Here is a 144,179-nt window from a genome sequence, read left to right as displayed (position 1 = left end):
CTAGTTACAGATTCTTGGGCTATTTCCTCTCCCTCTCTGATTTAGTCTCCTCCTCTGTAAAATGAAAGAGTTGCATTCATTTATATTTAAGGTAATTTCTAACTTTAAATGATTGTATGACTCTTTTAAAACTTTCAAAATCTTCCTACATTCTCATTGTATTCAAGATATTTGTGACTGATAGGGGAGGGAAAATATTGAGGGTTGGCTATATAACTACTAAGTGAGTTAACTAACCTGGTAGTTCCCCTTCCCAAAAATCCCATCCTCACTCCTTCCCATCCTTCCCTCCCTCCCCCATCACAGGTGTCTGAAATCCTGCCATTCAAGAATGAATCATCAAGTCACCCCTACGAGGGACTGCCCTTTTGAAGTCCCTAATAGCACCAGGCAAAGAGTTTTCCTAGCTACTTTCCTTCCACTACAAGAATTACTGGGGCAACAGGAGAGTCTCAGGCTTGAAAAGGGAAAGAGATGATTGGAGAAAAGAAAAGGTCAAGGGACGGGGAAAGCAAAAATATTGCTAAGGGCTGGCCCAGAGGGGGTTTAGAATTCAAGTCCAAAGTATTTGGCTCAGACACCTCGGATACATTCCCCTGGAGTACAACTAGTCCTTATTTTCACACTTTGCCTTTCTCTAATCAAGAAGGGCTGTGCTCCTTTTGCCAATGTACCAGCAGGTCTGAGAGGTTCCCCCTAGGGTGCCTTGACCTTGGGCATAGCAGCACAGCACCAACTAATGACTAGTAACAACAGTCCTTTTAACCTATTGATAAACAGCAACAATCATAATAATAGCCTATGTTTACATAGTAAACTCATTTGTATATTTGTACTGTGTCACACATAGTACTGTATATTTCTAAATGATTTCCCTTATCTCATATATCAACCTTCTAATTACTTTAGTGTAAGTATTATTTCCAGCTTACAAATGATGAAACTGAGTCTGAGAGAGAAAATGACTTACATGAAAGGTCAAAGAAAATAAATGCTGAATTGATCTAAATGCAGGTTAATTCTAAATATGGACCAGACTCTTAAAATAAGAGCTCATTGAAAGGGGAAAAAACATAGGAAGACACATTGAAAAATAGTGTGGTCAGGTTTCATAGAAGGCAGAACTGAAGATAGAATATGATTATGATTATTTGATATTTGGTGAGCTTAGTCTGACTAGCAGTCCAGTGGGATTTGTTTGTTTTGGTCACACTACATCTCATCCAGTCATTCTGCTTTCTAAGGCACTTTCTAGGAGCACCCCACTTCAGCAAAAAGTGAGCCCCATCTAGGGTGGAATTTTCAGTGAATGAGATGTTCACTACAAGATGATTTTTGGAGCTGAAGAGCTCTATTCTTATTTCCTCATTCCAAATAACATCTTTCAGAGGGGGGACATCAGTACCTGAGAATGTAAAGAGACTTAACTCCTGTTACTAACAGAAATGGACTCAACTAAATTATTATACTGAACCCCAGAGAAGTGATTCCTGTATGCAGAGGCTACTTCACAATCTTGTTTCAGACTTGATCTGCATTTTTAGCTAAAAGGGCCAGTCTAATGAAATCTCTTAAAAAGAATTGATTAGAAACAAGATAAAAGACTTAGCAACCATCTCCAAAAATCAGGGTTAGGCTGGTAAGGGGAATCAAAACTGATTTCACTCCTGTTAAAAAAAAAAATTCTTGTTAATTTTTATATTAATGTCTCTAAAATTTGCATTTAGATCTATTCAGAAAACATTCATTCACTGTTTATTTTGTATAGAGAACTGCTGTGCTAGACCCTAGAGAAAAATAAAACCAAGTTAGGATATGGCTCCTGCTCATGTTATGGAGTTTTCAATTCAGTGAGAGGATATGATAGACAGATATTATGGCAATAATACATATTAGCAGATGGTGGCACTAGCAGTCTAGGCAGGCTCGGCTGTCAGTCAACCATTGAACCAAAAGGCTCTTTCTTCGCTCAGGGGGATGGTTTTCTTTTGCAAACCCTTGGCCAAAAAGGAATGCTGGTAGTTTGAATGGAAAATAAGTTTACCTAAACTTCAACCTTTCAGTCTGGGGTCTTTTTGTTTTGTTTTGTTTTTTAAATCTTCTAGTGTCCCTGGAGGGCTCTGGACCCAAATAGTTTTCTTTCTTCCTTTAATGTCCTGTATTCTTAATTAAATAGATGGCTCCAACCCTCAGTCAGTCTACACTGACAAATCCACATGTGAATTTATAAAACCTCAATACTTTAAATCTACTTCCCTTCCAGGATTTGTCTTTCCTTCTCTCCCAATCTCACTACTAGCATTCAAGCAAGCAGAACTGGCACAGGTTCAAACAGCCTTCCAGATTTTAATACATTATCACATGCATGCTGAGAAAACACTTAAACACAATACTGTTTATAGAAATAGCAGTTTTAAAAGCAGCCACAGTTGGCAGCTGCAAGGGAAGAAGGGGAGGCGGGAGAAGTGAGGTTGTCTTTCCCTTCTTCCAGTTCTCCATTAGGAAATGAGAAAAGCAAAATATAATTTTTAGGGTTTTTTTATTCGCGTTTTCAATGAGCAAAAATAGATTTTTTTTTCTCTCCCTCTAACCATCCAACCTTAAAAAAGAAAAACAAAACTCTTATAACAAATAAGCATAGCCAGGCAAAACAGATTCCCACATTAGCTATGTCCATAAAATATCTCATTCTTCATTCTAAGTCCATCACCTCTCTGTTAATAGATGGGAAGCATACCTCATGATTGGTCCTCTGGAATTATGGTTGGTCATTGTGTTAATCAGATTTCTTAGCTCTTTCAAAGTTGTTTTTACAGTGTTATTATTGTATAAATTGTTCTTATTTTACTCATTTTACTCAGCATCAGCTCATGATAATCTTCCCAGATTTCACTGAAAAGAAACTTTTTGCTATTTCTTATAATATTTCATTACAATCCTGTACCATAATTGTCAATTGATGGGTACCCCATTAGTTTCTATCTTCTTTGCTACTACAAAAAGAGCAGCTATAAATGTTTTTGTATAAGTGGGTCCTGGACAAGCAACAGATTAAATTAAGCATATCATGGAGAGGGGAGTGGATCTCAATTTATCTTCTCTCCCCCACCCAGGAAAACAAAGATTCTGAAAAGCAAAGGTCTTACCATCAACAACCTTATCCAGACATCCTAAAAGATCACAAGCAGACTCTTAGGAAGCTGTTTCTTGCTACTCAGACTTTGCCTCTGTCAAAAAAAAAAAAAATAATTAAAGCAACAATACTTTCTACAGCAGGGCAGGTAGTTCAGTGGATAGAATACTGGCTCTAGAATCAGAAGGACCTGAGTTCAAATGCGACCCAGATACTTACTATCTGTGTGACCCTGAGCAAGTCACTTAACCTTGTTTGTCTTAGTCTACTGGAGAAGAAAATGGCAAACCACTTCAGAATCTTTGCTAAAGGGGCAGCTAGGTGGCACAGTGCATACAGTGCTAGCCCTGAAGTCAGGAGGAACTGAGTTCAAATGTGGACTCAGACATTAACACTTCCTAGTGTGTGACCCTGGGCAAGTCACTTAACCCCAATTGCTTTAGCCATTAAAAAAAAAAAAGGCTCTTTGCCAAAAAAACCCCAAGAAACCCAATGGACATTATTGGGACCCTCATGAAAAATATAGTCCATAGAATATGATTAAAGGGTTATATCAATCAATGGTCATTAGGTCATTACACTAATCCCTGATTTCCCTCTTGAAAACATTCCTCTCATGCATTATCTTCTCTTTTCAAGAAGGTAAGCTTTCTGAGAGCAGGGATTCATTTATATTCTGGGCAAAAGAAATGGCATGGAAAGTGGGAAAGTTTAAGACAGCACCGGTAGCTAGCTACCAGCCGGGCAACTTGAATGGGGTATAGCATCTATAAGAGAAAAGGTAAATGAAAGAAAGCTGGAAGGGCAAGTTGGAAGGTGAAAGCAATTTGCATGTGAGTGCTATTTGCTAAGGACACCATTGTATGTAGTATAAAGCAAACATCTAATGGGTTGAAGAGTTCATACCTCAAATCTCAGTTCTCCTAGATAGGAGTTATCCAGCTTTACCAGGCACTGACATCAAAATAACTCTTTGAGGTTGTATAAATTATTTCCTCATTTTATGGATGAGGCAACTAAGGCCCAGAGAAATTAAATGATTTGTCCAAAGAGAAATAGGAAATAGCAGAATTGGAATTTTAACCCAAATCTTTTTTATTCCAAGGCTGGAAACAGAAGTTCTGAATGAAAAGAAGGCTAAGTATTCTGTTATCTGTCTCAGCCATTCCTACTCTCACAACAATTCATTTACCTGTTTATCTCACGGTTCCCCTCAGTTACCCTTTGCCTCGTGTATTTATTGCTGGTATTTGCTTTAGGGCTAGACCCACCCCAGTACAATAGATCAATTTTAAAAGTATTTTAGTGACCAGTTCCTGGGTGACCAAATCTGAGGGGAAACAATAAGGGAGACATAGGGCACCAATCATTAGGTAGCTCATAGTCTGCTTTGATCACACTGGAATAAACAACAGATAAAATAAAATGTTATATTAAATATTCAATAATAGCGACTTTAAGTTCTGAAAGGAGATGTTATCAATGGAGCTACCTCCATTTTAGGCAAAGAAATCATCCCACTTTTGAAATAGTATTGAAGGATGGGTATTTTAATGCAGAGAAGGAAAGAATAATAAGGATGATAGTATTCTACTTTCTCAAACACAGAACTCCAGGATTCAGTGCTGTAAGGAGTCTTTGAAAGCATATAGTCCAACCTGTAGGTAGGAATTCCCTCTTCAGCATACTGACATGTGCTTATTTAACTTCTAAGAAACTTCCATCCCTTCTTGGACAGTGTTTGACACTTTTTGGGGGAAGGCCATCAGAGTTAAGTGACTTATTCAGGGTGACACAGCTAGTAAGTATCTGGGGCAGATTTTAATTCAGGTCTTCCTTACTCCAGGGCCAGTATTCTATCCACTGAATCCCCTAACCATCTAGTTGCCCTAACATACACACACACACACACACACACACACACACACACACGTCCTTAATTGTTAAGGAGATGAAATCAACTCAAGTATATTCTATCTCAAAGTGCACAAGTTGATAATGTTTTTGAACTTGACCTTATGGCAATTTTGTAGAGATTTCTGAAAGAGTGGAGCCATAAGGAATTTGAGTTTGGAATTTAGAATCTGAGAGCCAGATTTGAAAAGAGGGAGATAAGTCTTCCTGGCTTCAGATTTGGCATTCTATCCACTGTGCTTCCCAGCTGGACACAGATGATGCAAAAAAAGGATATTTTTTTTCTGTTTATTTTACAAATGGAGGTCCATTTTCTTCTATACTGATATTTTCACACATCTCCCTGGCAATATTTTACCTCTCCCTGATGCTGGCCTTTATCACCTTATATTTAAATTATTGCAATAGTCTTCTGATTTATTTCCCTGCCTCAATTTCCCCACTCCAGTTCATCCTCCACTCAGCTATCTAAATGATGCCCCTAATCTCTATTCCTCTTATATCTACCATGAAATAAAAATTTCTATTTGACTTTAAAAGCCTTTCATAGCCTGGTTCCTGTCTACTTTTCCAATCTTCTCATACCTTCCAGTCTTCCACATGTTCTACAGTCCAGTGACACTGACTTCCTTACTGTTCCTCTAATAAGATCTAATGATTCTGTTCCTTTTCTCTGTTTCACGTGTCTGGAATCCTCTCTTCTTTGCTTCCTACCTACTTTCCTTGCTTTCCTTTATGCCTCAGCTAAAATCTCATCTTCTACAAAAATCCTTTTCTGGTCCTTCTTAATTCTAGTGTCTTTCTTCTGTAATTATCTCCAGTTTAAACAAATACATTTTTTTTGTATATTGCAAACACTTGTGATCAGTCCTTTTCATGTTGCCTTCCCCTTAGATTGTGAACTCCTTTAAAGTAGAACCTGGATTTATTTTGTTTTATTTTGGTTGATATTCCCAAAGCTTAGCATAGATGTTTGATAAATGCTTGGTGACTTGTATCACCTTTTATCTGTTTGTAGGAATTTGTGTGAGAACTACTTTAATTATATGCCTCTGAGACCCTGTGAGCCCCAAATGATCATACGTGTGAGAATTTTTACATGCCCCAAACCTCATGGGCTCAGGATTCTTTGATTTACACACGCGCACACACACACACACACACACACACACACACACACACAGGTCTCTGGATTTACTTTCCAAACACCTACTCAAATGGATGATTAGGACTCTAAAACAAAAATTTTTCACCTCAGAGTTCTAGGTATAATCATGAAAGTGTGAGGGGTTATCTCTCTAGTCCTATAGCTCAGAAATCTCCATCTGTCATATATTTCCTATCATTGTCAATAGACCAGTTACTATTTTTCAATGTCATCAACCAGTTATTATTGACCCAATATCATTTTGACTAGCAATGTTTTCAATATCATGGATAACAAATTAACTTCGTAATTAGTTTTTGTAAAAGAATACTTACTGGGAAGATATTTTAAGGAGTACAAAAAACTCTGGACTACAGAGATTACTTACTTCTCTCCCACTTTTACTCCTGGGAAAGTGGATTCAGATTTAAAGCAGTGAATATAGATACTTCCTTGCACTAAATACATTTCTGGATGGGGCACAGCTGATTGATTATTCTTGCTTTCAGGGCAAGGTGTCCCAGTTGCTAGCTTAACCTCTATTTGAATAGGTCAAGAAGATTCCTCAGGGCTTTTCTGCTGTGGTTACCAGCTATGAACTTTTATTGCTGAATCTCTAGTAACTAAATATTCATAAAGTTATAATCTGTGATTTCAATCTATTCTGATCAGCATTCACCTAGGATAAAAAAAAATTAATATGTCAGGGACAGAAAAAATCAAGACAGTCAGGGATTCATGACCACATGGCAGCCCCAGTTAGAAGATTAAAACATCTGCATCTGTAAAGGTCCATAGAGTACCTTCTCCCTCAGTCAAAAGCCATTAGGAGGGGCAATTAGGTGGCACAGTGAATAGAGCACCAACCATGAGGACCTGACACTAAACACTTCTTAGCTGTGTGACCCTGAACAAGTCACTTAATCCCAGTTGCCTCAGAGGAAAAAAAAGCCATTAGGATTACAGAGTTTTTGCCTGTCCATGCCTTTTGCATGTCAGCCAGTCCATTAGCATTCATTAAGTACCTACTAGGTACCCAGCATTGTACCAACCACTAAGGAGACAAAGAAAGGCAAAGAACAGTCCTTCCTCTCAAGGAGCTTACAGTCTAACAGAAGAGACAGCATGCCGCTCACTATGTACAAGCAAGCTAAATACAAGATAAATTAGAAATAAATAATAAAGAGAAGACACTATTATTAATATTGGGAAAGAATTCCTATAGAAGGCAGAATTTTAGCTGGAATTTGAAAGAAGCCAGAGAGCCAAGAGGGAGAAACGAAAAGGAAGAGCACAGTTCCAGTTTGCCAGCCAGTTAAAGAACTTTTCCTCAACAGCAGTAAGTGCACAGAAAACAGAGAACACTTTCATATGCTCAGAAGTGAAGAAATAAAGAGCCAGCTCCTTAGCACCTTTAAAAGCAGACTCACCAAACCTCCATGTGAAATCATGCATCACAGATTGTACATTCTGACTCCTTATAGGGCAGTCCTTCATTACACAAAATACAAGAATTGGAAATTATAGGTATACCCATCAACTAGAGAATAACCTAACAAGTTGTGATAGATGATTGTGATGGAACACTACTGTGTTATAAGAAACGAGCTCTTAGGAAAACATGGAAAGACTTGCACAAAATAATGAAGAGTGAAATGAGCAGAACTAAAAACTATACATAGTAACAGTAATATTGTTTTAAGAACAACTTTGAATGAAAAATTCATTTTGACTATTATAAATATCCAAATTAACTAGAAAAGACTTATGAAGAAAAATGCTATTTCCATCCAGAAAGAACACACACACAGTGGTACCTTGGCACTTCTCTACTTTAAAACTCATTGAATTTGATATTTAAAACATTTTAATGAGGAAAAATTGTATCAACACTTGATGCTTACTCATAGCACTTGCTTGAACTGGTTGAGCATTAGGGATGTGAAAAGTTAGTTGGGGATACTGTCCAGCTCAGACCACTATTGCTGTTGCCCTCAGGAGCCATGGGTAGCTCCTCCCCAGTGAAGGCAGCATGATGGTGCACAGGACTTTCAGGTTGAAGCCTATGATGCTGAGGTTGTGCCCTTCTGAAGACAGGTTGTAGAGCTGCAGAACAGTGTCCCAGCTCCCCAAACAGTAGTACTGGAAGGAACACAGAACTGCAGCATGCTCAGCCGGAGAAGTAACATCAATAATGACTTGAGCAAAAAGTTATCAAACTGTGCATACCCTTTGATCCAGCAGTGTTACTATTGGGATTATATCCCAAAGAGATTATAAAGAAGGGAAGGACCTGATTGCATCGAATGTTTGTGGCAGCCCTTTCGTAGTGGTTAAAACTGAAACTGAATGGATGTCCATCAGTTGGAGAATGGCTGAATAAATTGTGGTATATGAATATTATGGAATATTACTGTTCTGTAAGAAATGACCAACAGGATGATTTCAGAAAGGCCTGGAGAGACTTACACGAACTGATGCTGAGTGAAATGAGCAGGACCAGGAGATCATTATATACTTCAACAATAATACTATATGATGACCAGTTCTGATGGACCAGGCCATCCTCAGCAACGAGATCAACCAAATCATTTCTAATGGAGCAGTAATGAACTGAACTAGCTATGCCCAGAAAAAGAACTCTGGGAGATGACTAAAAACCATTACATTGAATTCCCAATCCCTATATTTATGCACACCTGAATTTTTGATTTCCTTCACAAGCTAATTGTACAATATTTCAGAGTCTGATTCTTTTTGTACAGCAAAATAACGTTTTGGTCATGTATACTTATTGTGTATCTAATTTATATTTTAATATATTTAACATCTACTGGTCATCCTGCCATCTGGGAGGGAGTGGGGGGGTAAGAGGTGAAAAATTGGAACAAGAGGTTTGGCAATTGTTAATGCTGTAAAGTTACCCATGTATATATCCTGTAAATAAAAGGCTATTAAATTAAAAAATAATAATAATAATGACTTGAGCAGCAGCAGTAGAGCTCAGGTGGAGGAGGCAATGGCAGAGAACCCAGGTCTCCTGGCAGCCCTGAACCCAGGCAGAAGCCAGAGCCAGAGGAAGGAAACTTAGCTGTTATCGGGTGGGGGATTGGGAAGTATAAGGATCACAGTTCTCTCAGAAAGAGAGCTGGGTTAAGAAGAAAGGTCCCATCTGCACCCAGAGAGAGAAGACTGTGAGAACTGAAGGTGGATTACGACATAGAATTTCACTCTTTTTGTTGTGGTTTGCCTGAATTTTATTTTCTTTCTCATTTAAAAAAAACGTTTGGATCTGATTTGTGTGTGTGTGTGCAGCAAGATAATTGTATAAATATGTATGCCTAAATTGGATTTAACTAATACATTTTATTATGTTTAACATATACTGGATTACATGCCATCCAGGGTGGGGGAACATAGGGTTTTTCAAGGACTGAAAAAATTATCCTTGCATATGTTTTGAAAATAAAAAAAAACTTCAATAAAAGTATATATTTAAAAAAAAAAAAGAAAGAAAAGAGACCCCCAGTTAGGCTGGGCTGGCTTGTTTCTCTACAGGTAAAAGCCCCACCCACTTGTCCCTTTGGGGAATTGAGTGGGGAATGATGGTTAGGCTGCAGACCGGGAGATATATTCCTTATGGGAAAAATTCATTTTGTATATATATATACACACACACACACAACACACACACATATACATATATGTAGTGTATATGTGTGTGTTTATGCACACATGTATGTATTTATTGCATTTTGTGTCTATATATACACTTATACATACACATCTATATACACATCTGTTTAAACTTTGTCACTACTGCATCATGTTAAAGAAACAAAAAAACGTAAATTGTCCAAGATTGATTGTCAAATCTAAATATATAGTGCATTCCATTGAATAAAAAGAGAATGGGAAAGGGATTCATAGTAAAAAAAGCTTCCTTGGAGTAGGAGTAGGAACCTGAGCTGGGCCTGAGGGGAAGATAGGAATTCCAAGAGAGGGTGGTGAAGACCCTGAAAGGTCTTTATCTCTATTCAGTTGGTGGCTATTAACTGTGGATTAATTGCCCTTATTCCCTAATTCCCCGTTGTGGGTTTTAGTTCCATTAGCTCAGAAGTACTCATTGGCCTTATTTGCATTCTCTAGTTACAGGATAATAAATAAAAAGTTAGAAGTAGGGGGTGTGCTGGAGACAGTTGGAACTGGCTTGTTTCATTTATGTTTGTTGTTGTTTAGTCATTTTTCACTTGTGTCCAACTTTTTATAATCCTATTTGGAGTTTTCTTGGCAAGGATGCTGGGAGTAGTATTATTTTCTCCTCTGGTTTATTTTATAGATGAAGAAACTGAGGCAAACAGGATTAAGTCCAGGACCACACAAATAATAAGCATCTAAGGATAGATTTGAACTCAGATCCTCCTGACTCCAGGACCACCACTTTTATCCACTATGCTCCTTATGCTTCCTGTTCCATTTAACCAATTGTTAAATTTTCAGTGTGAATTTATATTTTGGAAATCAGCTATTGTTATAAATTGGGGCTTGATTTATCTTGTTGATTGTCTAGACTTAAGAAAGAAATAATACAAGGTTAAGAATACAGATAAAATTTTAAAGCGTTTTGGGTTAAGTGTGTGTATAAACTGGTTATTAAACATTTAACAGCACACCTCTGATTAAATGGCACCTTAGGTGTCATTCAGTTCAACCTTCTCTTTTACAGAGGCCCAGAGAGGGGAATAACTTATCCAAGATACTGTTCACAAGGGACAGAATTAAGATTTGAAACCACATCTACTGACCCCAAATCCAATACTCTTTCCCCATCTTGAGACAGTTTATAACGAAATGAAGGATTAGGACAAATGCTAAGGAACTGAGATGAAAAAGAAAGGAAAAATGGCCAGAAGTTAAATTTCTTCAAAAGAAAGACCTCCTAGAAGTGGGAAAGAAATCTCAATTTGCATTAGGCTTTTGTCAGGAAGCTGCTAATAGTAAATCAACCGGAAACGTGAGGTATTATTGCTAAAAGGAAGACTTTTAGTTGTCCTGTAAACACAGTGGGCAAAGTGAGACACCTGAACAGGACATTGAATAAAAATTTTGAAGTGGATAGAGCACTGAGCCTGGAGTCAGAGCCATTTATTTTCCTGAGTTCAAATCTGGCCTCAGACACTTAATAGCAATGTGACTCTGGGCAGGTAATTTAATCCTGTTTACCTCAGTTTCTTTAGTTGTAAAATAAGAATGACAACAGCACCTACCTCTCTAGATTGTTGTTAGTATCCTATGATGTTAACACAGTACCTAGAACATACAAACACTGTATAAAAGCTTATGTCCTTCCTCTTCTATTTATGAAACATTTGTGTCATCAGAATTTTTGGTTCTACTTCCCTTAAGTTCTTACCTGATAATGCCTGGTTCTATAGAATTTAGGCCAGGGGACCCTATTTATAGCTTCTCTGAATTCTTTGAAATAACATAAAAGGCATCAGTTTTTGACCCAAAAAATTAGATTTCCTCATTGTGATTCAATTCAATCCAATAAAATTCATGAAGCATTTATTAAGTACTTATTACAAAGGTCCTCAAACTATGGCCTGCGGGCCAGATGTGGCAGCTGAGGACGATTTATCCCCCTCACCCAGGGCTATGAAGTTTCTTTATTTAAAGGCCCGCAAAACAAAGTTTTTGTTTTTACTATGGTCTGGCCCTCCAACAGTCTGAGGGACAGTGAACTGGCCCCCTATTTAAAAAGTTTGAGGACCCCTGAATATATGAAGGGTACCCTGCTAGGTACATTGTAATACAAAGACAAAAACTAAATAATCTCTACCTTCAAGTAATTTATATCCTGTTGGGTGTGGTGGAAAGAATAATTTATATACAGATAAGTAATATCTGTCTATTATGTATATCTATATGTGTATGTATATGTATATATGTGAAATCAAATACATATAAAAGATATGTAGACATGTATAATAGATATACACACACACACACAATGGGGGTCAGGAACATTGGGGCATAGTAGTTGGTTGTTGTCAAATAGGATCAAAATGATATCACTGTGTTAGAATTACGTTCCAGTGTATCTGACTCTGGCTGTTCAATACGAGCTTGTAATGCTAGCCATATATTCATGGTATAAATCCTATATGGTCATGTTGTATTATCCTGGTGATAACTTGTTTTAATTTCTTTGCTCATATTTTATTTAACACTTTTTTAAATCAATATTCATTAGGGAAATTGATTTATAATTTTCTTTCTCTGATTTAACTCTATACCTGGTTTAGGTATCAACACAATATCTATGTCATAAAAAAGAATTTTGTAGGACTCCTTCTTGCCCTGTTTTTCCAAACAGTTTGCATAATATTGGGATTAATTGTTCTTTAAATGTTTGATAGAATTCACTTCTGTTAGGGAATTGATTAATAGCTTGTTCAATTTCTTTTTCTAAAATGGGACTATTTAAATAATTTTTTTCTCCTCTGTTAATCTGGGCAATCTATATTTTTATAAATATTCATCCATTTCATCTAGATTATCAGATTTACTGGCATATAGTTTAACAAAATAGCTCCTAATTATTGCTCTAATTTCCTCTTCATTGGTGGAAAGTTTACCCTTTTCATTTTTTATATTAGCAATTTGATTTTCTTCTCTCCTTTTTCTAATCAAATTGACTAAAGATTTGTCTATTTTGTTGATTTCCTCCTCATAAAACCAACTCTTAGTTTTGTTTATTAGTTCAATAGTTTTCTTACTTAAGTTTTATTAATCTCTCCTTTTATTTTCAAAATATCGAATTTAGTATTTAAGTGGGGATTTTTAATATGTTCTTTTTTTAACTTTTTTAATTGCATGCCAAATTCATTGATCTTTTCTTTCTCCATTTTATTCAAGTAAGCATCTAGAGATATAAAATTTCTCCTATGAACTGCTTTGGCTGCATCCCATAAATTTTGATATTTTTTGTCTCATTATTGTCATTCTCTTGGATGAAATTATCAATTATGTCTATGATTTGTTGTTTTACCAACTCATTCTTTAGGATTCGATTATTTAGTTTCAATTAAGTTTTGGTCTATTTTCCCCAACCCCTTATTACATGTAATTTTTATTGCATCATGATCTGAAAAAGATGTATTTACTATTTTGTAAAAATCCATTTTACAATTGATTTTGAGGTTTTTATGCCCTAATATGTGGTCAATTTTTATGTAGGTTCCATGTATTGCTGAGAAAAAAGTATATTCCTTTTTGTCCCCATTCAATTTTCTTTAAAGATCTATCATATATAATTTTTCTAAAATTCTATTCATTTCCTTAACTTCTTTTTTATTTATTTTGTAGTTCAATTTATCTAATTCTGATAGAGCAAGGTTGAGGTCCCCCACTAGTATTGTTTTATTGTCTATTTTTTCTTGCAGCTTTTTAACTTTTCCTCTAGAAATTTGGATGCTATACCACTTGCTGCATATATGTTTAGTACTGATATTACTTCATTATTTATCCTATTAGCAAAATGTAGTTTCCTTCCTTGTCTCTTTTAATTAAATCTATTTTTGCTTTTGCTTGATTTGAGATCAGGATCTCTATCCTTGCTTTTTTAATTCAATTGAAGCATAATTGATTGTGTTCCAGCCTTTTATCTTTACTCTATATGTATCACTCTACTTTAAATGTGTTTCTTATAAACAACATACTACAGGATTCTGGCTTTTAATCCAGTCCGCTATTTGATTCTCTTTTATTGGAGAGATCATTCCATTCACATTCAAAATTAAAATTACTAATTCTGTATTTCCTGCCATCTTATTTTCCCTAAGTTATACTTTTCTTTTTCCTTTTTCCTTTCCTTCCTCCCAGTCTTATGCTTCTTACTAATACTTCCCTCTGTCTGCCCTCCCCTTTTACAGCCTCTCCTCTCTTTCTTATTCCTTTCCCCTTCTGCTTTTGTTTTCCCTACTCCCTTTCCCTACCTTTTTCCCTCCCACTTGCCTATAGAGTGAGAGAAGTTTCTCTTATCAAACTAAATATATCTGATAGTCTCTTTTTAAGCCAAATCGGATCAGATTAAGATTCACAGGATGCTTATCCCCTTCCCTTCTTTCCCTCAATTGTAACAGGTCTTTTTTGCCTCTTTATGTGATGTAATTTATCCCATTTTACCTCCCCTTTCCTCTTTTTCCAGTACAATTTCTTTTCCACCCCTACTTTCTTTTTTTTAATATTATTACAATAAAGTCAAATTATACCTTACATCCTTTAATTATACCCCTAACAAAAACAAAGTTATCAAGAGTTAAACACATCTTCTCATATAGGGATATAAACATTTTAACCTTTTAAAAAAATATATTTTCTTCCTTTTTTTAAACCTTTTTATGTTTCTCTAAGCATAAAATTTCTGTATTTGAAGATCAAATTTTCTGTTCAGCTCTGGTCTTTTCATCAAAAATAAATGAAAATCCTATATTTCATTGAATGTCCATCTGTTTCCCTGAAAGAAAATGTTTAATTTTGTTGTTTACTTGATTTTTGGCTGCAGTGCAAATTCCTTTGCCCTCCAGAACATCATATTTCAGGGCCTTCTATCCTTTAAAGTGGAAGCTGCTAGGTCTTGGGAAATGCTGATTATGGCTCATTGATATTTGAATTGTTTTTTTCTGGCTGCTTCCAATATTTTTTCCTTGATTTGATAATTCTAAAATTTAGTTACAATATACCTTGGAGTTTTCTTTTTGGAATCTCTTTCAGGAGGTGATCAGTGGATTCTTTCAATGGCTATTTTACCTTCTGATTCTAGGACAACATGGAAGTTTTTCTTAACTTTTTGAAAGATGTTGTCTAGGCTTTTTTTTATCATGGTTATCAGATAAATTTCAATAATTCTTAGATTGTCTCTCCTGGATCTATTTTTCAGATCAGTTGCTTTATTCTCTTCTATTGTTTCTTTGTTTGTCTTAATTTGATAGATTCTTAATGTCTTATTAAGTCATTCACTTCTATTTGTTGAATTCTAATTTTTAGTAAATTATTTTCTTTAATTATCTTTTTAATTTCCTTTTGCATTTGGCCAATTGAACTTTTAAAGGAGTTATTTTGATCACTGGATTTTTCTCCCATTTCACCAATTCTACTTTTTAGGGAGTTGTTTTCTGTTTCCATTTCACCAATTCTGTTTGTCAAGGAGTTATTTTCTTTTTCCATTTTGCCAAATCTATTTTTAAAGGAGTGATTTTCTTCAGACAATTTCTGTTTGCTTTTCCAAAGCTCTCATTACTTTTCCTCGTTTTTCTTCTCTCTTTTAAGATCCTTTTTGAATTATTTCAAGAGAACCTTTTGAGTTGGAGAGAAACTCATATCATCCTTTAAGGCTTCATCTGGAGGCATTTTGCCTTTAGTGTCCTCAGAGTTTGACATTTGTTCTTCCCTGTCTCCATAATAGCTACCTGTGGTCAGAGCTCTTTTTGTTTCTTTGTTCATTTGTAAGGCTGAGGACTGCTCTTAGAGCAAAGGGGAAATTATCCCAAGCTTCCTCTATAGGTGACAGCAGCTTCATGCTGCTTTAAATCTGGTGCTACCAGCTTCCTTCCCTGCTAGGTGGGTGTGGTCAAGTCTGTCTTATTAAGCTGGGGTTCAGGAGCTTACTATATGCCTTCCTTAGTTGAGTTAGAGGGCTCACAGCTAGTTTGCTGATCCCCTGGCTTCTGAACCAGGATAGAGTAGCAACACTGCTATATTTTGGTTAAGAGCCTCCCAGCAGATTCCTTCCGTGTGTGGAGGCCTCTCCACCCTGGGTCTTCCTATGCTGGGCCTGTGCTGGGCCACTTCTCCCTTCCTGCCTAATTGAGAGACATCTTTTCTGAACTTCTTTTAAAATATCTTCTGCTGGAAATTTGCTATATTCCAAATATTTGTGGGTTCTGTCACTTTAAAATCCAGTCATAAGCTTGAACTAGTGTTGAGTCTGAAGGAAGCCAGAAAGAGTTTAGACAAAGACCTGTCTACTTTCTATCATCTTGGCTCTATCCTTCCCTTCTAATCTTGTCTGCATTTGTTTTGTTGTACAAAAATCTTTTCACTTAATATAATCAAAATTATCCATTTTGCATTTCATAATGTTTTCTAGTTCTTCTTTGACCATAAAATTCTTCCTTCTCCACAGATCTGAGAGATAGACTATCTTTTATTCTTCTAATTTGCTTATAGTATCACTCTATCTAAATCATGAACCCATTTCGACCTTATCTTGGTATAGGGTATTAGGTGTTGGTCAGTGCCTACTTTCTGCCATACTAGTTTCCAATTTTCCCAGCAATTTTTGTCAAATAGTGAATTCTTATCCCAGAAGCTGGAGTCTTTGGGTTAATCAAACACTAGATTACCATAGTCATTGACTATTCTGTTTTGTGAACCTTACCTATTCGACTAATCAACTATTCTATTTCTTAGCCAGTACCAAATGGTTTTAATGGCTGCTATTTTATAATATAGTTTAGTTGTGATATAGCTAGATCACCTTCATTTACATTTTTTTCCATTAATTCTCTTGAAATTCTTGACCTTTTGTTCTTCCAGTTGAACTTTGTAATTATTTTTTCTAACTCTGTAATTTCATGGCAGGTTGATTGGTATGGCACTGAATAAGTAGATTAATTTAGGTAAAATTGTCATCTTTATTGTATTAGCTTGCCCTACCCATGAGCATTTGAACGTCTTCCCATTGTTTAGTTCTAACTTTATTTGTGTGCAAAGTGTTTTGAAATTGTGTTCAAATAGTTCCTGACTTTATCTTGGCAGGTAGCCTCCCAAATATTTTATATTATCTAACAGTTATTTTAAATGGAATTTCTCTGTATCTCTTGCTACTAGACTTTGTTGGTAACATACAGAAATTCTGCCTCAGCACAGTTTCATAATTTTTTTTCCAGTTCTGTCCAAAAAATTCATGAGAAGGATAAAAAAGGGGAATGCTAGGAGTAATCTAGAATTAGATTTTGGCAAGGTGAAATCAGTGACAAATCAAACTGGTCAAGGGATTCTAGAGGATGATGTAAAGTCAGTTTTTCATCAGGAAATGAAGAGATGGAAAAGAGGAAAATATAGTCAGTGTGGAGCTGACAGACTGGGAAAGAACTGGGGGGTGGAAACAATGGACATCATGGGGAATATAAAGTACAGGGAAAAAGGGAATAATAAAGATTATGAGGAAACAATATATATGCTTGCATGCAGGTATGAATGTTTTACTGGTTGGCATTTCCTTTAATTTACTTTAACTTACTGATTGTGCAGTTCTGAGTAGAAGTTTCTTACTAAGTAGTTTCTGATTGAATTTATCAATCATTATTCAGCCTAGTGTGAGCTTCAGGATTTTATGGCGAAAGTATGTGGGAGCTGGGCATTCTGCTTCCCATTAAAATAGCCACCTGATTCAGAAGTGAAAGAAAAGATTTAAGATGAAACAAGGTTTGTTAATTATAGAAGTCATTACAATAGTGTTCATTGGTCTTAATGATGGCTTGGAAATTTGTACTTTCTTTCTTTGATAGATTTTTGTTATTTCTTACTTGGATTATTACAACAGCCTCTTTAAACATATTTAATTTTTTATTATGAGCTTAACAAGTATCAACAAATGACATTTCAATATATGAATAACATAAAAGACTATACATGAAACTGCAAACCTCTATCATGTTTCTGAATTTAACTCCTTATTTCTAGCCTTTCCCCCTTCTAATTACACACACAGCTGCCAAATTGATTTTTTTTTATCAGTACTCTCCCCAACTCAAAAATTATCAGTGGCTCCCTGTTGCCTTTGGATAAGATATAAAGTCTTTCAAAATCTCTCTAAAATGAAAACCTACTTTTACAATCTCATTTCACTGTTACTTCCCTTTATGGGCTCTCCTTTCCATGAGAAACTGACCTATTAGCTAAATTGAGTACATTACCCTTCATCTCCTGACTTTTTGAAAATTTGAGAGGGTGATATAAAATAGACAATATGCAGTGAGAAGAGCATTGGATCTGGAGATAGAATACCAGGGTTCAAACCTCAACTTCTATTATTTACTATTTGTCAGCTAGAGAGAATAGTAGTTAGGGTGTGGGACCTGAAATCAGGAAGACTTGAATTTGAATCTTATCCTAAACATTTAATGGTTGTGTGACCATGGGCAATTCATTTAACTCTGATTGCCTCTTTTTTCCACATCTATAAAATGATCTGGAGATGGGAATGGGAAATCATTTAAGAATCTGCCAAGAAAACCCTAAATGGGCTCATGAAGTTGGAGACTGAAATACAACTATGATGATGATGATGTGACCTTGAGCAAATCACTTACATTTTCTCAGTCTCAGATGCCTTATCTGAACAATGATGTTGTTAAATAAGATAAACTATTAGATTCCTCTGACTCTAACTATATGCTATTCAAGAGAAAGACAAGCACTTAGAAGACCTGGCTCATTATCAACTGTTAAACCTTGTGCCTCAGTTATTTCATCTGTTAAATGGCAAAAATAATCTTTGTCTCACAAAGAATTGTGAAGGTCTTATTTGATTTGTAAAATATAAAGAGACATGAAAATTGAAGGGTTATCATTAATGATGTCAAATTATTAGTATTGAATTTATTCCTAATTATAAATTAAGTAACATGTGCTTGACTCGACAAAAGTCAGGATGTCTTGGCATTTGTCTAAATGTAAAAACTAACAGAGTTCCACTTCTCTCAGGTCCTGTTTTCTTTATAATCTCTGGTTTTATCCTTCAAGTAGAGCAGGGCAGGGCAGGGCTGAAAGAGAGAGCTCAAGGTTTTGAGCAAGGTAGAGGAAAGACAACAACAGGCAATAAAGCAGAGTAAAGGCCTACAAGCAGGAAGTCGAATGCTAAATAATCTGTTGGTTGGCTCCAGCCTAAGGATTCCCAGAGCAGCTATCCCAGTGTGAATAATTTAGGGAGCTTTTTAGTAAAATCCGCAAAAAAAAAAAAAAACCACAAAAAAAAAACCACATAACTTTTTATTATTTGATCCAAACTTAATCTAGCATGCTGGTCTCTCACCATCTTGTTCAACATCCTGGGTATCATATGGTCAGTTGGCAAATGCCTGCAGCCTCAGCCAAACACATGTTTATGCATTACTAGTGCTGTTGTTTCCCTAGCAAAGCCCTACTTAAATGACCTGACTCTTGAACTAGATTAGGGATTTAACTTTATCAGCAGCTAAAAAACAAAACAACAACAACAACAAAACAAAACAAAACAAAACAAAACAAAAATGTTCCCCTTTGCCTGAGATGCCCCAATAACCTCAGCTATCCCAGGGCCTAGGTTACCTATTCCAAAGTTCAAATTTCTTATATTCACATTTGGAGTCCTCCACAATCACACCGGAGTCTATTTTTCTAGGCTTCTTATTCCAGGAATGTATGGAACTAGTTCATACAAATTCCAAAGAGCCAACTGTTAAATTTTCAATGTAAGCATTTACACAATGGATATCAGTAAACACTACAAATCAAGGCTTAATTCATTGTTTTGTGGATTGCCTAGACTTAAAGTGTTGAAGAAAATGTTTATAACATAATGAAATTTTTAAAAAATCTGCCTCTGACATATGTACATATTATTTTTAGTTTTTTCTTCTGGGGTCAAACTGAACATGTGCAATCATTCTTTAACATAATAACCTTTCCAATCTTTAAAAGAAAGAAGACAGCATGTTCTTTCAAAGTCTTTTCTCTAAGTCAAACCTTCCTTAGTGCCTTCAATTACTTATCTCCATAAGACATAGTTTCCAGATCACATTCTGGGTTTCCTTCTTTGGAAGCACTCCAGCACTCTCAAAATGCCATGCCTAGAACTGAACCCAGTACTCCAGAAGTAACCTAACCAAGGTATAGTATATGAGTGTATGGGATGTTTATCCCAAGCAAGTGAAGACCTCCCCCTGGTGGAATGGGTGCATGAGAAAAATTTATTCCAATGACCATGAAGGTGGCTGAAAGGAAGTGCTGTGGAGTGCTTAGAACTTGTTTAGCTATCGAAATCATCAAGGGGAGACATTACATCTGGGGTCGTTCCCAGTCATCTTGACTTTTGTTTTGCCCCTGAATTTTGATGGCTCAGTAAAAGTGTGACTGATTTTTTTGTGCAACTCTGCCTTGTCTAAAATCCTATTTACAAACGAGTTATATCACCTTGTGAAGTCATTAATTCTTTTTTAAAATAATGGTCAAGCTACACCCAGAGAAAGAACTCTGGGAAATGAATGTGAACCACTACATAGCATTTCCAATCCCTCTGTTTTTGTCCGCCTGCATTTTTGATTTCCTTCTAAGATTAATTTTACATTATTTCAAAGTCTGATTCTTCTTGTGCAGCAAAATAACTGTATGGATATGTATACATATATTCATATAATATATTAACTTATTAACATATACTTTAACGTATTTAACATGTATTGGTCTACCTGCCATCTAGGGGAGGGGATGGAGGGAAGGAGGGGAAAAGTTGGAACAAAAGGTTTTGCAAGGGTCAATGCTGAAAATTTACCCATGCATATATTTTGTACATAAAAAGCTATAATAAAATAAAATAAAATAATGGTCAAACAACAACATTTAGACAAAAGAACAGTGGGACCATAATCCCTTTTTCTGAATCTTCTGCTTCTATTACATAGGCTATTCATGTTACACATTATTGACTCTTGGAACCGATAATCCAGTTAAACTCCTACTCCTTTTTCAGGGAAAGTTTTAAAGAAACCAGAGAAACTTGCATGAACTGAAGTAGTGTGAACTGAGCAGAATCAGGAAAACATATGTATGCTAAATAATGTAAAAATGAACAGCTGAGAAAGACATCATCGCCATTAACATCATCATAACTTTTATGTAACACCTCCTTCATACCAGGCATTGTGCTAAATTTTTATCTCATTCGATCATTATGACAATCCTAGGAGTTAGGTATTATTATTATCCCCTCTTTATAGTTAAGGAAACTGAGGCCGAAGTTAAGTGAATTGCCCAAGATAAGCCAGCTGAGACTGATTTTGAACTCGGTCCTGTCTGATTTCAGACCCAGCAGTCTATTTACTAGTGGGCTGACCTACCATTCTTCCAGAGGACGGTTGGATAGAGAATGCTGTTAGAAAGTTGATGATTACAACCATTTTGGAGAGTAGTTTGGAACTATGCTCAAAAAGTTATCAAACTGTGCATACCCTTTGATCCAGCAGTGTTACTACTGGGATTATATCCCAAAGAGATTATAAAGAAGGGAAAGGGACCTGTATGTGCACGAATGTTTGTGGCAGCCCTTTTTGTAGTGGCTAGAAACTGGAAACTGAATGGATGTCCATCAGTTGGAGAATGGCTGAATAAATTGTGGTATATGAAAATTATGGAATATTACTGTTCTGTAAGAAATGACCAACAGGATGATTTCAGAAAGGCCTGGAGAGACTTACACGAACTGATGCTAAGTGAAATGAGCAGGACCAGGAGATCATTATATACTTCAACAACAATACTAGATGATGACCAGTCCTGATGGGATCAGGCCATCCTCAGCAACGAGATCAACCAAATCATTTCTAATGGAGCAGTAATGAACTGAACTAGCTATACCCAGAAAAAGAACTCTGGGAGATGACTAAAAACCATTACATTGAATTCCCAATCCCTATATTTATGCACACCTGCATTTTTGATTTCCTTCACAAGCTAATTGTACAATATTTCAGAGTCTGATTCTTTTTGTACAGCAAAATAACGTTTTGGTCATGTATACTTATTGTGTATCTAATTTATATTTTAATATATTTAACATCTACTGGTCATCCTGCCATCTAGGGGAGGGGGTGGGGGGGTAAGAGGTGAAAAATTGGAACAAGAGGTTTGGCAATTGTTAATGCTGTAAAGTTACCCATGTATATATCCTGTAAATTAAAGGCTATTAAATAAAAAAAAATAAAATAAAATAAAAAAAAAAAAAAAAAAAAAAGAAAGTTGATGATTAGCCATACAGAATGAAAGTCACAGTTTTTGGACATGGAAATTTGTCTTTCTTATTATGTATATTTGTTACAATGGCCCTGTGGATTTTTTCCTTCATTTTCTTTTAATTCTGTTAATTAAGATGGAGAGAAAATAAATGTAATAACTGAAATAAATTAATTTTTAAAAATTACAAAGCAAAAAAACAAATAAAACCCAAACTCCTACATCTTCACACAAACTTCTATTAGCTATATCTTTTCCATCCTGTACTTGTGATTGACTTTTTTTGAGCCAAAAGCAGGGATTTACATTTATCCTCTTAAAATGTCTCCATTATTCTTATCAACTGATAGCTGATAAGAATGTGAGCACAAACTGCTTGGTAATGTAGTTATCTGGGTATTCCTATGAGTCCAATTTCCTTTGCTGACCATTGGCTTCCTGAGATAAGGAAGATGTAATTCTTCTATGATTTTGCCCTGGCAGCACCAGCACCTGGCCCTGGGCAGGAAGGGATTAGTACCTGGCTCTAAGCAGAGAAGTTTCTCTGGAATGTTTGCTAAATGAATGAATGAATGAATGAATATCAATTAAAATAAAAATGCTGAAAGAAAAAAATTGCACCAAAAAGCTGGATGATGAAGAAGGGGAAAAGGATACTTTTCCTTTGCCCACAAACTATTAGAAAGTCTTAAAACAGGAGATGATTTGCCATTCCTTTTCCATCTCATTTTACAAATGAAGAAACTGAGGAAAACAGGATTAAGTGACTTGCCCAAGGTCACACAGACAAGTAAGAGTCTGAGGCCAGATTTTAAACTCGGGAAAATGAGTTTTCCTCCCTCCAGGTTCAGCATTCTATCCACTGTACCACCTTGCTGCCTTAACATGGATTAGTAGAGTCAAATACTGGACTTCCAAGAGGCCAGCTAGAAATGGAAGCATGGACTAATTATCAGGGAAATGTTACTTAAGTTTATATGATGGATGGACTACCACCTCTTATGACTGGCCAATCTGATAGAGCCAGCCCAGTTAGATGGCCCAGGAGTTACAAACCAAGACAAGACAGAGCCTAAGGTGATTTCAGAAAAGCCTAGAAACACTTACATGAACTGATGCTGAATGAAGAGAGCAAAACAGGAGAACATTGTACACAGTAACAACAAAATTATGTTATGATCAATTGTGATAGACATGGTTCTTTTCAACAATGAGGTGATTCAAAGAAATTCTAATAGACTTGTGGATGGAAAGTGCCATCTGCATCTAGAGAGAATTATGGAGACTGAATGTGGATCAAAGCATATTATTTTCACCTTTTTGTTTGTTTCTTTGTTTCTCATGGTTTTTTTTTTTCCCTCCTTTTGGTCTGATTTTTCTTGCACAACTTGACAAATATGCAAATACATTTAAAAGTATTGCACATATTTAATCTATATCAGATTGCTGTCTTGGAAGAGGGGTTAGTTATCCTAAGGGAGAGAGAGAAAATTTTGGAACACAAAGTTTCACAAAAATATATGTTAAAAATTATTTTTATATGTATTTGGAAAAATAAAATACTACTCTTCATTTTTTATTAGTTGCTTTCTTTCTTCAAATATTATTCTCTAATACTTTTAATTTTTTTTATAGTGCCATTTTTTTTTAATTATAGCTTTTTATTGACAAAACATGTGCATGAGTAATTTTTTAACACTGACTCTTGCAAAAACTCCTGTTCCAACTTTTCCCCTCCTTCCCTCCACCCCCTCCCCTAGATGGCAGGTAGTCCCATACATGTTAAATATGTTAAAGTTTATGTTAAATACAATATATGTATACATATTTCTATAGTTATCTTGCTGCACAAGAAAAACTGAATTTAGAAAAAAGGTAAAAATAACCTGAGAAGAAAAACAAAAATGCAAGCAGACAATAACAGAAAGAGTGGAAATGCTCTGTTGTGATACACACTCATTTCCCAGTGTTCTTTTGCTGGGTATAACTGGTGCTGTTCATTACTGATCAATTAGAACTTATTTGTATTGCCTCATTGTTGAAGAGAGCCAGGATCCATCAAAATTGATCCTCATATAGTATTGTTGTTGAAGTGTATAATGATCTCCTGGTTCTGCTCATTTCACTTAGCATCAGTTCATATAAATGTCTCCAATTCTCTCTGTAAAATACTATTTTTTACAAAAGACTGAGTCTAAGGGATCATCCCATGTCTTTCTCCTCCCATCTACAACAGATACTCAATCACCAGGGAACAAAGCAGGAACACAATCACTGGCAAATTGAGTTATCAAGACCAATGAGATAAGAAGAAAGTCTGGCTGACATTCATCTCCTCTTTCTACACTACCTAGGCAAATGCATAAATTATCTTCTCTATGCAAATGACTCCCAAACTATTGTTCCAGCTCTACCTCTTTCCCCAGTTCTTCTTCTGCATGTTCAACTGCTTTCAGGATATCTTCATGTGGATGTCCCCACAATACTGCAAATTCAATATATCATAAACTGAGCTTATTATTTTTCCCCAAACCCACTTGAGCTTTTAAGCACGATTTCTGTCTGTGGTACCACACTATTCACCTGGTCTGCTGTGTTCTTGAGGTTAACTTTGACTCTTCCATCTCTCACATCTAATCAGTTACCAAGTCCAAACAGATTAAACTATCTCAAGATTTCGCCTGTGTCCTTTTCTCTCTGTTCCTGTATCCCTAGCTTAGTTCAGGTCCTCATTACCATTCTCTTGAAATATTGCAATAGCTTCCTAACAGATCTTCCTACTTCCATATCCTTTCTACCTCTAGTCTCCAAACTATTCTCCATATTATTATAAGGTTAATTTTCAATGTGTTCAAATCAGATCATGTCATTCCTTTAAATAGAACCTTTATATTGGCTTTCTGTTGTTGTGCCAAAGTTCCCTTTTTGGTGTCATGACCCAGTTTCTCCAATTGTCCTATTTAGTTATTCTGGCAGGTTATAACCTTTCCCTCTTAAAGTTTGATGAGAAGGTTTGTCATTAGAATATCATAACCTCTCTCCATTGTGTCATCCTAGGGGCCTCCCCCACCATTAGATTATCCCCACCTAGTTACCTCCGGCATTATGTCACTGTTCTTGTTATCCTATAAAAAAGCTTGCTGTCCCAGTACTTGCTGACCAAGATCAATCTGGTCCCAATATCTGTCTCCATTTAATAAACTATTAAATTGGTCTCTATCCTCTGTCTTGCTCAGTTTCTCTGTAATTACACGGTCATCTAAATAAAGTTCAAATTATTCTCTCCATCACTTGATACACTCTTGTCTACTATCTCTCCAGTCTTATCTCACACTATTCCTCTTCACGTGCTCATAATCCAGCAAAATGTACTTTTCACTATTTCAACATTTCCTGTTTTTCCTTCCTTGAATGGATTAGTGAAGGGATATCATTGCCAACATTTTTTCACTTCTTAATTTCTTTTTACAATGTATTTTTTTTAACTTTTTACAATGTATCTCTTTTTTAAAAATGTTTTTATGAAGTATTTTTCCACTATCATAGTTTTCCTTAGTATTCCTTTCTCAGAGAACCATTCTATATAACAAATAACATTTTTAAAGACAAGAAAAAAAAGAAATGGAAAAAAATCAGCACAACAGATTATTGCATTGAAAAAATGCAAAATCAAGGGTAATTTGCAATACTTATTTACCTTATACTTCCTTGAAGGGGTTGTTGGATATGTTCTCTCTTCTTTTACTTGATATTTTATAATTTTGTAACATTCACTTGATTTGTGTGTATGTGGCTACTTTTTTCGTTTATAATCTTGCAGTTATTGTGTTTTGTTTTCTTGGTTCTGTTTATAATTATATCAAACAATAAATATCAACTTCTCTGTTTGGCATTTAAACCCTTTACAACCTGCTGCACCTACCTTTCCACTTATGCATTTCTCTTCTTCCCAGACTGGTCTTCTTGCTATTCCTCATCATCTCTTAGCTATCTTTTTCTGTCTCTGTATCTTTGCTCCTAATCCCTGGAATGCTTTTTCTGTTTCCCCTTTACCTCTTAGAACTCTTGCTTCCTTTAACCTCAACTCAAGCATAAATTTTCATATGAAGTCTTTCCTGATCTTTCTACCCTTCTAGCTACTTGTGCCCTCCCTCCCAAAATTACCTTGAATTTATCATATACATACATACACACATATATATCCTGTATTTATTCATATACATACATATTGTTTCTCTTAATAGAATATAAGTTCTTTGAAGGCAGGGATTCCTTTTGTTGTATCCCCAATACCTATCATGATAGTATCTTTTAAAGATTTTATTTATTAAGCCCATAGGTGCTTAATAAATGTTGTTTTTTATTGATAGTTCTGAATTAGCAGAGCCTCTAGCACAAGTTGTCTAGGGTGAAAGTTGGCTCATGGGTTCCAATCTGATATATAGCATTTTGTGCTTTCCATGATACACCTCAATCTACCAATAGAGAGAATATAATCAGAAAGGGGAAGGAAATACTAGATGTACCTACTCCCTGAGCACTAAAGTGAGATGACATTTGTATAGTATTTTAGGGCAGCCACATGGCTCAGTGGATAGAATGCCAGGACTGGAGTCAAGAAGATTCATCTTCCTGAGCTCAAATCTGGCCTCAGACACGAGCTGTGTGACCCCAAGCAGATCAATGAACTTTTTTGCCTCAGTTTCCTCATCTGTAAGATGAACTGGGAAAAGAAATGGCAAACTACTTCAGTGTTGTTGTTATTTGTCAAGAAAACCTCAAATGGGGTCACAAAGACTTGAACATGGCTGAAATTACTGAACAACAACATAGCATTTTAAGATTTAGAAAGCAATATTTTCATAATAATTCTGGGAGGTAGGCAAGACAAACCCATTTTACAGATGAGAAAACTTAGTCTCTGAGAAATTAAATAGTTTGCCCAAGGCTGTCCCTCTTGATTACAAATGTACAGCTCTTTCTTCTGTCAGCAGATGCTAAATAAGATCCCACAGCACCCGGAAATACTTGCTGATGGATCCTTTTGGTGTGGTGATTATGTTCTCCAACAGTATACAGCCTCAGCCAAGAAACAAACTGTATGATGACTTCACCCTATATCCTGCTCAGTGTGAATCAGGGACAAAAAGTGTGTCCCGTGCCCCAACTGGCTCATCTGACTCAGAGGATATGCAGGTTATATTGTGTGGAGATGTTACTGGCTGGCTTAGCAGTACCACGTCCGCCATTGGCCCAAATGACTTTTATGGGATTTGCCAAGCAGGCCAAGCACTTGGGGTATGTGGGGGTGTTTATGGCCTGCCTATCTGACTTATACTTACAGCAGCTGGGATGGTGGCAGGAAGCACATCAATTGTAGCCTTCAGAGATGTTGAAATGATGCTACAGCTCAGAGAGAATAGTAGAGGAAGCCAGCAATTTTATACAAAGCAGGAACTGATGGAACCTGATCTCAGGCTGATGATGTTCCCTCCTCCCCCCAGATAGATCTCTCCACTGGAATTTTTCTTCCTAAAGGAGTATTTAAATTTATTTTTAAAAAAAATTTTAAAGAGATATTACCTAAGAAGATACAGCATCTAGGTATTGCAGTGGGGTGAGAGTTAGGCTTGGAGACAGGAAGACCTGAGTTCAGATCTATTTCAGATACTTACTAGTAATGTGATTTTGGGCAAATCACTTAGTTTTTTCCTCAGCTGCAAAAAGTGTCATAATAACAGCACCAACCTCCCAGGATTATTCTGAGGACCAAATGAGATAATAATTGTAAAAGTCCTAGGTGTAGTATAACTGGTTTTGGTCCTTCATTTTCAAAAACCAATGACCTCGCAGGATGATATATTGACTTGGATTTATGTGAGTTGCAGAGTTGCACAAAGTATCAGCTTCACTCTCCCTTCTAATCATGAAAGTTCAGCCATAACTGGCCATGGTAAGGAATGCAGTAGATGATCGTAGCATCTTCATTGTCTGACCAAATTCTAAGTGATTCTATGGCATCTGTTTCAGCAATTTTCATCACCAGTGGAACAAACTGTCCTTATCTGTCCATTCCACCAGGGTAAGTCTTTACATGCTTGGGGGAAGCACTTCCCAACTTGCCACAGAGTTTCAGACCTATTGGACACCCTCAATTTAATTTAACCCATCTCCCTAAATGGCTTAACAGATTGTGGTCATTGTGCAAGTTACAACTTCTTGAGAGCTACAGGGGAGAGTTAGGTGACAGATGAACAACAAAGGTGGATGAACAGCTCTGAAGAGTTCAGCAAGCCCTCATACTAGAAGTGCTAGTCCTTTTGAGCATCCCATATACCCCTTAGCACCTAAAAGCAGCTAATATAAATACTTATTCCTTTCCCTTAACAAAAACAGAAATTTCCCCCAACCCCCTGAGGGCACATTGACCCCTAAAACACCTTGATCCCTAGGGAGAATCAAATTTAAAGCATTTTCTCCATAACTATAACCTTCCAAATTCCCTTCTGACTATGGCTTAGCTGATGAATGAATCCCTATGAGTCCCTGTCACTGCCTCTTTTTTAACTATCTTTGATCTATTTCTATACTGAGTCAATTATTTAGGCCTCCTCTCTTCACCAGGCTTGACTGTATACAAAATCTGCTAATAATTCTACTCTTGAACTGCTACAAGTTCACTCTCCCAACTTCAAAACTCACAAAGCCACAACTTAGTCCAACATTGGCTTAGAATAGGAAAGAATACAAAGGGGCAAGATAAAAAAGAAGTATTCATGGTCATGTGTGACATTGATGAGAGCAATTAAGACCTGAGACTCACCCAAAAGCTTACATTATGTCTTCCTTCAATTTGCAGTCAAGGTAAGCCTCAAAGGAGCATTCTTTTTTTCTTATTTAAAATTCCACAAAATTTAGCTAAATCTTGCACTTATTATACCCAAACAAAAGCAGTGAGAAGCCTGGATTGCCTGCTAAAGTATGGCACAAGAAACAATCTGAGCTATGGCATACATAGTCCAGTATGTATAGTGAGTGCTTCTGCCTTTTACCTTATCTCCTATTGAAAAATAAAAAAAATCAAATCAAATCATCATAACAGATATGCAGGGTCAAATAAAGCAAATTTCTCCATTAGACATTTCCAAAAAAATGTCTCATTTTGTATCAGCTGACTTCTTCTCATCCACGAATACTTTGCCTAGACTCACTTATCAACTTTGAACCCCTCTTGAATTCCCAATCAAAATTTCTAATTGCCTAAGACTAAATCTTTTCCCTTAACATCTGATACTTGATCTGTCATCCCCAACTTAATGTTTCTACTTCCAATACTACACTCTATCTTTGTCCATCAGTTTCCACTTTGTCCTAAAAATCCCAATTTATTATCCACAAAGTTCTCTTTATTTTGGACCCCTTCCTCTCCTGCTCTTCCCGTCTTCTAACACAGAGACCTGGCTCTCCCTGAGTGATACTAAATCCTGACCATCTGTTCCATTACTACTCATACTGTCTCTCATGTTCCCTGACTCATTAGTCCCAGAGTGGGAGTCAGTCTTCTCTTCTTACTCTAAACAGTCCTTCCCTTTATTAACCTCATCTAGCAATTTTTTCTCCTCTGAGGGTTATTTTATCCATGATCCAGATCTTGTTTTCTACCAACCCCCAAAATATTCCTCCTCTTTTTCCAATAAGTTCAGTCCCTGCCTTACAATCTCTCTCTCCACTCTGACTCTGGCTTTCAAACTACAGGACTTCAACATCTATATTGATGTTTCCTAAAATACCCTAATTTCCCAGTTCCTCAATTCTCATGATTTACTGTTCTGCTCCACATGGGGATGGTAATACTCTTTGTCTTGCCATCACTTAACAGTGTTACATATTAGGGTCCAAACATTCTGACTGATCATTAATCTCTATCATTTTTTTTCTTCTGTGCATCATTCTTTATTCTATTCTTTATCCTTCCTCAGAACAATAATCTTTCTCCCACCCTCTAAGAACTTTCTCAGGCCATTATATCTGCTCTGGCTATATTTGCTTTTCCTTCCAAATCTTGATCTTTTTGAGAACCAGTCCAACCCTGTACTGTCCTCTACTCTCAAATTTTGTGGTTCTATGTTCTACCACTAATCTCACTCACTCACTTACTAATCTCCAATTTTGGATCATTCCCACGATTATTCTTTTCTATTTCTACTTAATCTGTTGTTGAACAAAACTGAAAGAAGTTACAAGACCATATTGACTGGGTGCACTACAATTTTAAGTAGTCCAATTAAATGGACCTTCTGCATAGAAAGGAAATTCTTTTACTCCTCTCTAATTAAATCTTAATCTTATTTGCCTTTGCAGTTATTTGGACCTTCCCCTCCTTCTTCAAATCTATCATAATTCTTCCACCTCTACTACTGGGCTTATATCCCAAAGAGAGAAGGGAAAGGGACCTGTATGTGCACGAATGTTTGTGGCAGCCCTCTTTGTAGTGGCTAGAAACTGGAAACTGAGTGGATGCCCATCAGTTGGAGAATAGCTGAATAAATTGTGGTATATGAATATTATGGAATATTATTGTTCTGTAAGAAATGATCAACAGGATGATTTCAGAAAGGCCTGGAGAGACTTACACGAACTGATGCTGAGTGAAATGAACAGCATCAGGAGATCATTATATACTTCAACAACAATACTATATGATGACCAGTTCTGATGGTCATCCTCAGCAATGAGATCAACCAAATCATTTCCAATGGAGCAGTAATGAACTGAACCAACTATGCCCAGAGAAAGAACTCTGGGAGATGACTAAAAACCATTACATTGAATTCCCAATCCCTATATTTATGCTCACCTGCATTTTTGATTTCCTTCACAAGCTAATTGTACAATATTTCAGAGTCTGATTCTTTTTGTACAGCAAAATAACGGTTTGGTCATGTATACTTATTGTGTATCGAATTTATATTTTAATATATTTAACATCTACTGGTCATCCTGCCATCTGGGGGAGGGGGTGGGGGTAAGAGGTGAAAAATTGGAATAAGAGGTTTGGCAATTGTTAATGCTGTAAAGTTACCCATACATATAAGCTGTAAATAAAAGGCTATTAAATAAAAAATAAAAAAATAATTCTTCCACCTCCTGCATCCCCTGAATTTCACCTCATATCCTATAGAAAAAATTAAAGATATTTGCCATAAACTCCTCATCTCAGCTCCCTCACTTTCCTCCTCCCCATTTCTCTGCTATTTCCTACTTTATTTCAGGATCTGATGAAAAGGTGGACTTTATTCTTGCTTAAGCAAACCCCTCTATGTCTCCTTGATCTCATTTCCTCCTATTTTCTTTAGTGGATTGCCCCCACTATCCCTTCATTCTTTGTAATCTTTAATTTCTTCTCATATTTGTTTTTAATCTGCTCTTGTAAAATGCCCATTGCCCCCATCCCTAAAAGACAAGGAACAATAACTCTCTAGTTCCTACTATCCCTACTAGCTATAATCCTGTCTCTCTGATCCCTCTTTTATCCAGATTGGTGGAGAAAAAAATGCCTCTACTTCCTCTTTTCTCTCTCTTCTTACTTCTCTGCAACTAGTCTTCTAATTTCATGACTCAATTGGAATTTTTGTTCAGACACCTGTAAGATCTTGTTTTTTTTTTTTATTTAATTTTTTTTCAAAGATTTATTTTATTTATTTACTTTATTTTCTCTTCCAACTCTCCTCTTCCCCACTGAAAAAACCTTATCACAAATATGCATAGACAAGCAAAACAAATTTCTACATTGACCATGTCTAAAAACACATACACACAAACATATATATGAATACATATGTTCTGTCCAAATATATCTTAATATATAATAATATTTATTAATTCTGCACTCTCAGTCCCTTTACCTCTCTATAAGGAGGTAAGTAGTTTACTTCATCATAGGTCTTCCAGAATCAAAGTTCTTCCTTGTGTTGAACTAATGACCTCTCAATTGCTCACTCCATCTTCTGAATCCTCATTCTTCTTGACATCTCTGCAGCATTTGACACTTTTAACTCCCTTCTCCACCAGGAGATCCCCTCCTCTCTAGGTTTTCATGACATTGCTCTCTCCTGGTTCTTCTCTTACCCTTCTGGCATTGTTGTGCCACAGTTCCCTTTTGATGTCCTGACCTAGTTTCCCTAATTGTCCTATTTAGTTACTCTTTCTCAGGTTATATAACCTTTCCCTCTTAATGTTTGATGAGATAAAGGCCTATCTCAGTTGCTCTGTCCCCAAACCCCAAGCTATAATCATTCCCTCTTAAATGGTTGATGAGATAGGTTTAGGTTATAATCATTCCTTCTTAATGTTTGACAGGATAAAGGTTTATCCATTTTAGATGTCATTAGAATACCAGTAACCTCTCCAGTACCTTCCTCCACTGTGTCATCCTAGGTGCCTCCCCCCATTAGATTGTCCCTATCCAGGTACCTCCCCCATTATGTCATTGTTCTTGTTATCCTATAAAAGAGTCTTACTATCTAATGCTCAATGCTGGATTCTTTGAGATGATTGTCTCATCCAGTCTTGGGACCAAGATCCATTTGGTCCCAGTATATCTCTAATCTCTGTCTTGCTCAGTTTCTCTGGCATTACAGCATCTCCTAAATCTTTTCTTCTGGATCATCTTCCTTCTCTTAACTTTGGATGCATTGCCCCCCTCCTTCCTGCCAAGGCTTTTGCTTTGGTTCTCTTTTCTTTTCTCTCTATTCTCCCATTTTGTGATCTCATCAGCTTTTATGGGTTCATATAAATGATTCCCAGATTTTTTTTTCAAATGAAATTTCTCACTCAATCCCTGCATCATGAACGACTTATTCTTGTTGGTGCTAGGTTCAACTGTTCCAGTCACATCTGACTCGTCATGACCCCATTTGGGGTTTTCTTGTCAAAGATACTAAAATAGTTTGTCATTTCCTTTTCCAGTTCATTTTACAGATGAAGAATATTAAAGAGGGTAAAGGGACCCGTATGTGCAAAAAGCCCTTTTCGTAGTGGCTAAAAACTGGAAATTGAATGGATCAATTGGAGAATAGCTGAATAAATTGTGGTATACAAATATTATGGAATATTATTCTATAAGAAATGACCAGCAGGATGAATACAGAGTGGCCTGCAGAGACTTACATGAACTGATGCTAAGTGAAGTGAACAGAACCAGGAGATCATTATATATGGCAACAATGAGACTATACAATGATCAATTCTGATGGACATGGCTCTCTTCAAGAGGATCCAAATCAGTTCCAATTGATCAGTAATGAACAGAATCGACTACACCCAGTGAAAGAACACTGAGAAATAAGTGTGGAGCACAACATAGTATTTCCACTCTTTCTGTTATTGTTTGCTTACATTTTTGTTTTTCTTGGGATATATTTACCTTCTTTCTAAATCCGATTTTTCTTGTGCAGCAAGATAATTGTATAAACATGTATATATAGTATTTAATGTATACTTTAACATATTTAACATGTATGGGACTACCTGCCATCTAGGGGAGGGGTAGAGGGAAGGAACAGAAGGAACAGTTGGAAAAGAAGTCTTTGCAAGGGTCAATGTTGAAAATGAAAAGCTATTTTAAAAAATATGAACCCTATAAAGGTCTGTGCACTATAGCATACATGCAATAGGCTTGTTCTAAGTAGGAGACCTAGGGCTTTGGCATATTGATGGAAGAACAGATTGGTAATTCCATACTGGTAAAACCAATTTTGTATAAACAAACCATAACATGGAGTTTTAATGTTCTCAGGATCATTGCAAACAAGAGTAATTCTATATTCATTTCTAGACCCTCTTTGGGTAGAAACAGCATGAGACACACATACACACACAGAGAGAGACAGAGAGACATAGAGACAGGGACAGGGAAACAGACACAATAGAGAGATGAGATAGACAGAGAGACACAGACGATGACTTCTTTTTGGGGTTTCCAACTCTTCATGACCTCATTTTGGGGTTTTCTTGGTAAAAATCCTAGAGTAGTTTGCCATTTCTAGTTCATTTTATAGATGAGGAAACTGAGATAAACAGGGTTAAATTATGCCCAGGATCACACAGTTTATGTGTGTTTGAGATTAGATTTTTTTTTTTTTATTTAATAGCCTTTTATTTACAGGATATATACATGGGTAACTTTACAGCATTAACAATTGCCAAACCTCTTGTTCCAATTTTTCACCTCTTACCCCCCCCCACCCCCTCCCCTAAATGGCAGGATGACCAGTAGATGTTAAATATATTAAAATATAACTTAGATACACAATAAGTATACATGACCAAAACATTATTTTGCTGTACAAAAAGAATCAGACTCTGAATTATTGTACAATTAGCTTGTGAAGGAAATCAAAAATGCAGGTGTGCATAAATATAGGGATTGGGAATCCAATGTAATGGTTTTTAGTCATCTCCCAGAGTTCTTTTTCTGGGTATAGCTAGTTCAGTTCATTACTGCTCCATTAGAAATGATTTGGTTGATCTCGTTGCTGAGGATGGCCTGATCCATCAGAACTGGTCATCATCTAGTATTGTTGTTGAAGTATATAATGATCTCCTGGTCCTGCTCATTTCACTCAGCATCAGTTCGTGTAAGTCTCTCCAGGCCTTTCTGAAATCATCCTGTTGGTCATTTCTTACAGAACAGTAATATTCCATAATTTTCATATACCACAATTTATTCAGCCATTCTCCAACTGATGGACATCCATTCAGTTTCCAGTTTCTAGCCACTACAAAAAGGGCTGCCACAAACATTCGTGCACATACAGGTCCCTTTCCCTTCTTTATAATCTCTTTGGGATATAATCCCAGTAGTAACACTGCTGGATCAAAGGGTATGCACAGTTTGATAACTTTTTGAGCATAGTTCCAAACTACTCTCCAAAATGGTTGGATTCGTTCACAACTCCACCAACAATGCATCAATGTCCCAGTTTTCCCGCATCCCCTCCAACAATCATCATTATTTTTTCCTGTCATCTTAGCCAATCTGACAGGTGTGTAGTGGTATCTTAGAGTTGTCTTAATTTGCATTTCTCTGATTAATAATGACTTGGAGCATTTGAGATTAGATTTTATCTCAAAAAGATGTCTTCCTTCAGCCAAAGGATTCTATCCCCTGCACCACCTCCCTGCACCACCTCGCTGCCCCACCTAGCTGCCTCCAAGAGTAATTCTACTAATACTCAAATCATCTCATAATACTTATTCATTCTCTCAGCACCTTTTTCCTCTGGTACTATATGAACACTCAAATGTGTTTCAGACCAGCACCACTAGATCTTGTCTTAAAGGTGATGTCTTGAATGCAATGACAATTAATTCACATCAACTCTAGAATGCCACAGGAACATTCAGTGATGATGTGACCAGCAACATTACTTGTAGTCTGACCTTTCAACTCAAAAATCTTCTATCAATGTAGTAAATGATCTCATAGTTCTTAAATGAAAAATCTTCTCTCAGTCCTCATCCACCTAATCATTCTTCAGCTTTTGATCCTGCTGACCAACCTCTTCTGGATATATTCTTCCTTTTTTTTGGCTTCAGAGACAGTACTCTTTCCTGGTTCTCTTGCCTGTTTTTCCTACCTGTCTGACCTTTTCTTCTAGGTCTCTTTTGCTGCTTTTCCTTCCTTCTCTTGCCCCCAAACAAGCAGATATCTCTTACGAGTTCTCTGTGTCTGTCTCTCTCATTGTCTCTGTGTCTCTCTGTCTATCTCATCTCTCTATTCTGTCTGTTTCCCTGTCCCTGTCTCTATGTCTCTCTCTATGTGGCTTTCTGTGTGTGTATGTGTCTCTCATGCTGTTTCTACCCAAAGAGGGTCTAGAAAACCATATGTCTTTTCAAAGCTGGAAAGAAGAATGTCTCTCCTCTCCCATATTCCAGATTCAGTCCTTTCTCTTCTCTTGGCAGGCACTGTTGAGTTATCAGCCTTTCCACCAGTGTGGAGAGACTTATATAAAACATCTTAGATGAACCATAAATTATATGTCTAATGCAAACTAATAAAATGCTTTCTTGTAGTCTTATTTTAGGGATCCCTGGGAGTTCTTAAGACCCCTTCAGTGGATAAAAATTATTCTCATAAGAATACTAAGTTGTTTTAATTTCTAATATGGCAACTATCAATAGATATCTCACATAAACAAAAGCTCTTAAATGTGTGTGTGTGTGTAGGGAGGGCTCCTCAAGAATTTGTAAGAGTATAAAGGGATTTTGAGGCCAAAAAGTGTTAAGAGGCAGGATTTGAACTTGAGCTATCCTAACCTTGAGATCAGTTCTCTATGGACTATACAATGTTGCCTTTGTCCTTGTAGCAGCTACAAATAGGAAAAGGAATAGTTAAAAAAAAAAAAAAAAGAATAAATTATTCACAGGATACAGTATCTAAGAAGTGAAACAGCAGTAAAATCCCATGACCTCAATGTCTCTTTACAGGTACATGAAATATATGTAATAAACAGGGAGAACTATAGACCTTAATGAAAAGAAGACAAATTTATACTTTGTTGTGTTTGTATATTTCATTGCATTTGTATATCATTGTTACCACTTCAGACTTAGTGGCTAGGGAACTATGTCTAACATGGGAACTATGACTGAAATATGACTCTCGAATGCGATATTTCATTCAAAAGGAACTGAACAGAGGAAGGGATGAGATGGATATTGCAAAGGTATATTTTAAAATTATTTACTTTTAATGCATTTATTTTAAAAGCATTTATTTTTTTCTTTCACTCCCTATTTCTCCATTGAACAACTAAAAAAAAAAAAAAAAAAAAAAACCCTTGTTACATGTACTCATAGTCCAACCCACATTGATCTTGTTCAAAAATGTATGTTTCTTTCTACTTTTTACTGTCACTAGCCTATAAGGAGGATGATGGCATATTTCATCTTCAGTCCTCTTGGCTCCTGGTTTTTCATTGCTTTGATTAGTGTTTTAAAATCTTCCAAAGTTTTTTTTTTCCTCTCATATTATTTTCATTATTAATTGTTCTATTTCTCACTTCACCTTGGATCAGTTCATAAGGAATTTTCTGGTTTCCTCCAAAAATGTATGTTTCTTTCTACTTTTTACTGTCACTGGCCTATAAGGAGGATGATGGCATATTTCATCTTCAGTCCTCTTGGCTCCTGGTTTTTCATTGCTTTGATTAGTGTTTTAAAATCTTCCAAAGTTTTTTTTTTCCTCTCATATTATTTTCATTATTAATTGTTCTATTTCTCACTTCACCTTGGATCAGTTCATAAGGAATTTTCTGGTTTCCTCTAAAAGTGTCCATTTTGTAATTTAGAACAATAATAGTCCAAAGCATATGAATTATTTGTCTAGATATTCCTTATTAGGTAGATACCTCCTTATACATATTTTTATATGAATAGGTGATTTCTTCTTTCTTTGATCTTTTTTGGGGGTCTAGACTTAGAATTGAATAAAAGAGATGAACAGTTTAATAACTCTCTAGACACAATTATGAATAAAAAAGCTATATTTTTGTAAGGAATCCTAGGGAACCAAAAGAACTTCTGACAAGATAGAGCACATTTTGAATAGGATTAATGAATAGAAAAATCTAAATGATAACTTTATGGGAATATACCTCAGTCTACCTAGCCAGAAGGATGAAATAGACAGGGAGTTCAGGAAACAGATCACTTATTTAGCATAGAAAGATGATGATATTGTTGTGATGGAGAATTTCAAGAATTCATATATGCTGCTGGCAATTTGCCAAAAGCAGAGCACTTGATAAAATTTTGACTTGGCTTAATGAAAGCACATTCCTCAAAAGGCATAGAAATTATTCTGGCACAACCACTGGCCCAGATGCTATACAAAAGTTTAAAGTCTTGAGTTGATGCACTGAGGTTGGACAACCGAGCACTTAAGGCTAATTACCAATTGGACAATACTCTATAAGCATATACTTAGAAAATGGCCCTTCCCATTATTCTCTGATGGCTCTGTGATTGGTGTATACAGAGAATTGTAGGAGGCACTAGGAGGTGAAGTAAGACTAGCCAGAATCACTTTTGGGGGGAGATGAAGAGGAGAGGTTGTGGAGATTCTGAGTCCATCCAATTCACTTTTATCCTAAAGACCAAAAATAAAGACCAAGGACTTTTGCTTATCTTGACTCTGACTGATTATAAGGTATCCAGGGTGCTAACTCGATCTTCAAATTTGGTGCCCAACGTGTGAGCCAAGGACCCTAATTTCACTAAAGAAGTCCCAGGTGACCAGGAAATAGGATGAGTATTTTAATAGACAAACAGGGAACTTACTTTGTTAAGAGATAAACTAGTAACCTTTTCTAGCTGAAATGGGGCAAATATTAGGAAAAGATTCTCCCCCACCCCCAGCTCCACCCCCACCCTGACCCTGAGAGGCCATATAGAAAGCATAATTAAGTTGATGAAGGGACAAGGCTTACTTGTAACTTGGGAGCAGATTGCTAGGCTAATTGGGTAAATTAGAATGCATGTCCCCTTGGTTCTTAAAGGAAGAAGATGTAGGGACAGATAATTGGAAACTAATAGGAGATCAACTATGTGAATACTACAATGATAAAGATCCTGGTTCAATTTTCAAAGAAACATTCTATATATACAATGTGATACAATTGGCCTTAAAGAATCCTGCAAGTTATAGAAAAAAGAAAAATTTTAAGAACAGTCAGATGAGGAAGTGTGAGGAAAAAGAGGAAGACAAAGAACAGATTAGGCTATATCACCTGAAGGCATGAGGAGTTAAATGAGGCTGAAGGGCTTGATGAAGGGCATGGTGATTCTCACTCTAGCAAGACAGCTTCAACCCCACCTAAACCAGAACAGTTATTGACAGGCTCCCATCAACTCCACCTTCCAGGATGGAGGGAGGAAGAGTAGTGGGAAGGGCAGTGATATCACCAGCACCTCCCCCTCAGCAATCACCCCCTCCTATGACTAGATTGCAAAAGGCACTACTTAAAGCCACAGAAGAAAGGCATGATTTAGCTGATTTGAAAATAGGAATGTATCCTGTGATTCAATAGTAACTCTTCAGTTCAAGAAAGTAGAAGATACACTCCTTTTGATACAGAAATCTTCAAAGACCTAAAAAAGGCTTACACTCTTTATGGGACTACATTAGCTTATGTTAAGATGTTATTACAGAATTTAGCTTATGAACTCTTAACCCCTAGGAACTGGAAATCTATAGCAAGGACAGGCTTAGAACCTGGACAAAACTTGTGGCTTTCTGAATATAGTGAGCTCTGTAGGAAACAAGCCCAACAAAATAGTCATAATGGAGTTAATTCTCCAATCACCTATGACCAACTAACAGGTGTAGGTTCTTATGAAAAAATTTCAGTACAGATTAATTACCCCATAGCAGCATATGGGTAAATTGCTGCTGCTGCTATAAAAACATGGACTTTTCTCCCCAGTAAAAACAACAAGGGTGAGGCATTCACAAAAATAGTACAAGGGCCAAATGAACTCTTTGTTGATTTTGTGAGACATTTGCACTCAGCTGTCATACGAACTAGTGGTGAAAATGCAGTAACAGACATTATGATAAGGCAACTTGCTACAGAAAATGCTAATGAGGTTTGTAGAAGAATTATACTAGGACTATACAAGGATGCTCCTTTAGAGGAGCTCATAACACGCTGTGCCACAGTGGACACAAATATCTTTTATAGCCAGGCTATGATGCAGACTTCCCTAGATCCAAACATGGGAAGATAGGATCCTTTTTGTCAAGGGACTTCCAGAGAAACTCATCAATGCTTACAATGTGGTAAAATAGGATATCTGAAAGCTCAATGTTGGCATAGAGACAGAGTGAGAAAACAGGGAGGGAGAACAAGACTCAAAATCCCATGTCCAAAATGCAACAGAGGCTTCCATTAGGCATCAGAATGTAGACTGATTCAGGGAAACAGGATAAGAGGCCCGGCCAAAGGGCCCAAGACAAAAAATACTTGGGGCATGATGGCAGTCGATGGTGCACCCAGAGAGTGCCTAGAAGTTCAGTACCCAGATATGATCAATCAGCCAGGAAGCAATCTGATGGGAGAAAGGGATTATAATTGGGGAGATTAAAGTTGTATGCAGCTGGGACAACTGAGATACTCTTAGGAGAGGGGAAATCTGTTCCTCTCCAGCCTATGGATCCCTTTCCTCCAGGCACAGTAGGCTTGACCATTTCACCTCCTGAGAGTACTTACAAAATAGTGTCTATCCATACACTGATGTGGGAAACTGGGGAATGTGTAGATAATATCCCAGTCACTAATACAGGTAGACAATGTGTGACTTATCACCCAGGAGAAGTAGTAACATCAGGTTTACTGATACAGAATCCTAATAATCAATCTGGTGATTGTCGCCCAGATTGTGACTCCAAGTAACAAAATCCAGGAATATACTGGACAGCAGCTGTGACATCTGACCAACCTATGCTCACTATCTATATCAATGGCATACCATTAGAAGGTATTATGATATCTTTCATTAGAAGGATTGGTAGACACTGGTGCAGATTGTACAGTCATTAGAGGTGCCAATGGGCCCAGTCACTGGCCAAAGATTAAGGCAGACACCTACATGTCTGGTATAGGAGAATCAATAGCAGCTGAAGTTAGTGCTAGCCCTTTGAGATGGATATTTGAATGTGAAACAGGAGTTTTTACTCCTTTTATAGTTTAAAAAAATCCCCATCAATTTGTGGGGAAGAGACATTTTACAACAATTAGGATTAAAAAATGAGTACTTCAGTTTTTTAGGCAGGGCTGCTGGTGAAGGCCTGCCAACACTTTCCCCTGTTCCTGTCCAATGGAAAACTGATATACCAGTGTGGATAGAACAGTGGCCCTTAGGTAACGATAAAATTCAGGCCTTATTAGATATAGTACAGGAGCAACTTGACCAAGGACACTTATAACCTTCTCTAAGTCCTTGGAATTCCCTAGTATTTGTTGTAAGAAAGAAATCTGGAAAATGGAGGATGTTGACTGATTTGAGAAAGGCAAATGAATAGATGGAAACTATGGGAACTCTTCAGCCTGGACGTCCATCTCCTACTCAATTGTCTAGAGAATGGCCTCTTTGGGTTATAGACATTAAGGATTATTTCTATTCTATCCCTCTAGATAAGGAGGATATGAAAAGATTTGCCTTTTCAGTGCCCAGAGATAACTTAGCTGAGTCTCATAAAAGATATGAATGGACAGTTTTGTCACAGGGAATGAAAAACAACCCTACTTTGTGTCGAATGTATATTGCTACTGCTCTTACTCCAGTAAGAAAAGCATTTCCAAAAGTTAAGTTATTACATTACATGGATGATATATTGGAATGTGCACCTGAGGAACAAATGTTAGAAGCATGTCTACAAAAGACCATAGAAACACTAAGGAATTACAAATTGCACATAGTTCCAGAAAAAATTCAAAGACATGCTCCTTTTCAATATTTAGGATATGAAGTATACCCTAAGGTGCTTACAGTACAAAAACTTTCCTTAAGAACAGAGACGCTAAACACTTTAAATGACCTTCAGAAATTGATAGGAGATATCCAATGGATGCATTCAGTGTTAGGCTTGACTACTTATCAGTTGCAACCATTATATGACATTTTAAGAGGAGACAGTACTTTAAACTCACCACGCCAGCTTACAAAAGAAGCTCAAAGGATTTGAGAGAAGTTGAACTGACTTTATCCAATGTGGTTGAAAGAGTCACTCAAAAATGCTTGGAAATATCAGTTTTTGCTACACAAGAGGCTCCCACAGCAGTCCCTCATCAAGTTGACAGTGTGATAGAGTGGGTGAACCTCCCAGCACAACCAGAACAAAGCCTTACTCCTTACCCAGTGCTTGTGGCTAGAATTTTATTAAAGGCCATTAAGGGAGCAGTACAATTATCTGGGATAAGACCTGACAAGATACACACCTTTTATACTAATGCATTGTAGAGGGCTGAAACTCTTGAGTTCATGCACTGAGATTGGACAACTGAGCACGTAAGGCTCATTACCAATTGGACAATATTCTATAAGCATATACTTGGAAAATGGCCCTTCCCACTATCCTGTGCTGGCTCGATAATTGGTGTATACAGAGAGCTGTAGAAAGGACTAGGGGGTGGAGTAAGACTAGACAGGGTCACTTTGGCGGTAGATGAGGAAGAAGAAGGTTGTCAAGATTCTCTATCCATCCAATTCAATCCTATCTCTAAAGACCAAGAATAAAGGCTGAGGACTTTTGCTTATCCTGACTCTGGCTGATTCTATGGTATCCAGGGTGCTAACATGGTCATCGCAATATACAAATGTATGCTATGAAACCATCCCAGAGTGGCAAATTTTATTAGCCATAGCTCCAAATTTTACACACGGATCTCCATTAAAGATAAAGATAAAGACTATTTCATAATTGGCAATGGATACTTGAAGAAAAGGTTTCTAAAGTTCCTCTTAAAGGACCAACTATCTTTACAGATGCATCCAAACATAATATTTGTGCTACATATTCTCATGACTTCACTATAAAGAGAGTAGTCAGAACTCCTTTTCAATGCACTCAGCAGAATGAATTGTATGCAATCATTCTAGGTTTTACTTATTATCCAGGAGATATAAATATAATATTTGATTTGGCCTATTCATTAGGTGTGGTACAAAGAATAGCCACAGCCCAAATAAAATTTGTAGCCTCTAATATATATCAGCTCTTTAAGGAACTTCAAGAGCAAGTGAGAAAGCATCCAGGTAAGAGTTATATCTTGCATGTCCGCTCTCATAGTGGACTTCCAGATCCTATATTTGATGGTAATTCAAAGGCAGATAGCCTTCTAATTATGTTGGCCAATACTCCTTTATTTCAGGAAATCCAAGAATCTCATTTTAAATATCATCAGGCTGCTCAAGCTTTACATTTACAATTTGGAATAACAAGAGAGAAAGCTAGGAGCATAGTAAAAGCCTGTACAGCTTGAATTCCTTTCCATGTTCCTACACTGCCACCAGGGAAGAACCTTCATGGTTTGAGACCCAATGAAATTTGACAAATGGATGTAACCCATTATAGATCTTTTGGTCATCTGTCTCTCATCCATGTTGTGGTAGACACTTTTTCAGGATTCACTTTTGCAATACCAGCAGCAAAAGAGACAGCCCAAGTGGTCACTGAATTCATCACACAAGCATTTGCCATTATGAATGTGCCACAAGCAATAAAAACAGACAATGGACCTGCATATACTTCTAAACATTTTGCACACTTTTGTGCACAGTATAAGATTTTACACACCACTGGTATACCTTTTAATCCTCAAGGATAGGCAATAGTAGAGAGGAGAAACAGAGACATTAAGATGCTCCTCCAAAAATAAAAGAAAGGGGGAGCCACAGGTAACCCTAGAACTTCTAAATCTAGACCCTAAACTTCTAGACCCTAGAATCTAGACCCTAAATCTAGACCCTAAACCCTAAACTTCTAAATTAATGTCTTGATTTTTGACAAAGATGCACTGGCTCTGGCAAACAGGTTTTATAACCCACCGGAAGGGCAGTGTCCAGTGCGAGCAGCTCCACTATCTTTAGATAATCGCCTGGTGATGTGGAGAGACCCAGAAAGTGGTGAATGGAAGGGACCAGATAGGTTAACGGCTTGGGGGAGAGGGTTTGCTTGTACCTCTACAGATGGGGAAGCAATCAGATAGGTGCCAATGAGCCATATTCACCTTGTCCATCGGAAAGAGACAAAGCAGACCCTTGAAATGAAGGAGAAGACCCAAGAAATATTGGGTGGTTCTGTTGCTGACTGTGCCCAGTGCTGAAAGAGCCTGGAAGTTATGGCATTTGACTCATGGACATCAAAAAATTGTTGGACTTCGAAACCCTCAGGAATCACTGGATTCTTTGAGACATGTCTTAGGACTTGAAAACCCTCAGGAATCATTGGATTTTCTGAGACATGATAAGACTGTTGTAGGACTTCAAAACCCTCAGGAATCATTGGATTCTCTGAGACATGATAAGATTGTTGTTGGACTTCAAAACCCTCAGGAATCATTGGATTCTCTGAGACATGATAAGACTGCTGTAGGACTTGAAAACCCTCAGGAATCATTGGATTTTCTGAGAAATGATAAAACTGTTGCAGGATTTCAAAATCTGCAAGAATCATTGGATTCCCTAACACATAAAAAGACTGTTGCAAGACTTCAAAAACTTGCAGGGATCATTGGATTCCCTGACACGTGAAGCAATGGACAATTAATTGATTTTGGACTATCTCTTGGCTGCTGAAGAAGGCATATGTGTGACTATTGTTTACATACCCTCCTTCTAGGACTTCTGGAAATCTTTTACAATACCATGTAGATTTATATTGTTTGTTATACCACTACTTGCATGTACAATTCATGTTTGTTATACCACATTGAGCCTGCACTGACTGTGAGGAGAGTCATCACTAATAGCCTGCGTGTTATTGCTATGTGCTTGTGTAATACCTCCCATGCTGATGGGTTTGTGCATACCTGTTTCTAATAAGACCCTTCAGCCCAGAAACCCACTAGCAATCCCCACTTCCCTTTGGTGCTTTTCATCTCCCTTCCTGAGAAGTAGGGAGTGGGGTGGGGTGGTGATCATCTCCTTTTTAGTGCTTTCACCTCCCTTCCTGAGAAGTTGGGGGGGAGGAATTACTGCTTTTTTGGGGTTCTCACCTCCCTTAGAAGTCAGGGATGGCATGACCACCTGTGCTCTAAAACAAAAGAAAGCAGGAGATGTAAAGGCTGAATATATAAGCATATATGCTTACAGAGTATTGTCCAATTGGTAATTAGCCCTAAGTGCTCAGTTGTTCCACCTCAGTTCATTAACTCAAGAGTTTCAACCCTTTACACAAAAGGACAAGCCGGAACAAGCACTGTGGGAAATTCTCCTTCCACTTTCAACCTTACTATAAGTGCTCCCTTCCCTTTTCCTCCTAGCTGGACAATGATATTCTCTCCCCTCCATGTCCACCAGTTTTGGAAGAAATCCAGAATCTTCACTTCACTACAGCCTTCAGGTCTGGTGGTAGGTTAGGTCCTGCCAAGGTCACTCCTCCTTCCTGGCCAGATAAACATGTCTATTCACATTGCTTGTATTAGGAAGTATTTAGGAAACTACAGTCTCTCTACTAAGATCTCATTGAGGTCTTACCACTTACACCAGACATTTGCTATCTGACATTAAATATACCCTAAGGATCCCTGGAACTTGATACCTGAATCCCTAGGATCACTGGCTCTTCCATCTTCCTTAAAGTGGAATCTTCCCATAAATATTGTCCTCTTCCAGTGGAATATGACATTGAAAGCATAGACTGTCTTCATTTTTATATTCATATCACCAGTACCTCATATAGAGCTTTACACAGAGTAACCACTTGATAAATACTTTTTCATTCACTCACTCATTCTTTTGGACTTTATTCTTTCTGATCAATGAAGAGGAAATAGTTGCTAATGTAGAAATTTTAAAATTTTAAAATTCATTGTGCTAAAAGAGAGAAAAACCAAGCATAATCAGATGTGCATCCTCAGTTGTTTTTCTTTATCTTTACTTTTGTTTTTAAAAATCATAGCCATATCCCAATATAACCTCTCCCACTGAACTGTGTCTTGTAAAAAAGTAAAAACAATTAAGTAAACCCAACTAACATAGTACCTACTTCAGATACATAACTTACTGTCTCACTTCTTTACCAAAAGAAGGAAAGAATATTTAATTATCTGCCTTATAAGGTTAAGATTGACTATTGTAATTAATGAAAGTTTGCTTTCCTTTTACATTGTGGCTTTTTTTTTTCTGTTCACATTATTATAGTCTTTAGATATATTATTTTCCTGATGCTACTTGCTTTATAATGTATCAATTCATACAAGTTTTCCCATGTTCTTCTGGTTTTCTCATATTGCTCATTTCTTACAGTGAAATAGTATTTTGTTCAACCATTTCCAATCAATTTTGGGCAATGCCTTTCCTAAACAAAACATCCACCTTGTTTCAAGGTTAGGTTTTTGGTTTTGGAGGATTGGGGGGGTTGTCCCCACAGTTCTGTTTTGAATATTTTGGTATATTAGCAATTTTCTGGACTTTTTTTATCCTTCTTGGGGCACATGTCCAATAGTGGGATTCTGGGCCAAAGGGTATGAACATTTTTGTGGTTTTTCTCTAATAATTCCAAATTATTTCCTAGAATGTTGAGGCCTTAGCTGCTGGTCTTTGGCTTATATAGATTTTCCTACTCCAAAATCAGGAAAGACCTGATTTCAAGCTTCCCTTCTGATAGCTCTGTGATTATGGACAAGTAACTGAAATTCTCAGCAATATAGGTAAATTCTCTAAAACTATGTTATGGATAAATTACCAATTTACAAGAATGGAGGAAATTTCCATACCAAGAAAGTCTCACACCTTGAAATCATTCCCCTCCACTCCGTGATTCTTCCTAAACTAGAGAGAGACATGAAGAGAATGCTATAGATATAATGACTTCATCAAATTATTGGACATGATACTATTCCTATCGACAAGAAAGAGGTAAAGAGTGTTAGAAATATCAATTCAAAAATCATTCAATAACAAGTATTAAGCATTTGAGCCAGACACTGCACTAAATTCTAGGGCAACAGCTAGTAAAAATGCCCAGAGTCAGGAGACAGACAATCTTGTTCTAGGAACAGCAAAAAGGTCAGTGCTACTGGATTGCAGAGTACATGAGTAGGGGTTGTAAATACTGTGAGAAGATTGGAATGCTGTGGGTGATTAGGGGGAGGGTAGCAGGGTACAAAGAGCTTTAAAATCTAAGCAAAGAATTTTATTTCTGATTCTGGAGGTGATAGGGAATCACTAGAGTTTTATTAAGTTAGGGAAGCAGAATTATATAGCTAAAATTGCACTTTAGGAAGATCATTTTGGCAGCTAACTGGAAGACAGACTAGAGTGGGGAGAGACCTGTGGTGGACAGACCAACCAGTAGGCAATTGCTTTAACTCAGACATGAACTGATAACATACCAGAATAATGTCATTGTCAGAAGAGAGAAGGGAGCATATTCAAGAGATGCTGCAAAGGTACAATCAAAAGTCTATGGCAGTAGATTGGATATGGAAGGTGAGAGACAGTGAGATAACAGATGATAGCTGTCTTGTGAGCCCAGGTTATCATGAGGATGACAGTGCCTTCAGTTGGAGAGTTTGAAGAGGAAAAGGTTTCAGAACAAGATACTAAGTTCAGTTTTGGACATGTTGAGTTTAAGATGTCTTTAGAATGTCCACTCCAAGATGTTCAATAATATTTGGATACATGAGTCTAGAAGTCAGCATAGAAGTTAGGGCTGGATAAGTAGATTTGAAAAATCATCATCTTTGAGATCCAATGAATCTTGATGAGATTTCCTAGTGAAATAGAATAGAGGAAAAAAGAGGCCCCAGGGCAGAAGCTGGGTCTGATGTTAGGATAACTCAGGATCTTCTCTTAATTAAATATAGCTATTTACAAAAAGTGATTTTCCTCTGGCATGGGGTCCCTAACCTGTCACCTCCTCTAGATTCACTCCAGTTTATAAATGTCCTTTCTAAAAATATGGCATCTATACCTGAACACAATGTTCCAGATATGACCTTATCATGATAGAAAACACCAAGATTTATTATAGTTCAGGTGTTTTTCAGTCATATCTGATTCTTCATGATCCCATTTTAGGGGGTTTGATGGCAGAGATAATTCCTTCTCTGTTCATTTTACAGTTTAAAAAATAGGGAAATAGGCAAACGGGATTAAATGACTTGCCCACAGCCACACAGTTAGTGTCTGAGGCTGTTTTTGAACTCAGGAAAATGAGTTTTCCTGACTCCAGGTCCAGCACTCTATCCACTGTGCATGAGCTTTTTTTTTTTTTTTAATAGCTTTTTATTTACAAGTTATATGCATGGGTAATTTTACAGCTTTGACAATTGCCAAACATTTTGTTCCAATTTTTCCCCTCTTTCCCCCCACCTTCCCCCAGATGGCAGGTTGACCAATACATGTTAAATATGTTAAAGTATAAATTAAATACAAAATAAGTATACATGTCCAAACAGTTATTTTGCTATACAAAAAGAATCGGACTCTGAAATAGTGTACAATTAGCCTGTGAAGGAAATCAAAAATGCAAGCAGACAAAAATAGAGAGATTGGGAATTCTATGTAATGGTTCTTAGTCATCTCCCAGAGTTCTTTTGCTGGGTGTAGCTGGTTCAGTTCATTACTGCTCCCTTGGAACTGATTTGGTTCATCTCATTGTTGGAGATGGCCAGGTTCATCAGAAATAATCATCATACAGTGTTGTTGAAGTATATAATGATCTCTTGGTCCTTCTCATTTCACTCAGCATCAGTTCATGTAAGTCTCTCCAGACCTTTCTGAAATCATCCTGCTGGTCATTTCTTACAGAACAATAATAATCCATAATATTCATATACCACAATTTATTCAGCCATTCTCCAATTGATGGGTATGCACTCAGTTTCCAGTTTCTGGCCACTACAAAGAGGGCTGCCACAAACATTCTTGTGCATGAGCTTTTTTAGGTTGTCATATCACACTATATATTCATCTTGAGTACACTAAAACACTAAGGTCATTTTAATATGTTTAGCCCCCCTCATATATCTTCCTCTTTGAAGCTCAAATCAAATCTCAGATTCCTACTAGTTATATGACTCTAGGCAAGTCATTTAACCTCTATTTGTCTCAGTTTCCCATCTGTAAGATGACATAACACTCAGGATTGTTGTGAAAATAAGATAACATAATATTTGTAATGTCTTTTGCAAACTTTAAAATATGATATTAATACTAGATGAAGAAGTGACTGATTGTATGAACTTCAAAAATAGTCATAAAAGGGCAATATCAACTCAGAAGTCTCTGGTGTAATTTCCCAGCACTCTTGCCTTTGCTTTGTGTTTAGTTTTTTGTGTGTGTGTTTTTTTTTTAGTGACTTAGATGAAAGCATAAAAAGACTGCTTGTCAAATTTGAAAAATCACATAAAACTAGGAAGAATAATTGAAGCACTGGATGTCTGTCAGGATCCAAGAAAATCTCAAAAGACTAGAAAGTTAGCTGAATCTAATAAAATTATTTTTAACAAAAAAACATTCAAAGTTCTACAATTAGATTTTTAAAATTAGCTGAATTAGCTTAAATCTTCCTTCCTTTTGGGATTTCACTTAAGGTTTCCTTAAATTCTCCTCATATCAAATGGTTTAAATTTTCCATTTCTTATTTTGTTAATCTGAGTATTTTGTTTTTATAAACATTCATCCATTTCATTTAGGTTTTCAGCTTCTAGGCATATAATCAGATATAAGAGTTCCTAATAAATGTATTTTCTTGAAGAAAAGATTTCAGAGGAATGATATTGGAAGAGGAAATATAATTTTATTTGAAAGGCTATCAAGTAGAAGCGGGTCCCCAACACCAAAACTAGGAGCAATGAATTTAGTTTGTAAAAAGGCATATTTTGACATAAGCAAAAATTTCCTTATAATTGGAGCTATACAAAAGTAGAATGATGGGCTTTGAGAAAGAGTTGGATCATACTACTCATTGAGGTAACCAAATGAAGACTTGATGACTTCTCACCTTGATTACTGTAGTCAGGCTTCCTATTGGATGCTGCATGTACCAAATGACCTCTTACTTTTTTTCCATTTCTGAAAATCTGTAATTTAGAAATGTCTTCAAGTATTGGAAGAGCTATCAGGTGGACAAGGGATAAATCTTGACCTACTTGATTCCAACATCTAGAACTAAAAATTCAGAGACAAAATTCAGCTCATTATTTTTCTGTGGTTTCCAGTGACTCCATTTGAAATTTTCTTGGTAGATAAACTGGAATACTTTGCCTTTTCCTTCTGCAGCTCATTTTAACAAATGAGGAAACTGGGATAAACAGTGTTTACTAAGTGACTTGCCAAGAGTCATACCTAAATGTCTGAAACAGAATTTGAATTCTGGTCTTTCTAATTGTAGTCTAGGTGCTCTATCCATTGTACCACCAAGTGTCCCTTCCTAATAATTAGAATCAGCCAAATGTCAACTTCTTTGGGAAGCACTATGATCCCTAACTTTGGAGATCTTCAAACCAAAACTTTGAAGATTTCCACAAAGACACAAACCAATTTATAGGAGCAAGACCTAGGAACCAGACCTCTGGTCACGGTTCCTTTTTTTTTTTTTTTTTAAGCCACACATACTGCTTCCCTTTTAAAGAAGATAGGTTAATTCTCCAATTGATAAATGGTCAAAGGATATGAACTGATAATTCTCAGATGAAGAAACTGAAACTATTTCTAGCCATATGAAAAGATACTCCAAATCATTATTAATCAGAGAAATGCAAATTAAGACAACTCTGAGATACCATTACACATCTGTCAGATTGGCTAGAATGACAGGGAAAGATAATGCAGAATGTTGGAGGGGATGTGGGAAAACAGGGACACTGATACATTGTTGGTGGAATTGTGAATACATCCAACCATTCTGGAGAGCGATTTGGAACTATGCTCAAAAAGTTATCAAACTATGCATACCCTTTGATCCAGCAGTGTTACTCTTATGCCACAGTTCCCTTTTAATATCCTGACCCAGTTTCTCCAGTTGTCCTATTTAGTTACTCTACTTCAGGTTATAACATTTCCCTCTTAATGTTTGATGAGATAAAGGTTTTATATCTTTAGACTATAATCATTCCTTCTTAATGTTTTACAGGATAAAGGTCTATCCATTTTAAACATCATTAGAATATCAGTAACCTCTCCAGTACCTCCCTCCATTGTGTCATCCTAGGTGCCTCCCCCCATTAGGTTATCCCCATCCAGGTACCTCCCCCATTATGTCATTGTTCTGGTTATCCTATAAAAATCTTGCTGTCCTGATATTCAAAGCTGGATTCTTTGAGACAATAGTCTTATTCAGTCCTAGGACCAACCATGTGTAGTGGTATCTCAGAGTTGTCTTTGCATTTCTCTGATCAATAGTGATTTGGAACATTCTTTCATATGAATGGAAATAGTTTCAATTTCATCCTCTGAAAATTGTCTGTTCATATTCTTTGACCATTTATCAATTGGAGAATGACTTAATTTCTTATAATTAGAGTCAATTCTCTATATATTTTGGAAATGAGGCCTTTATCAGAGCCTTTAACTGTGAAGATGTTTTCCCAGTTTGTTGCTTCCCTTCTAATCTTGTTTGCATTAGTTTTGTTTGTACAAAGGCTTTTTAATTTGATGAAATCAAATGTTCAACCATGAAAAATTTGGTTCTTCTCAGTAGTTGAGTGATCCAAGGCAATCCCAATAAACTTTGGATGGAAAATGCTATCTGTATCCAGAGAAAGAGCTATGGAGACTGAATATAAATCAACACATGCCTTGTTCATTTTTTTGTTTTGTTTTGTTTTGTTTTGTATCCTTTTTTTCCTTTCATGGTTTTTCCTTTTTGTTCTGATTTTTCTCTCCTAATATGCTTCATAAAGGAAATGTGTTTTTAAAAAAAGTACATGTATAACCAGGGGAAAAAAACATGACCAATTCATATATAGAATAATCAAAGAAGGATCCATTGAGGTTCATGCAGGGAGTAACAAATACTATGCAACCCTGATTCTATGGGAGGAGCCAAATAGTCCAGGGTGTGCATATTTACAGTGGCAGTTGGGTATCCTGTCCAATTATTCCTGAGTAAAGTTCAACATAGGTCCACTCCCAACCCTGTAGCATATCAGCAAGGTTATCTACATCTGAGTATTATGGATTATGTTGGCGCTTAACCTTCCAGAGAATGAGAGTCACAAGGGGCAGCAGCTTCTACTTGATCAAAGAAAAAAATACTCTGGGACTGGCCTAAGTTACTTTCACAAGGGAACTTTGGAGTTTTAGAAAACATTTTTATTTTCACTATGGAATGATTCTATGAGTTAGAGATATTTATCAGGAGAGGGCAACAGTATTACTAGGAACTTTCAACTGTATTCTAACAAAATTATCACTCCGAAGAATGGTTAATGGATAATGTCAACTTGAAAGTTCTCTGATAGAGTATTCAGTGCTCTCTTTATCTAATTTTTTCAATACTTAAACTCAACCCCCCCCCAAGCTCTTATTGTGCTCAACAATTTAGATGGAGATAAAAACAAAACATAGCTCAGGAAGCTCAGCCAATGGATGACAGATTTTAAACCCAGAAAGATTTCAACATATTGAAAAATTGGGTTCAGTTAAAAAAAATCAAAAAGATGAAAATTAGAGATAAATTCTAGTTTAAAAACCCAACTGAACAATAAGTTGGGAGATAAAACTAGAATATAGTTCTAGGGGATGGGACAACAACCTGGGGTTCTTTTCTAAAGCCCTGAAAGCTCATTTTGTAATAATGGAGAAACTGAGCAAGATAGAGATTAGAGAACAATTTAATAATTTATTTAATGGGAGAGATTTACTGGGACCAAATGGATCCCTGGTTTGGTCTCAGGGCTGAATGAGACTATCATCTCAAAGAATCCAGCAGTGAATGTCAGAGACAAGATTCTTTTATAGGGTAACAAGAACAATGACACAATGGGATGGGGATAACCTAATGTGAAGAGGCACCTAGGATCACATAATGGGAGGTACTGGAAAGGCTCCTAATATTCTAATGATGTCTAAAATGGATAAAGACCTTTATCCCATTAAACATTAAGAGGGAAGAAGTATAGCCTATGGTCTAAGATATAAGACCTTTATCCTATCCAATATTAAGAGGGAATCGTTATAACCTGAGGCAGAGTAACTAAATAGGACAATTAGGGAAACTGGGTCAGGACATTAAAAGAGAACTGTGGCTCAACAATTTTAGATCAATATTGTGGCATAATAGCTCCCTCCCAAAGCTACTATTTCTTGCAAAAATATTGGAGTAGTTTGTCATTTCCTTCCCTAGCTCATGAGGAAACTGAGGCAAGCAAACAGGGTGAAATGACTTGTCAAATGTCAATAGCTGAGACAGCTAGTATCAAGCCAGATTTGAACTTGAGAAGATGAGTCTTCCTGACTCCAAGCCCAATATTCTATGCACTATGCCATCTAGTTGCCCCTAAAGCTACCTTGGTCTGTTTTTAATATAATCTATTGTGTCAAGAATGGGGAGGAGGTAGTCCTGTTGCTGTAAGCCCAAGTTTGAATATAATTGGAGTATTTATGTTTTGCTCTGGGTACCACATTTCAAAAAAGGCATTTCCAAAGTGAATCGGGTCAGGAAAAGGATACCCATGAAGATGAGGAGACTGAAAGTCAAGGCATACAAGGAAAGTCTATGAGAACTAAGGATATTTAATCCAGAGAAGATAAGGCTTGAGATAGATGTTTTCATATATCTGAAAGGCTGTCATATAGTTGTTATGATAAACTCATTCTGCTTTGTTCTAAAATCAAAACTACAGCCAGTGAGTTGAAAGATTAGGAGAGACAGATTTCAACTCGACAGAAAAAGCATTTTACAAGTAAGCATTGTCCAACAATTAATATACTGTTCTGATAAGTAGTGCCCATTTCCGAGAATAGTGCCTGGCACATAATAGGCATTTAATAAATGTTTATTGATTGATTGATTGAGTTCCCTTTCACTGAGTTTGTTGTTAGGGAAAGAGACTCACTGGTGACCACTTGTCAAGAATGTTGTAGTTTATATTATTGTAATGAGCAGAAGGTTAATCTAAATGACCTCTGAGCTTCCTTCTACCTCTGAGAGACTATGATTCTATAAAATTTGCTTCTCAGAGACATTTTAGCCTGACAACCCAATCTCAGTTACTTTGCATAAATAAAAGACTGTCATTCTCTACTCTGCATCATTAGCAGGGAATTAAGATAGGGTCTTACCACCACCTAGTGGCAAAGAGCATTACATGCACCACATGAATAACAGTCTCTTCTCAGTGATCCAAAGATAGGTTTTACAGATGGAAAAAGCCTGAGAGATCAATTAATCTATCCCCTCACCAGAACTGGGACTTCAAGAAGTCATGTACAATTGTATAGAATGTCTGGCTTCAAATCTCCATTTTCTTCCTGGCCCAAAATCCCAACTCTCTGAGTATAGGAATCTTAATATTTCTTTTCAAATGAAGAGATAGTGGAGGAGCTAAGGACAGACTCAGTTTCCTCATTTCTAGATAGTTTTTCTTTTATAGAAAGCCTTATTGAAAACATTGAACATCAATACAACCAACTAAACTTGTTTACATTTACATTTAAGAAAATTCATATAAAAGCATAAATTATCATAGTTTTTGTGGTCATTCCTTCCAAATCAAAATCTTCATTAGGAATTTTGTCTGATCTATTGTAACAATCTCATAATTAGACCATCTTCCTCAAGTCTCTTCTCTCTTATACGTCTCCCATACAACTGCCAAAGTGAATTTTCCTAAAGTTCAGGTCCAATCATAAAGGATCAGATATTATTTAAACTATATCTGATTCTTTAAAAAATATCTGTCCTACTAAAATTTTATAATGTATATACTTTTTCTTTTTAAATTAATTTTTGTCTATAATGTAATTTACTTTCCCACCACCTCTGTTGAAAAAAAAAAGAAAAAGAAAACCTTTATAATAAATATGCATGAAAATAATTCAAAATTGTCCATGTTCCAAAAAATGTCTCATTCTACATTCTGAGTCCATCACCCCTCTATAAGGAAATAGCATTTTACATCTTGAGCTCTCTGGAATCATAATTGGCCAGTCTGTGGACCAGCGCTCCTAAGCCTGTCAAAGTTGTTTGTCTTTTCGATGTTCTTATTGTATAAATTATTCTCCCAATTCTGCTCACTTCGCTCTTCTATAAGTCCTTCCAGGTTTCTCTGAAACTCACCAAAATAATTTCTTACAGCACAATAGTATTCCTTAACATTTACATATATGAAGTTTTCAATCATTTACCTCGTTAGTTTCCAATTCTGTCACTATAAAAAAGAGATGCTATACTTTTGCACTTATAGGTCCTTTTGATTTTATCTCTCTGGGATTATAGACCTAGTATCACTGAGTCAAAGTGTATGTAGAGTTTACTAAGTTTGGGGATATAGTTCCAAATTGCCTTCCAGAATGACTGGCTCAGTTCACAGCTTTACCAACAGTGTGTTAATATACCTATTTTTCATAGTCCTTCCAGCATTTGTTGCATTTTCATCTACTTTCGCCAATTTGATGGGCATGAGGTAGGACCTTAGAGTTGCTTTAATTAGCAATTCACTAATTAATAGTAATTTGAAGCATTTTTATATGATTTTGACTATTGACTGTTATATGACTATAACTATTGTGAATAAGCCCTTTGTTAGAGAAATTTGCTCCAAAGACTTTCCCTTTTATCTGTTTCTCAACCAAGTTTAGCTACTTTGGTTTTGTTTCAGCAAAAATTTATTAGTTTTATGCCACCAAAATTGTCCATTACTTCCTGTGATCATCTTTATCCCTTATTTGGTAACAAGTTCTTCTATACCTAACTGTAGATCTGACAATTTTTTTTCATCCTTATTTTTCTAATTTGTTAATGGCACCCTTAATGTCTAAATTATGATTTAGACATTAAGGGTGCCATTAACATTAGGGGAGCTTGCTATAAAGTGAGAGGTGTTAGTTTCTACCTAGTGTCTGCCATACTGCTTTCCAGTTTTCCAAAAAGTTTTTGTTGAATGAGTTCTTACCCCAATAGAGGGAATTAGGGTTTAGTAACTTGCCCACACAGGTAGGAAGTGTACAAGATCAGATTAGAACTTAGATCCAGTTAAATCCTTCTGACTTCAGGGAAGATTTTCTATCTACTATGCCACCTAGCTGCCCTTAGGTAGGACCTTAAAATTTATCAAATACTTGGTTAGCTCATTTGCCTCTATATGCTATGTATCGAATCTGTTGCAATGATCTCTCTTTTTTTTAAATCCAGTACCAAATAATTCTGATAATTTTTTTTTTTTTTTGTAGTATGGCTTGATATTTGGTATCACTCAAGCCTCTCTTCCTTCCCACTTCTTTTTCATTAATTCCCTAGAGATTCTTGACTTTTTATTCCTCCAGTTTATATATATAAATTCTATAAATACTTTTTTTTTTACTGGCATGGTCCTGAATAAATAAATTTAGGTAGTATTGTTACTTTTTAAATATTGCCTTAGTTTACCCATGAGCAATTAATATTTGGACAAATGATTTCAAACTCTACTTGTGTAAAGATTATTTTATATTTATATTCATATAGTTCCTGCAAGTGTTTTAGAAGGTAGATGCTTTTTTTTTTTTTGGTAGTTATTTTAAAGGGAATTTCTTTTTCTGCTGAATTTTGATGGCAATATACAAATGATGATGATTGGTGTGGTTTATTTTATCTTTCAACATTGCTGAAGTTATTGTTTCAATTAATTTTTTAGTTGATGAATTCTGTAAGTAAACTGTCATACCATCTGAAATAATTATAAAATGTTTCCTTTACCCATGCTTATTCCCTTAATTTTTTTCTTGTCTTCTTGCTGTAGCTAACATTTCTAGCATTCTATCTAATAGTAATTACAATGGACATACTTTTTTTTTTAAATAGCTTTTTATTTTCAAATACATGCAAAGATAGTTTTTGACATTCACCCTTGTAAAACTTTATGTTTCAAAATTTTCTTCTTTCCTTCCCTCTACACCCTCCCCTAGACAGCAAGTAATCCAATATATAGTAATCCAATATAATCCAATATAGGTTAAACATATGCAATTCTTCTAAACATATTTCCACATTTATCATGTTCCACAAGAAAAATCAGATTAAAAAGGGGGGAAAAAAAAACAAGGAACAACAAAATACACATTCAGTCCCCACGGTCCTTCTTCTAGATGTAGATGGCACTTTCCATTACAAGTCTATTGGAATTGGTCTGAATCACCTCATTATTGAAAAGAGTCAAGTCCATCAGAGTTGATCATCACAATCTTGTTGCTGTGTACAACTTTCTAAGAATGGATATCTTTAATGTCAAACATAAAGTGTAGCATATTAATGAAGCTGAAGTTCTGTGTATGTATTTATATATGTACATATATGACACATACTAGGGGCACATTAACTTTTTTTTACTGATAGGAAAAATTAAAACGATTTAAATTTCATATTATGGAAATAATTTTTAGAAGTTTGAACACCATTGCCATAGCAGAGAGCTTCAGAATCAAGAAAATCTGTTTCAAGTCTTTTCTCTGGCACACACTGGCTGTGAGAAACTAGGCAATTGTTGAAACTTTAAGGTGCAGATTGCTCTGCATTGGTAAAGGGAGTTACCTACACTACAGTTTGCCTATTTCTTTCAATCTCTCCACCCTCAAATTGATTGTTGTTAATGTGTATTACATTCTTCTGGTCCTACTCTTTAATCTTTGTACTATTCATGAAGATCTTTGCAGATTCTTCTATTGGTTCTATTAATTGCACTATAGAATTCCATTATGTTTAGGTTGTTTCTAGGTGTGTGTGTGTAATTTTATGAAATGCTATTATAAAAAACTTTGAAAAAATAGCTTTTTAAATATTTAATAATATTTTCAGAATATAAGGATTTATTTTTGTGACCTCTTCTGCAAACTGCTAGATTATTCTCCAAAGTATTCTGCAAATTTTCAGTTCTTCTACCAGCAATGACTAATTTTTTGTGCCTATTTTTCCCTATTTTTGCCAGCATTATGTTATTGCTTTTAATTATTTTTTGCCTTTTTTGATGGCTATGAAATGGTACCTCATGTTGTTTTAATGTTATTTGATTAGGGAAGCCAAGAGATTATGAACAATTTCTATTTCCTCTTTTGAAAATGATCTGGTTATGTCCTTTAGTCATTAATTTATATCATGAACAGATAATTAAGTACCACCATAATTTAACAGCTTGTCATGTTTTAGATGTCAAGCTTTCATCTGCTATATTTATTATCTTTTCTCTTTTTTTTCCTCCTCCTCCTCTCCTTACTTTTCTCCTCCCCTCCCCTTCACACAATGACATCACAAAGGTGATAAGAAGACCTTTGAGGACTTCCTCAAAAGAATCCAAGGATATGGCTTTGTATCCTAATCCCCAGGCTTTCCCATGGTGGTGAAGAAACTGATGTTCTTCAGCTTCCATTATTCCAGAAAATAAGTAATGGATGAGCTATCATTTTCCTAGTTAGGAATTTAAATGCATAAGAGTGTGATTTCTGAAAGTACTTCTAACTCCAAACTATACCTCTTTATATACACTTCTTCTTTTTAGGTGAACAAGATATGTACTGTGCATGATTTTGGTTTTCACCACATTGATTACGTGTTCCCAAATGAGTATCTCTAGGTGTGGCTCACAGAAAGGCAAAAGTCTTTATATTTCTAACATCTTATTTTCTTACCTTCTCCAAGGAAGGTGTTGATTTCTGTGAGAAGGGAAAGCAAGAGGTTGGGTTGAGAGATTGGCCATTCTTTCTTGTTATTGTTGTTAGAAAGAGAAATTCCATTTAAAATAATCACAGATGAATGAAACATTTGGGAACTTGCGTACCATGACATAGAGAAGAACTGTATGAATGCAACTACAAAATACTCGTTAAGAAAAAAAAAAAACAGACAAACCTAAATTGAAATAAAGTCAGTTGCTCATAGATGGGCCGATTAAAAAAAAATTTTTTTTTAAATGACAATAATAATTAATTTACCTTTTCAGTGCCATGACAATTAAACTACCAAATGATTACTTCATAAATGTAGGGGGGAAAATTCATGTGAAGAAACAAAAGATCAAGAATCTCAAGAGAAACACTGAAAAGGCGAGAGGGGAGAGGGAGGCCTACGAATACAAATTTAAAACTATAATATAATTATCAAAATGATGTTACCAGCTAAAAAACAAAGGTTTATCAGTGGAACATTTTAGTGGCACAGCACAGAAGCAGCAAACAAACACAACAAAGTAATAGAGAATGGCCATTCTTGGTAAATCCAAAATCTCCAGCTTCTGGGATAAGATCAAAATGGATACATGTTTCAGACATAAAAGGTAATACCATAATCGGACAGCAAGTAATGGTTATCTGGCAGATCTATGGAGAAGGAAATAATTTATGAACAAAAAAAAAATAGAGAACATTATGAAAGACAATATGCTTAATTTTGATTATATTAAATTAAAAAGATTTTGCACAAAGTCATATGCAACCAAGATTAGAAGGGAAGCAGCAAGCTGGGAAACAATGTTTACAGCCATTGTTTCTATTAAGTCCTCATTTCTAAAATATATAGAGAACTGAGTCAAATTTATGAGAATACAAGTCATTGATTGATAATTGGCCAATTGATAAATGGTCAAAGGATATGAACAGGTAGTTTTTAATGAAGAAATTAAAGCTATCTATAGTCATATGAAAATATGTTCTAAATTACTATTTATCCAAGAAATGTAAATTTAAAAGAACTCTGACATATCACCTCATATCTATCAGATTGGCTAGTATGAGGGAAGAAGAAAATGATAAATGATGGAGATGTTGGAAAATTGGAACACTAATGCATTGCCGATAGAATCATGAGCTGATCCAACCATTCTGGAAAGCAATTTGGAACTGTACCCAAACGCATATAAAACTGTGCGTCCTTTTTGATTCAGCATACCACTACTAGGTCTGATTCCCAAGAGATCATAAAAATGGGAAAAAGACCCACATGTACCAAAAATGTTTATAACAATTCTCTTTGTGATGACAGAGAACTGGAAATCTACAGGATGCCCATCAGTTGGTGAGTGGTTGCACAAATTGTAGCATAAATCTAATAGAATACTATTTTTCTATAAGAAATGGTGAGCAGGTTTCAAAAAAACTTAGAAAAACTTACATGATGCTGAGTGAAGTGAGTAGAACAAGGAACATCAGTACACAGTAACAGCAATATATTGTGCAGATGATCAAATTTGATATACTTTGCTCTTTTCAGCAATACAGTGATCCAAGACAAATCACTGGATTTACAATAAGGAAATCTGCAAATTTTAACTCTGATGTTTTCTAGGTGGCAAATCAAATAACTCCAAGTCTAAATTTCTTTATCTATAAAATAGGAATAAAAATACCTTTAAGTGTTCCAGAGATCTAAGATGACAAGAAAAGATAATGACGAATGTTGAAGGGGATGTGGGAAAACTGGGACACTGATACATTGATGGTGGAATTGTGAACACATCCAGCCATTCTGGAGAGCAAGTTGGAACTATGCTCAAAAAGTTATCAAACTGTGCATACCCTTTGATCCAGCAATGTTACTACTGGGCTTATATCCCAAAGAGATCTTAAAGGAGGGAAAGGGATCTGTATGTGCAAGAATGTTTGTGGCAGCCCTGTTTGTAGTTGCTAGAAACTGGAAACTAAGTGGATATCCATCAACGGGAGAATGGCTGAATAAATTGTGGTATATGAATATTATGGAATATTATTGTTCTGTAAGAAACGACCAGCAGGGGTGATTTCAGAGAGGCCTGGAGAGACTTACATGAACTGATACAAGGTGAAATGAGCAGAACCAGGAGATCATTATACACGGCAACAAGATTATACGATGATCAATTCTGATGGACGTGGCTCTCTTCAAGAATGAGATGATTCAAACCAGTTCCAATTGTTCAGTGATGAAGAGAGTCGTATACATAAGAGAGAGAAACATGGGAACTGTGTGGAGCACAACATAGCATCTTCATTTTTTTCTGTTGATGTTTGCTTGCATTTTGTTTTCTTTCTCAGGTTTGTTTTTTCTTCTTTATCTGATTTTTTTTTGTGTGTGTGCAGCAAGATTACTGTGTAAATATGTATATGTAGATATTGGATTTAACATATATTTTTAACATATTTAACATGTGTTAGACCACCTGTCATCTAGAGGAGAGGGTGGGAGGGAGGGAAAAATTTGGAACAAATTGCAAGGGTCAATGCTGAAAAATTACCCATGCATATGTTTTCTAAATAAAAAGCTTTAACGAAATTTAAAAGAGCCTAAAAAAAAGTGTTGGAGAGATAAGTCCAATCCTAGCAGTCAAGGTGAGGGAGGGCAGCTCATACCCATGTACCTACCAGAAGACAGCAAGAGCAGCTCTCCTGATCTTCTGACCAACTCAATTTTGCCCCAGGTCTTGACAATGTAAGCAAAAATCCTTAGAAAACAATCCTTTTCTCTTAAAAGCCGGTTACTCTCTTCCTTTCTGCTGAATCTTTGGCCTAGAATGACCTTCCTTTGATCATGTTTCATAACTTACCAAATTAATCCCCTGCTTCTTTTAATAAATACAAATAGGATTATTTTGCTGGTAATCTGGAAATAACTGAAAAGGCAAAAATAATCAAATCACAAAATCACAGAGTTGAAAACTTTGGAACACAAGCTTCTGCAAAAATCAATGCTGTGTATGGGATGACCTGTCATCTAGGGAACAGGGTGGAGGGAAGGAGGGGAAAAGTTGGAACAGAAGTTTTTGCAAGGGTCAAAATTGAAAAATAAATTACCCTTGCATATGTTTTGTCAATAAAAAGCTATAAAAATGAATGCTGAATTTGGAGAAATAAAATACCATTAAAATAAAATATGAGTTAAAAAAGTATATGTTAAACTTAACAAGATAGTAACAAAAATAAAATAAAATAAAAAAACAACTCCAGAGGAAGTTCTCTTTCCTCTCTACTTAGACTGATTCCCTACTGCCATTATTTCTTACATTTCATGGCAATTGCTCTCTAAATAAGTGATTTTTAAAATTCAATTAACCACTACACCTAGGGAGAGAAGAAATAAAGTAAAAATGGAAATTCTACAATCTAATGAGGTTAATTGAAGAATATACTATGTAGCCAGTAGAGGTCTCTAGAGGGCTAAAGATTAGGCTGGACTACCCTCAGGTCTGTGTCACAAATTAGCTCTCCATTGGTCAATGGCGGAACATCTGAGTAGCACAGAGGCACCTGGTCTCAGATCACCTAGGGGAGTCTGGTAATTCCTAAATGTCTTAGAAGGCTTCTGGCACCAAAGACAGGATTGTAGCCTTCCAGATGGAGCTAGTGGGAAAGGGGAGATTCTGGGTCCAGAGCAATAGAACCAGCTTTCCCTTTTTAATCAAGAAAAGGTCTCGTCACTGATACTTAATAATGTTTCAATTTTCTAGTTCCTAAAAATTTTAGGGCAGTGATTGGCTAAATGAACAAGAGCATAGTAAGAAAAGAGTCATCTTTCCTATTATCTGATTATAGAATTCAGAAATTTGTTACTGATACAAACTAGGGTGCTAAAAATAAAACAACCCCAAAATCTTCTTTCCTTTTAACTCAAATTAGCAATTTACAATGCTAAATCATATTAGCATTGTCATTTTGGAAACAGGCAGCAATCTTTCAAGCAGTTTAGCATAAGGTAACATAGAGAAACTGGGTTAAAATTGTATAGGTAAACAGAGCAGTAAGTAAGAACTAAATGAAGCTATTTTATCTCTAAATAACTTGACAATTGCCAAGGATAATATCTTTAAGCCATATTCTTTTAGGTAATTGACAACAACATCTTTACTTTAAGGCCTTACAACTTTCCCTTTATACATTTTTAGCAAACAATATCAATTATTTCCTAGAATAGCATCTGTAGGTTTAGAAGTCCTAAATAATAAACACATTCTTATATACATTTAGGAAAAGGATATAAAAAAACAAACCAAGGATTATGGAATATGTTGTACCTAAGTTTACTTGGCTCTGTCACACCCTATTAGCCCCAATTCCTTCATGATCATCTTGAGGGCAGGAATAGAATTATATAGAGCTATGTGATCTTGTGCAAATTTGTTTCCTCTACCTGGGCTGCAGTTTCTCCATTCAAAGAATAAAATAAGTTATTGGAATTGGTAGTCTCTAAAAATCACTTTAAATTTTAGAGATCTGTATCTTTCTCAAAGGGCCACATCTACAGTAAGTACTTAATAAATATTAAAGCCTGGTAAAAATATTTAAGTCCAATTGCCCAGTGCTGGCAAGAAAAAAAAAGTAAAACAAATTTCAACATAGTTAAATTTTTTATTTCAAATAGTCCTCAATTTTCTATACAGCCAATATTTAAATTACTTTTCATCACATTCTCCTTCATTCCAGTGTTCCTTGTAACATAAGCATCATTTCCCCCATTTCCTAGATCAGGAAATTGAGTCATCAGGAAGGTAAATAGGTCACAGAGAGGGATACAACTGATATATCTTCTCTCTTCCAGAATTAAATAGAAATGGTCCTATTTAAGTTCTAGATTCAGAATTTAAATAGCATGGCACATTATAAAATCTGTTTAACAAGTAATAAATATTTCACAGTATGATGTTTCTAATTCTATATGAAGGCACATTCTTAGACCACAAACACGCTAGCCCTAAATGCAAATTCATGATCTAGAGCAGAGGTTCTTAATGGGTTTTTTTCTGCATTAATTGGCTTCATTTGGCAGTTTGGTGAAACTCATGGACCCCTTCTCAGAATAATGCTTTTGAATGCACAAAATAAAAAGGAAAGCAAATCTACTGAAGTAAAGATGTCATGTTTTGTGTTTCCCCCTCTCCCCCACCCAAGTTAATGGATTCAAGGTTAAGAAACTCTGATACAGAGACAGAATCAATTAGGCAATTTTTGTTGTTGTTGTTGTTGTTGAGACAATGGGGTTAAGTGACCTGCCCAAGGTCACAGAGCTAGGAAGTGTTAAGTGTCTGAGATCAGATTAGAACTCAAGTCCTCCTGACTTCAGAGAAAGACTTCAGTGACTCTATCCACTGCACCACCTAGCTGCCCCAGGCAAATAAATTTTTTTAAAAATTTAAATTCTTTTACTAAATATAAACAGGATATAAAAGTTTAATTTTCCAGATCCCTAGATATGGCACCCAGGTCAGTATCAAGAGCATGGGAGGAAATAAACAGTTCATAAAATCTTAAACTCTTTCTGGTATTGGTTTGTAAGATCAAACCCACTCTCCCCTGCCCCCCCACCCCAAGCATTTAGTTTCTTTTATTCCAGGTCTCCATCATAGAGCCCAATCAATATTTTAGGGCTCAAGGCCTGGACAAAATAAATAATACCTAAAACATCTTAATTTTAAAATATTTATAGAATAATAAATATACCACAGTGAAATCAATGGCTCTGATTCAATTCAAAGGCACATTCCATTAAATCCATTAAAGACACCTGAGGACTTAATCTCCACTTTTTCCCAAATGACTATTATCTCAAAGCCTCATAAATCTTAATCTAGCTTCATGGTTCATGAGAACAAGTTTCCCACTAGTTATTTAAGAGTCATGCCCAGGGGGCCATGGCCGACCCAGCCAGCCCCCCCAGACTCCCAGCTTCCCATTTTCCCTTTCATTGGTCCTGCTGGGGCAAACAGTCTCTTCCAGGAGCATCACATCCTAGTGATGCTTCTGGTGGCCCTAGTATCAGGCTCAATTTGTTGGGTTCCCCATTCAGACTTCAGCAGGACTCCTACCATGGCACATGCCCAGCCACATCGGCTTTAGGGGATCTGGTTAGGCCTGGTTAAGAGTATGTTGGGGGGTGGGGATGGGGAGGGGAAGAGCACTGGTCCTGGAATCAAAAGAACTGGAGTTCTTACTAGGGCTATAATTTTTACTAGTCACTTACTAGCAGTGTGATCTTAGAAACATCACTAAACCACTCTGATCTCCAGTTTCTTCAACTCTAAAATGGGAATAATACTTAAAATCGCTTATATCACAGCGCTGGGAAGAACGTAAACCTTAAAGTGCTACAGACGAGTTATTATCATAGTTCTTAAGAACCAGACTGGGGAAGAGGACTGGCCTTGAAGTGAGGAAGATGTGGGTTCAAGCCAACCTCTGACACATCATGGAAGGGGGATCTACACTTGAAGCTCCACACACTGATGAAATCATGAGTCTGAACTCCCACTCCCCCAAACATTATCATTAATATTTATATCAATTTGCTATTGATCCTAAAAGCTTAGCACAGTGCTTGGCATACAGTAGGCACTTAATAAATATTTACTGGTTAATATAAACAACAGTACTCAAACTTCAACGCTCTATGACAGGCTTTGGGATCCTCTCCTACAAGCTACGAAACAACCTTTATTTCCTCTACATGGGAAATGTAGACACTCCAGGCATATTTTCCATAGCTCCCATACTTCCAAAATAAAATAACTATTGTGTAATCTTCATAAAATATATTCAATAAAAATACACCTCCAACATAACCTAAATCAACAGGTCTCATTTTAATCTGGCCTTTGACATCATATTTTCAGCAGTGACTTCTCAACAATCTGGTCCCATTGTATGGATGGCCTTCCTGATTCCACGATTCCTTCCATTGTTCAAGATGGAGGGAGGACAATGAGCTTGCAGTGCTAGGTAAAGTGGATTTGGAGCGGGTGAAAGGGACTATGTGGACTGAGGTTCTTTTCTTTCTTTCTTTCTTTTTTTTTTTTATAAAGCCTTTTATTTTCAAAACACATGCATAGATAGTTTTCAACATTTACCCTTGTAAAAACTTGTTTTCCAAAATTTTTTTTCTCCTTCCTTTTCTCCCACTCCCTCCCTATTTTAGTGGCTACAATAGGATTGGACATTGGTCTAGCCTGTTATTAGTAAATCAAAATGTTACCTCTTCTCACCCTTGGAAACTCACTCTAATTTTGTTCCATCTAATCTTTATTATTAAAAAAATTTCCACACTATCTACTATTTGCTCTGTGTCTTGCAATGAATGTTTTTTTTTAATCTTTTGCCTAAAAAAGCAGAGACATTCTGACCTTGGCCCCAAAATTCTAGCCAGCATTAAAAACATACATTGTCTCTCTCAATTTAGACAACTTATCTTTGAAAATTTGACCAATTATGAGCTTCTACACAAACACTGTTGATTGTCTGGGCTAGCTTTGGGACACAGGTGACTATTTGAGACTGATCCCTATCCTCCCCTCTCTTCAAAGTATTAAATTTTCACTGAAACAATCATCAAACGTGTGCTACATTCATAATTTGAGTTTGAATTTTGTTTGACTTAAGGAAAATTTGATAAGAATCACAAAATGTCTAAAGATGACCACTGAACTGCAAAGCCAACCTCATGCAAACGCAACCAATAATAGGACTTCCTGAATTTTCCCTACATAATAATCAAAAATAACATTTCTATAGTGCTTACTATATGATAGGCACTGTGCTAAACTTTACAAATATTGTCTTATTTTATCCTGACAATCCTGGGAGGTAGGTACTATTATCGCCTCCATTTTACAGTTAAGAACACTACGGCAAATAGAGTTTAAGTGACTTGTCCAAGATTACTATTAAGTGTCTGAAGCTAGATTTGAACTCGGGTTTTCCTAAGGCCAGGCCCAGCATTCTAAACTCTGCCCTACACACTGATTAAATAAACCAAACAAGTCTTTATTAAGCGTCTATAGTACACTAGGCATTTTATAGATCATGCCTGTTAAGGCCCTTCAGTCCAAACAGACATCCCCAAGCAAAGGTCTCCCGCTCAGTCCCTCCTGGGATCAATGCTCCCATGGAATAGTTACTGTGGGCAGCTCCACTCTCCTGAGAGGATTCCAGGTTCATCTCCACAATACCACTAAGGGTAAGAAAGGAGTCAACATTACACCTGTTTCCCAAAGGAAAGGCTAGAGCGAAGCTTTAGTGTCATCTTCTCACAGCTTTAGGGGTGAAGGGGACCTCAGAGGCCATCAGCTGCGGTCCCCTCATTCTGCAGATAAAGAACCTGCAGGCCAATGGAGTGATCCACTCACCTGAAGCCCCGTAAATAGTACCTGGGAAGTACTATTCAGAATTCAAACCCAGACCCTCCACCGGGAGAGGGGATGTCTGGTCCCCAGCCTTAGAAAGGAGAAGTCACTAGGAAGGTGGAAGGAAGGCTGGGCACAACCCCCTTCCGCTGCCTGATCATTCTGCATGGCCCAGGGAGATGAAATGGCCCTCGGCAGAAAAAGGGTCCCCCGCCCGCCTCCATCCAGCGCTTTCTCCAAACCACTCCTGCCATCTTTCTCTCCACATTGCTTCTCCTAATGTGGGATGCCAGGCCCTTGTGGACCTTCTCTGCCCACAAAAGGTCCACGGACACATTCTGGCCCCATGGACACCCCCCACCCCCCACCCTGACTTCCTCAGCAGCAGGGGAGATGGCCTCTAGTGAGTGGGCTTGCTTTCTTTTCTTACTGCCGTATCTCAATGTCCCCCCTTGTTCTGCCCTGGGACCCTTCCTACCCCCACCAGCCCGCCCTTCCCAGCTTCCCCCTTTTCCCCCCATTACATGTGGGATGGGGGGCTGTCACAAGGGGGCAGACTCCAGCCCCAGGGAGCAGGGCTTGGAACAGGGACGAGGAAGTTGGAGGGCACGTAACCCCTCTGTCCATTCACTTCCACGAGGCTCCATTCTGGGTTCCCCTTCTTGTCCTGCCTCTCCAGAACCGTGACCGGCTGCCCAGCCTGTAGGCTCACTTCATGGCTGCTCCTGGCTGCAAATGGGTATGCAGCCACCACCTAGAACACAGAGAGTAAGAAAACAGGGAGATAAAGGAAAACGTCATAATCCAAGAACAAATTGAAGGAAAGTGGTTCAAATTCCCCCTTTTTTTTTTGCCACCAATGCCCTGGGAGGCAGTGTGGTACACTGGAAAAGGTATGGTATTTGGAGTGAGAAGACCTGGGTCTGAACCACTAGGTCTACTACTTACTACCCTTGAGCAAATCACCTCATTTTTCTGGACATCAGCTTATGCATCTGTAAAACAAAGGGGTTAAACCAGACGGCTTCTACGGGTTTCTTCCAACTCTCAGTGTTGCTAGGATCCTCAGACTTTCCTGATCTCTCTGTTGGCCGTCATCTCATCTCAGCATCTCTCACTGCCATTAAAGAGGAATCTGAGAATGTCTCTAGTGCTTTCTCTAACTTAAAGGTTTGATGGCACTCAAACAACCAGAGACTGTTAGAGCTACAGGACACCCAAAATGCACCACGCTCTTGACTCGTGATACCTCCAATTTTTACTTAAATACCTCCAAGGATGGGGATGTTACACGCCTAAATCCTTTGCTGGCATTGTTCATTCCTTTCTCTTAAAAGGATAATGGTTCACTCATCACAGGTTCATGCCCATGGTTGTTTTTCATTTCCCTTCCGGTGTCTTTTCTGTTTAATCCCTAGTTTGGATTGGTACCTGGCCATCCTGAAATGGAGAGTTTGACTTATTCAGGGAAGAGACTAGTGTTCACCTCTGTCTCAGAAAGTATGGCACCTATGAAATCCTGGGAACAGCCAGAAACAGGAAGGTGTGTATGCGCAACAAGTGTGCATGTGCACATGTGTGTTCATGTTCAAATCCTGCCTCTAACTCGCAAACTATGGTATCACCCTGGCCAAGTCATTTCAGGGATCTAGAATAGAAATGCCAAAATCAAACAAAATACTAAATCATATATAAACATTCCTGCTGACTGAATATTAACTTTAAAATGATTTATTAAAATTCTCCAGGTTCTATTGCATTTTTATGTATTTTGTTAAATATTTCCCAATTATATTTTAATTCAATTCAGGCCTCACTCAGAAGAGTTTTGGCCACAATGTGGATATGTTTGAGGTCTCTGCTCTAGATAATTCTCCAAGATTAGAAGTTAAGAAAAGGCAGATCTGCATTGTTAGAAGGAATATCCTCACTCAAGATTTTTCTAGATTAACTCATAAGTCCAGACCCTCTCCGATACACACGTGTATATACACAGTATATATGTACATGAATGAGATACATACAAGTAGATGTGCTATGAATGCACTCATATGTATTCAAGGAAATCAATAATGTTATCAGTGTAGAAAACTTCTACATGAGGAATCAATAAATGACTCAAGAGGCATTTACTAAATGTCTACTGTGTGTCAGGCACTTTGCTTGGAGCTAGGGATTCAGAAACAAAAAATGAAATAGTTCCTGACCTCAGAAAACGTACATTTTATTAGGGGAAACAACATGTATACCTCTCAGCCTAGGATAGACACAGACATAAAAGTTTATTGCCATACCCTCTTGGCTTAACACAATGCCTGGCCCAGAAGAGATGTTTATTAACTTGTTGGTTATTAATTATTTGACTTGATTGCATTTTATCTATGAGGTGATAAAATCCATTCTGTGCTTGTGAAAAATTCTTATTGGGGCTTTTGCTGTTCAGTAATTTCTTTTGTGTACAACTCTTTGTGTTCTCACTTGGGATTTTTTTGGCAGAGATCCTGATCTGGTTAGCCATTTCTTTCTCCAGCTCATTCTACAAAGGAAACTGAGGCAAACAGAGTTAAATGACTTGTCCAAGGTCATACAACTAGTGTCTAAGGACAGATCTGGGCTCAAGAAGATGAGTCTTATTGACCCCGGCCCCTACACTTTATTCACTTCACCCCTCTGATGCCCCCTTATCAGAGCATCCCCATCCAATCAGTTAAGTGAATTTCCAGTGCTGGACTCCTTCAAGGAAGGGGCCTCAATCCTGGCTGGGATTACTCATGTGACCAAACTGAATTTTGAATGCTACAGACAAAGTTAACATGTATGCATGTGATAAGCAGTATCTCCTAGAGGGAATCCCAATACAGATGCTATCAATTCCAAATGTCAAGCTTTTGTCTTAATAGTTTTGCTACAAATATTGTTACTAGTTCATTTCTTTTTAGTTAATATAGATATTTTACTTTTGTTGTTGCTACTGTACAGAATCCAATTTTTTTTTTTGTATCGTCAAATGCATTGATTTTGTCTTTAATAATTTTTTCCATTTGTTTGTTTGGTGGAAAGATTCACCAAGGCTGAATCCAGTAATTCTTTTTCTTTTAGCATTCTACATTTAAAAAAATATTTATATTGTTGATATAGAATTTATCTTCATGTGTGGTGTGAATAAGGGATCCAAACTTCGCTTTTACCCTCCAGTTTTCCTAACAGTTTTTATTGGATATTAATTCCATTTCCTAGGTCTTTCAGAACATGAGTTTGTCAAAAACTGTGTGCATACACACTCACATATACATATATATATATATGTATACACACGCATATATTAGCTACATAGATCTATGTATATTTATTAAGTATTTTTAAATGCATATGTATAGTATGTATATAGTTATATAGTATCCATATACACATACAACACGTGTGCATGTATTCCAAAAGTGTTTTTTGTCTAAACATATGTACACATGTGTATATACATGTATGCATATATCTTTGTGTGTATACATATATAGAAAACAACAGATACAGAGAAAGAAAAAGAAAGAAAGAGGCAGGGAGAGGAGAAAAGGGAGAGAGAGGGAACTATTTCTATTTCTGGGTTCTCTATTCTGTTTCATGGATCTGTTTGTTTTCTACTGTACCAGACAGTTTTTAATAATGCTTGCTCTAGAGTATATTACAAATCTGATCGACTAGTCTCTAGCCATCATTACTTTTTATTGCTTTTTGTGATATTCTTTCCTATCTGTTTTCCCATATGAATTATGCCAGGACTTTGAATAATTCCAAGAAATGATCTGAGAGGCAGAGTTGCACAGTGGTTAGAAACTCGGAATCAGACAGACCTGGGTTCAAGTCCTCCTCTGATATCTACTGGTTGTATGACATTGGAACAGTTACTTAATTCAGTGTTCTTGGCCCCTGACAAGAAAATAAATTGCAGAGTTGTTATGGATATGCTTTGGTAAAAAGCTAATTTCCTCACTGGTAATTAGGGATATATGTGATCAGCAGAGCACCCAAGGCAAATTTAGGTACCCAATATACAGCTCCAACAGATTCTAGATGTTACATGTTTATCGGCCATATTAGCTATAAATATTTTTGTTCATCTTGCTTCTGTGCTATTAGTTTTCTCTATACTGATAAAATAAAGATCTGAACCAAGTCTCTTCTCTCCTCCCAAAGAAATAACCTATTAGTAGTTTGACTGGTATTATGTTCAATCTGTAAATTAGCTTGGGAAGTTTTCACATTTTTATTATATTTGTTTAACCTAAGGGATGAGCCAGAGTCACCCCTTTAGACAGTTTTTCTTGATTTCTGTCGAAAGCATTTTGAAGTTGTCTTTATACAGATTTCCTGTATGTCTTAATTAAGTTAATAATAAATATGTGAAACCCTTTGTTGCTGTTGTAAAAGCTATTTCCCAATTAACCCTGATTCTTTTAGATAATGTATATATGTGAAAATTATTTCTACGACAATCTTATACCTGAATACTCTACAGAAGTAATTTTACTCCAATTAATTTTTTTGTTGTTGACTGTACCGGTTTGTGTGTGTGTGTGTGTGTGTGTGTGTGTGTATATATATATATATATATATAAAATCATATCATCTTCAGATAAGAGATGTTTCTAACTTCTTTATTGTTAGTGATTATTCCTTTAATGTCTTTATTGCACTTGCTAACATTTCTCTCTTTTTAAAAGATTTATTGATGACATGATTTCACATCACAGTCATTTCTAGCTGTACCTTTCAGTGAGCTTTCCATTCCAACAAAGAAAAAGTATTAAGCAATCATGTCTGACAATATTTAATTACTAACATTTTAAGAGTATGTCAAAGAGGACTAATGTTTATGGATATATCTCTTTTAATTCCCTTTCTGAGTGCCATTCTTATACCTCAACTTCAACAAATCCAATTCCAAACACATTCTCTTTCCCCTCAGACCCATCTTCTCCTGTTTATTATTTTCTAATCACAAAAGTGTATGATCTTAGTGCCATCGTTGATTCCTCACCTCACTAACCTCACATATCAAATAAGATAATGAATCTTGTCATTTCTATTTGCTCAATTAACCTTGTATTAAATTATATTCTTGCTACTCACACAGTGACCTATTAGTTCATGCTTTCTTATCTCCCATCTAAGCTAGTTCAACAACCTCCTAATTCGGGTTCCTATCTCAAGAATCTATCCTCCATATAACTGCTAAAACGATTTTCCTAAAGGACAAGTGTGATCCCATTATCTTCCTTCTCAGTAAATCCCTTATTTTTGCTAGCATCAAAGTGCCTCTATTTGCCATTTAAAATCCTACACAACATGGCCTTCCCACCTTTCTAAGCATTCATCACCTGTCATTATTACACGACTTTGCCACAGACACTTTGAGATCCAGCCACATTGCCTTATTACCCTGTTCTACACACAAAAGGCTCCATCTTCCAGCTTTGTATTTTGTCACCGGCTTTCCCCAGTACCTAGAATGAACTTTTGTCATTTCTTTTAGAGTCACCTTCTATATAAATCATTTTCTGATACTCTTCAGTCATTAGGCTCTAAGTACATATCATCCCCTCTGTAGCAATATAAACTTTTTTTGTCTTTGTAGCTGCAATATTTAGCAAAATGTCTAGCATATTGGAGGTACTTAAAAATTTGTTCTGATTAATTTCTGACTTTATACCTACTTTTAATGTAAGTATATATCTAATTTCTCCCAAAATATATAATATTAATTTGTGGCTTCAATCATATAAGGAAAAGAGTCCTGTTTTCTTACATTTTACAATTTAAAATATTAAAATGATGTACTTTCTTAATATTTTCTTTTGTCTCTAGTAGAACCATGTATCTTTATTGTTTATAGGCTTCCTGGTTTTTTTGGTTGCATCATCCCAGTTGCAAATCTTTCTTGAATCATAGCATCATATGCTGAGTGAAATGAGCAGGACCAGGAGATCATTATATACTTCAACAACAATATTATATGATGACCAGTTCTGATGGACCTGGCCATCCTCAGCAACGAGATCAACCAAATCATTTCCAATGGAGCAGTAATGAACTGAACCAGCTACGCCCAGAGAAAGAACTCTGGGAGATGACTAAAAACCATTACATTGAACTCCCAATCCCTATATTTATGCCCACCTGCATTTTTGATTTCCTTCACAAGCTAATTGTACAATATTTCAAAGTCTGATTCTTTTTGTACAGCAAAATAACATTTTGGTCATGTATACTTATTGTGTATCTAATTTATATTTTAATGTATTTAACATCCACTGGTCATCCTGCCATCTAGGGGAGGGGGTGGGGGGGTAAGAGGTGAAAAATTGGAACAAGAGGTTTGGCAATTGTTAATGCTGTAAAGTTACCCATGCATATAACCTGTAAATAAAAGGCTATTAAATAAAAAAAAATTAAAATTAAAAAAATAAAAATTAAAAAAAAAAAAAAAAGAATCATAGCATCATAAATTTCAAGTTGAAAATGACCCTAGTACCGAAATACATGTAGTCCAACCACCTTGTTTTAGAGATGAAGAAAAGGATAGCTTTGGGAGTGAAATAACTTTTCTCAAGCTCCCAGATGGTAATCGGGGGTGGGTGGGGTGAGGGTGGGGGAACAAGGATTTAAACACAGATCAAGTAAAAACTATCAAAGCCCTAGAAATGGCTAAATACCTATGTGAAAGATAGAATGAATAGGGGAGGGATTTGAGGCACACAGACCAATTAGGAGATTACTGAAATATTGCATAGTCTATATAAGAGATGATGAGTCATTGAAATAGATTGGGAGCTATATGAGCTCAGAGAAGGGGGAAATATGTGAAATATGAAGAGATAGAACTGACAATATGTGTCAACTGTTCAAATGCATAGGATGAGCAAAAGGAAAGTCACCAAGGATGAAAACTTGTGTAACTAGAAGGATGGTGATGCTTTTGGCAGAAATAGAGAAGTTCAAAAGAGGAATGAGGTTGGGGATGAAAAATGAGTTTCATTTTGGACATATTTAGTTTAAGATGTTGTAAAATATTAAGTTCAAATGGACAAGTTATGATATAGGACAAAAATTCTGGAAAAAAACTAGAGTTGAATATCTAGGCCTAGGAATCATCTATAAAGAAATAATAATTAAACTAATGGGAACTGAGAAGAACAGCAAGGGGAAGAGTATAAAGAGAAAAGAAAAGAGAGCCCAGCATAGTGCTTTCTGGTATACTCAGTTAATTAGAGAAAGGGACAGAGAAAATGAAGCTGCAAAGGATGCTGGGAATAGTAGGAATAGCAGAAAGAATAGTGTCATGAAAATCCAGAAAAAGGGTATACCTATGAATATAATGGATATTGTGCCACAAAAAATAATGAGTATGACAAATGCAGGATAAAATGCAGGATAACATGAGAAACCTCACCCACACTGATACAGATAGAAATAAAGAAAATCAAGAGAACAATATATATAATGACCACAACAAAGAGGAAAATAACACTTGAAAACCACTAAAACTCTGACTGATGCAATGAGCAATTCTGAGTTCAAAAGACTGATGGTGAAACATCCCTCCCATCTTTCAACAGAAGGGTCAGGGCAATAAGTATGTGTTGTGGGCTAAGATCATGGTGGAACTGAGAAGGTATGAATTACTTGCCTCTCTTCTTTCTACTCTCAGAACATCATCAGGGACTATTGAGCTAAGAAGCTAAGAAGTAAATCTGAGGCACTTTAGAGTTAACTTTACCTCCAAGTTAATTGAGTTGTGACTCAGTGGTGGGACCTTTGGGCAAGGAAAATAGAAAAAATGTTTTTTAGGACTTCAGCAGTTTCTGAGATGCTAAGAAACTTCCTTGCCAAATGCTTTTATTGCAGGGAAATACTTTCCAACTTCCCTGAAAACAGTTTGCTCCTGGGGATATTAAAATGTTTTTATGAAATGGAGTGCTTATTTGAAACCTCAGGCTCTGAGAAAACTATCTCCTCCTGCAGATGGTAACCAGCATAGGATCAAATGAGGACTATGTTGACATGATCAATGTGTTGCTTTAATTTTTCTTACCCATATTCTTTTGTTATATGTTATAAGAAAAAAAATCTATTGAGGCAGGATGATGAGTCACTGGGAAGTGAACTGATATAAAACACCAGTATTAAAACTTTTTAAAAGCACTTTGAGTTCTCTGGCAAAAGAGAAAAAAAAAAAAAAGAAACATTATACACAAAGAGTGACGAAAAATTGAGTTGTCCTTTCTTTCAAACCTACCTGAAAAACAGGCATGGCAGCATGGGCTGGTGCCCTGGAAGCCTCTGCCGGAGGGAACCTGAAACCATCGCCTGACCCTGTCTGCATGCTGGGCTCCTCGTGTGAGACCACCTGATATGGCTCTAGTTTTCCAGCTGGCACATACCCTCGATATCCTGCAACGCACATGGAAATTTTTCTGAGATTGGTAGTTAGTTCTCTGACGAGGATAAACAAGTTTCCAATTTCCTTCATTCAACAAAAAATTTATTAAAAAGGCAAAGAAAAAAGGTGCTAAGTCCTTTGTCTTCTCTGGCAAAATTCAGATCTGCCTTCACATAGCTTACATTACAGGACAGGGGTTGGACATAAATGCGAATCTGTATAACAAAGTTCACAAGAAGAATAAATGCTATGGGTGGTCCAAGGGGGACCATTACTGACTGAGAGGTTGGGGAAATGAAGCAAGGTGGTAAAGAATTATATAACTGAATGACTCTGAAGGATTGGGAATTTCCCTATAGGACGTCTACCACTGTGTCCTGTCCTTACAGATCAGCTCTGGCCCACAGCCCTGAGTGTCTACCTCCTGATATTATGTATTTTCCCTCTTCCAGGCCAGCCTCTTTTAAGAAAAGGACAGGACAATGAAACGAGCTCATTTCCCCTAAGAAAGAAAAGGCCCTATGAGTGTGACCATTAAGACAAATCCTATTGTTTAACACATATGGCATTCTGGAGCTTTGCCCAAGCACTCCAAGTATCCTTTAGCCAATAGGAAACACTGGCACCCACTTCTGATACTGACTGTAACTAGCACCAAAAATAGGAGTCTCATGCTAACTTTTGGAATACAAAGGTCAGAAATGGAGAATTCCAGCTCATACAGAATAGGACTCACTCAGCATTACCAATAAGCCTAGCAATCTAAGAGCTGGAATAGACCAAGAGATCAGTTATATTGTCCATCCCCTAATTTGAGTAGAAATCTCTCAAGCACTCCTGATGAGTGGTCATCTAGCTGTTTCTTGAATACTTTTGAAATAAAAGGGAGCTCACAGCCTTTCAGGATAGCATATTCCATTGCTGGATATTGCTCTGTCTAATGGGAATTAAATCTTTATTTTCAGCTGAAGTTTATTTTCTGTGGCTCCTAGTTTTGTCTTCTGGGACCCAGAAGAACAAATTTAATAACTGAATAACAAGCTTGACCAAGTAAATCATGTCAGATTTGGAGTTCTATGATGATCAAAATGATATAATTAAAGTGCTTTATAAATCTTAAAGTGACACATAAACTGAGGTGTTAATACTCTATTTCTATTTCTCTTCTCCATGACAACCCCTCAGATACTAGAACACTGATCATTTTCTCTCTCAAGTCTTCTCTTCTCAAGGAAAAAAAACAAAATAAAAAATAAAGCCATGTTGTTTCTTTTATTAATCCTTATGTGACATGGTTGACATGACTTTTTGATTGTTCTATGTAAGTTTTTTTTTCCCCCATCAGCCTTTGTGGAATGGCTCGTGGGCTTTCCCCAAAGAAAGAAGAGATACTTTCCAAATCCCCTGTATACATACCTCCAGTGTCCACCAGCCAACGATTAGTATTGCCTCTGGTATCCCTGTCCTGAAGGAGAGCCACAATCTGCCCTCTCTGAAGGGTCAGAGCCAGATTTCCACTCCCACTGATGTTACTTGTCACTTGGTACAGCTTGCTAGGGCCATATTTGCTCACGAGGGTTTGGACCTGTCTTTCTGCAGCAGGTTGGAGTGGCTGGGCAAAGGAGAAGTTGTGATGAGCCTTAGAATTACCCAGCTGGAAGGGAACCCCCAGGAGACACAATATCCAACCTATTCCCAAGCATTTGTTTTCTTCAATCTGATAAATGGTCATCCAGTCTTTACTTGAGAGAGAATTACTTTGAAAATTCATCTCATCATGAGGAACATTTTCTTTATACTAAACTAACATGCTTCCTCATTCTGGCCAGTTTTATCTTCTCTGACAAACCCACCCATCAAGTGTGAAGCATCATGAGCTTTCATTTTTATCTATCCTTCATTTACTAGGTGACCTTGAGGAAGTGTCTTCCCCTAGCAGGATTCCACATTTATAAAATGAGGAACAGGACTTAGATGCCAGACTCTTAGAATTGAAAAATACAATGGTCCTTTAAGCTAAACTTCATTTCCAAATTCTCTTCTAGATCCACAGTACTACAATTTTTTGTTTGTTTGTTTTTTTGGAGGTAATTGGAGTTACGTGACTTGCCCAGGATCACAAAGCTAGTAAGTATCTATGATCAGACTTGAACTCAAATTCTTCAGACTCCAGGGGGCAATGTTCTATCCACTCTAACACCTGGCTACTCCAGTGCTATAGTATTAATTGTGAAAATCTTCAGAGTCCACAAAACTGCTCCCAAGCAGGAAAACTAAAGGCAAAGTATTAGGGTGCTGTTTCTCTATAGGAAAACCTTGCTTTTATAACCAATAAATATTTATTTGTTTTTACTTTATGCACTGTCCTGTCTATGCTAGGAATATGGGAGTAGGGTGAGGCCCCAGAACACTTACCTGTGTTATTGGAACTGGCAACACCTTTTCAAAGTTCTGGCGAAAGGAATGAAGCTGGGCACTGGTCTTTCCTAATGTGTCTTCTACCAGCTTCCTAAAGTCAGATTCAGAAACATGGCTGTGGGGCAGCTAGAGAAAAGAGACTGAAATCAGACTAAGCAGAAGTGGATGGATGAGAAGAAAATAATGAAAAGAGCCTGATCCTATGCAAAGCTTGCAAAATTATTGCTTGCTTGACAGTCATTTTCTATGTTTCAGGCAGATAATCTATTGACCAAGTATTGTTGTTCTTCAGTTGTTTTCAATCATTTCTAACTCTCTGAGACCCTATTTGGCATTTTCTTGGCAGAGATACTGAAGTGGTTTGCCATTTCCTTCTCCAACTTATTTTACAGATGAGGAAACTGAGGTAAGCAAGTTAAGTGACTTACCCAGGGTCCCACAGCTGCTAAGTGTCTAAGGCCTGATTTGAATTCAGAAAGATGACTCTTTCTTACTCCAGATCCAGCATTCTATCCATTCTGCCACCTGGCTGCCCAAAAGTGAGATAGCAATAGTACCTAGCTTCAACTATTGTGATGAGGATCTAATGAGATACTTATGTTTAGTAATCCATCATGTCTGAATCTTTTGGGCCCCTATGCTGTCTGTGGGGTTTTCTTAGCAAAGAGACTATGGTAGTTGCTATCTCCTTCTTCAGTGGATTAAGGCAAAGGGGAGAGAAGCCTGGGGATCACACAGCTAATAAGTATCTGAGGCTGAATTCAGATCTTCCTAACTCCAGGCCCAGTAAGCTATCCACTGAGCCAACCTAACTGCCTCCTACTGGCCAGGTAGCATGTGGTGGATTCCACCAGTGATTCTACTTTTATTCTTACTCTAGCTGGGTGACTGTGGGCAAGTGACTGAATCCTGTTTGCCTCAGTTTCCTTTTCTGTAAAAATGAGTTGGAAAGAAATGCAAACCATTCCAGTATCTTTGCCAAGAAAACCCAAAATGGGGTCACAATGAGTCAGACAAGACTCGAATGACTGAACAACATGTCAATGATAGGAGATGGTTATAATTCTGATTCCACAAAAGGTCAAATGATCCAAATGGGAAAGATGAGTCTGAGGTAATAGAGGGAAATGAATTTTCTACTATAGAACTTAACAATACTAATTAGATTGTAATCTTTTGGTCAAATATATGATAGAAAAGATTTCTAGCTTTTCTCAAAAATTATGTTGGATTTGTCATCCATGAAATTATCTAATGTTATATTTTGGCTTGTGCCAAAATATTAATGTTATAGTTTGTTATTACATATATCTTAAAGTTTTATAAGTTAACTGGATGAGTGACAGTATACAACATACACTTGTCTTATAGAGACAATGTGGCATGATGGACCAGAGCCAGAATCAGTCCAGAAACTTGGGTTCCATCTGAGGCATATTAGTTGGTCATTTAGCCTCTAAGTGTCTTGCTCCACTCATCACTTCAGGTACCTCTCTAAGTCTGGAAGTTACAGATGAGTTACTGACCATCATGGGTGGAAAAAGTTTCCACACTAGAATTTCCCCCAGGCTGATGAAATCATGGGTCTGGATTAACAAAAATCCTTGGCTTACAAATTACAAAAGATAATCCTTCTAGCATTTTTTCCCTGAAGCATCCTCAAACACATATCCTTCCTTGTGTCTGAAAGTTAAAGGACCTTTTTTTGGTGTGGCAGTGGGAAGGGATGAGGGGAAGGAAAGTTCAATCTGGGCAGTCATGGGAATGATTAAGATCAAGAGGGAATGAAAGAGGGATTGGTGGGGTGAAGTAATACTTAGAAAAGCCGTGGTTGGGTTTTTGTAGTCAGCAACCATAACAAATCAAAAGTTTGTATTTTCCCTCTGTATTGTTTCTTCAAACCAACTCCAAGTGGGAATTCTCCAGCAAAGGTTTGGCTTCCAAACTCTCATGAGATATTTCCCTTTCTTGCCTAGCCCTGCCCCTGCCTTTATTTATTTATTTATTTATTTATTTATTTTTTATTTAATAGCCTTTTATTTACAGGATATATGCATGGGTAACTTTACAGCATTAACAATTGCCAAACCTCTTGTTCCAATTTTTCACCTCTTACCCCCCCCGCCCCCTCCCCTAAATGGCAGGATGACCAGTAGATGTTAAATATATTGAAATATAACTTAGATACACAATAAGTATACATGACCAAAACATTATTTTGCTGTACAAAAAGAATCAGACTCTGAAATATTGTACAATTAGCTTGTGAAGGAAATCAAAAATGTAGGTGTGCATAAATATAGGGATTGGGAATTCAATGTAATGGTTTTTAGTCATCTCCCAGAGTTCTTTTTCTGGGTATAGCTAGTTCAGTTTATTACTGCTCCATTAGAAATGATTTGGTTGATCTTGTTGCTGAGGATGGCCTGATCCATCAGAACTGGTCATCATCTAGTATTGTTGTTGAAGTATATAATGATCTCCTGGTCCTGCTCATTTCACTCAGCATCAGTTCGTGTAAGTCTCCAGGCCTTTCTGAAATCATCCTGTTGGTCATTTCTTACAGAACAGTAATATTCCATAATTTTCATATACCACAATTTATTCAGCCATTCTCCAACTGATGGACATCCATTCAGTTTCCAGTTTCTAGCCACTACAAAAAGGGCTGCCACAAACATTCGTGCACATACAGGTCCCTTTCCCTTCTTTATAATCTCTTTGGGATATAATCCCAGTAGTAACACTGCTGGATCAAAGTAGCCCTGCCTTTAAAATTTCTGATTTAATCTCTGTTCTGTTCAGAGTTTACTTTCTAGGATCTCTAGAACCCTGGGCTTGACTACCTTCAGTATCTCAACCCATTTTTCTTACTTATCATTGTTGACTCCCTGTCTGTTAATCACTCACTACCCCCCAGGATGGAGGTGAACTCCTCCATACCCCTTTAGGAGCATAGAGACAATTGTTCTTAGTCTTATCAGATGGGATTATTGCTAGAAAGCAGAAAGATTAAGTCTAGGACATCTCCGTCTTCCATCTATCTGGAAGTCAGCTGAGAAATATTCCAAAGAAGAACAAAATGTTCTGCAAACAGGGTGTTTCTTTTCAGTTCTTGATGAGAACCCAAAGACCTGGAAACCTTCCTTACCTGAGCCATCTCTCCTTCTGCCCTCTGCAACACTTGCTGGGCAAGATCCCTCTGGAGGGCCATGAGTGTGTGCAAGATCTGACTTAGCCACTGTGTGGCCACCTGGTTAAACCGAGGAAGCTCAGACACGAGCAAGGAGTTCAGGGCCTGGTAGGTGTGCCTGGTGGCTTCCTCTTCATAGGTCATGCTGCCCGCTTCAGCCAGCTTCTCTTCTATCCGTTCAAAGTCCAGCAGTTTGTCCAGACGCTTCTTGATCAGGTTTTGGGGCCCCAGCAGGGCTTTGGACAGGTGGCTCAACGGATGGTACACTAGCCTTTCCAGCCTCTGTTTCTATGGGAGAGAAGCATCATTCAAGAGATCCTGCCATACCCTGGAGTGTACAACCCAGACAGAAATCTTGAAGAGAAACAGATAAAATAGGGCACAGTGCCCAACCTCCTGATTTAAGGCAGAACCAAATCCGACACTACAAAATGAGAAACTACTTTTAAAAGCTCCTCTCCAGCCTGAAAAAGACTGGCAAAAAATTCTGTGTGTCTAAATTCCTGGTTCTATACTCTAGGTAGAAATGAGTATCTGATGGTCATCCTTAGAATTATTACAACAACAACTATTATTAATAATAATAGCACATTTTCATAGTGCTTTTTGAGCGTACTTTATTTGTGACAACCTTTTGAGGTAGATAACACATATTAGAAAAGGAAATTTAGGCAAGTTCTTCCCTGGAACCTTATTCAGGAGCATATCCAACCATACTTATTCCTCCCTCAGTCCCCTCCACCTTGGGTACTTTCTCTGCCCCCAATTTCTCAGCTCCTTTTTATGTGCTACCTTCTCCTTTTAAAATGTAAACTCCCTCACTAATGCATTTTGTGAAATGATCCAACCATTCTGGAGAGCAATTTGAAACTATGCCCAAAGAGCTATCAAACTGTGCATACTCTTACTCAGCAGTGATTCCACTGGGCTTATATCCCAAAGAGATCATAAAGGAGGGAAAAGAACCCACATGTGCAAAAATATTTGTGGCAGCCCTCTTTGAAGTGGCCAGAAACTGGCAACTGAGTGGATGCTCATCAGTTGGAGAATGGCTGAATAAATTGTGGTATAGGAATATTATTGTTCTGTAAGAAATGACCAACAGGATGATTTCAGAAAAGCCTGGAGAGACTTACATGAACTGATGTTGAGTAAAGTGAGCATAACTAAGAGAACATCGTACACAGTAACAATATTATGTGACGATATGATGGAGTTGGTTCTTTTCAACAATGAAGTGATTCAAGACAATTTCAATAGATGTGAGATGGAAAATGCCATTCATGTCCAGAAAGAAAACTATGGAAACTGAATGTGGATCAAAGTTATTTTCAACTTTTTGTTGTTTGTTAGCTTGTTTTTTTTTCTTTCTCATGGTTTTTTCCCTTTTAGTCTGATTTTTCTTGCACAACATGACAAATATGGAAATATGTTTAAAGGGATTGCACATATTTAACATATATCAGATTGCTTTCTATCTTGTGGGGGGAGGTGAGGGAGGGAGAAAAATTTGGAACACAAAGTTTTATAAAAATGAATGTTGAGAGGCAGCTAGTTGGTGTAGTGGATAGAGCACCAGCCCTGAAGTCAGGAGGACCTGAGTTCAAATCTGGCCTCAGACACTTAACACTTCCTAGCTTTGTGACCCTGGGCAAGTCACTTAACCCCAATTGTCTCAGCAAAAAAAAAAAAAATGTTGAAAACTATCTTTCATGTATTTGAAAAATAAAATATTATTAAAAAAAAAGAATGTAAGCTCCTGAAGGCAGGAATCATCTTTCTTTTGCATATATGTTTTCCTACAGGGTAGAAAGAGTTCTGTTCCAGATCCAAAAGAAAAGGACCAAGGCCAAGAAGTCAAGGAGGAACTAAGGAAGTTATCCTCCTGTTTTTCCTACCACAGACACTTTGTCCAAAATGCTCCAGAAATCTCTTTCCATCCTGGAAGCTCAGGCCAATCTTGTATTTGACCCTTAAGGACACTTATATCCTTATTCCACAGGCTCCATCATGTACCAGAGAAAGAAACAAGAAAACTTACAAATTCCAAGAAGACCAAAAGGTGCAGATTTCTTGTAAGGCAGCAATATTGCTGCACAGGTCCACCTTCCATCTCCAGATCACATTCATGAGGTTTGATCCTGAGGAAAGTCTGGGCCAGAATAAGGGACATAACACAAGGTAATGAAAACCCACAGATATGAGCTGGAAAAGGACCATGGGCATCCTCCCCTCTGGAATTTGTTGGCATTGGGGACAAAGATTAAAGGAAAAACAACAGAAATGAATGATGAGAAAGACAGATAAACGACTCTTGTCAGGACTTCATCAGGATTCCTCAAGGACAGCTATTAACCTGAGTAATTTCCCTGAGTCTGTGCCAATTTGAATCTGCTCACCAACTGAGACAGGACAAGAGATTCTAAAATGGCCTCAGAAGTTGAGCCAAGAAAGAGTACTAGCTGGCTCAAGCATTTGGTGGTTGATGGTCATGGTTAAGGCTAGCACATTGCACATAGAGGCTAAGAGCTAGACAGCAGCTCCAAGTCCAACTGGTCCAACCTGTACCTGATCAGGGTTCATCAGGAACATCACAGAATCTGAGAATTAGAAAGGACATCAGAGCCAACCTGTACCTGAACCAGGGCCAAGTGATTTGAACTCTAGATGCTAACCAGTTACTTTCAACATCTCATTTATCTTTGGCTTCCATTCCCTATTAATCATTTTCATTCTTTCCTCTTCAGGTGAAGAGATTTTTCTTCTCAGCAAAGAAAACAAGCAGAATAAGAATTAAGTCATTCTATCCTCTCTCTGACATCATCAGTCTGTTAACTTTAGGCAAGGGTCCTACTCCACCTTTGATTCTTTTATTATTCTCAACATAGCTTTAAAAACAGCAACTGGATTTTTTGTTGCTCTTGGTATGCCTCTTCAATTTGCAAGCCCTGACACTATTTTACAGGACTGCGCAGTTCCTTAGTATTCAACTTCTGTCACCTGCCCTATCTATAAGCTGAATGCTGTATGGGGCTCTCTTTTGGCACATAGAATAGTTACCTCCAAATTTTCCAGGTAAGATGCCACATTGCTTTTCAGTTCATTCACACACAATGCCACCCAGTGGAATTTCTCTTCCAAGTCATCAAACTCCCTGTCTTCAGTCTAAAATCCAAGTAATAAAAGTTAAATTTCAAGATTAATAATAATAAAAAAAAACTAATGGTTGAATCATGTTTTGAAATTTTGCAGAGCATTTTACACACACTACTTCATTTGAGCATTATAGCAACCAATGAGGTAGAAATTAAAAGTATTATTACTCTTATTTTATGAAGTAAACGGGACAGCTAGATGCCTCAGCAAGTAGAGTGCTGGGTCTAGAGTCAAGAAGACTTGAGTTCAAATTCACTAACTGGGTGACCCTGGTAAGTCATTTCACTTGTTTTAGTCTTAATACCTAGAGAAGGAAACAACAAACTACCGTAGTATCCTTGCTAAGAAAACTCCATAAATAGTATGGTCTAAGGGGTCATGAAGTTAGATATGTACAAACAACAAATGTGCAGTATATTATGTTATGGAGAAATACAAGGTTTGGGAAAGACAATTCTTAATCTTATGGAACTTAACAAAGGTTACATTGCATACATTGCATTACAATTGCATAAGAGCAGTTTAAAAAGACAGACTCTATGAAATTTAAAAAACAAAGTCAGGGGACAGGGAAAACTTTCTGGAGGGATGGAGATCTGAGTTGGACCTTGAAGGACAGCTAAAACTTCAACAACTGGATCAGTCTAAGCAAAGACACAGAGTAATAAAACCATATGACAAAGAGAGAGGACAGTAAGAGTCCTTTGGCAATATAGGGTATCTTATCCTTACCTACATATGCTCTAAAAGAATTTTTTTTTCTTCTTTTTCACCTTTGAACCCTGCCAAGGGATCTTGGAGTTTACTGGCTAGATTTCATTCTTAAGCACCATATCTTAAACCAAAATCAATCTGATTCTAATTGGCCACCAATGAGCCCTAGATCAAGCCCATTTAGTCAGTTTGGGTCCTGACTGACTCAGATTGAATGTAAATAAGTCATTTCTGCTTTGGCCAGAAATCTGAGGGTCTTCCTCTCCCAGATTTATTTATTTAGATTTTTTTGGACTAGGTGAAAGAGGAAATTCTTTGCTTCAATCGCTACTAAATTATGCTTTTATTTCAGACCTACATAAGGATTTATGTGGAACTACGGCCTTTCCACACTTTTTTCAGCTTCATCTCTAATCCCACTGTAGCACCAATACTCAGTCACCCTCAATTTCCCCATCACACTATCTTTTTCCTTCTTTCCTTCCAATAAAATGTAAACTAATTAGGAATAATTTAATTTTTGATTCTATATCCTAGGCACTTGAGACTAAGCCTTGCCCATAGTAGGCAATTAACAAATATATATATATTGATTCTACTCAACTAAACTTTCCACATTCTAGAATACTTAACATTTTTCACACTTTTAGGGTAACAAAAGAGATCAGAACAATTGAAATTTATATTCTCTAATCCATAAGAGGCACAACTGAGCTTTTTATGATGAGCGGTAATTGGATATAATGGAAGGAACATTGGTCTTAGAAGTAGTAGATCTGAATTCAACATCTAGCTCCATACTACTTAAGTCTTTGCTCTTGGGCTTCCATTACCAATATGAGCCTCAGGTACCTTGCCTATAAAATAGGGAGAATAAATACTTGTGTTATCTAATTCACAGGATTATTATGAGCAAACTATTTGGTAAACATGACTTGCTATAGAAAAGTGAATGATAATTCCTTGTGGGACAAGTGACATTCCCAGGATACTTACAACCTCTGAATCTCCTTCCTGAAATCATGATTGGAGTGTTTGGTCTGGGCTTTGCCACAGGTGCCAATATCTAAGGTAATGCCCCTCAGAAAGGAATGCTTCCTCCCCATTGGTCTTAAAAATGTCCTCATGCTAGGACCTACACCCATGAAATGTGGGGGAAGGTAGACCCCCAGGTAAAGACAAGAGAAAGGGTCAGAGGACAGAAGACCAAAAGTAGGGGGGAAGGACAATGCTGCCACTTTCTTCCTGACTAAACCATCATTTCCATCCCAACTATCCCTGTGATCTCCTCCAACTGCTTTTGCCCTAGATAAAAAGAATTCTTAGTTACACATCTATCAGAACTTCCCCCTTGTAGGGCCCAGGACTGCAAGGTACCAGGAGATATAAGTAACAAAAGACTCTCACCCTGGTCACAATCCCAGCTTCTTGCTTGAACAATTGACTTAAACGCAGAGTCTTCTTGGAGATAGAGTGTGTATTAATCCGGGCCAACCTCTCCCTGACTGTCAGATGCTCCAATTTGTTGTATTTCGTGGCTGTGGGGGAGTAAGGAACAAAGCAAGAGGAGAAAAGAGACATAAGAGAACAAGATTTTCCCTGAGAAGTTTGGTGTAGGGCCAGTTTGGGGTCATTGCTACATAAGAACACAATTGTAAGGAAAGAGCTGAGGTTCCTGGCCCAAGAAGGATGATGGGGCTTCCAGTGTTGAAAAGCCACAGACATTCTTAGGATCATAAGACTTAGGTGGGGTTTGAGTCCCTATTCCTACTGGCCCCGTACGTGATCTTTGGCAAGTCAACCAACCATTCTAGGTCTTTGTTTTTTCATCTATAAAATAGGAATAATAAAGTTCTTACTACCTATTTCATAGGGTTGTCATAAGAAAAGTGTTTTATAAACCCTAAAGCACTGTAATCATTAATATTGGGCTTCTGTGTACTGGGGAAACTTTCTGTCTTTAGTGGGTCATGTACCTTCTTAAAATTCAGTTTCTTTGGAAGCTAGAATGGTAACAACTTCTATTCTTTAAATGCCAGGATACAGATAATCTAGAAGTCTGGCGGTCTTTCCCAACCGACCAATATCCTTACCAATTTCCTTACGCCTCTTATACTCATTGATGTTGGAATTGACCTCTTGCATGGCTCTGGTAGCTCTCTGCAAATTCTCATAGGCCTGGTCATCGGGTGGCGTGTTCTCCAGGATCTTCTGTAGCAAGAGTGGATATCTGGTTACCCGCTGCACCGGCATCACCAGCAGGAAAGTAAGGCCTGAAGCTCCAGCCTGTGGCCTAAGGGAAAAAAGCAGAAGGGACCGATTAGTCAGATGGATTTGTGAATTGCAACAAGAAATGGGGATTAGGAATCAGAAATCAATGTTTTAGCCCTCAGCTCTGTCACCAACTCAGAGTAATCCTGGGAAAGACATTAATTCTCTCTGGACCTCCTTTTTTTTTCCCTACTTATAAAATGAGGAGATTGAATTATATAAGAAATTCTTTAAACCTTTTTTGGGTCACAGATTCCTTTGGCAGAATGGGAAAGCCCAAGGATGTTTTTAAATGATAAAAAGATAAAACACATAAGATTACAAAGAAAACCATTTATTTTGAAATATAGCTTTCAGCCCCATTAGTGAGGATGTGGTAGAAGAAAATGGGTAGGTAGATCACAAACCCTGAACCTGGGTTACCCTCTCCCTGAGGGATGTGCTGGTAAAAAATGTTTAACAAGCTCTTCAGAAGAAAATGTACATACAATACACTTTCAAGGCTACTCTGCATTATTATATTCTCCATCACTTTATTAAGCCAACAATCAAGAAAACAAATTCAGTCCTGACTTATAGCGTTTGCCTATTTCTAAAGTACAAATGTTCACATTTAAAAATCAGCTCTTGAGAACAAGTTCAAGCTGACTTCAATATACCTGGTTATGGCATTACTACTGGCCTTATGTACTCATCCTTCTCTGTAAGACCATTAAAGAAGGTCAAACTGACTGGACCCTCAATGCTTCACAGCAATACTTTTATGCTTCATTATTTGATTCATTGCATTTCCCACACTGGCTGTTCTAAAATTTCTCTTCTTCATTAAGTTTCCTACCACCACCCCCTCTAATGGTTAGCAGATGATTTTACCTCCTACTTCACTGAGAAAATAGGGGACATCTGTTGTGTACTTCCTCTCTCCTTCCTTATCCTGAACCTCCAAATCCCACTGAATCACCCTCATTCTCTCCTTTGATTTAGTCACTGATAAGCAGGTGTTCCTTCTCCTTGCCAAGACCAGCAGCTCTTCCTGTGTTCTCCAATTCATAGTCACATTCCTACAGTCATTTCTTCTACTTCCTCTCCTCCTCAGCAATCTAGCTTCCTACCTAATCACTCTTATCTTTGGATCAAAATTATTCTCTTCTAGATTACCAACAATCTGTTAATTGTTCTGTCCAATAATTTTTTCTTATTCCTAGTTCTTCTTCACTAGTCCTTCCTCCATCATGACATCTCTTTTCTTCACCTACTGTTTTACTATTCCTTCAAAGCTTCCCCTGACAGATTAACATCCATGGCTCACTTCCAACCATGATGTTATAACATTTACAAAGTTCAAGAGACAGTTTCTGGGTAGTCATTTTATCAATAATGCTAGTATTTTATTTATAAAAGAGGTCAGTAGCACTTTTAAGTATCAAAAACCCTCATGGAACCCACTCAATACATTTTAATCCTGGAAAGGTGAGTATTTTTGAGGATGGTAATCAATTTTGATTGGTTGACAATTAATGAGAAAATGGTTTATTATGAGATGTGGGCTCAATCTAATAAAAGTCTTGAGGATATATGACTTGCATCACCCAAATCTTGGTCAAAGAAGTTTTTCAATTTCTATATTACCTGAAAAAAAGGAAGAATCCACATTTTTCCTAGATCTGAGTAGATATAAGAATAGCAATCCATCTATTGGGCTTAAATTTATAATTTCTTTTATTGTCTTTGATTATATCTTAATCTGGGTAAATCTTTACCGAAGAGCTACCACTACTGGTTGATTTCTGGATGAGAAAATAGAAAAGGGGAAAAACTTTGGTCCTAATTCAATAATTAGTTTTAAATACAAAAGAGAAATAATCATTTCCCTCAGTGTCCTACAAGGCTCAGTCCAGAGACTCTAATTTTCCTTTCAGTCGTTGTTGGTTTTTAATTACCATCTCAATGCAAATGACTACTAAATCTATCTACTCTACTTACCTAGTCCCAAGGCTATGGGAATATGAACAGTTAACTTAGTTACATTTAACTCTTCCAAATTAAGAGAACTACCAATAAAACTCCATAGTTATATATACTTTGGGGGAGCGAGGACTCATACATACTGGAGACATATAGCTTAATAGATAAAAATGTTTGATTCTGAATCTAAAATTAAAGATTTGAACACTCTGTGGGTCTCCTTTAACAGAAATATCAAAAGCAGCTAGATAGCCCTGTGGATAGATGACTGGGCCCATAATCAGGAAAACGAGTTCACATCCAACCTTAGTCACTTCAATTTAGTCTATGCCTGCCTCAGTTTCCTCAATGGAAAAATGGGGATTACAATAGCACTTACCTGCCAGAGTTGCAAAGATCAAATGATGGATCTGTCAAGTGCTTGCAACAATGCTTGGCACATTGTGGGCATTTATTCCCTCCCTGTCCTTCCCTCATTCCTTTTCCCAATGTCTAGCACAGTATCTGTAAATACTAGTAACTAAGTGTTTGTGAACTAAGTAAAACTGCTAGAAATTAGATAGCCTCCAAGAACCCTTTTGACATAATTTATTTCCCCCAAGAAAGAAACTCAAATTCTGGAGTATAACTTCCAGGCATCTCTGGAACAGGTCAAGGATATCAGCAGTAGATAGGATATCATCCAGTAGATGATAGGATATCATCAAGGATATCATTCAGTAGATCCAGGAGAAAAAGAAAGACTTTGAAATTTCAAGAGGATAAGGAGAGGGAGAGAGGAGAGAGGAGAGAGAAAGAGAGGGAAAAGATGAGCCTAAAAGGGTAAGAATCAACAGGACTAATGGTTTAGGACTTTCACTCCTAGGGATTCTTTTCATAAACCATTTTCAATTCCTTCCCAAGGCTGTTGTGGGGAAAGTGATTTCTCCACTTAAAAATTGTATAAATGCTTAACATTTTTGATTTGTAAAGGCTGCAGAACAGATAGACAATGAAGGTTAAAATGAATTATAGTTACAACAGCAGCTGATCTTCAATTAAAAGCCAAAATTCAGATGTGTTTTGGTTGCCTGTGCAAAAGGAAGGTAGCATCAGCTAACAGCCTGGAAACTTTTTGGGCATGATCATCTGTGTTAGAAAGATGCGCTCCAACTACTTTATGGAGATGGTTGTCTTTATTACAACCGACGGACAGTTGGGTAACCAGCAAATAATTCATTGCCTTTTTTGGTCTTACTTATCCTCTGCCCCAGAATGAATGCAGACTGTCAGGGAAGAACTATTCCTTAAGAAATAAGATGATAAAGTGAATAGGCCAACTTTAAGGAAACTTGGTTTAAATCCTGACTTTGACACTTACTAGATGAATGATCATAGGCATTTAACATCTTAGTGTTGTGCCCAATTCTAAGACCATAAAGTTAAATATAAGCTGGCAAATTCTATTAGAAAAGGGAATTTGTGTACTGGTAGTTTCCCATACCAATGATATCACAGGTTCAAATAAATCACACACACACACATATATATATATATATTATATATATATATATATATATATATATATATATATATATATACACAATTTAATATAGATAAATGCAAACGTCCTAATACAAGTCAGTTCTGCTACAACACTTGTTCTGAAAACAGTTTTTTCTAGAGTGAGTCATATATTAGTGAAAGACATGAGCATAAAATAAATCTTGTTATTTCATTCTCAAGGAACACCAAGAGAACACAGAACCACTATATAATAATTCACAAGCTGTAACCTTCCAAGACCCACTTTCACAAGAAAACTTTGGATCCTTTTCAAAATAAATTGCCCTATTATACATCTTCTAATGCAATAGGAGCTGGGGGAGGGGGAAAGACTGGTACAAACCCCTCCCCCTCCCCCCCACTTTCTGCTAAAGTCCAGAGTTGGGCCTGCCCAACTTTCAAGAGACTTTTCTAGTCCAAGGGCCAAGACACAAGCTGAGCAACACAGCCTGAGGCCATAAATGCCACTATATATTGTGGTATTTATATATTTTTAATCTATTTCACACATATAAAACTGGGTTGCTGTTTTAATAAGGTTCCTATCTTTTTTTTTTTTTTTTTAATGCATCACTGATGAAGTTTTTGATTGTTGGATCTTCAACATTATTTTATCACTAAGCCTTGTGGTTTTCTTTGTGAGAACTTGCACAGATAGCATGGTGATTTTTAGAAATTCATATGTTTCATTATTGCAACTTTTATAAACTTTTCACAGCTCTACCCACATATGCTTCTGACCATGTAGTAATCATTATGAACTCCCCAAAGACTGTGGCTAGCATTGTACAATCTCAGAACTAAAACAGTGTTTTGAGGTCATCTCTTCCTTTCCCTTCCTACTAACGCAGGAATCTCTTACAACAGGAAGTTGACCAACCTCTGCTTGAATATCTCTAGGAACATAACAACTCCTTCCATTGTCAAAATAACTCAAAATAACAAAGATAATTGTTACAGCCTCAAATCGATTCCAAATAACTTCTATCAGGATGCTTTCTCTGGGATCAAATAGAACAAATACAATCCTTTTTCTTTAGGATACACTTCAAATATTTGAATGTCTCCCCCCAGTCCCCAAATCTTATCCAAACTAAAAATCTCTAATTCCTTAATTTCAACTTGTTAATTTCCCTTTCAAATGTACTACTCAGAACCAGACAGTATCTTTCAGTTGTGATATGACCAGGGTGGAAGACATTTGGATAACTAGTTCTCTTGACAGAGGTCTTAATAGATAACACAAAATTTTTAAATTGACTTCTAGCTTCTTCCTGCTTCTTACCCAACCCTCCCTGGTGTTTCAACTCACACCAGTGCAGTGATGACATCTTGAATTGCCTTCTGTAGCTTGGGCACCTTCTTATACGACTCCACCAGAGCCAAGGCCTGATCATAGCTGGCACAGTAGACCTTATAAGCGCTCTCCATCTCCTCTTGAAATTCAAGGAATAGATTACCTAGTGGTCCAAAAACATGAATAATGATTTTCCACAAGGCAGATTTCTTTGTATAATTCATTGTACACAAATGATTAATAGTCCCTTTTATCACATAAAAATCCCATTTAGAATACTCCCAAAGATTATAGGTAAAAGGCCATATCTCTTCTCATAGAGACTTCTAAGAACCTACTTTACAAACCAAATTCAGGGCTTTCAGTCATCTAAAGATAGTGCTAACTCATAAGGAATTCCAGCCAGCTTCTATTCTAGCAGTATCCACTGTACCCAAAAGCACAAGGCAGCTGTTACTGCTATAGATTGCTAGTGAGCCCTGCCCAAATTATATAGATATTCCTCAGGATCCCCCACACTCTAGAATGTGACATCTATTCCATTCCTGGTTAGTTTCTGATTCACAGATTCTGAGTAATTTCCAAGATTTTTAATTTATCAACTTCATGGTCCCAATCCAACAGGCAATGTAATGAAGTAGAAAAGACAGTGAAGATGAAGTCAAAAGATCTAGTTAATGTATTAGACTGCCTGCCATCTCAGGGAGAGGGTGGGGGAAGGTGGGGAAAATTTGGAACAGAAGGTTTTGCAAGGGTCAATGTTGAAAAAATTATCCAAGCATATGTTTTGTAAATAAAAAGATATAATAATGAAAAAAAGTTCTAGTTGAGGGTGTAGTCCCAAATCACCTTAAGAAATTAGGATAGTTAGCCAAATTGTGTCAAATCAGTATAGCACAGTAGACAGAGAACCAAATTCAAGGTCTGGAGATCTGAACTTAATTCTCGTTGAAACACCTGTTCAGCATTCTAACTTATCTTAAATAGCATTACCTCTCTGAGCATCAGTCTTATCTGTAAAATGGAGATAATAATGCTTGTACCAAGTTCTCAAAGGGTAATGGTGACATTTTTTTTTTCTTTCTTTCTTCTTTTTTTTTTAATTATAGCCTTTTATTTACAAGTTATATGCATGGGTAATTTTACAGCATTGACAATTGCCAAACCTTTTGTTCCAACTTTTCCTCTCCTTACCCCCACTCTCTCCCCCAGATGGCAGGTTGACCAATACATGTTAAATATGTTAAAGTATAAATTAAATACAATATTAGTATTTTAATGGACTAAAAATATTCTGTATATCAAAAAACTCTGTATAAATGTGAGCTAGTACCTAATTCAAACACTCAACACTTTTGCCTGAACAATCACTTGTCTGTTGCTTAATTCTTTTTCAGTTGTGTCTGATTCTCCATGGTCCCACACTTAGGGTTTTCTTAGCAAAGATACTGGAGTTGTTTTCCATTTCCTTTTACAGTTCATTTTACAGATAAGGAAACTGAAGCAAACAAAGTTAAGTGACTTGCCCACAGTCACAGCTAATAAGTGTGCTATAAGTGTCTGCAGCTTTATTTGAACTCACAAAGATGAGTCTTCAGGCCTCCAGTCCTGACATTTTATCCACTACATCACCTAGTTGCCCCAAACTATCATAAGAACCTCCTAAAACATCATGCTATCTTCCCTCTCCAACTCATCCTCCAAACCAAAGTGATCTTTCCAGAACCATAGATCTGATCACATCAATTCCCTGCTTGAGAAACTCTAGTGGTTCCCTCTCAATTCCAGGATCAAATACAGATCTTCTCTGTTATTTAAAGTTTTTCCACAACCTATGTACAATCTATTTTTCCAAACTCATTATGGATGAAGTTGCACTCTTTTGTACAGCCAAACTACCTTTATCTCTGCTGTCCTAGCACACCTGAAATTCATTCTCTTCTCACTTCTGCTTCTCCAAATCCCTAGTTTCCTACAGATTTTACTTCAAGGCACCATGAGATTTTTCCTAATATGTCCAGTGATCAGTACCTATCCCATCTCAAAATTACTTTGTATTTCTTTTTAAATATATGTGTATACATGTCTACTCAACAGAATATAAGCTCCTTAAAGGTAGGGTCTGTCTAATTTTAATCTCGTATTAAACACAAGAGATGATACAATGTGAGGCAAACAGTAGGTGTTAAATAAATGGTTGTGGGAGGGGGGGAGGTTTGTTTAATGTTTGTTGACTGATTGATATGAAAGACCAGGAATCAGAAACCTGGGTTTTATTCTGGGCTAACACTTGCTAGCTGTGTGATCCTGGATCCAAGGGACAGCTAGTTGGCATAGTGGGATAGAATGCTGAGCCTGGAGTCAGGAAGATTTGAGTTAAAATAAAGCCTGAGATTTTTGTATTTGTGTGAACCCAGGCAAATCACTTAATCTCTGTTTGCCTCAGTTTTCTCATCTGTAAAATGGAGATAATAAAAGCACCCACCTCTCGGGTTTAAGAGGATCAAATACAATCACAGTAAAGTTCTTAGCACAACACCTGGCACATAATAAAGGCTACATCAGTATTAGTGATCAGTAAATTACAAAACCATAGAATCATAAAATGGGAAGAGATCTTACAAGACATCTGATCTATCCCACACCTGAAATACAAATGTGAATTCTTTTCATCTAATTTCAGTTACAACATCTCCTCAACAAGTGTTTGTGTTGCCTTTACTGATGTTCTTCAGGGGTGAAGGTGAAATCATGTCGTACAGGAACAAGTTAAATAACTGAGCATTTTTAGTCTGGAGATGAGAAGACTAGTATAAATATGATAGCCCTTTAAGCACTTGAAGACCGTTGTTAGGTAGAAGAAGAATTCAAGAACTGCTATGCTTGAAAGAGACCTGGGAATACATGGCCAAAGTTCCAAAGGCAGATTTTAGTTTAAAGGAAAATGTCTAAATCCTCTTTGCATTGAGATCTTCCATTAGATGCCAATACCCTCAAATTCCTTTTTTTCTATTCTGGTTCATCAACCTTTTCAATTGTTGTTATTTAAATTTTCACTCCAGCTAGCTGGTACTATAGACAAAGTGCTAGGCCTGGAAGAGCTGAATTCATATTTGACTTCAGACATTTATTAGCTGTGTTACCTTGGGCAAGTCACAGAATCTCTGTCTGCCTTAGTTTCTTCAGCTGTAATGTGAGGGTGATAATAGTACCTATTTCCCAGGGTTGTTAAGAGGATCAAATGAGATAATATTTGTAAAACATTTAACACAGTGCCTGGCACATAGTAGACATTTAATAAATGCTTATTCCTTTCTCCTTCCCTTCCATCTCAGCTGCCCATGGAGATGGTCAAATCCTTGGGGTTCCTCACCCACAATAGAGGAACTGCACAATATAGAATTCTAAAAAATTCCTCTATTTGATCATACTTCCTGACTTTCCATCTCTACCTTTCTCACCCTCCCTAAACCAATACTCTATCCCACCAACCTCTCAACATTCCATCCCTCCTTAATTTCAGACCATGAGCTACTCTGTTCCATCTTGACTTTCTTCTCTTCAAAATCTTGATTCATTAGGTTTCCAGTTTTTGCATCATCCTGTGCTCGTGCATCCCTTGCCCCACTGTCTTAAGAGTGCCAATCCTTTTCAAGATTCCAACCATGGATTTCTTCCATTATCATCCTACCCACTAGCTGTCTTTGCTAATACAAGAGCTATTGACTGTCACTGGAGGAAGAGACACAATCCTGCTGACTGGGTCAACTCTACTGTAAGCTCTCAACTAGGCTCTGACTAATTGCCTCTCTCCCCCACTATCTACAGTCTGGTCCAAATTTTTTCCTTTTAAGCCACCTGTAGTTATACCTTCTCCTTCCTCCTCAGCAGATGGCTTTGCTTCATGCTTCACTGAAAAAATGGAGGCCATCTGTCACAAAGCTCCCTTAAAGCCTCACTTCCATACTTCAAATCACTTCAACATCACCCAGTTTCTCTTCCTTTAATTCAGAGGATGAGTTGTGTTAATTTCCTCTTCTGATACTCTTAATCTCATCTTTTTTAAAAATCTCTTCCAGGAGTTTATCACTTCAATCATTCTCTCATTACTTCCTAATTTTCACACTCTCTTTACCCATTGGCTCATTACCTTCAGTGTAAAAACATGTCCAGACATCTCAATCCTTAAATTATTTTCACTTGATTCTGTTATCCTCAAAAACTACTGTTTTACATTTCTTTCTTGAATAGCCAAACTACTTAGAAAAACTCAGCTTCCACTTTCTCCTCTCCTACTCATTTCTCAGCCTCTTACAATCTGACTTCTGTCATCACTGAAACAGTTTTTTCATGATCAGTAATAATTTCTTTATTGCTAAATTTCTTAGTGCTCATCCTTCTTGACCTCTCCCAGAGCTACAGGATCTCAGAGTTTAAGGGGCCATCTAGATCAACTATTCCTGATCAAGTATGCTCTTTACAACATCCAGCCTTTATCAAAGTACTTCCTAAAATACGGTACCCAGAATTAATCATAAAACTCCTCATATATTACGACCAGGGCAGAGTAGAGTGGACCCAGCATTTTCTTCTCTGACATTAGTTGCTGTTATTATTGAGTTATTTCAGATATATGCCACTCTTTGTGACCCCATTTAGGGTGTTCTTGGCAAAGATACTGAAGTTGGCCATTGCCTTCTCTAGATCATTTTATAGATGAGGAAACTGAGACAAACAGGGTTAAGTGACTTGCCCATGATCACACAGCTAGCATCTGCAACCACGTTTGAACTCACAAAGATAAGTCTTTCCAATTCAAAGCCCAGTGTTTTTATCTACTTCACTGCCTAGCTTTCCTATTATGGTTCTCTTAATGAAGCCTAAGCTGTACTGTCCATAAAGAAAAAAAAAAAAAAAAAAAAAAAAAACTAATATTGTTGAAAAAGCATTCAGCAGTGAATTTTGTGGCCAGTAAACTTGGGCTACACACAATTTTATCCTTTTTGGCCCTTATGTCAAACCATTAGGTCTGACCTAGTTTGCAAGAAGACTGTGTTTTAATTGCACAATTCCATTACAAAGAAAGGAATGATTAAATGGTTAATAATAATTAGAGGATCCAGAAAAAATAAAAGTAATAGCTTATTTTTTTCTCAGGAAGCAATTTAGAGCTAACGAGGCATATTTAGTTTTGTTATGACATCAGAAAAATCACAAATAAGTCTTGGAGAGAATCCAGAGTGATAAAAGATATATTTAAAAGTAAACTGATAAAAGGTTAATTGAACTAAACTTCTTTGATACAATAAAGCATGCTTTCCAATATAGTGAAGTACTGTCACTAGCAAATAGCATAGTTATTAGGGACTCACACTTACGTGGCAATTCTCTATAAAAATACACAGAGGAATTCTAACTAAAATTATTCAGTGATCACACAATAGAAACTATAGCCTTTCATTACAGCTTTAAGACAAAGTTGAACTAAAGAGCCTGAAAAGCCTTACCATTTGACATTATTGAACAACACCTACCTCCGGAATCTCTGCCCTGGGTTATGACACAACTTGATTATGCTCCTCTTTATACTGAGGTGACTGATTCTTCTCCATCTCCTTTGTATGAGCAGGGGGAAGGAAAGGGAATATGCATTTATATAGCACCTACTATATACCAGGCATTGTGCTATGTGGAAGGTTTTTGTTGGTTTTTTTTTTTTTTTTTAATTGTTCAGTTGTTTACAATTATGTCTGATCCCCATTGGGGGTTTTCTTGGCAAAGATACTGAAGTGATGGTTTTCCATTTCCTGCTCCAATTCATTTTGAAGATGAGGAAACTGAGGTCAAAGAGTTAAGGGGCTTGTCCAAGGTCACACGTCTAGCTAGACTGAGGCCCTATTTCAACTCAATTTTCCCGAGTCCAGCCCTGGCTCTTTATCCAACTCATCACCTTATGCCCACAAGCAGAAGGCATTCTACATTTTACAGTGGAGAAAACTGAAACAAACAGAGGTTAAGTGCCTTATCCAGGATCACACAGTAAGTGTCTGAGCCTGGATTTGAATTCAGGTCTTCCTCATGCCAGGTGCAGCACTATATCAGCCCCTCTGCCTCCTCCAAGTATGGGCCCCCATGTGTATCCTGAAGCTTCTCCTCTTTCTTTCTCTACACTCTTTTTTCTTGGTGATCTCAGCAGTTTTCAATGAATTAAGTCTCATTTCTACCCATATAATTCCAAAGTCTGTAAATCTAGCTATTTTCTTCCTCTTGAGCTCTGGCCCTAATATTTATAATCACTTTCTGGACATTTCTATTCAATGTGCTCTGGACATCTCAAAGTCAAAAGATTCAAAATATAATTATCTTTGCCCCCTTTAATCATCATCATCCACTATCCATCTTCCCCTTCTATTTCTCACATTCTTCTCTCTAGGACAACTTTCTCTAGTCATCCAACTTTACATCTAGGAGTCATTATCAACTCTTCATTCTTACTCAATTCCTATATTCAATCAGTTGCCAAATCTTATTTTTACCTCCACAGGATTAATTGAATCCACCCTTCCTCTCTACTCATACCATAACCACCCTAGTCCAGGCTCTCACCTCCTTTTTCTTAGACCACTGCTTGCTCAAAAAACTGCAAAGGCTCCCCTTTTTTCTAAGATATTGTACAAGTTTTCTATCTGGTGTCTAAAACTGTTTATAGTCTGGATCTTCACTTTTTTTTCAGGCTGCGTATAAATGATTTGTCCTCATACTCAGGCCTATTTAATATTCCCCATAGAGCCATTCTAACTTCGGTCTCAATGCCTTTTACAGATTGCCCCCCTACCTGCAGTGTCCTCCTCCCTCACTTTCTTCTTTGATTCTTTTGTTTCCTTTTAAGCTTAAATACCACCTCCCTTTAAGAAGTCTTTTTTGATTCCCTCATTATTAGAGCCACCCCTTCCAGTGATTTTGTGTTTATTTTTTATATCCCTTGTATTTATTCATTGCTAACAGTTGTTCCATGAACATGTTGTTCATAATAGAATCTATGTTCCTTTGAAGGCAATGGCTTTCTCGTTTTTGTATTATACCTAATATCTAACAGTGCTTAGAATATAATAAAAATAAAAAAAAATTTAAATAACATACTTGTTTATTCACTCCTAATAATTAAAGTTGGTGTGGGCTGTACTGGGACATACCAGATCTCTTTTCATATAACATACTCAAGGAGAGATAAGATGACTACTTGGAAAGGAAAACATAGAAGAGATTCTCAATCCAGGATAGGTTGGTTTGTGCCATGTAGATCCCTTTCTGCTCCAAGATACTTAATTATATATCTCCTGAACTAATTTGTATATCAAAATATTTTGGTTGCCACAATCAAGTGCTTGTGACTCTGAATTCCTTGTTTTAAGTTTTACCAACCCTAAGCTATTTCTATATCTAGATGGATTTTGTGTGTGTGTATGTATACATTTATATACACGTTATATCTATATACATACATATATTCCATTGGCTACCGTAATATGTGTGTATATATATTGATATGCACATTTTATATATATATATATATATATATATATATATATATATATATATATGGGCGTGTATCAGAGATCTGGGAGTGAATAGCCCACCAGGCCTGGAATTAGGAACATCTGACTTGAAATCTAGCTTCAAAACCTTACTAGTTGTATATAACACTGGATAAGTCACTAAATCCTGTTTGCCCCAGTTTCCTCATTTACAAAATGACTTAGACAAGGAAATGACAAACACTCCAATATCTTTGCCAAGAAAAATCCTACTGGGGTCATGAAGGTTCAGACATAACTGAAATAAATGATCAACAACATGTCAAATATTTATCAAGTACCTACTAGTTAGAGTACCATGCTTAATGCTGGAGGAAAAGGCAAATTTAAATAAGACATAACCTCTGCCCTAAAAGAACTTAAAGACTTATTAGTATATAACCTGGTAATTACAGTAGAAAATCATAAATGGTCATAAGAGAACTTTGCTCTCACTGATTCAAGAGCTTCTAATATGCAAATAAATTTACTTTCTCAAGTTATAACTGGACATCTCACAAGCTCAGACCATCAACTTGGTCTAGCTAGATAAAGACCCCTAGCCATCCCCTTGACAAAGTCCAACAGCCTTCATCCTGATCTAATGAGGATCAGAAGTCAAAGCCATGGCTTTCTGCCTACTAAATCTTATCATAGCTCAGACAGCAAAAGCTGACATCTAGAAAGGCACACATATAAGAAAAGATCTAAGAATTCACTCAGGGGTACAGATTCTTTGTTTCCAGTAATTTCTTGTTGTTCAGTCATTTTTTCAGTTGCGTCTGTCTCTACATTTAGGGTTTTTGCCCCATTTCTTCCTCCAGCTCATTTAGGATTCTTTGTCAAAAATACGACCTAAGAAATTGGAGCCTATAATCTACTGAGAGAATGAAAACTTGTTCAAGCAAATAATTAATCTAGCTATTTGGAAAAATATAGAAAAAGTGAGTCCAGAACCAGCTATTTTAGTTTCCAGAGGATATGTATTCTCACTAACATAAGTGCCAAAATATTATGGTTTTTAAAGTTTAATTTAAAATAGTATGTGAAGATAACAGTATGTGCAATTTTAATAGCTACAAATTGGCCTATTCAAATAAGCTGTTGATATAAAAAAATGGTAAGAGAATAACTTTGACTCTGATCTTCCCCAGTTTTTCCAAATGTTTTATGAACATATAGGAATTGTCATTATAAAAAGGCTAAAAAGAGAAATCATCTTATTTAGCAACTAGTTAATCTTCATGTGAAACAGAGGATTATGGCAGTTTCTACATATTGCTTTAGACCATAAACTCATTTGTAAAACATTATAGTGGAGAAGCATCATTAACTCATAAAAATAAAAGCAACAGAGAAGAAAAGGAGACTGAAAAAATATTGATAGGAGGCCAAATTAAGACATAAAATTTAGTTTTTCCTAAGATGATCCACCTGAAAAGAGGATAAAGATATGGCAAATGGTACAGTTTCACGAGCATTTCAAGTGATCCATTCTCATCATCAAGGATAGTGCAAATATCTCGTTTAGATTAAAACACCATGGTATACAATGCACTATATGAGAAAATAAAATCCAAGCAAACAAAAAAAAGTGAAAATGCTATGTTGTGATCCACACAGTCCCTACAGACCTCTGGTGCAGATGACTCTCTCCATCACAGACCATTGGAACTGGCCTGAATCACCTCATTGTTGAAAAGAGTCATGTCCATCAGAATTGATCATAACATAATCTTGTTGCCATGTATAATGATCTCCTGGTTCTGCTCATTTCACTTAGCATCAGTTCATGTAAGTCTATCCAGGCCTCTCTGAAATCATCCTGCTGATAGTTTCTTATAGAACAATATTCCACAGCAGAATAGCTGCTTTTAAAAACTATAGAATTCTCATGATGATTATGTGTCTGAGTGTATATATTTATATAATATCAATGATGAAAATATAAGAAAATAGGTAAATTTTCACAAATGGTATCCTATAACAGATAAAATGTGTTTACTCATGCAATTTCTTATAATAGAGCCTTAAGGGGACTAAGTATATAAAGAGGAATAGAGAAAAAGAGTACATAACTGCCCATTATAGCTTAAGCTGATTTAAAAGCATCAAAAAATACTCTTAAAACTTAAAGACAAAGATTATAATATTTTTATCTTTGTGACATTGACACCTATCAGAGGGCCTTGCACAATGTACTTAAAAGTTTGTTTTATGATTATGATTGATAATGATTTATATGAGACAGAAGTATATGGAATTATGTGAGTTGGGGTGATAGGAAGGAAGCTTAAGCTTTGATATGAACATGTTCTAGGGTTAGCTGACACAGTGCCAGTACATTTAGCCCTGAGAGAACTGTGGGAATTTGGGTCTTAGTAATCTTCCCAGCAGTGAAACTAATTTTTGGGAATAGTGATGAGTAAAAATTAATCAGATTTGCTTTTATGTCAATTGTCAAAAAAAATTTATGAGATTCTTGTAATTTTTTTCACAGGAAAAGAGAGTATTCATAGTAAGTAGCAGAGATGCTCAATGAATATGAAAGAATAACTGAGTCCATAAAAACCATTACACTGAATTCCCAATCCCTATATTTATGCCCACCTGCATTTTTGATTTCCTTCCCAAGCTAATTGTACACTATTTCAGAGTCTGATTCTTTTTGTACAGCAAAATAACGTTTTGGTCATGTATACTTATTGTGTATCTAATTTATATTTTAATATATTTAACATCTACTGGTCATCCTGCCATCTAGGGGAGGGGGTGGGGGGGTAAGAGGTGAAAAATTGGAACAAGAGGTTTGGCAATTGTTAATGCTGTAAAGTTACCCATGCATATATCCTGTAAATAAAAGGCTATTAAATTAAAAAAAAAAAAAAAAAAGAATAACTGAGTCCATAACAGAATGAAAAGCAAAGAGAATGAAAGGTCTTGTTATATTTACCATTTGGCTATTTTTAAAGCATTTGCTTCAGCAGAGCAAAAAATTGCCTTGGAGATTTTCTTCCAATAAAGTACTGCCAACATATTAAGATCTCCATAAGTACAAAAATATTTATAGAACCTTTTTTTTTTATTATAGCAAAGAACTGAAAACTAAATAGGTATGCATCAAATAGGGAAAAACAAACAGTGTAAGAGATATTATTGTATTGTAAGAAATGACAAAAGTGATAGTTTCAGAGAAACCTGGAAAGAACTGAACAAAGTAAATAGAACCAGGAGAACAATTTATACAACAGCATTGTCTTTCAAAGTTGTCTTTATATTCATGTTATTATATAAATTGTTACTGAGTTTTTGCTCACTTCATTCTGTACCAGTTCCATTCCCTCCATTGATAAGTAAATGAAGGATATAAATAACCAGTTTTCTAAGGAAGAGAAATATGAGAAAATTTGAATAACTGATTCAGGTGGATTTTTTTTAGTTTTTAATTCTTTTTTTTTTTTTTAATGAGTGAAAATCTATTTTCTCTCCCAACTCTTTCTATGGAAAAAAGAAAAAGGAAAAAAAAAGAAAAACTAACCTTTGTACCAATCTGTCTAGTCGAACAAAATGAATTAATTCTCACATGAATTACTTTAAAAAAAATAAATCTCATTGTGCACCCAGAATTTATGAACATTTTATCAGAAAGTGAGTAGTATACTTTATCACTGTTCTTCTGGAATCGTGGTCTATCACTGCATTGATAAAAAGTTTAAGCCTTTTAAAGTTGTTTTCTTAATATTATTATTGTATATTATTTTTCTATAATTCTGCTCATTTAACTATCAATTCATAAAAGACTTCAGATCTCTGCAACCTTTCATACCATCACTTCTTGAGGCACAATAATATCCCACTACTTTCATATATTATAATTTGTTCATATATTCCTCAATTGATGGACTCTGTTAGTTTCTTGAACTATGCTACTACAAAAATTGTTATAAAAAATTTTTAATTTAAATGAGTCTTTTTCTTCTTTTTCCTATCTCTAAAGTATAAGCTTAGTAGAAGTTACAAAGGGCCAAAGAGTAGGCTCAGTTTAGTCACTTTCTGGGCATAATTCCAAATTGCTTTCAAAAATTGCTAGAGCAGTTCACAGCTCTACCATTAGAGCATCAATGTGCTTATTTTCCCACAGCTCCTACTCTTTGCCATTTTTCATTTTTTTACCTTTGCCAATGTAATAAATGTGAAGTAGATTCAAAGAGTTTCTTTAACTTGCATTTTTTTAATTGTTTTGTGACTTGGAATATTTTTAAATATAACTATTGACAGCCAACTCTTAGAAAATTGATTATTCATATCCATCCACTTATCAACTGGGGAATGGAACTGATGTAGAATGAAGTGAGCAAAAATATAACAATAATTTATATAATAATATGAACGTAAAGACAAAACTTCTAAAGATTTGAAAGAATTCTGATCTGTGTCACAATCACAATTCAGTAATGAATGATGAAACATACTACATCTCTCTTAAACAGGAGATGTACTTAAAATGCAGAATGAGACTTTTTTTTTTTTTTTAACATGGCCAATTTGTTTTTCTTGACCATAATAATCACTGGTTATAAGGGTTCTATTTTTCTTTTATTTTCTAATGGGATGGCAGTGGAAAAGAAGAAGGGATAGAAAAGAAATGCTTATTGATAGGAAAAAATAAGTTATTGTTGAAAAAAGAAATAATGACTATTTAATGAAAAAATAAATACACACTGAATTGAGGTATGACAAGAGGCAAATGTCAAACAACATCAAATATCAGGAAAGTACATTATATAGAGGATATAGTTGTTTGCTTGTTATCTCTCCCATTAGACCGAGTTCCTGCAGAGCAGGTATTGCTGTTTTTTGTTTTGTTTTTTTCATTTCTTGTATCCCCAGAGCTTGGCACAACTCCTAGCACTGGGTAGTTAATAAATGCTACTTGACAAAAACGAATAAACCAAGAAACAACTTTGAAATATTTTTAAAAAGATGACCAACTATATAAAGAATCCTAAAGAATTAACTAAAATAACCAGTGGAAATAATTAATTTCAGCAAAGTGGAAGAATATAAAATGAACCCATATGAATCATCAGCATTTCTATAGAATACCAACAAAGTCTAGCAGAAGAAATAGAAAGAAAAAAATCCACAAAATAACTGTAGACAAAATAAAATATTTGGGACTATCTGCCACAACAAACCCAGAAACTATATGGATACAATTACTAAATACTTTACACAAATAAAGTTGCTATGGGAGGGAAGTTGTATATTCAATAGAAGTGTTTACCTATACCATGGAAGATGTTCAACACAGAATCCAAATGAAAAAGGATTGCTTATAGATGCTGAGATTTCTAAATGCTCTTATTTATCAATTGTATTTTGCTGATTCTATCAAAACATAGAGTATTAAAGTTTCCTCAACAAGGTTCATGATGATGTGAAAGAGCCTAATAATCCACAGAAGAAAAAAACAAATGGATGAAGAACATCCAGTGTCCAGACTCAAAACACGTAATTGGCCAGGAAGCTTTCATTGATCATTAAGAAATACATCTGGAATAGGCATTATAGGTAGATAAAGAGATAGGTCCTGAAATCAATAGAAGAAAGTGAGTGAAAAATCACACAGTATTTTCTATGACATAGTACTCTGCCTGACAAACAAAATAAAATAAAATCATTTTTAACACATTGTTTTCGTAATGTTATATAACCATGTATTGAAGGAATGAACTAAAGGCAATCGAGAGATGATTGATAAAAGCAACCTTTTACATAGTATAAATGTCACCTAAAATTGAATAATTACAGTGCCTCTAAAACCCTCCCTACTAGAAATTTCCCTATCTCTGTTGTTGCCCAAGTTTGTAACAGTCATCCTTGACTCTGTTTTCATGCAATGCCCACATCCCATCAGTTGCCAATATCTGTTGATCCTAACCCTACAACAACTTTCACATCCATCTTTCTCCCCAGTCTGCACCATGTAACATCATGCATCACATTTTGTCTGTACTCTCTGCAAGTCTCCTAACTGGTCTTCCTGCCTTCAGTCTTCCCTCTCATCAATTCTTCTCTCATATATCCATTAAACTGGTAGCACTAACACATAGATCTGATCAAGGTACTCCTATTCAAAAATATCCAATAGCTCCCTACTGCCTCGAGAATAAAATATAAGTCCACATTCCAGCACTTGATTTTTTTTTTTTTTTAACCCATGATATATTTTTAAAAAATAAGAGAAAGACATTTGGTGCGGATCGGAATGGAGTATTATGGGAAGGGTGCCAACAAGAATCTTAAAAAATGAGAAGGCACAGATGGATTGTAAATCTGCATGGCTGAAAAATAAAAAAACCTTGCTTATATTGCTACTGTTATTATTATTGCTGCTATTAGTAACAAGTCAAGATAACAAGCATATTAAGTACCTACAATTCTCCCTTGTTATAAAGAGAGAGACAGAAGGCTCATGGAGACAGGAAAAAGGAAATGAAAAATCAGCACTGAATTAGAAAAATCAGATAATCTCAGTTCTGGGAGATAACTTCAGAAATCCAAATATACTAAAGAAGAAATTCACTTGACAACAGTTCTATCAAGAGTGTTTTGAGGTGGCCCATTCCATATTGTTAGGAAGTTACTCTTTAAATTGTAATATAAAGGGAGGCAGAGCTACAATGACAGAGAGTAGACAGGCCACTGACTCAGCCTCTTTCCAAATTAACCCTAGATCAAGCTCCTGGATGAATTTTGGAGTAATAATCCACAAACATTCAGAGACTAATAATTTTTCAGCTTAAGATATCTCGGAAGGACTTCAGGAAAGGTCTGTCTCAATTGAGTTGTTGTTTGTCTTTCCTTCTGAAAGAGGACCATGATGATATCCAAGTGAGTTGGTTTAAGTGAGGGAGGGCTATGCTAGGTCACTAGCCACACTTTCCCCTCCAAAGCCATCAGGGGCTATTGGCCAGATACACATCAGGAGGACTGGAGATGGCCCTGGATGCAGAGGGAAACTTTGGCCTTAGTAAGCTAAGGTTTTCAACAGATCAGGTTGTGACTGAGACTGCACCCATTCAGTGATTAAGGCTAGGGAGCAATTGAGGCAGAGAATTTCCTCTTTCACTTGGTCCAAAGAAATCTAGATAAACCTTCTGGGAGAGAAGACCCTCGTGGTTTCTGACCAATGCAGGAATGATTGCTATTTACACTCAATCTGAGTCAATCAGGACCCACACAATATCCATATGGGGCTGAGCTTGGGACGTATTGGTGGCCAATCAATGAGGATCAGAGTGGCTTTGGATTAAGATATAATGTCTAAGTGGTTTTGGTTTAAGAGTGAAATCTAGACAATAAATCCCAAGATATCTTGGGAGGGTCCAGAGAACCAAAAGGAAAAAAAAAAGTTTTTAAGAGCATGTATAGATAGGGGTGTGATACTCTATGGGGACAGAGGGAGGAAAGAAAAGGAGGGAAAGAAGAGGGAAGGAGAGAAGGGGGAAACAGGAGAAGGAAGGAAGGAAGGGAGAGAGGAAGGAAGAGAGGGAGGGGAGGCCCAGTGTGGGAAATCTGTCAAGAGACTCAGCCAAAATACAACAACATTGGCTACTCTGTACTGGTTCAGAAGATCAGTGCACCACCAGCCATCTATGAGATCTCCCAGTGCAATTACAAAAGGCAAATTGTGAGCCTCCAAACTCCAGCATAATGGCAGGACTTGGCCAGGCCCACCCAGCACAGTGAAAAAACCTGTAACACCACTGGCCCCAGCCCAATACAGTCAGTAAGAAGCCCCTGTCCCCTAAAATAATAAGCATGGGACAATCTAGGAACAGAGCTTAATTTTTTAAAATGAGCAAAAGAAGCAAAAAGAGCTCTGACTATAGAAAGCTACCATGGAGACAGGAAAAAGTAGAATACAAAGCTAAAGAGGACAGTAAAGGCAAAATGTCGTCAGGTGAAGCCTCAAAGAGACTTCTGAACTGGTCCCAGATTAAGACTCTCTTGGAAGAGTTCAAAAAGGATCTTAAAAGAGAGAAGAAAAATGGGGAAAGAAATGAGAGTTATGCAGAGGAATTACCTAAGTTTGTGGGGGGAAAGCCAACAACTAGGAAAAGGAAGCACAGATATTGAAGAAAATAACTCTTTAAAAAAATAATTTGGCAAAATGGAAAAAAAAAAAGCCCTTTAAAAACAAAACTGACAAAATGGAAAAAAATTTGCTGAACTTAACTTCTTTAAAAGTACAATTGGCCAAATGCAAAAGGTTAAAAAAAAAAGAAAATAATTCACTAAAAATTAGAATTGGACAACTGGAAGTGAACGAATCAAGTACACATCAAGAATCAATCAGTTTTCAAAAATGAAAAATAAAAGATGTAAAATAGCTCATCAGAAAAACAACTGACCTGGAAAATAGATCCAGGAGAGGCAATCTAAGAATCAGTGGACCACCTGAAAGTCATGATGGACAAAAAAAGAACTTGGACAACATTTTTCAAGAAATCATTAAGGAAACTGTCCTGTTATTTTAGAACCAAAAGGGGAAATAGTCATTGAAAGAACCCACTGATCACCTCCTGAAAGAGATCCCAAAATGAAAATTCCAAAGAATATTGTAGCTAAATTCCAGAATTATCAGATCAAAGAGAAAATACTGCCAACAGCCAGAAAGAAACTATTTGAATGTTGAGCAGCCACAATCACAATTTCCTAGGACCCAGGATTAGGATCAAAGGGCCTGGAATATGATATCTGGAAGGCAAAGGAGCTTAGATTACAACCAAGAATCAACTACGTATTAAAAATAAGCATTATCTTTCAGGAGAAAAGATTGACTTTCAATGAAATGGGGAATTTTCAAAAATTTCTGATGAAAAAACAAACAGATAATTTGATCTTCAAATACAAGACTCAAGAGAAGCATAAAAAAGATAAATGAAAGGGAAAAGAAACTATGCTTTTTTAAAGGTTAAAATATTTGCACTCCTACATGGGAGATGATACATGTAATTCTTGAATACTTATCTTTGTCAGAGCAGTTAAAAGAAGTAGAGAAAGGAAATATGAGTGGACTGTATGGTGATGATATAAAAAAAGAAATTAGAAGTGGAAAAGGGATTGTACTGGGAGAAGAGGAAAGGGGAGGTAAAATGAGGTAAATTATGTTGCACAAAGGACCTTTTACAGTTGAGGGAAAGAAAGGGGGAGAGGGGAATGAGCATTATTTGAACCTTAATCTCATTGGATTTGGCTCAAAGAGGGAATAACAAATTGTAAAATAATCTGCTCTCTCTTCTATTAACTAGTTCTAATTGTGCTAAGATGATAGAGTATCACTATGTGGTGCAAGGAGTATTTAAAAACAGGTACTGAATTGCTCAAGTTACTGGGAACCTGAAGGTAATATTAAGAACTGTATTTTAGGCTAAGAGGCTCATGATTCCCACATCCACCCATATAAGGTGGAGGTATAGAACACATCACATACTCCGCTATTACTTTGCATTCTCAGTGTCTTCCATAGGGCTTTACATATAGAAGACCCTCCACAAACATATACTGAATAAGCTGCTGAATTTCAAATGGGACTAGATGCTAAAGCCAGTTATCAATGACATTCTGCTGAATGTTGTACTTACCAAGTAAACTTAGCTGTTCTTCTTCAGATTCTGCCTCTTCTAGGCCTTTGAGGAAACGGCTATTGACTTTGATAACATCATTAATGTTTGAGAATATCACATCCAAGTCTTCCTCTGGCAACTAAAAAACATGAATCACAACAGGAAGTCAAAAGAACAGATATGAAATAAATCAAGTTCTTTTAAATTGGGATCTAGATCCAAGATCCCTGCAAAACTAGCAAAAATCCTCAGAAAAAAAGATAGCAAAAACATCAAAGACAATGCCATAAAAAAAAAACCCAAATTTCTTAAGATACAATAAATATAGAGACTATTAAATGTAATTAGAAAATCAGATTTCTTTTTTAATATCTAAACAAAACTAATTTTTATTTTTTAAAATTATAGCTTTTTTTTTTTAACAGAACAAATGCATAGGTAATTTTTACAACATTGTCCCTTGCACTCACTTCTGTTCCAACTTTTCCCTTCCCTCCCTCCACCCCTCCTGTAGATGGCAAGCAGTCCTATACATGTTAAACATGTTAAAGTATATCTTAGATACAATATATGTGTATGGATCCATACAGTTTTCTTGTTGCACAAGAAAAACTCTGAAGGTAAAAATAACCTGGGAAGAAAAACAAAAAAACAGGTAGTCCACATTCATTTCCCAGTGTTCCTTCTCTAGGTGTAGCTGATTCTGTCCATCATTGATCAATTGGAACTGAATTGTATCTTCTCTTTGTTGAAGAGATCCACTTCCATCAGAACACATCCCCATATAGTACTGTTGTTGAAGCGTATAATGATCTCCTGGTTCTGCTCATTTCACTTAGCATCAGTTCATGTTAGTTTTTCCAAGCCTCTCTGAAATCATCCTGTTGGTCATTTCTTTTTTTTTTTTTTTTTTAATTTTTAATAGCTTTTTCTTTACAAGATATATGCATGGGTAATTTTACAGCATTGACAATTGCCAAACCTCTTGTTCCAATTTTTCCCCTCCTTCCCCCCACCCCCTCCCCTAGATGGCAGGATGACAAATACATGTTAAATATGTTAAAGTATAAATTAAATACAAAATAAGTATAATGTCCCAACAGTTATTTTGTTGAAAAAGAATCGACTTAAATATCTATAATTAGCCAAGAAATCAAAATGAAGTGGGCAAAAATATAGGGATTGGGAATTCAATGTAATGGTTCTTAGTCATTCCCAGGGTTTTTTCTGGGCGTGTGGTTCAGTTCATTACTGCTCCATTGGAACTGATTTGGTTCATCTCATTGCTGAGGATGGCCAGGTCCATCAGAATTGATCATCATATATTGTTGTTAGAGTATATAATGATCTCCTGGTCTTGCTCTTTCATTCAGCAACAGTTCGTGTAAGTCTCTCTAGGCCTTTCTGAAGTCATCCTGCTGGTCATTTCTTACCAAACAATAATATTCCATAATATTCATATACCACAATTTACCCAACCATTCTCCAATTGATGGGCATCCATTTATTTTCCATTTTCTGGCCACCACAAAGAAACCTGCCACAAACATTTTGGACATAAAATCCTTTCCTTCTTTTTATGACCTTTGGGAATAAGCCCGAGTAACACTGCTGGATCAAAGGGCATGCACAGTTTGATAACTTTTGAGCATAGTTCCAAATTGCTCTCCAGAATGGTTGGATGTATTCACAATTCCATCCAGAGAAAGAACTATGGAGACAGAATGTGGATCAAAGCATGATATTTTCAGTTTTTTGTTTTTTTTTTTTCTATTGTTGCCATTTGTTTGCTTGGGTTTTTTTTCCTCATTTTTTTTCCTTTCATCTTATGATTTGATTTTTCTGGTGCAGCATGACAAATAAGGAAATGTTTAGAAGAACTGCATATGTTTAACATATATCGGATCGCTTGCTGTCTATGGGACAGAGAGAAAAAAATTAAAACGATTTTTTTTTTAAATAACTTTTTATTGACAGAACCCATGCTAGGGTAATTTTTCCATTATCCCTTGCACTCACTTCTGTTCCGATTTTTTCCCTCTCTCCTGCCTTCCCAAGATGGAACAGTCCTATAATTTAAAAATTAATAGATCTTGGAACAATATATGTCAGAAAAAACAGTTTTCTTTTTGTGGAGAATTGAATTTAGAAAGTATAAATAACCCGGAAGAAGAACAAAATGCAAGCAGTTTACATTCATTTCCTAGTTTCTTTCTTTGGTGTACTCTTCTTCCTGTCAATTGAAACTAAGTTAGATCTTGTCTTTGTGAAGAAACCCTTCCATCAGAACACATCCTCATACAGCATCGTTGTTGGGTATATAATGATTTCCTGGTTCTCTATTTCCTCAGCATCAGCCCAGTAAGTCTCCAATCCTCTCTGTATTCATCCTGCTGGTCATTTCTTACAGAACAATAATATTCCATAACATTCATATACCACAATTTACTCAACCATTCTCCAATTGATGGGCATCTATGCATTTTCCAGGTTCTGGCCGCCACAAACATTTTAGCACATACAGGTCCCTTTCCTTTTTTTAGTATCTCTTTGGGGTATAAGCCCAATAGAGACACTGCTGGATCAAAGGGATGCACAGTTTGATAACTTTTGAGCATAGTTCCAAATTTTTCCAGAATGGTTGATGTATTACAATTCCATCCAGAAAAGAAACTATGGATAGAATGTGGATCAAAGCATGATATTTTCAGTTTTTTTTTTCTATTTTGCCATTTTTTTGGGTTTTTTTTTTTTTCCTTTCATCTTATGATTTGATTTTTCTGGTACAGCATGACAAGGAAATGTTTAGAAGAATTGCACATGTTTAACATATATCGGATTGCTTGCTGTCTATGGGACAGAGAAAAAAAATTAAAACAAGATTTTTTTTTAAATAATAGCGGTTTATTTTCAAAATACATGCAAAGAGTTTTCAATATTCACCCTTGCCAAATCTTGTATTTTTTTTTTTTATTATAGTAACTTTTTTATTGACAGAATCCATGCCAGGGTAATTTTTTTACATTATCCCTTGCACTTACTTCTGTTCCGATTTTTCCCTTCCACCCTCCACCCTCTCCCCTAGATGGCAAGCAATCCTATGTATGTAGAAGATGTTGCAGTATATCCTAGATACAATATATGTGTACAGAACCAAACAGTTTTCTTGTTGCACAGGGAGAATTGGATTCAGAAGGTAAAAATAACCCGGGAAGAAAAACAAAAATGCAAACAGTTTACATTCATTTCCCAGTGTTTTTCTTTGGGTAGCTGCTTCTGTCCATCATTGATCAATTGAAACTGAATTGGTCTCTTTTCAAAGAAATCCACTTCCATCAGATTACATCTTCATACAGTATCGTTTTGAAGTGTATAATGATCTCTTGGTTCTGCCTTTTCACTTAGCATCAGTTCATGTAATTTTCCAAGCTTTTTGTATTCATCTTGTGGTCATTTTTTTCAGAACAATAATATTCCATAACATTCTATACCACAATTTACCCAACCATTCTCCAATTGATGGGCATCCCTAGTTTCCAGTTTCTAGCCACTCAAACCGGGCTCCACAAACATTTTGGCCCTATTGGTCCCTTTCCCCTTTTTAGTATCTCCTTGGGGTATAAGGCCAGTAGAAAACTGTGGATCAAAGGGTATGACAGTTTGATAACGGCAAACTCCAGATTGCTCCTGGTTGGAGTCGTTCACAGTCCAAACAATGTATCAGGTCCCAGTTTTCCCACATCCCTCCAACAATCATCATTATTTTTTCCTGTCATCTTAGCCAATCTGACAGGTGTGTAGTGGTATCTCAGAGTTGTCTTAATTTGCATTTCTCTGATTAATAATGATGCCAAATCTTGTATTTCAAATTTTTCTCCCTACCTTCTCTCCATCTCCCTCCCCTTTTTAGACAAATAATCCAATATATGTTAAATATGTACAGTTCTTCTATACGTATTTCCACATTTATCACATTGCACACACAAAAAAAAAAATCAGATCAAGGGGCAGCTAGATGGCACAGTGGACAACATGCCGGCACTTAAGTCAGGAGGAACTGAGTTCAAATTCGGCCTCAGATACTTAATACTTCTTAACTATGGGGCAAGTCACTTCTTAACTATGGGGCAACCCCAATTGCCTCAGGAAAAAAAAAATCATATCAAAAAAGGAAAAAAAAATGAGAAAAAAACTAAGCAAAAACAACAACAAAAAGGTGAAAATACTATATTGTGATACACAGTTCAGTCCCCACAGTTCTCTTTCTGGATGTAGATTGCTTACTCCATCATACATTTTTTGGAACTGGCCTGAATTGCCTCATTGTTGAATAGAGCCACGTCCATCAGATTTTGTCAACTTATTCAACCATTTCCCAATTGATGGGCATCTATTCCCTTTCTAGTTCCTTGCCACTACAAAAAGGCCTGTTACAAACACTTTTTGTACATGTAGGTCCTTTTCCCTTTTTTTGTAATCTTTTTGGAATACAGATTGGTAGTGAGATTGCTGGATCAAAGGGTATACATATTTTGATAGGCCTTTGGGCAATGCTCCAAATTATTCTACAGAATGATCAATTCACAACAATGTAGCAATATTCCAATTTTTCCACATCCACTGCAACATTTATCCTTTTCCTATCATCTTAGCTAATCTGACAGGTATGTAATATTGTCTTAAATTGCATTTCTCTAATCAATAATGATTTTGAGTATATTTTCATGTGACTAGAAATAACTAATTTTTTCATCTGAAAATTGCCTCTTCATATCCTTTGACCATTTGTCAAATGAAAAATTGATTGTATTCTTATAAATTTGAATCAATTCTCTATACATTTTAGAAATGATGCCTTTATCAGAACCCTTAGATGTAAAAAAATTTTTTCCCGGTTCTCTACTTCCCTTCTAATTTTGGCTGCACCGATTTGGTTTGTACAAAAACTTTTAAATTTAATATAATCAAAATTATCCATTTTGCATTTTATAATGAAGAACATAAGGTTTTGAAAAGTGAATGCTGAAAACTATCTTTGCATATACTTAGAAAAATAAAAAACTATAATAAAAAAAGAAAAATAAAAAAATCACATTAAAAAAAGAAAAATTCTAATTATAAAAGATTTCTCTATAATTAAAAAATAACAGAAGAAGAAATGTGATATATCTAATATTTAGACTTCATATAAAAATAATTTTCATTGCAAAGATAAGAACTCTTTTTAGAGAATGAAGGTGATTTTCCAAGTAGTTAAGGATATGAACAGGCAGTATACCAAAGAAGAAATATGTTAACAACCATGATGTGAAATAATGTTCTGAATCATTAATAATAATATATAAGGTACTTCATACCTATCAGATTGGCCAAGATGAAGAAAACTAAATAGTAAATATTTGACAGGCAACATGCAGCCAAACATACTAATATTATGTTTATAAAGCTACAAATTAATCTGGAAAATAGTTTGGAATTATTCTAGAAAAGTTACTAGACATTAATCATCAGTAAATAAACATTTATTAAGTGCCTACTATATGCTAGGCACTGAATTATGTGTTAGGGCAGCTAAGTGGCACAGCAGATAAAGCACCAGACCTGGAGTCAGGAAGAACAGTGTTCGAATTTGATTTCAGATACTTACTAGCTATGTGATCCCAAGCAAGTAACTTATCTCTTTGCCTCAATTTCTTCATTTGTAAAAGTAATGGGGGAGGGGAAAGATGAAAAGCAGGTACCCAGAAGGTCTGTGGAGAAGCCAAAGAAGTCTAAAAGGAGCATAGCCACATGGGAAATGAGATGTCACTAATCTGCCACAAAGCTTATGAACCACTTCTAGGAATACACACCAAGTACACAAATGCCTAAACAGAATGAATGGTACCACAGTTACAAAAATATTTAGAGTATTCCTTTTTTATTACAAAAAATTGGAGACAAAGTGGTCATTCATCAATTGGGAGATGGTGAAACTGTTATTTGGATATAAGGAATGATGGTTATAAAGAATTTAGAGAAACTTGGGGAAACTTGTAAGAACTTATACATAATAATGTAAACAGAAAGAAGAGAATAATTTGTACCATGATCAATATAACAAAGAAAAAATATAACAAAGAACAATTTCAAAAAATATCAGAATTCTGATTAAAACACTGAAAAATGTTCACATATCTTCTCTCCACAGAAGTGCAAACTGATAAACTTCAGAAAGGCATATGTTATCAGAATATTTCCAATATGTTGATTTGATTTAATTATACTTTTTTTTTTTTTTTTTTTAAACAAGGGAGGAATAGGCATATTTCAAGGCAAGGATTATTGAGAAAGAAGCTAATTTTCTTTTTAAAGCACCAAATAAAACTTTCTTGAAAGATGACAGGTAACAATTTTTAAAGCTACATACATTTGAGAAATCTATAAAAGGATTTTGATTTATAGAACCAGAAAAGCACAGTGACTTTGGGTCAGATTTAGGTATCAAAGTTAACTATTTTGAAAGAAAAAAAAGGAATAGATGGTCTCTAGAGGAGTGAAGAAAAGAAGGAAGGAGATAATCCTAGGGTAAACAAGTTTGAATCACTTAATAATTACAGTTGGGAAAACTGATTAGCAATATGTCAAAAAACAACATCAAAAATCTTCACTTCCATATCTAACACTATGTACTACATTAACCAGAGGTACATTATATGCAAATGTAAAAACTAAAAAAACAAGTAAAAAAGTTGGAAGAAAAAAAAGGATAAAATGTTTATCTCCGCTCTAAAAGAGAAACAAATTTCTATTTAAAAGCAAAAAAATTATTGGGAAAAAGGCAGAGGAATTCAACTTATAACAATGAAAAGTTTCTAATAGACATACACACACACACATATAGATATAGATAAAAACAGTCATATATACAAATAGAGAGAGGGGGGAAGGGAGAGAGGGGGAGGAGGAAAGAAGGGGAGAGGGGAGTGGGGAGAAAAGAGAAAAAACTGAGGAAATGTTTGTGGTAAATAAACAGAAAACAGAAAAAAAATTAACAGCAAAATCTAAAATTTCAAAGCAAGTGACAAAATATTCAAGAGCAAAATCCAAATGCATAAATGGGAAGCTGAATAAATTAAGCATGTGTTTATTATAGCTTATGAAAGAGGAAAAACAAATTGCAAATTTTTGCTTTAAAAGGCCCTCAACTTTACTACTACTACTACTACTACTAATAATAATAATAATATATTTTTTTTCTTTTTTGGTAAAGCAAATGGGTATTAAATGACTTGCCCAGTGTCACATAGTTAATAACTGTCAAATGTCTAAAACCAATTTGAACTCTGGTCCTCCTGACTTCAGGAAATTCTATCAACTGCCCCACCTGGCTTCCCTACTAATAAATAAAAAAAATAAATAAAGAAGTCTGAGGTACCACTTCACATCTATCCAATTGGCCAGTATGACAAAAAAGGAAAATGACAAATGTTGGAAGAGATGTGGGAAAATTGAAATACCAATAGATGGACTTGTGAACCAATTCAACTATTCTAGAGAGTAAGTAATTTGATACCATGTCCAATGTCTAAATGGCCATAAAAATATGCATCCCCCCGACCTAATAATACTATTACTAGACCTGTATTTCAAAGAGGTCATAAAAAAGGGAAAAGACTTACATGTATTCTTTTTATGGTGGCAAAGAACTGGAAATTTAGGGGGATGCCCATCAGTTCAGGAATGGCCTAATAATTTCTGACATATGATTATGATAAAATGCCATTATGCTATAAGGAATGATCAACAGGATGTTCTCAGAAAAACTTAGAAATTTAAAAAGAAAATTAAATTCAATTTACCAAATATTTATTAAATATGTACTTTTTTGTCCTGGCACAATGCTAAGCACAGGGAACATGAAGACCAAAAAAATGAACTAACTCTTCTATTAAAAGAGCTTACATTATATGCCTATATTTGATATTATTATTATTACCATGTTTAACAGATATTGAATTGCTGCCATCTAGGAGAGGGCGTGGAAGAAGGGGGGAAAATTGGAACACAATGTTTTGCAAGTGTCAATATTGAAAAATTATCCTTGCAGAGCAATTTGGAACTATGCTCAAAAAGTTATCCAACTGTGCATACCCTTTGATCCAGCAGTGTTACTACTTACTGGGCTTATATCCCAAAGAGATACTAAAGGAGGGAAAGGGACTTGTATGTGCAAAGATGTTTGTAGCAGTTATGTTTGTAGTGGCCAGAAACTGGAAACTGAGTGGATGCCCATCAATTGGAGAATGGCTGAATAAGTTATGGTATATGAATGTTATGGAATATTATTGTTCTGTAAGAAACGACCAGCAGGATGATTTCAGAAAGGCCTGGGGAGACTTACATGAACTGATGCTAAGGGAATCATTGTACATAGCAATATCAATATTATACGATAATCAATTCTGATAGACATGACTCTTTTCAACAGTGAGGTGATTCAGGCCAGTTCCAATAGTCTGTGATGGAGAGAGCCATCTACACCCAGAGAGATCTATGGGGCCGAGTGTGGATCACAACATAGTATTCTCACTCTTTTTGTTGATGTTTGCTTGAATTTTATTTACCTTCTCAGGTTTTTTTCCCCCCTAGATTCCATTTTTCTTCTGCAGCAAGATAACTGTATAAATACATATTGGATTTAATATATATTTTAACATGTTTAACATGTATTAGAATACCTGCCATCTAGGGGAGGGGAGTGGGGGGAAGGAGGAAAAAATTTGGAACAAAGTTTTGCAAGGGTTAATGTTGAAAAATTACCCATGCATATGTTTTATAAATAAAAAGCTTTAATAAAAATATGTATACATATATTGGATTTAACATATATTTTAACATATTTAACATGTATTGGACAACCTGCCATCTAGGGTAGGAGGAAGAAGGGAAAAATTTGGAACAAAAAGTTTTTCCAAGGTTTAATGTTGAAAAATTACCCATGCATGTTTTGTAAATAAAAAGCTTTAATAAAAAAATAATAAATTTAAAAAAAAAGAAACCAGAAGAAGAAAAAGAAAGAAAAAAAAAGGAAAGATTTTCTTTGCATATGTTTTGAAAATAAAAAGCTTCAATTTAAAAAAAAAAGAGAGAGAGAGCTTCCATTAATATTGTGAGGGAAGGACAACATATACATAAAATATTCAATACAAAATACAAAATAATTGACAGGAAAGTTATTTGTAATTAACAGGAATCACAGAAGGCATAATGAAAAGCAGGGCAGGGTGGGAGAGAGAGTTGGTAAGTCTAGCCTGTATAGACATGAGGGAATAAAGAATTTGGGAAGTCTAAAACTTAAGTATTTTTAATTGAGGCAAATGGCAACAGATTGTTACCACTTTCAAAAAATGATGATAATGTTGCTTTTGTTTCTAGGAAGTCTCTTATGGAGTAAGCTTTACTACTTTCTATTCTAAGCTATTTTCTTTCCAATAATTTCCTTAAGAATTTTTATTGGGGTAGCTGGATGGTGCAGTGGATTGAGCACAGGCCCTCAAGTCAAGAGGGCCTAAGTTCAAATCTGATCTCAGACACTTAACACACACCAACTATGTGAGACTGGGCAAGTCACTTAACTCCAACTGTCTTACCAAAAAAAAAAAAAAAAGTTTTTATTTCATTTTCTTAACTTCCTACTTCCCATCTTCTTGGTATTCATGTAGTTCTTATGTAAAGTCCATTATTCCCTTGGAGTGTTTGCAGTTGAAGAGAATCTTTAGATCTACATTAACTTTTTATATTAGTCAGTGTTTTCTTTGATTTCCTTGCCTCTCTTGCTTTTATTACAGAATTAGGGCGTTGTGACAAAGCCAGGTTCTACTCTTGCTACACTTTTGGGTGGGGTAATCCCATCCTGCCTAGTGTTGCCTCTGGGCAACACTTAATTACCCACCCGTCTTAGAGTTTCAGAGTAGTAGATAATCAGTGCCCTCTCTGACATCTCAGAAAAGAATGTTAAGGATTTCAGAGTCTGAGCCTGGTGGGAGCTTGCAGAATCAGGAAATCTCCTGACTCCAAATTTAGATTTCTTTTTGCAAAAATAGATTAACCTCTAAGGATTAATACTTGTAATTCTATGACTGCTAATGAGAGAGACACAGACACAAACACAGACACTGAGAGAGACATAGACAGAGAAAGACAAACCCAGAAACAGAGAGAGAGAGAGAGACAGAGACACACACACACACGCACACAAAGAGAAACAGAGAGACAGAGAGAGGCAGAGAATAAGAAGCCCATCATCTGAGTCTTGGATGATCAGTTTATACCTGTGAAGATTGAGTTCAGTTCTCAAAACGGTTTAGAAACTGAACATCTTAGAAAGATTGGATTACCCTGTGGAAAATCAACCCATCTGCCTACCTTTTCTCTAAAGTATAGACCAATCCTTATTCGTGAAAAAAAATCTCACCCAGATCAGGCAAGCTTTTTGTTCTGTATGATACCAGACCTCAAACACAAAGAACAATGTTCGGTACAAGGAGAACAGGAATGACTACCACTTTGGCTCAATACCCTGGAGTAACTTAATAGGATACAGAACTGAGACTAGGACCCAAGAGATTTAAAGATAATCCCTATTTATACAGCATTCTATATAGTGGGTAAGACTAGACAATCCCTAATGTCCCTTCCCATGCTGAGATTGCTTTTTAAGAGTTTTACTGATACCTTTTGTTTTCTATATCACATCAATTTCCAAGCTTTCTCAACTCCTTCCCTGATCCTTCCCTTGTCTAAGAAAAACAAAAACAAAAGCAGTTGAACAAAATGAAGAAATGTTGCTGACTAATTCTAGGTATTTTGGTGCTTTGGCTTTTTTCAGACTCACAAGACAGTTTCAGCTTCTCAAACGTTCAGATATTCACTCAAGGCATAGGACACCAGGGCCTAAGGGGTTCATACATCTCCACAGTGCCCAACTAACCTCAAGTTAGGCTTGTCAAGTTTAGCTATTCAGAGCAAACCAAGCTACTTCTCAGTTTGAGCCAAAGACTGTTAATAAACATAATATATTCTTTTCTAAAGAGTATCTAAAACAGAGCCTCCTACCCCTATTAGCACCTATTCTCACTTTCCAGAGATTTCCTGTTTGTCTAACTGGGCAACTTCTATTGATAACAGAGGAGAAATCTGTTTTCAGCATTAGGGAGATAATAGTTCCTCTGATCATACCAAACATGGAGTATTAGAAGAGTTCTAAATCAGATAATGGCAGGCTAGAGTTTGAGAGAATCAGAGACACAGAAAGAGAAATATAGAGAGGGAGAGTTGAGAAACAAATGCACACTCTACAAGTGTAACCATACCCATAGAAATTTTGGGGGATGCAGATAGTGGAGAATACTACCCAGAATTTCCCAAATTCTAGTGGTCTTGACTTTAGCTGGGACCCTGCCTTGGACTTTAAAGAGGTTCTTGGGGGGAAAAAAGAAGAAGCCATCAGAGTCAAATTCAAGGGAGCCAACAGGGCTGAATAAAGTCTGAATACAGTAGGTAGGTGTGAAGGAGGACAATGACTGGAGTAGAAGACAGTAAATGTATATAAATTGGTAGAATAAGACAGTAACTCTCTCCTTCTAATCTTCACTCCAAATACAGGCTAAATAGTCCTGCTTGCTAGTCAATCTCTTCATTTCCTATTTCCCATTTTTCTCTTCCAGCTGTTTCAGGCAGTACTGAGAATACTGATTTCCCCCATTTAATTTTATTTTTATGCCATTTAACTGGTGATTCTTCATAAAGAACTTTTTGGCCATCTTAGATATTTGTTGTGGTTACTGAATGCATTCTAGATCACAAGATAGCTTTAGCTTCTCAAACAACATGGTTAGATATTCTCGCAAGGCACAAGACACTAGGGCCTAAGGGGTTCACACATCTCCACAGTGTCCAACTAACCCCAAAATTAGGCTTGTCAAGTTTAACCATCCCGAGCAAGTTACTTCTCAGAGCTGAAGACAGAAGAGATCTTATTTCTTTTTTTTTTAATTTCTTTTTTTCTTTTTAAAAATTTTAATAGCTTTTTATTTACAATTTATATGCATGGGTAATTTTACAGCATTGACAATAGCCAAAGAGATCCTATTTCTTAAAAAGACAGAAGATACTTTGCTCAGAAAAGTTGAAATGGAGATGTAAAGCCAAAGAGAATGAATCCTGATGATATTATTCCTTAAGTCTTTCAGGGATTCACTGTACCTTATTAGCTACCTGAAATCCACAAAAATATCAGCAGAACATGAGTCAGAAAGTCTGTGACCTGGAAAGAACAACTGCTTTTAGTCTGAGAGGTCTTCAGTGGCAGCTCCTTTTCTAGCCTATTCCTGGGGAAGAATCAAGACTCCAGCCATGTATAGCTGATGTGATTATTCAGAGCTAAATAAACTATGCATATATCAATGCCTGGGGCTTTAGGGCCCCTGCCCCCTATCATGAATTCTCCCTGTGGTTTAAATAAGTATAGGTTGGAAGAATGTAGGCTTTTTAATCTAGGTAAAAGAAAATTTGCCAGTGAGGGAAAGAGATATAATAGGTATCTTCAAGTATATAAAGTGCTCTCAAATGGAAAACATCGCCCCCAAAGGACATAATTAGGACCAGTGGAAGAAGAAAGATTTCAATTCTTCATAAGGAAAAACTTCCCAAAAAGGAGAGGTGGACAAAAAACTAATTCTTTGAGCTTGTGTGAGAGAAGGTTATAGAAGGAACAAAAGACCCAAGAAGGAAAAGGAGAAAGGAGATGGGAAGGCAAAGTAAGAACATGTAAATGAAGTAATTAGAGGGTAAAACAAATTGAGAGAGTAGATTGGTAGGTGGAGAAAAGTGATAAAAACAAATTGAAGGTTGGCATAGCAAACACCACAATAGTTGATAATGAGACAAGAAATGAAGTTGAGTTGTCAAATCCTTAAAAGGTGATAACTAGCCTAAAAGTTTTAATGAGACTCATAAGCTTGAGATATAAATCCTTGAAAGTAATTTTTTTAAAAGGCTGAAAATCTCAAACATTTCAGAGAAAGAACTTCTTGCACAACATGATAAATATGAAAATATGTTTAAAAGCATTGTATGTATTTAATATATATATATATATATATATATATATATATATATATATATATATATATATCAGATTGCTTGTTATTTTGGAGGAGGTAGAAAAATTTGAAACAAAATCTTACAAAAAATGAATGTGTATTTGGAAAAAGAAAATACTACTGAGACAATAAAATAAATACAAGGTAAATCATTTTTCAAAAAATAACTGCCTAAAACTGAAGCAACAAATAAAAGGATCCACAAGGATATGAACTGGATCTCATTAGTGAAATGAAACCTATAAATAAACCATGGCTTTGGATGGATATACCTTATTCATCATAAACAAGATAGGTAAGTGTTTACAGGAATTGGAGAGATAGTAGTATTATATATTAAGAATGTGACTTCTAAGAAAATACACAAGTCCTAGAGGAGAAAGCATGATGTATTTAAGTTAAATATTTAAGTTAAGACATATTTATATTAAACCCAACTAAGTAAGAAATAGAAGTTGTTTTTTTTTTTTCCTCTAGAGTAAGAAAGTACTTGCCCTTGAAGAATTCAACTGAAGAACTACATCTTCAGGTCCTATGAGAAATGTCAGTGATATTTGAAAGAAGCAGAAAATGGAAGAGGTGCCCCAAGATTAGAGAAGGGCAAATGTCTCAATTTTCAAAAAAGTAAGAGAACCAAGTCTGTAAACTAAAGGCCAGTGAGCATAACTTTAATTTTTGGGGAAATTATAGAATGGATCATTAAAGAGATGGTTGGAAAACCCTTAGAAAAGGAAGTAGTGATTACAATGAGCTATTATGGTTCACCAAGAATAGGCTTTGCCAACTAACCAAATTTTCTTTTTTTTTTTAATAGATAAGTAAATAAAGGGAATACCATATAATTTGCCTAGATTTTATCAAAGTTTTGATCTAGTATATCACAGAACTGACTAGATATTTAGATTCTAAAAGTAACTGTTAGGGTTCACTGTCACTGTAGCAGGAGCTCTCCAGTGGAATACTACTGTTATCGTGCTGATTAACATTTTTATCAATGATTTAAACAAATGCATATATAACAACTCACCAAATTTGCTAATGGCACTAAGCTGGGAGAAATAATTAACACAGGGGATGGCAGTCAGGATCCAAAAGTAGCTGAACAGTGCTTGCATAAACAAAACTAATGCAGTTAAAATTAGAAGGAAGACAGTTAACCAGGAAAAAAAATCTTTGCAGAAAGTTTTGTTGATAAAGGTCCATATGCAAGATATATAAGGAACTAATTCAAATTTATGCTAAGAAGCTATAACAAGAGCTATTTCCCCAATAGATAATTGATCAAAGTATATTAAAAAGGTAGTTTTTAAAGGCAGAAATAGAAGCTATCAGCCAAAAAAAAAAAAAAAAAAATCAATAAATGACCATTAGAGAAATTAAAATTAAAATAACTAAGGATTTCCCTCACACCCTTTAGACCCATACAGATGACCAAAAATGCAAAATAACAATTGTTCAATGGGCTTTGGGAAAACAAACACAATAATGTCTACGAAGAAGCTAGATGACCTAATAGATAAAGCACTGGACTACTTAGACACTTACTAGTTGTATGACCCTGAGTAATTTGTACAATGGACACAATAATAGTATCAATCTCTCACAACTATTGCGAGGAAAGATGGTGCTGACTTATAAAGCATTCTGCAAATCTTAAAGTGTAATATACATGCTGGTTGTCATTATTATAAGGAATCATCAAAAAAAAAAAAAAAAAAATAAGGAATCATCAATGAAAGGATCTTTATGTATAAAAATACTTATGGCAGCTCTCTTAATTATAGAAAAAAATTGTGCAGCAAAAAAGTGGGCCCTCATAAATTACAGAATAACTGAACATAAAAATGATATTATTTCACCTTATGAAATTACAAAAAGGTTTTGCAAAAGTGAAGGCTGAAAACTCTGTTTTCATATTTTAAAAATAAAAGATTACTAAAAAAAAAAAAGATACAAAAAATACAAAAGGGATGATTTCAGAGATCTTAGAAGATCTGTATGAACTGATACAGAGTACAGTGAGCAGAACCAGAACAGTAATTTATATGAAAGTATTACAAAGAAAAATAACTTTGAAAGATTTAAGAAATCTAGCTAATGCAATGATGTTCAGTTTTGAGAGTTTCGGTTTAAGAAGGACACTGAAAAGCTGTAGTGTCTGGAGGATTGCAAAAAGGATAGTGGAAGGCCTTGAGTCTATGTTTCAGGGGCATCATATCATGTAAAGGAGGGAATAGACTTGTTCCATTTGGCTCAAGCACAAAACCAGGAACAAGTAAAGGTTACAAAGAGGCAAACTTAAATTTGAGATAAAGATAAACTTCTTAACAGTCAGAGCTTTCCAAAAATGGATTCCAAAAATGCCAGCTAGAGCTGGCAAGTTTTTCCTCCAGACAGTCTTAAGGCAGAGGCTGGATGATCACCTGTCAGGTATATTATAGTTGGAATTTTCTTCATGCATAGGTTAGATTGAGTGGTAACTAAATTCTGTGATTTTGAAGAATGGGCTACCACAGAAGATAACAGCAAATAATAATAGCTAACATTTACTCATAATGCTTTGAGGTCTACAAAGCACACTTACAAACCTTTCTCACTGGGACACTAATCCTGTGGAGTAACTACTAAAGCTATAATTATCCCCATGTGACAGATGAGAAAATTAAAGCTCAGGGAGGTTAATTGGCTTGCCCATCATCACATAACTAATGCCCACAGAGGCAGGGTATATAACTAGCTTTCACCAAACTAAATAGTGCTACTGCTAATAGTAACTTCCTTGTCACTGAAAATTTTGAAACAGAAGCATTATTCTAAACCTGTACTTCTCCCCAGACAAGGATAACAGAGAGGGAATTCTTGCCTTAGAATAGAGGTTAAACTAGACCTCCAACTCTAAGCTTTTATGGCAGGTAATGAGGACCAGGCTTTTTCCTAAAGCTAGGGGCCATAATGGACATCTTATTTTGGCAGAGAAATCTCACTTCAACATAGCACAATCATAAGGTAGAATTCAGGCAGTAAGGGGCAGGCTGGGTCAGGAATCAGACAAGATTAGGTTGCCTTTTGTCATAAACCTTGTTGAGCTGATAAAGTCCCCCCACCCTCCTAAGAAAATGGAGTGAGCCACACAGAACCCTAAGAAATCAGAAAATTAAGAACCAGAAGGAATTTCATAGATCATCTAGATCAATTTCCTCTTTTTATCTTCCTTTCTTTACTTTGACATTAATGTTTAAAAAAAAAAAAAGAAAAAGGAAAATAAACAAAAATTACTGATGTTTTGATACAACTTACCAACAAACATCCAAACAAATCCCCTACAAAGTACATTTCCCCAAAAAGATTTCTTTTAAAATTCTTAACAAAAGGAAGGAATGTGCCTTTGGGTTTTGATAGCATATTAACCTGGACCACTGTACTGGCCAGAATTTGATTGCTTCTTTGCCTTTCTGTGTAAGTCCTACTCTTAACAGGACTAAATAGGCACTTAATAAATACTAAGTAACTGATGGCAACAAAATGCAAATAAAAGACATTTTGCATGTTCTCTTGATTCTACCTTGACCTCCCACATTTCTTTGAATTTTTACCATCCACAGCAATAGTCTGTTATATTCATAGACCACAATTTATTCAGGCATTCCCCAATAATCAGGTATATTTTCCATCACAGAATGCTATTTTGAACATTTCATTTAATATAATCCTTTTTTTCCCCTCACATATAATAGATAAAATTTTAAACCTGGAATCAAGAAGAACTGAATTCAAATCTCACCTCTTATGGAATTACTGGATGGGTGACCTAGAGTACTAAACCTCTCTGAACACATTTCCTCTACTGCAAAAATGGAGATTACCTGTAGTCTCTAGCTTGCAAGGTTATTTTAAGACTCAAATGAAACAATGCTTGTGAAGCATTTCATACATGGTAAAGTGCTATATAAATGTAAATTGCTATGATGATTATCAGTGCTACCAAATAACATCCTTGGAAATAGACCCAGTCATAAATTTTCTTGCTCAAAAGTTTTCAAGATGAGACTCAGAGAGAGGAAGTAATTTGCCCACAATTACACAAGTTATAAATAGCAGAGTTAGGCAGGAAAGCAGGGACCCCCATGACTCAAGGGAATAGGGACAAATCTTAGTTGCTACCAGGATCTAGCCTAATTTCAGTGGTCTCTATGTGGGGATAGATCTGGAGTTTGGGGTATGCACTAAACTCATTCCCCTCCACCCTGGAGGGTCACTAGGGCTTAAATATGGTGCTGAAGATTTATGGTACGGCCCTTCAGAGGGATTGAGAGGACTGAACGCTGGTTTGGGTGCTGCTCCCTGCCTCTCTCCAGTCGACATGCATATTACCTCATGAAGTTGGCTCCGGATATCGGAAGCACAGAGTTGGAGATTGTGCACATATCTGGCCTCTGTGCTGATCAATTCCTTTGCTGCAAGTCTCTGATTCAGTTTCATTTTTTCAAGAATCTTGATTGCTTCATCTCCTTGACTTTCATCCCCCGAGTTCTCCCCAGGAGAGGGAGACTCACCTTCCTGGTAACCAGCCATAGCAGGAGGACCTAAGAAATAAAAAAGTCAAGTATATTCATCAATCAAGTCACAAGCATTAATTAAATGTCTACTATCCACTGAGGATCCCCAGGCAAAAACAAAACAATCTCTACCTGCAAGAAAGTTACATTCTATGAGGTAAAACAACATGTACATGCATAAGAAGATGCAAATAATAATAATAATAATGCCTAAAGTAAATTCAAGGCAATATTTTTTTTTTGGATGTAGAAAGGAGACCCACAAATGGAAGTGACTTTTGAAGGAGTTTCAAGTAATGTAAAAGGTAGAAGTAAGGAGAATGCATTCTAAGAGAGCTGGTACAAAGGCAGATGGGAGGCAGAATGTTACGAAGAATATATAAGGTCAGTTTGAGCTGGACCTAAGAGTGTAGAAGTTCAGTTGTTTTTCAGTTATGTCTGACTGTGATCCCATTTAAGGTTTCTTGGCAAAAAATACTGAAATGGTTTGACATTTCCTTTTCCAGTTCATTTACAGATGTGGAAACTGAGGCAAATAGGGTTAAGTGGCTTACCCAGGTTCACATAGCTAGTGTCTGAGGCCAGATTTTTAACTCAGGTCTTCATGACTCCAAGCCCACAGCTCTATTCACTGAGCAACTCAGCTCCTGCAGAAGAGTAAGGTATTTTTCCAGTAAGGCCAGAAAAGTATTCTGGAACCAAATTGTGAAGGACTTAGGCCAAATAGAAGCCTATGTATTTGATACTAGCGGTAATAGAGAACCACTGAAGGTTATTGATCAGGGCAGTGACATTGTCAAACCTCTGCTTTAGGACTATCACTGTGGAGGTTGTGTGAAAGATGGAAAATTTTGGGATAACAGCTTGAGAGCACAGAAGAATCAAGTAAAGGTACTTAAGGTTTAGAGAAACCTGGGCATCTTTCTAGAAGATGGGAATGAGCCTATATAATCTGAAGATTACAGAGAAAGAAAATACATGTCAGAGAAATCTGCTAAAGAGGAAGCATGAGAGAATAGGATCCAACATAGAAGCAGAGAAGTAAGTCTTAAAGGAGAGAATGATTATAGGGAGTGATGTCAGAGGGATCTGAGATATAAAGAAGGGGGAAAGAAGGAGTTTGGACAAATGACATCTATGCTTTTTTAATAAATAATTGGGATATAATAATTGAAAATAAATTTTGAAGATAATAATTTTCAATCAATGTAATCATAGAAGGCTCAGACACCTCAAATTGAATCACTGAAGAGTATAAACTAGGTATTTGAAGTTTTCATAATATTTCATCATGATAAGTGAATGAGTATGAATGAGTTTAAGAGAACTGTAAGGTTTGGGCCATTAGATAAAGACATATGACAACATATAGGAAACATCTTTTGACTGGCTGAAAAACTGACATGCACAGCTAGGCCCATATATAAAAACTGTTGGTGCAGTTGTAGAGATCACCAAGTTTCTAAATTGAAGATTAAAAAGTTGGAGCCCAACTCCTGAAAGGAAATCACTAGATTCCCACCTTCAACCAATGCAATCTGATATGATTTAATTAGCATTAATTCACATATAATTAGTATTAGATTTTACAATTAAGAAATCATTAGTGATCTCAGTTCAACTGAAACCACTTTTCAATATCATGAGGGATTATATATATATATATATATATATATATATGTGTGTGTGTATGTATGTTATATAATACCGATTTTTTTTTTGAGGCTGCATTTGAACTCGGGTTCTCCTGACTATAAGGCTATCCATCGCACCATCTAGCTGCCCTAATTCTCATATTTTGTATAGCACTGGACCACTGATTGCTCCCAAATACGCTACTCTTTAAATTTCTCTAATACTGCTTTCTTTTTGTTCTTTTCCTATCTGCAAAACAAGTCCTCAGTTCATCATACATACTCTTCCCCCAACTATAAGTATAGCCAAGGGCTCTGTATAATCTTCTCTCTTCCCTCTACACTGTCACTTGGTGATCTCATGCACTCCCATGGGTTCAATTATCTTAACACCAAAGATTACTCAATCTATATATATATCCAGCCCCAGCCACTCACTTAAGCTACAGTTCCCCATCATGAACCACCTATTGGATATGTAATAGATGTTATATGTCCTGCGGGCATCTCAGACCCATATACCAAAAAGAGAATTCATTTCCCCTCAAAACCCAACTCTTTTCTGAACTTCCCATTACTGATTCAGACTCCATTACTTTTCCAAAAATTAATGTTGTACCTTCCTCTCTCCAACTCTTCAACTTCACTGTCACTCATTCCATATAGCCAATTGGGGACTAAATCTTGTCATTTCTAATTACACAACATCTCTAGCATAGGTCTCTTTTCTCCACTCCACTTGCTAAATACAGACCCTCGTCACCTCTTGAATTGACTGTAACAAAAACATCCTATGATATATGGTCCAGCCCTACTGGCCCACTTATAGTTCCTTGTACAGGACTTAACAGCCTCCTGTATCCATGATTTTGCATTGGTTATTCTCTATGCCTATAATGTTCTTCCCCTCTCACCTCTGCCTATTGGAATCCATGGCTTTCTTTAAGACTCAGTTCAGGGCAGCTAGGTGGCACAGTGGATAAAGTACCAGCCCTGAGGTAGGAGGACCCAAGTTCAAATTTGACCTCAGATACTTAACACTTCCTAGTTGTGTGACTGTGGGCAGGTCATTTAACTCCAATTGCTTGCAAATGGAGAAAAAAAAAAAAAAAAAAAGCTCATTTTGGAAAAAAAATCTGAAATTATGTCCAAAGAGTTATTAAACTACCTATACCACTTGACCCAGAAATATCACTGCTAGGTCTATTTCCAAAGTTGATTGGGGGGGAAATTAAAGAACCTAAAATGTTTATAGCAGCTCTCTGTGGTGGCAAAGAACTGGAAACTGAAGTGATACCTATAAAGTGGGAAATGGCTAAACAAGCTATAGTATATAACTGTGATAGAATACTACAGTGCTAAGAGAAATGATGAGCTCAGGGATTTAAAAAAAATATGGATAGACTCAAACAAAATAACAAAGAGGGAAATTAACAAGAACATTGTATACAGCAACAGCAATATTGTTTTAATAATAACTGAGTGAATAAATCATTCTGGCTATTATAAAAACCCAAATTAACTACAAAGAATATTTGAAGAAAGATACTATCTGCATCTAGAGAAAACATGGATAAAAAAGAAGCATTATAGAATGATTTTACATACACACACACACACATTTGTGTCTAATGGTAGCCATCTCTAGGGCAGGAGAAGGGAGAAGGAAAAAAAAAGATAACTATTATATATTTACAAGAAATAGTAAGTTGCACATAATAGATTAGCAGTTTCATGTTCCATCATCTTTTTTATTATACTATGTTACAGAAATGTTTGTTTTATTCCATAAATTAAAAATAAAATACAATCTTTAACAAGATTCAATGTAAGTATCATCTTCTCCAGTGGACTTTTCCTGGTTCCCCAACTGATAGCACTTTCCTCCTTAAGTTATTTTATATGTTTACTTTCTATATATCTTATAAGTTTGTGTGTTTGTGTGTGTGTGTGTGTGTGTGTGTGTGTGTGTGTATTGTCTTCCCCATTATAAATCTAAGCTCTTCAAGGGGCTTTCTTCACTTTTTCTTTTTATTCCAAGTTTAATATAGTATCTGGGACATGATAAGGCTTAATAAATTCTTGTTGAATGAGTAAAAGAATATAAATAATATTTGGATGCTTGAGGTTACATCTCAGGAATCTCAGGTCTGAAAGGTACCTTTGAGGATACTCAGTTCAAACTTTAATCACATGAATCCCTTCTACAAAATCCCCAGTAAGCTGCCATTCATCTTATCAAGAGAAGTTGAATTGTTCTATTTGTAAAAGTATTGAACACTAAAGGATGGTAAGACCATTCAGAAAAAAACAAAAGGATTTTTCAGCTCACATCTAAGCTATGGTCAAGAAGCAATGGCAAGATTTGCTTAGCTGAAATCCAAATTCCACCCTCTGATCTTTGCCTGGACCAGACGTAGATGAAATTTCAGCTGCAGTTTCTGTGTCTGGATCCCTAAATCATCCAAAGCCCTGTTCTGACCTTCCTCCAACTCCCAAAAATCCTTTGGTTCCACAAGTGGAAGTTCTAAATATGACTGACAAAGAACCCAATCCCTGCTTCCTTTTCCCTAGTGAACAGCTTTTGGACAACTGTTGTGACCAAAAACATTCAGGAATTGGCGATGATCTTCCCTACTTGTTGAATCCTCATGACTATCCCAACCCTTAGGTCAGGATCACCACAGGCTTTCCAGCTTGCCAGGCCTACTTACCAGGGCCTCTGCTCTGTCCACAGGCACTGTTTTCAGAACATCCATGCTATAATGTGAAAGTGAAAGCACCTTTACCACAACCTGAAAACAGGGTACTAGCCTAGGGCAACAAAAGAAGTGGGGTGATGCAGTAGAATAAGTATTGGCTTTGGAGGCAGAGGGCCTGGGCTCAAATCCCACCTCTCATATTTATTACCTTCAGCACCCTGGACAACTTACTTAACTATAATGGACACTAGTTTCATGTATAAATTGAGGGGATTGGTATCCCTCAAGCTCTTGAACCTTAGTAAAGTGAGAGAGGCCCAGACAGGTTGTCACCAGTCAGTCTGGTCCTATTTGATTCCTGACCCAACCCCACACCCCAATTCCTGAATCTTGCCTGGGGTTTGACTCCAGATGCCTCCCCATTTCTGGTATGTGGCCCTACCCTGAATTGGTAGCAAAAGCTTGCTTATTTATTTATTACTTGACTATAAGGACACAATCATCTCATCTAATCAGAATTTATGAGAGCCAACACATCTGTCTGCTTATAAATTAGATAAAATTCAGTTGTACTTAGAAGAATGCATATTTCTTTATATCCAAGTAGCTGATATAAAATAAGTTTATTTTTTTCCTGAAAGTAAGCCAGAGAAAGCCTGAATCAATAAAACAGGCATTAGTAGCCTTAAAAATGTGGAAGTAATTAAACTATATTTATTCAATTCATTTTAGATATTTTTTCCATTTTAAAAACTGAAAACTTAGCGAGCATCAACTAAAATGAGCACTTTCAGTATATACAATAAAACAGAAAAGGTTACACATCAAACTGCAAATTCACTTTTCAAATCTCATTCATTTGATTTAACAAAGAGGAATTTTTATTAAGTACCTATTCCTTACAAAGAACACAATATTCTGAACTAGGTCATATATAAAGATAAAATAAGACAGCATCTGTCCCCAAGGTCAACAAATATTTACCAAGGCTTAAGTCCACCTGTTATAGTTAAAAAACAAACAAAAAAAACCTCCCAGCATGACTAAGACTTGAGACATAGTTCTCATAAGATACCAGCTCAAGTCCATCATAGCCTTCTGACCTGGAATAAGTGATGGGATTTCTAAGGAGGTTCCTTTGAGAAATCATAGAAATTAAGAGGTACAAGGGACCTCAGCAAGCACCTAGTTTCTGCCTGAGACAGCTAGGGGACTCAATGGATAGATTCAGGAAATGAAGTCAGGAAGACCCATAGTTCAAATTCAAACTCAGACATTTCCTAGCTGGATGAATCGGGAAGTCATTTAACCTCTGACTGCCTCAGTTCTCTCATCCAGGAATAAAAAAAAATATATACACACATACATACACACACCCACACATTATATTTAAAACACAGTAATAACATATTTCCCAGGGTTGTTGTGAGCATAAAATCAGATATTTGTAATCCCCACTGTAAAATATCAGATGAGTAATCGGTCATCTTGCTTTTCTTTGAAGATTTTCAAGTAAGAGAAACCCACTTCCTACAAAAGTATTCTTTTTAACTTTTAGTCATCTCTTAATTGTTAAGAAGGTATTCCTGACATTTGATCTAAATTAGCTTCTTTGCAATTCCCACCCATTGCTCCCACTGTTCTGCCTTTTGGGACCAAACAGAGCAAGTTTTAGCCCTTCCCCATATGATAACCTCTCCAATACTTGAGCACAACTATCATCTTCTTCCTTTTCTTATCCCCCACATTTTCTTCTCGAGGCTAAACAGCCCCAGTTGGTTCATCATGTCCTCATATGGCACAGACTCAAGGCCTTTCACCATCCTGGCTGCTTTCCTCTGAATTCTCTCAAGCTTATCATTGTCCTTCTAAAACTGTGAGCCAGCCCAATTATGCCTTATGTCTTGTCTGGCTACAAAATGGCTGTTGTGAGCATGAAAGATAAGGTATATGAAAACACACTGGATGAACTGTACAATGCTTTCAACAGTGTGAGGGATTACATTCATTCAGTATTTCACTAATTCTGTCCCTGATTTCTAATGCACACAAAAGCCAAATGGTGTTGGAGTAATCTTGGCATCTTTCCTGTTACATTCCCTGGCCTGGCAAGGCTTCTCAGAAAAACAAAACAAAATAAAAACCCTTCTCCCAAAACAGATTATATTGCAGTTAAGTCAGCTATAAGCCAGCTAACCAACTCTCTACTCTGAGCTAACTTTCCTGGAGAGAGCTATTACCATTCCCTTATAACTCCTTTAGACCAGGATCTTAGTCTACCAACCACACACCATCACCAAAAACACCACAAGTCAATAACTGTCCTCCAAAAGAACTCATTTTTCTGATTCCTAAAAGACTTCTTTGGATCTATGTAAAAAACATCCTGAAATATCAACATGGTGGAGCTATAATTGGTACAGAGAGAAATTCATTCTAATTACAGTTAAAGATATATTAACAGCCTGCTGTGAACAAGGCACATTGTATTAATAGGCAAGGATACAATGAATTAAAAAAAAAAAAAAAAAAAAAAAGACAACTTTCCGGCTTTTAAGGAGTGTACAAACTACTTGGAAAGAAATACAGATGCACAAAATATAAAGGGGCATAGAGAAGAAGAGGGGAAAAAAGGGTCAAGATAGCGCTCTAGGAAAATTGGAGGTGAGAAAGGGGATGAAAGTTGGGGTGAAATAAGGGTAAGGAAAACTTTCAGCTGGAATGAGAGTTGGGGTAAAATGGGAGCAAGGAAAACTTCATGGAAAAGGTAGTAATTGAGCTAAGCTCAGAGGAATTGTGACAGGTGGAAATGAGGAAGAATCCAATAGTTTCCAGGGGTCCTCAAACTATGGCTCAAGGGCCAGATGCGGCAGCTGAGGACGATTATCCCCCTCACCCAGGGCTATGAAGTTTCTTTATTTAAAGGCCCACAAAACAGTTTTTGTTTTTACTATAGTTCATCTCTCCAACAGTCTGAGGGACAGTGAACTGGCCCCCTATTTAAAAAGTTTGAGGACCCCTGGGCCTAACTAGAAAATGGAATATGTAAAGGGGAATAATGACTCCATCTTGAGGTCATGTTTTATAAATACTTTGTCTTATTCCCTAGTTCAGGTTGTCCCTTTGAAGCATCAGAATTTAGTTTTATGATTAGGTCCACCCAGAAGAATACATACTCTCAACTCCCACATAAGCATTCTGGCAAACAAGATACCAAACAAAAACCAGCAAATGTCAGTTACTTTTCGGTAGTGTCTCCCCCACAAAAGGAGGCCCTCACTTGGGCTAGCCAGAGCAACAAATAATTCACTCCCACAATGAGCCCCACCCACCTCACCCCAGGAACCTAAACAGTCCTCAAGACTTACAGTATTTCTATCAGTACAGAGGAATCTCCCAAAGAAAGGAGAAGCACTTGGTGGTGGAGAGAGGAAGATGTCCCTAAAAAGGTTCATGTCTTTTCTCTCAAACCAGCACAATCCGCATAACTCCCAGTGCTAATAAAGTGCCAGGTCCAAGTTTGGTGCTCCTTGATTATCAGTTAGGTCTGGCACCAGGACTACTCCATTCAGTCCAGAAGAGTTCAGCAGCTCCTTTTTTGAGTCAGAGGCTTATTCCTCTAATTCTTCTCCTTGATCTCAGAGTTCCTTTCCTGCTCTGCTTCTGAGGTTCCCAGGGGACCTTCTGGGATGCAAGACTCCTTTCTCACCTATCATTGCACAGGGCTCCACTCTTCTCCATTTCCCTCTAGTCAATACTCTGTGTTACTTTTTTTCCCCCTGAGACAATTGGGGTTAAGTGACTTGCCTAGGGTCACACAGCTAGGAAGTGTTAAGCGTCTGAGACCAGATTTGAGCTCAGGTCCTCCTGACTTCAGGGCTGGTGTTCTATGCACTGCACTACTCAGCTACCCCCTTTTTAGCTTATTCTAAATGTATTTGGGGTTCAAGTGTTAACTTTATCATCAATAAGATATTGATGCCAATATGTATTCTAAAATTTAATCAATAATATGGGATTAAGACAGGAGCAGCAAATTAACTTTTCAAGGGAATTTCATACCTTATTAAAATGATATTTTTAAAACCAAAAAAAAATCATTATCGGTTGGTTAAAATTTTTTTTGGGGGGGAGGGATCAGGAGTAGAATTTATTAAAAAAAAAAAAAAAAAGAGTAGGGCTAGTAATCATGGATCTCAGACAAAGTCAAAGTAAAAGATTCAATTAAAAGAAAAATCTACATGTGTCAGCTATATTGTTTTAGATGCATGTCTCTCTACAAATGTGTAAATGTATGTGTGTGTGTGTATATATATATATAAATACACACAAAATGTTTACATATAGGTATGTGTGTGAATATAGATATATAGGTATGTGGGTATATATGTGCGTGTGAGTATATATGTATATATAAAATACATATGTGTATGTGCATATATATATATATATATATATATATATATGCACATCTGTGTTTATAAGGCTGCTTGGGGGAGGGGAGAATAAAAGGAGGGAACAAAGAACAAAGTGAAAAGTGCATAGCAGAGAACAAAAGAATAACTTATAAGGAAGCAAAGAAAAGATGGACAGGAATGAATATAATATCTTCTATTATTATACATGCTTACTTGAAACGGAAGTTCATTGTTACATATTTTGAACCCTCCCTGATGTTTTGCTGACACATGATAATGTTTTGTTTTTCTTTCTTTTTTTTTTTTTTCCTATTTTGTATTTAGGGTTTTTTTTATTTTTTTCCTTTTTTATTGCTTTTTTTCTGATTAAAACTACATTTTTTTTTAAATGCACATTTCTTTATGAGCCATGTTGGTGGTTAATTTTTTAAAACTATATGGAGTAGAGAGTATATAGAGAATTTGGAGGTACCTATATATGAAACCATTATATATGAAATAAAATCAAAAAGGTAGATTAGAGCCAGATTGTAGAGGACTTTAAAAGACTAGAAGTGTTTTCTCCAAGCATGAAATAGAAACCCAATGAAAATGTATGAAAAATTGTTATTAATTGGTTTCTGTTCTGTCTTTAACACTATTTGGGTTTTTTTGGACAAAGATACTAGAGTAGTTTGACATTTCCTTCTCCAGCTCATTTCACAGATAAAGAATTGAGGCAAATAGGGTTAAGTGACTTTCCCAGAGTCACACAGCTAAACTGAGGCTAAATTTGAATTCAGGTGCCCCCTGACTCCAGGGCCAAAGTTCTATTCATTGGGAGCACGATTAATCCAGAGCATCAGGATAATTACTAGCAATTCAAAGCAGGTGATATAAATGTTATTATTATCATCCCTATTTTAGAGATGAAAAAAGTGAGACTGAGGAAGGTTAAGTTAGTGAAAGCTTGAGGTCAAATTCAGACTCAGGTCTTCCTGACTCCAAGCCCATCATTTTAACCATTGACTATGTATTACAAAGCATATTAGTGGATTCCATAAAAAATAGAACTAGCAAGAACTAGTTAGGGAGCTCTATCAAACTAAAATTAATAGAATTCAGCTCAAGAAATTTTTAAGACAAAATATTGTCCTGAATATATATTGGCTAATGAGAAAATAATTGGAACATATAATTAAAAAAATAAAAACCCAGAATATCAAAGTAATAAGTTTCCAAATAATTAAAGATGAGTTGCTGGGTTGTTTTTTTTTAAACCAGAGTTGGGATTTCATCAGAGTGGACAACAATGAAGAGAAAACCATCCAGCAAAGCAGATCAGCACTTTTTCTATTATTGTTTTAGAGAATTACCTTAGGCACTCAGAGGTTAAACGACTTGCCCAACATCATGTTGTCTGTGTATATAGGCGAGATTTGAATCCAGGTCTTCTTGACTCACTGGCCAATTCTTCACTTTTGCAGAGCTTTAGAAGAAAAGTAAAATTTTTTAAAAAATGAAAACAAACCAAATTTATAAATGTAAAATAAAACAGGAGAAATTACCACAAATAGAATAAAAGGATGGAGAAATGAAATGTATAGAATTATGTCAATAAAAGTAAAAACTCTAATGAAATGAATTTATAGGAATGTAAAGTGCCAAAATAATGATCTGATCTTAGGAGAAATTTGGGAAACCATAAAAGAACTTCTAGAATAAAAATTTAAAAACCTCACTCTCCAAATGGCTTCACAAGAGAATGGAGAAAATCTAGGTTAAAAAAAAAAAAAAAAGATCGAGACACCTGTACTATTAAAAATAAGTACTTAACAGATTGTTGAATTGAATACAACTACCTAAATAAGGTCATGAAAAATTGGATATGATTAAACAACAACAAAAATACATGTAGCAATATGTTTTTTGAATTTCATTATGACCACTTTGTGGTTATACCAGAAATACAAGGATTCCTAATTTAATATTAGGAAAATAATTAGCATAACTCATTATTTATAAAAAGATCAGATTATATATCACCAGAGTTAGAAAAAAATCTTGCAAAAAATACAGCATTTAATCAATTATGTTAAAAATTCTAAAAGGCATAGAAATGGAGAAATCTTTACTTAATACAATAAAAATGTTTATCCACATCTAACCAAAAAAGCATTTATTTAGAATTTATCTGTATGGCACTGTGCCCAAGAGATTGTATACAAATTTGTTATTTAATCTAGACTGGGCCCTCCTACAACCTTTCTCAAGGATTTGTTAGTTAATGTTTAACAAGATCTAACATAAAAAGACACATTTTGAAGCTTAATCTGCTTTGTTAACATTTTCACCATTTTAAAAAATCTATACAATCCTCAAAACAAAATCAAGCCCAGAAGTGATGTTTACTTATTTCTGAGGTATAAATGCTCACACTCTGAAAATTTAACAATAGAATCTCAGGAAAACCATAATGAAAGACATCAGATCTCATAGCAATGCAATGAGCAAAGTTTTTCAGTCATTTCAGTTATGTATTACTCTTTGTGATCAGTTATAATGGAATGGTTAATTTGTGGTAGGCTAATGGAATTAAATAAAATAATGGAATTAAAGGAACAAGTGTGAGAAAAATGGGAAGATCTTTATAAAGCAATGCAAAATGAAAATAAGCCAAACCAGAAGGATCAAATACAGATTAACCAGGACCATAAAAAAAAAATCAAAAACAGGAATAAATGGACAAACCAAGAATCCTAAAGGATATCTAAAGTTACATTCATTGTATTTAAATGTATTTATTTAAATATAAATTTTGCAAAAATTATACTTGTACAATTTATTATTTATAATAAATCATTATTTCTCAAAAAGAAAAAAAGTGAGAACAACCCAATGGTTAGCAGATGATAGCCACAAGGATGACATAAGCAAGTTTCCTGAATCTTGGAGAAAAGAATTTCACAAGAGGCTGAGAAGAGGACAACATTCAATAAATTAAAATAAAGGTCAATAACAACTCACCATAGGTAAGGCATTATGTTAGGTTCTTAAAACACAACTAAAATTTGAAAAATAGCTCCAAGTTTACACAGAAAGATAGGAATGTAAGAGGTTGGAGGGAGGAATTGGAAATGGGGGATATAAAAGTAAACAATTTGAGGAAAGAGAGAACACAAGCATTTGGAAAAGATTTTTATTGGAAGTGATACTGGAGCTGAATCTTGAAGAAAGCTTATGATTCCAAGAGGGAAAAGGAAGAAGGAAATATATTATGGCCATGGGGGGAAGGGAGGATCACCTGTGCAAAAGTAAAGAGGTGGAAGATGGAATGACAACTTTCATGAATAACAAGTAAGCCAGTTTGATGGAATGAAATGATAGTTTGGGGGTTTCAATGGGACTGAAATGATATGGAAACCACAGCTGGGAGCCAGAACTATGTCCCTTTTCATTCTTCCTGGCTTCTTGCTGGAGCAAGAGAAGTGGTTTCCTTAGACTAATTTGCATAAAGCAGAGCCAGAATATTGTTTGACACAATGCTCTTTTGCTTTTCTTTTACACAGAACTGCCCCCTAATAAATCTGTACCATCAAATGGCAATCTTATTTCTTCAGCATAAAGCCTGGAGCTTTCTATGAAACGCCACAAATTATTCCAGACCATCTACCTAGCCTGAACATTCCCTTCTGTCCAGCTTCAATCTCAGCCAATTGGTTGGCTTTTTGAACCCAGTTAAATCCCTGACCATAATCCAACATAATTCTTTATTTTTCCTGAATTTTATCAATTTTTGCCTTCTAGACTATACCTGCCTTTACCCCCTCAGGCTTAGATGAGGATCCAAAACACAGACATAGCTCAGGCAGAATGTCTTTTTCAGAGTTTTGCAGCCCTCGAATCTTGTCTTCTCCAGGTTAGAATTCTTCACTTCAAAAGGACATTAGAGATAGATTAACTACCCAATTTTGTGGCATTAAAAACATTGAAATCGCTTGCCTAAGGATATGCAACTAATGGGAAAATCTGGTGGGTCAGATCTCAAAATTTTTTACATATGATTTTTCTATGTAATTTCCCAGCCCTTACCCTTTCTAGTTTCATATACCCCAAAATCAGTCAATATAGTATATGTATTATAATATAAAAAAGCATCAGGTTTTTGCCTTCCTACGTGGCCTTGTGAAAAGAGAGTAATGGAAGCAAGAAGCAATTCTTTTAGGGGTTTGGCTAAGAAATAGAGATAATATACCTCAATAATTAAAATAAGGAGTTCTTAATCTTTTTTGTCTTAGGAACCTTTTTGGCAATCTCTTGAAACTTATAGTCCCCATCTTAATATATATAAAATACATAAGATTGCAAAGGAATTATATTGAAATATTTATATAAATTTTATTATATAACATATAATTATTAAAAGAAGAAAAAGTTCACAGGTGCCAGATTTAGGGGGACCAGAATCTAGCAAGGATTTTTTTTTTTAAGGATGAGGAAGACTCAAAAATATTTCTAGCTAATAGGGAAGGAACTTATAGATAAAAGAGTTTGAATATGGGAGGAGAGGATGACTGAGTACATTGTAGTCTATTGGAGAAGAAAGGAAGAGAAAGGATTAAGGACATATATGAAGAGGCCTTTAAATATTTTATCATCATCATTATTATTTTCAAGATTAAGTCACAATTGTTCAACATATTTCAATTTACAAAGCACTTTCCTTATTGAAAACCTGTGTATCCACCTCCATTTTGCAGATCATTGAATTCAAGCTTGCCCACAGTCACAGAGTCAATAAATGTTAAAAAAAAAATTTTTTTTGTAAGTTAATTGTCAGAGCCAGGACTTAACACTAAGATCTTCTGAGTCTGAATCCAGTGTTCACTATTTTTTTTCCCCACTATTTCTGATTGCCTATAATGATTTTGAAATATAGTGGAATTTTAGAGGTAATATACAAAAAGGTCTCCTTTACAGCTTTTTAAAACCTTTAAAATAGTTGGAGATAGGGAACACATTGGCATAAAATATGTAAGGGATTCAGAGGAAGATGAGGGAAAAGATTATAATCAGATTTTGTATAAAACTATTTTATTATGTTGCTCATAAAGAAAATAAAAAATGCTAACAGAAATTTGCTATTAGGTCAATAACCTTAAAAGTTTATGACATTGTTGCAAAACCCAACAAAGAAAAATCTGAGTTGTAATAAAGCCCATATTCATATATGTAAAGCAGTATTTTTGTAAATCTGAGTGATAAAAAAAATTTGTTGTCCCAAGATGAAGTAGAAAGATAATTACTGAAAATGAATTGTATAACTCACAAGGACAAAAGTCTATAAATGAAACATAGGAAAGGATTGCTCAAGATGGTTAGGCCTAGATGGTTTCTAATCTGCATCTTGGAGGCTTAATATTTAAGGGTTTATTGTACTGAATATGATCTTTATAACAATGGACTCATTTCCCTCCCCATCATAAGAAACGCCTCTTCAATTGTGTAGGGAAAGATAACAGAATTTGATTAAGTAAGGGATACTTGTATTTGTGCTATGGGTAATAATATGTTAAATAAAATGTTAAATTTTTTTCTCACCTATCATCTCATTGGATCCTTAGAACAATCCAGTGGGATAGACAATATGTGTTACCTCCAGTTTAAAAATGGGGAGACCAAGGCTCAGAAATGTCACATGACTTGCCAAATCTCACGGGATAGGTTGGCAAAATTAGGACTTGCGCTCTTGTTTCCTGGGGCTCCCTGTTAAAATGCTATTTATATCACCTAAAATCAGAGATGTGCCCCATTTCTTCCAGCCCACAGACCCAGATTTGCTCAGCTGCCAATTTAAAACTGGGCTAACAGTACCCCACCTGCTTTTTTAAAGGAACGAATGCAATTCCATGAAAAGTCACAGGGCAAATTCAGAATTGAACCGTGACTTTGGGCATGGAGAGTGGCTTTTTTTTCCTAAATGCTCCCTGGAAAGTTCCAGCGTTCATCCCCAGCCTGCCACTAAATCAATACTCCCCAATCGCCTTGTCAAGCCCTTTTATTCCTGACAAGCCGCATCTTTTCTTGCTCCCGGCCTGAGTGACGTAGTTCGGCAGGGTGGTCCGGCCTCCCCCTCCCACTAATTCTTGTAGCGACAAAGATCATCCAGCTGTCTCCTCTTAACCGGGCAACCTGTTTGAGGGGATTTCTAACCACTGCTGGCATTTAGCACTTGTCTTCAACTTACCTCCCGATCCACAGGGAACAGGACTCGCTCGGTTCGGGCTGCTCAAGGTAGTCCCTGTCTGAAAAATAAAATAATAAGCAACCGGTTCTTTCTCCATTGCCAGCCCACGGAGCAGCCAGAACCAAGCGAACGGGCGGGACCGGACCTGCCTTCACCGTAACGTGCATGCGCAGGAACAGCCTCAGTTCCTTTTGTTGATTGTCATTCAGATTGCTTTTTTCCCCCTGGGTTGAAAGACTGAGTCCTATAGAGTCAATCCAATGGCTGACAAAGCAGCCAATTTGGGGCAATTAGCCAGCGGAGGATCCCAGCTGACTCGAGTTATTTTGCCTCTCCTTTATCTCGCCACAACCTTTCATTAAGCTTCATCCCTGGGGCGGGGGTTCTAGGAGAGAAAAATCTGCAAAAACCCTGAATTTCTTGATGCTAACGTTTCTATTTAGAATTATGCTTATCCTGCTATAATCTACAAAAGCCCGTAGCTATCATTTGGTCATTTTGCAGATGGGGAAACTGAGACCCAAAGCAGGAAAATGACGTCTGAAATCGCAGAGCAAGTTAGTTTAGGCAGATCTGGGATAAACATCCGAGTCTCTTGACTTCCAGGAAAGGGGTTTTAAGGTTAATTGATAGCTATTAATCGCTAACATTTATCCAACGACTTAACCATCCATCAGGCACTGTGCTAAGCGTTTTTATGTACCTACATGTTTTGCTTCTCAGTTAATTCTCCTACAAAATGGAGAATAATTTTTATCTAGTATTTTATTTTTAGTTTATTCTCCTTCAAAATGGAGAATAATGATCTTTATCTACTAAACATGTTCTTTATATATAGATATAGATTATATGTAGAAACTCGAGAGGAGAAGGGAAAGAGATGGAGAGAAGCGGATAGCCAATGTTATCAAGATGATAACTCACATTTTTGTGACATCTTGATAACTCACATTTTTGTAATGCTATATAAGGTATACAAAGCATTTTCCTTATGGCAACCTCAGGACATAGGTAATACACATTATTTTTTTTGTTGTTGTTCTATAAATATAATTTCATTAGTGGGGGGAAACTCCTTAAAGAGGATATTTTTCTCGCCCAATTCAGATTAGCAACTATTCTGCTATTTAAAGTGAATAAAGAGGGAATAAGAAGGATCAAGGAAGAGATGAATTGATGATGGATGGAATTAAAGAAGGGAGAAAAAGAAAGAGAAGACAGAGCATTTAACTACTATGATTGAATTAGAGCCACCAATTTTAGAGAAACTGAAACTAGAGATACTGAAGGCTAGAACCCAGAGGTTATGAAGATCTTTTGTCCACTGGAAATTTATGCAGAACAGAGAAGCTGAGGTAAAATGTTATAATTTTTAAAAAGAGAGAGAGAGAGAAAAGGTATTCTTCAAATCATAGACCAATAAGCTTGACTTTTTTCCCCTAGAAAAATTCTACAAAGTATTATTAAAGGAATAGTTTGAGTGTTTACAAATGGAAGGAAGATCCGTAAGAGCTAATGTAGATTTATCAGGAATAGGTTATTCCCAACTAACCTCATGTTGGGTTGTTTTTTTGGTTTTGTTGTTGTTGTTGTTTGTTTTTGACATGGTAACTCTATATAGATAAATCAGGAGAATATCATAGACCTATCATATCAAGATTTCAGTAAGACATTTGACAAAATCATTCATGAACAAGACTGAAAAGCTTGGAGTAGTTGGTAGTGTAGTTAGGCAAATTAGAAACTGATTGAATTTACTAGACCTAAAGGAAAGTGATAAATGAATCAATGTGACCATGATCTAGGCATATTTAGAGTACTCAAGGGATCCTCTATCTTGATCCTGTCTTGTTAGACAATTTTATTCCATAGCTGGAAGAAAAGCATGAATGAATCTTTATCAAACTTGTGGTTGAGACGGCTAAAAGAGTTAAAACATTGGATAACAGAATCATGATCCAAAAAAAGTCTTGATTAGAGATTAAGCCTCATCTAATCAAAGATTTAATTTAATTGAGTTAATAGATTTAGATAGAATTTAGAT

At 36.3% G+C, this 144,179-nt stretch overlaps 1 protein-coding gene across 4 annotated transcripts; it reads right to left on the bottom strand.

Annotated features, from left to right (window-relative positions):
• Positions 1-67,042: 67,042 nt before the first annotated feature.
• On the bottom strand, positions 67,043-142,375 carry ARHGEF37 (Rho guanine nucleotide exchange factor 37). 4 transcript variants are annotated; one of them, XM_023505584.2, is made up of 15 exons: positions 142,136-142,368; positions 137,265-137,377; positions 127,710-127,802; positions 126,971-127,182; positions 109,473-109,593; positions 92,261-92,408; positions 87,261-87,460; positions 86,575-86,705; positions 84,358-84,462; positions 83,339-83,449; positions 81,256-81,585; positions 78,102-78,230; positions 77,103-77,298; positions 75,543-75,697; positions 67,043-68,006 (listed from the first exon to the last, which is right to left on the bottom strand). In XM_023505584.2, the coding sequence occupies exons 4-15, from the start codon at positions 127,169-127,171 to the stop codon at positions 67,773-67,775; spliced, it is 2,061 nt and encodes a 686-aa protein (XP_023361352.1). In that variant the 5' UTR covers positions 127,172-127,182; positions 127,710-127,802; positions 137,265-137,377; positions 142,136-142,368; the 3' UTR covers positions 67,043-67,772. The 4 variants fall into 4 exon arrangements, with proteins under 4 accessions (XP_023361352.1, XP_031809362.1, XP_031809364.1 ...); XM_031953502.1 differs by lacking the exon at positions 127,710-127,802 and having other exon boundaries at positions 142,136-142,367; XM_031953504.1 differs by lacking the exons at positions 81,256-81,585; positions 127,710-127,802 and having other exon boundaries at positions 142,136-142,375.
• Between the last annotated feature and the right edge of the window lie 1,804 nt (positions 142,376-144,179).

This window comes from Sarcophilus harrisii, chromosome 2 (assembly GCF_902635505.1).
Source record: "Sarcophilus harrisii chromosome 2, mSarHar1.11, whole genome shotgun sequence".
In the NCBI taxonomy this organism is placed as follows: Eukaryota; Metazoa; Chordata; class Mammalia; order Dasyuromorphia; family Dasyuridae; genus Sarcophilus; species Sarcophilus harrisii.
The sequence above is the reverse complement of the archived record's forward strand: the minus strand, read 5'-3'. Positions and strand labels throughout refer to the sequence as shown.

Bases quoted from the DNA above. Each gene is read 5' to 3' on its own strand.
- ARHGEF37 (XM_023505584.2), bottom strand. From the start codon at position 127,171: ATGGCTGGTTACCAGGAAGGTGAGTCTCCCTCTCCTGGGGAGAACTCG. The intron at 86,706-87,260 runs GTAAGGATATTG...ACTCCCCCACAG, and splicing joins TAAGAGGCGTAAGGAAATTG to CCACGAAATACAACAAATTG. The intron at 81,586-83,338 runs GTAAGTTTTCTT...TCTCTCCCATAG, and splicing joins TTTTGGTCTTCTTGGAATTT to AAACAGAGGCTGGAAAGGCT.